Genomic DNA, 140,215 nt, shown 5'->3' with positions numbered 1-140,215 from the left:
AACATTTATTGGTAAAACTCAAATCTTTACTATGTGAAAAAAGAAGATCAGTGCCAATGTTACATTAAAAGCGTGAATATATTTCTAAAGTGTGCGATTTTAAACAAATTATTCTGGTGCATAGCATGTACAGATGCAATTTTATTTGTGATTTCTGGATTTGATCCCTGGTAAGACCTCAAATCATGGCGCTAGTGAGGGCTACGGAAACTGGAAGTGAACTTCTCATAATGCGGTCGGAATGAGCCAGATGTTACAAATTAGATTCAACATCGCGCGGAATGTATGAGAAAACACACACAAAAAGTGTACACTATGTTATCTCACAGCAGCACTACTGCTCTCTGCTGGTAGTAAGTACGTACTGCACTAGATTCCCTTTGTCACCACGAGAGGGCGACATTGCCCGCGAAATAAATAAGGCAGAAGGCAACCCTGTCAATTGCTTCAACTTGATGAGGAAAAAGATGAGGCATCACAGGCAACCTCCAAACATTTCCTTACTTTATTCTGAGGGAAATACAGTAAAAACAGAAAATAAAGTCCACCGCCTCAGACACTCCAACGTATAAATACTGTTAATAAATGTTACATACGTCAAAAGAAAATATTACAGAAAGAAAAATGCAGAATATGAAAGAACGGTTTTCTCTACATCTCAAAAAAATAAAATAAAATAAAAAGTGGGCCATTAACTCAAAATCCAGCACACAGAGTAACAACTAAGACATGAAGTGAGCTGTGCCCAGTACATCTTTACTAGATACATGTTTGATTAGAGTTATGAATGTACATTAGTTACACAATTTGGACAGTTTTAAGGTTAAAGTTAAAGCAAAAACAGAACAAAAATGATACCAAAACGTCTGTGCTTCAGCGTAGCGCAGGCAGGAGAATCCACTCCCAACTACGAGGAGCACTACCAAAACAGTCTGTTGCATTTCTCAGCAAATCCTTTTAGTGTCGACGGTGTGCGGTGTCCACAGGCGTGTCCCACCCCACTCTTGCACAGAGCAGCATGCGACTGGCCCGAATTCAACCCAGGGCGGTGGGGGCAGTGACAGAATTGGTCCATCTCTGCTCATCTCAGAACAACCGGAGTCCTCTCTCTGTTTGACTGTTCAGATGCTTTGCTTTAGGAGGGTCCCTCATTCCCCTGTGTCTGGCTTCCAGAAGCTTCTCCCTCAGGGGGCGGCGACGTTGAAGGGTCGGATTCTGAAAGACACGTCAGGTCACAGAACAGCCGGTTTAGAACTACTAATACGGAACAGCGACTTGCTGAGTGAACCAGGGCACACCTACTCTTTTTCATGGGAATAATGGCAGCTTAACACCCTTGTACCACGCCAGTGTCACTGCTAAAATCAAATCAGATCAACATTGATCCCTTGGTCATAAAAAGGCCTCAGATGTATGAGGCAGTAAGAGGCTGGGAGATTTTTCAAGGCATCCAACTGCTGCCTGTAACCGTACACCGCTGAAGCATCTATACTAATGGCCAAAGACAAAGACATAAATTTTATGTAAGTATGACATTTACAAGCATTACAGGACTGTTTGCAGCATTAGTTGATCTGTTATTATTAATCTAGCGAGTGCCAATCCTAGGACTGAACATTTACATTCAGGCTAGACACTTCCAGCAAACAACACACAGGGATAAATAGAATCCATTCTGTCAGCCACAGGCTTTTGTGTTTTACAGAGCCAGGAAGCAAAGAAGCTTTTTTTTTTTTTTTTTTTTTTTTTTTTGCCCGGTATTAAAGATTTGCATTTCCCCCCACATTACTTGACATTATTTTACATTATTTTACTAATAAAGGATCATCTTATCTTATCTCACTTGTGGTTGAACGTTCAGGTAACTTAGTCTGGACCAAAGAACTCGAGATGTGACTTTAAACAAGCCCTTGGAGGGGGTCAAAGGAAATAACACAGATGTGGGAAGTGTTTGGGAAAATATGAGAAATATGAGGTCCATCAAGCTTCATTTTTCATCTATCCAAATAATTTGCATGGAAAACAGTACTACACACACGCACCTGTTGATTTAAGGTCCATCTGTGACATGTCTTTGGCCAGATCGCTTGCTCCCACCGCTGAAGCATCTCCAGTGATGTCAGGAACAGCATTCCTACGGCCTGTGCGGTCACAGTTAATGAAGTCAGAGTATGACGCCTCCTCTACATCCATCATCTGTCCATTAGAGGTACCATTACACCTGAAGGAACAATTACATAAAAAAAAAAAAAACATTAATATGAAACCCCCTCCTAGGATTCAAATGATGCATTATTAGCTAAGACCATTAACATTTAAAAAATGCAACAATCTGTATACAAACACAGTATAAATGCTAAGTACAAAATATCGTAAAACATGGCAAATAGCCTTAGAAAGAGAAGTACATCATTAAAATAAAGTGGTCGGATTGGGAGGGGTCAGTGCAAAAGGTCACTGAACGTGTCAGGGCTAGAGCCCGGTAATGCTGTTGCAAATGAGTTTGTGTTAAATAGTCTTATTCTAGTGGAGTATAGAGATTTTTTTTCAACAAGCATTGGATATTAGATTTTAAGGCGGTCTCAAATGCTCTCATACAACACTATAAGGATATTTTGTTTCACAGTTAATGCAATTTAAGTTGAATTAGTACATGCAATTAAACTGAAGCCCATCTGCAGACTCATAAACTAAGGCAAAGCCAAACAGCAGCGAATAGATGGCTGTTAATTTTACCTGTAGACTGGAAAGTATAAACTCTGAATGAAAGGAAATAACCCTTTTCCCCTTTTTAACACTTATTTAATACTCCTGGGTCACGTTTAATTAGTTTTTCTTTAACTAGAATAATTATTTATATAAATCAAAATAATCTGGGAATTGCTTCACCTCACTCCCCACTCTAGTCATTAAATTAACCAGAAAAGGTGTGGCATTAAAACCTCATAAGAGGTTCCTCACGACAGCCCAGTGACACAAGGACATTGTACATAATTGCTTATTCTATTTCTATATTGAGGATAATTGAGACTCTTGTGGCACCCACTTTCATGTCCCACTTAAACATAAAAACACATTTACCGCTAATGTCACTTGCCCATGTTTTATTTATTTACATTTGACTTTTCCCACACACACACACACACACACACACACATATAGTTTACAGGAAGGAAATTTAAACAGGTCATTTTCTGCGATAGACATTCCTACATTTATTACATTAAACAAATGAAAGCATGTATCATGTACTCCATGCGTATTTTTTGTACAAGAAAGGCAGATACAGGAGAAAGGGAAAGAATTTTCATCGTCTCGCTAGCTCTGTGGAAGTGGGTCATGAATCCTGCCAGCGTGCATGAGACTATACAGCTGGCCTTTCAGGAGTGGAAAGAGGGACAGCAGGAGGACAAAGGATAAGATATTTAACCCATTCATCTTGCCCGGGAGTTCGAGGGTGGACGAGCGCATGCGGGTGTGTGTTGGCAGCTCTGCAGTTTAGATTCGATTCGCTGCGGGGAGTTATTTTCCCCCAGCCGACCCCTTGAAGCCTGCTGGCAGGTCCCCTCGCTCTCAGTAATGTCACTCTACTACCGCAGCCTCCTCCAGAGACCGAGGGGCCTGAAGCCGCCTGAGCAGGACCTGCTAGGAACTTGCTCGTGGAGAAAAGACCTTCTCCCTCCAGAGGGGCCCTGTCCTTCCCAGAAAAACACACACAGCGCCCCGCAGTTCTCAAACACACAGTAATTCTCCCGAACGTCCACCTTCTGTTTTCCCCGAGCGTGAATCAAGAGACCGCCTCTGGCGTTCACGGCAATGAACCGCTCAAAACAGGAACTGCACTCTTGTGCCAACATGCTATAAAAGAACGACATCAATCACAAATGTGCCAGTCATTTAAACAGTAGGGCCATATTTTCCCAGCGCTATACAATACAAAGTGTAGGGGTATTGTTCAACAATGTCCTCAAGATTTACAGTGTTAAGATTTTCATGGAACTGCTTAAACGCTAAAACAGTATAATAAGAGAGTTATTTGGAACATTTTTGGAAAAAAACATTAACTTGTATAACATTACCAAACTGCTACAAAATTGTTATAATTTTTGCTATTATAAATAGTTAATTGACTACAACTGTAATTATTGAAATGAGAAACAATTTAAATAAGACAAATATAGAGCATGTGGTTGCTCAAGGCTGCAAGCCTAAAATAATATACCTGGGGCAACAATAGGTAAACTCAGCATTTTTATCGAACACGTATTTTTTTTTTACTTTTGTGCAGCAATAATGTTCCAATTTTTCTCCAGGACCAAACTCTGTACTGGGAACCTGATATTAGCCAACTATCATTATTCTTTTGAAAGTATTAGACGTCATGGAACCACGCCCACTACCATGCCAAACATGCATTTGATGTGAAAACACTAAATCTGCCGTTAGCCAACATGCAACATCTTACAAAGCACTGGGAAAAAGCACCCTAAAAAACTACATTACCAGAGTCTGTGTCACATTTATTTAAAAAGTCAACTTTCTGATATTTCTGTTGTCACTCCGGAAGTAGACCACAAAGTCCCGAGATGTTCAGAACACTACTGCTAAAGCTATTATCAGTTTTGGAAAAGAAGATATTTGAAATTTTAATGCTTGTACACAATGCCCAGTAGACCTGAATTCCATAATTTAGCATTTATTAATAATTCAAACCCACTGAACACCCCCTGCAAGACCCTTTTTCATAATCTAGAGCACAAACACTGTAGTTGTGACATATTTCAATAAATAATTTTATTTGTCCTTCACAGTAAAAAAAAAAAAAAAAAAAAAAAACTTGTGTGTGTGTTATAAGTTGCCGAAATATTTTTTTTAAGGAACTGGTGTTTTTGTTGCGTGGGCTGAATTCTCTAGTGATATGGTGTTTTTCTCCAACAGGATCCTGAAAAGGTTATGAAAGCACAGCGACGGCACTCCTTTGCCACGTCATTTAAGTTGGGAGTTGGGAGCACAACATCCCAACTGCTCCCAGTATTATCTGTGCAAGTTCCGGCTCCATGTCAAGGGGTTTAAGCAACTCTCAACATCAGGCTCGGGATCTCCCTTTTTCTGCTCCGTATTTAATTTCAACCGGACTCCTACCGGATCACGGCCGAAACTCAATAGCCTCGGCCTGAGCCAAACGCCCCACTTAATGAGAGAGAGAGACCCAGCTGCAACTGGCAGCAGCACCACAGGACAAATGTCACAGGTGTGCCTTTTCAGCACACATCAAAAACACTCCAACCCACCCGGGAGAGACGCGGAAAACAGATGAGGACAGGCAGTCAGACGGGCTGCAGAACACGACCGCGACGGCTCTTTTCAGCACTTAGACACGCGAGCGCTCTCCAGGCTGGGACAGCAACCATAACGCCGATGATGACACTGTCTGGACACCCCAACAACCCTGTACCCCAGGCTGGGAACCGGTCCAGGCTTTCATATTGGAAACAATGGAATTGCTCCTTATTTACGTTGAACTATATATATATATATATAGAGTTCTTAGGCCTTGTCGCTCAGATCTCCTATGGGTTCAATGAAACTATCTCTCCTTTTTACCTATGGCTTTACACATACACACACACACACACACACACACACACACACACACAGCCTTCATGACAAATATTTAAAGATCAATTATTTCTTTGATGTATTATAGTTATCTAAAATCATCACCCCAGATTAGAATAATCCTGCACATCACCAAGTGACAGTGGGCCCATTTACAATGTCGAATTAGGTTTAATAATGGAAGCTTCAAAATTAAACTGCTAAATTTACCCATGGCCCATTACATTAACCACAGAGTGTGCTGTGACACAATCCTCCTCACTTCAAAACACCAGGATCGTGATGCTAGAGCCGAGAACGCTGTAAAAGGTCAGCTCTGCAGCTACACACAGCCCCATACAAGCGGAGACAAATGGTGTTCTGACATGACCTGCATTTCCATCATGACCTGCATTCTATGCTACAGTACCACAAACGTCAATAAGCCGTGGAGCCCAGATCAGTTCAGTCCAGTGAATAAAAGAAAGAATGTCCTTTCTTGGACCACTTCTGGTAGGTAAGTACCAGTGCATTCTGGGCCTGCTCTTTTGTATGGAGGGGATGGGGTGGTCACAAGCTCAGAAGATTTAAATCCTCCAATTCCACAAGAGGACGCTCTTTAAAATCCTCTACAGCAATTTTGATGATCTGGCCAATCAAATAAGTAACATCCACCCAACCCAGCTCGCATGAAGATTAAGAGTAGTACAGTTTTTGAGCATGACACAAATAAAGGTTTTCACAAAGTTTGCTGGTTCTGTTTTTATTAAGGCAATTTGCATATACTCCAAAATGTTATGAAGAGTGATAAGATAACTTTCAGCCCTGCCACAAAAGGACCTGCTGAGATCATTTCAAGTGAGAGTGTTGACAAGTACAAGGCTGGAAATCATTCTGCCGTGCTGATGGAGGACGGCCTGGTGTCAAGAAAGGCAGCAAAGAAGCCACTTTTCTCCAAGAAAAAGGACAGACCGTTATTCTGCTAAAAGTACAGGGATTGGACTGCTGAGGACTGGGGAAAAGTCATCTCTGATGAAGCCCCTTCCCTATTGTTTGGGGCATCTGGAAAAGTAACTGTAGATGAAAAAGTAAAGAATTCTGAGACCATTCATGTGTGGGGCTGCTTCTCATCCAAGGGAGTGAGGTCACTCACAAAATGGCCCAAAAACATAGCCATGAATAAAGAATTGTACCGAATCACTCAGACAGCAAGTTCTCCCAACCATCCAAGAACAGTTTGGTGAAGAACAATGCCTTGTCCAGCATGATGGAGCACCGTGCCATGAGGTCAAAGTGGGAACTAAGTGACTCAGTGAACAAAAAATTGAAATTTTGGATCCATGGCTAGAAAACTCCAAGGACCTTAATCCAACTGAGAACTTGAGGTCAACCCTCACAAGGTGGGTGACCTTTTGACAAACTCCAAGCACGGATTATGAAGGAATGGGTCATCATCAGTCAGTATTTGGCCCAGAAGTTCATTGACAGCCTGCCAGGGTGAATTGCAGAGGTCTTGGGGACCTTAATGTCTATTTGCATAAACCTGATGTAATTGTCAATAAAAGCCTTTGATTATACTTCAATACACCACAGCAACAACTGACAAACAAATCTAAATACGGCGAAGCAGTAAACTTTGTGAAAATCAGTATTTGAGTCATTCCCAAAACTTTTGGCCACGACTGCACGTGTAACAGAGCCCTGTGTGTGGAAACACCAGGCAGGCTCTCTGACTGGCAGCCGGACGGCGATACGAGAGCTGATGAATGGGACGGAGCTGCAGGAGTCGGTTCCGCTGCGCACCGCAGAAACAGGAGCTGCGGAATGGCAGGCCCGCAACAGCCCGAGAGAGCACGGCGAAGCAACATGAGTCAGCAGATCAGCTTTCACTGTTACTCCTAGAGCAGAAGCAGTCACCGGCGTCCCGCTGGGACCCTTCACGCCGTCTGACAAACCCGTATTAGCGGTGATGCTCTCAGAGGGCATCAGGGGCCAGACTCTGTCGGCTCCGACACCTGCCACCTGATCCCATCCTCCTTGCTGACCTGTGCTTATGTGTGTTCTTCTCTGTTGGTAAGGGTGGTACTAACCTTGTGTTCCAAAAAAATGCACACGATGTAGAACACACCTATCGACTTATTGTTGACTAATGTTACAGAAAGAAATATTAAATACTCCTGAAACAGTAGACAGGTCTCCAATGCTTAAAACTCCAATGTTCTGATGGAAGCATAGTCGACAACAACAGCATTTCCTGCAGAAGATAATAACCCCCCCAGTGAAAGAGTTGCTTCTCCTGATGTCAGCAGTTGCACTGTTGATATACTTACACCCGAGCGCTGGATTTCCTCCACTAGGCTCACGCGGTTTTCGATCTTTGGCCTTCCATTTAGAACGTAAATAAATCGGTTTTCTCTTCTTTTCCCCCCTCTCTCCTTCTCAGCATGACTACTAAACATCCTTCTTCTTATTTTCGCCTTCCCCTGGGTGCGTAAAAAGGTCCAAAAGCAGAACTTGTTTTCAGTGTCATTACACAACTTCAGACTAATGTTAACTGATGAAGAGAAATGCATTAAACTTGGAAATCCATTTTAAAAAGTAGTAATGGGACAAATTAACCATCATAAAATCAAACATGAATTTTTTTGGTTTCAGTCAATTACAGCCTGATGTGTGGAACTCATAGACATCACCAGATGCTGGGTTACGTCACTGGTGATGCTCTGCCAGGTCTTCAGTTCTTGTTTGTTCTTGGGACATTTTCTCTCCAGCAAGTGAACTGCATGCTCAATCGGAATCGGGTCGGGTGACCGAGAAGCCATTCCACTTCTTGGTTGCTTTCACGGTGTTAGTCAGGTCATAGTCCATCTGCACCGTGAAGCACCGCCCAGTGAGTTCTGAAGTGAAGTTCTACAGCCTGCTGCTTTTGTCATCAGTAAATACAAGGGAGCCAGTTTCCCCGCAAAATGACACCACTTCACCAATGAGATGGTGTTTTGGATCATGAGCAGTTCCTTCCCCTCTCAATACACTTCTCTTCCCATCACTCTGGTACAAGTTGATGTATGTCCATAGGACAGATTTCCAGAACCATAAAAGGCTTTTTAAATCTGCCCTTTCTGATTTTGAGGCTTACCAAATCTTTTAAAAAAATTCACCATTTACTCTGGTGAAGTCTTCCCTTCATTGTTGAGTGACATATTCCCACCTCCTGCTGTGTTCTTGATCTGGCCAGTTGCTGTGAAGGGGGTTTCTTTCACCAGGGAAAGAATTCTTCAGTCATCCACCACAGTTGTGTATCACCGGTGCAGCCTTTCTTTTCAAGAATGATCCAACCAGTCGATTTGGCCACACCGATGTTCTCTCTCTGATGGTTTTTTTTAGACTAATGACAGTGACATCTCTTTTGATCTCTTACTGAGCTACAGGATCAAAATGTAAACAGCACACTTGAATATCTAGACCTCACTTGAAACTCTAGACCTTTTATCTGCTCCTTGTAAATGGGATAATGGTGGGATAAAAATGGAAGACCTGAGCAGCCAATTGTCACATTATTTTTGGTCCCTTAAAACGTTAGAGGCACACATAAAGTCTGTTGTAAGTCCTACACAGTTCATTCGATTTGGATGTAAATACCCTTACGTTAAACATGCAAGTCTGCAGTTAAAGCACATCTTGTTTGTTTCATTTCAAATCCATTGGGGTGTTGTACAGAGCCAATCAGATTAGAGTTGTGTCGATGTCCCAATATTTATGGACCGGACTGCAGTCCTCTTTAAATAAACAGTCCTTTGGAAGTGGACCAAAAGTGGACCACCAGAAAAGGAACTCGTTTGAAAGGGGACTCCGTTCTCTTTCTGGTCCACTTCAGCTCAGTCGGGGCCTCAGTCCTTTATCTGTTCATACTTAATGCTTATGGTGCTCACAGACCTTAACAGCTTTGCATTCTGGGTAGTGCAGAAGCCCTTTTCCCTGAGTAGCTTACTAAAGAGTGCATACATGTCTGTGTTTTGTCAGTTGAGCACGTATGTTGCGCACCTCATCACATTGCCAGGTTTGGCCGTGATTCACGATTGTACAAAAGAATGAATTACATTGAAATTTATCCATAATTCACTGTTCTGAAATCATGTGATTTATAGTGTTTTGGTTAGGTGTGCACCAAGTGGACCGCACCAAACTTAGCAGTTTAAGACATTCAGATCAAGACCACCTCCTTTTGGGGATCTCTGTGCGGTTGTTTTGGTGAACATTAGAGTGCATTTACTGTGTTCACAGTGGACCAAATGAACTGTACCAAGCGCGAACATGAAATAAATTCACTTATGGGCTGAAACGGACCAAGTGTGAAAACACTCTGAGATTTCCCCTCATATTTGGAGTGGAAGGGATCTTCACCACCACTGATGTGCAGCATCCATATGGATGAGGTGATGCCAACCAGTACACCATCAAGACACCAGTCATGAGGCGCAGAGGGGTTCAGATGGGTAAAGTGAATTGAAAACTCCATGGTGGGACTAGCCAGGGACCCAGGGATCTTTATGACCATGGGACATAACGTTGAAAATGGTGAATAGTCATTCCAACCAAACACGCTAGGCGAATGGTGTTGGATTAGCATGGCTTTAGTTGATTTCTCAGAGGGGGTTTTGGTGTCTCTTTATGCTCCCGTTGGAAAAGTGGAGGAGGAGGCTGTAAGGAGGTGGCGGTGTCACAATTAAGGCCAGCAGATGCAGTGGAGAGGCTTTAAGGAGTTCGGCCTATGGTGGCTAGATGAGCTCAGAAGCACTGCACCCACACATGATTCATCATCTGTTATACAAACGTTCTTCAGATTCAAACAGGCTCTGGAGGAGTTAAAGCCATTTTCGTTGGACTACTCTCAACCGATTCAACTAGAAAATGGTCACGCTGTACAAAAGTCAAATAATCAGATCTGGATACATGCAGACATATGATCTGCAGGAATTCAAAATTATTCTATTAATACTGCTGAATTTTGGTGGAGCATTAGCAGACGTGATTATCCAGGCCTTTGCCCATTTTTGGCCAGAGATCAATTTAATCTGTTTCATCTGACTAGAGAAGATGAAAGTCCATCCCAATTTCACAGCTATTTTTGTCTGTGGTTCTAGTTTTGAGTCTTGAGTACCTTAAGTCTTAGTATTTTGAGAAAGCAGCTTGCTTCCTCCAAACATTTCCAAAGGAACAACTGAATTTAAAACGCTCCTAGGACAATAAATCCAAGTGCACCGACATTAACAAGCCACTCTTCAAGACTTTTTTTTTTTTTTTTTTAAACGTGTGGGACGGCTGCAGTTTCTGAATAATTGCAGACTGAATCGAGTCAGGTAATTACCGCCTGAAAGAGTTTCCTGATGCCAAATCCCTCGTGGGAAAAAGCACGGCTTGCCTCTCAGGTGTCTCGTACGCAGGAGACAATACCCGCCAACTGCACAAAGATGAATGCAGCACTGAAGGTTTTTCTTTCGAGCGTAGAGCAGATCGAGTTAAGACTCACGTGACCTGGAATAGTTATAGAATTTCACTGAAACTGATAACCATTCAGCCCCCACCACAAACATAAAGGGACAGTCCTTCCAGAGGGAAGATTTTCCAGTCATCCCTTCAGACTCGCCAAGCTGGGATTCCCCAGTGAATCAGCGAGTGACTGACGGAAAAACCCAGAGCTGATGCAGCCATGAGGGTTTGGGAACAGGTGGTCTGACTCGCACATGAGACTCGCGGAGTCGCGCTTCACTCCACAGAGAGGGGGAAAAAAAACGGCCATTTTACAGAAATATAAGAAACCGGACACTTGTCAGGGTTTTTATGTCACATGGCTTGTTAAAGCACAAAACAATAGAATGGAATCAATGGATTGATTTCAGCAAAATCAATGTATTGATTCCCTTCACTAGCATTTCCGATGGAAAAACACCACCGTTTGTTTGGTTTTTTTTTGTGGGGAGGGGGATTTTTGATATTAACATAAGATCTGTTCAAATATAATACATATTTCATATCTGGACAGCTTTGTTCAACAAACCAAAATGGTCAAAATTTTAAACTCCTACTCTTCACATGAACGTTGGCATCCAGCTCATATGGTTAAATATTGCATATGCTTTCAGCACCACCCTCAAACCAAATCTCACCACAAACAAATATTTGAGGGATCTGAGAGACATAAGACCATGACACCACGCCTTCAAAGACGTTCCAGCACTTCAAATATTCCCTGGTGACCGCGTGGTGTTACTGTAACTCTCCGAAGTCCACATAGGACATCCATCTATGCAGAATGGCCACTTCCCAGACCTTAAAAGCTTTGCCACTTTGAAACTCCATCTAGAAGGAAGGAAAATGTGTTCTTGTCCCAGTGCGCTGATGTCCACGCCCAAGCCATAACACATCACAAACAATGGGAGGAAAGTTCCGACCCGCACCGTGGGCCGCTCCACTGGAGCCAATTTGCTCGCGTTTGCGGCTCTGAGCTACAAATGTTTACAATTGGGGTGTGATGTGTGGACTACTTCTGGGACGAGATGTTACAACAGCCTCACTTAATTCACCGATATTTCAGCCCTAACTGTCTAACACCGCCGCCGCAGGACGAGAGCGATGGTGGGCCGCACATCGGGATGTTTATTACAGCCCTCTCCAGTCAGAGCGAGTTACTCGCGTGGGACAAGAAACAGGACCACCGAGTGGCAGGCGGAGAGGCGAAGAGCAGAGGGAGGACAGAAAGGAAAGAATGCCTGAGTGTTTATTGTGGTTACTAAATATGGCCATTAGTTCTGCTAAAAGGCTCCATGAAATGCCAGTGCTCCCCCCTCCCCACACATTCTTGAAGCAATAACGTCAAATGTGGGGGCATGAAGTCGAGTCGAGCCGTCCACAGCAGGTGCTAACACCACAAAGACGACAAGATACCACCTTGTCTCCAAATCGACTCTGACTGCAATATTCCTCAAAGTTAAACACTCTCTGGTCTGTGACTAAGCTGTTATTTTCTCAGTTATTCATATTTCAGCTGCAAAGCATAAGAAGGAAAGGTCCTCTCGGTCCTTGATTGAGACACGATAACAGACTCACAAAAAAACAACACCTGACTATATAAACTATTTTTTATCATATGATATATAAATCTCTCTCATATACTTAGATATTACAGAATCATGTTCACATTATTTTGTTGCCCTCACCAGCAAGTAAATATACACCAGTCAGCCACAACATTAACACCACGGGTGACTTGAATAGCATTTATTACGTTCTTAGGATGGAACCCGGCCAGGGACGCGATGTTTTTGGCTGCAAGTGATCCTTACAAACACATGGCACCAGGATGCACTATTGGGAGTACAGCGAGCCAGAGGAGGCAATATGACGCACTGGGAAAAGATCTGCTGGGAAAACATGGTTCCTGACATCTACCTGCAGATCCTCAACCTTAAAATTATTACAGACCACAAACACATTTGACGGTTGCGACCTTCAAATTTGCATGGTAAACGGTCCGGCACACTTCAAAAATTGTTCAGCAATGACAGTGTTCATGGTGTTGGCTTGACCTTCATATTCCACAGACCTCAATCCAGTTCATGTCCTGACTAATGTAAAAAAAAATCTATTCTCAGTTACTAAAATATAGTAAAAATTTTTATCAACATCTATATAAATTTGCACCCGTAATGATACTTAAATTCCAGTTTTGCATCTGCCGGATCACGGAAATCTCCAGCAGACCACAACAATTTTCAACAGGCATTGCAGCGGGCAGCCCCTCCCAACCCAATGGTTACACGAGGGCCACTTTAAATCGAATTCTGCAGCGCCAACTTGCTAGAAAACGTGAAAAGTAAGAGCACTGTCGGTAAGTCTCGAGCGGGGGAGTACGGTTGTTGTTCAGATGGAATATGAATATTGTGATTGCCTCTGTCGAGCAATACCGTCGAAGTTTGATAACTATAAGAACGTTTTACAGTTATGTCATTGCACAATTGCGCATAACATTTTCACTTCTGCTGCATGAGAATTGAGGAGTGCTTTTTATTGTTTGGCTCAAAAACATTAAAAATCTAAATAAAATACGTTCCTCTCACTTCTTCATTTTGTCCCCCTGTAGCATCGAGTATCATCTTCGGTATCGATATCGCGTTTGAAATGTCAGTATCGTGACAAGCCCGGTCTCGACAGGCCAGTGCTGCCTTAAAATAAGTCTCACACTAAATTCCTGCAGACGCGCCACGCATCACAGCTAAAGCTTCATGTTGGCGTGGCGGCGGTAAAGCAAGCACAACTAGAAGGCGCATGTGGGCAGGAGGGAGTGTCAGGAAACGGTTGTCAGTCACACCCGAGGGCCACCGAATTTAACCATTCCAGTTAAAACACCACCAACTCCCGCAAGGCCAACATCTCGGCCACGGAGCAGGGCCGGGAGCCCTGAGGTTTTACCTGTTGCCTGGAAGGAGCTTTTGAGACACGTCTTCACTCGTCCTCCAGCGTTCTCTGGCCGGCTTCCTCCCTCCTTCCCTCCCTCTAATCCAGCAGGATGTGGGTGGAAAAGTGATTCGATGCGCAGCGAGGTTTAAGGAGACGAAGAAAGGCCCAACGCGTCAGGGAAGCACTGAGATTAAAAGGCAGCGATGACGGCAGGGTTTCGCATCACATAACATCACCACCAGGTCAGTTAACATTAAGCATTAAAAAATTCATGGCTGCATACAACTACCTTGTCAAACCGTGATTTGGCCAACGACAGCAGGCCCCCGAATTACATTCAGTTCAGTCTGCAAAGCCTCGAACCGAATTCACTCCACTGAGCAGCTTTCCTGGCCTCAACACTGTGACGTGAAGAATGATCATCTTCATTTTTTTCATTTGTTCATTCTTTTTTGGTTGCGGGGACCAATAAATTACCAGCAGGGCTTTACGAAACACCAGACCGCAAGACGTCCATGAGAAAGCATTCATCAAGTCTCATTTATTCCTCCCGGCCTCATAGTGTCCATTACTCCAACTAACCTTTTCAGCACATCCCCCCACTGTGAATGGAGAATGACTCAGATAGAAAAGCAGCTGGGGGTCAGAACGGAAGCTAACATCCTCCACACAGGCCGGTTAAAGACTTTCCCAGCGTTTACGATGCATAAGCAGGCTTCGTTAGGACAATTCCACACGGTCGCCCCATATATAGGAAGGAAAAAATAATAATTTGGCCACAATATTTCTAAAAAAAAAAAAAAAATGGTATACATGAGATATAACACTCAATTATGTTAAAACACACCATCAAAATCCACCACGGCTTTACCCTTACACAAAATTTGTTCTGTTATCTGAGGTAAGCCCATCACGAATGCCAAGATGCCAAAACTACACACGCAAAAAAATGTTTATTCCACTTGGTCAACCGCATGTAAATCAGAATCAGAAAACTATCAATCCCGAAGGAAATTGCTTAAATATGACTACCCACTTAATATTATCTACGATTTGTTACAAAGTCCCCTGGCCATTGTGGTCAGTTTAGAACAGGGGTCCTGGAGGACCTTTCATTTAGCACACCCGATTCAACCACTGTACTCCTCATGCCCCACTTCTGGAGCTGAATGAGGTGTGGTGGAACACGGAAAGATCTCAGCTGTGCAGGGTTGGTGAACCCATATCTCCATCCAGAGCAAAACAGATTGCGCTGCTTCGTAACAGCTCGCCAAAGTCCTGGCCAGCGATGATTCATCAAAAAAGATGAAGCGGTGGACAAAACAACCGCATTAAAATACTTCCTGGAACGCGCCGCTAGTACATTAAAACCAAAGGCCTTTTTACGAACATTAAAAATGCATACGCATACATCTCCCGAGGTGGTTAATGGCAAGCCCTTCGGTTTATCGACCTGATCTATTGATGCAACAGGACAACAAAAGGAACCACCTAGGCTACTTTCAATACCATCACATTATCTACCCGAGTGAGGATCCCGGGTCCAAAAGGGCTTTACGGGCCTGCTCGTCACGTGAACGACGGATTTTCTTTTTTTTTTTTCTCGCCTTTGCCTCACGGGCCAGTGAAGAGCTAAAAACAGCCCGACCGACGTCCTCCACCGAGTCCCAGACGCGAAACCCTCTGGGTCAGCACAGACCTGCGCACCAAGAAACGCTCCCAGCTCAGTGAATTCGGGCTTCAAAAAAGAAGAGAATGTAATAATGATAATAGATAAATAAATAAATAAACCGTTTTCCTCACCGTGAGGATGAAAGACTTGAGCACTTCACAGACCCCGCAGGGACCTTTAGCCCGGGGACAAATTAGCTCAGCCTCCAAGTAACGTGACCTTCAAGGCATGTGCGCTTCAAAGAGCAGCAAACGTCCCGGTTTCCTGTCCAAATAAAAAAAATGAATTGGGTCAGACGTTCTACGGCACATTCCGTGGTAGAAGTGACAGTCCCTCGTCTAGCCCCGCACTGCACTATGCTGAGAGTCTGGGCCAGATCAGTGCCAGAGACCCGGACCCTGCACCACATTCACGTCCCCGAACGTAACGCTGGCTCGGAACACGACCCAGGACCCTGCCTGCTCACGGCACCGACGCCACGTACCGCCGTGGTCATATTTAGGCCATCAAATTTCCCAGCCCTGGGTTCCCCATATGGCAAAAGTGGCTACTTCTGAGCCACGCCATGTGTCTCCCCAAAGGCCTTCTTGGCCAGCGCGCTGCTGGAAGGACTTCGGCGGCCTCCAGGGCTCCAGCATGCAGCCGTCCTCTCGGACCCCGGTGCCACCCTCCCGTCTGCATTACGAAGGAGGAACCAGATCGTTACGAACGACAACAAAAGGCGTGACCTCGCGGGGTTTTACGGTTCTGCGTGGAGCGGAGCAGTGTTTTGGTGTGTGTGCGTGTGTGTGTGTGTGTGTGTGTGTGTGTGTGTGTGTTTCGACTCCGGCGCATTGTCTCGTTTTAGTGAAACGCTGGTCACCGGCCCCTGCTCCGATCCACTTCTTACACACCCCGCACCCCGTAAAACACGCGGTTCCGCTCACTTCACGCGTTCTACGTTCCGCGCCGTAGCACCCGACAACAACAACAACAATAACAACAAAAGACGCTTCCATTCGGCGTCCTGAAGCGCCTTTTGTGAGACTAACCTTGATCCGGCTCGACTTTTTCCTCCCACTTGTTACAATTCCCAGCTCAGGGCTCGTCCCCCCGCAAACTTGCCGGCGCCCCTTGGCGTCATCTTTTCCCTCCTCCTCTTCTCCTCTTCTCTTTTTTTCTTTGGCGGCGACAGGAGTCGTCGGACGAGGCGACAGGTCGCCGCACTGGCTGCGACTGTTTCTCTGACAACCCCCGAAAACAAGGAGGGGGGGGGGGTGACGTCATCAAACAGCTGTTTCCAAAATGGAGTTCCATCCCGCAGCCAATCAGCTCGGGCGGACGCGTCCACATAGAAATATAAAATCACGAGGACGCTTCCAGCTGCCACCGATGCCCAGGAACGGCTCCCGGACACCTTATATCTATGCAAAATATATAAAATGGTTTAAAATTAATCTCCGGGGCTGATATGAAAAGTACATGATAAAAATTCCTACAATTGCTGTGTGCCGGGGACAGCCCGGTTTATGTTCATTTTTCCCGGCTCACCCGATACCGGGTAAGGCAAGTTGCCGGTTCGAATCCCGAGCTGCTCCCCGGGCGCCTTTCATTTACATTTAGAGCATTTACCAGACGCCCTTATCCAGAGCCATCAGTAGTTACAGGGACAGTCCCCCTTGGAGACACTCAGGATTAAGTGTCTTGCTCAGGGACACAATGGTGGTAAGTGGGATTTGAACCTGGGTCTTCTGGTTCATAGGCGAGTGTCACCCACTAGGCTACTACCACCCTTTCATGGCTGCCCACTGCTCACCAAGGGCGATGGGTTAAAAGCAGAGGACACGTTTCGTTGTGCGCACCGTTCTGCGATGTGTCACACAGTGACAATCACTTCCCTTTCATTCCACTTCAGCCACTCCACCGTCCATTTTGCGCAGTGTCGCCCTCTAGAGGGGAGCGAGGGATCGACGCAGATGTGAGACTATTGGCAGTCATGGCCGAGCTAGTTTTTCCACAAGTGAAGAACAGGCAGACATAACGCTACAGGTGCGATTTCAAACAAGATGCAAAAAAAAAAAAAAAAGAGGAGGCAATGTGCACGACAGAGGTTTAATATAGATATGATTACATTTTAACTTCTACCTCCAACCATTTCTCCTTATATGCTAAAGCAGCAGCATCAGATGGTACCCACGATCTAATATTTAACAAAAACTCCAAACAATAAAATATAAACAGTATGGCATTATTAAATAAAAAAAAATACAAACGTGTATGCATCTATATGAATGTAAAATAAAATAAAAAAAAGACTGATTGGCTTAATTTCCCTTTTGGTCTTTGTTTTTGGCAAATAGTAAAACGTGGAAATGCACCCAGCGGAAGCTTCTGAATGGCCACATTGTTTCAGCAAAGCATGTGATCAAAGCAGAGGTTTAAGAAACGTCTGTCTTCGAATACCAGTGCATCGCATGCCGATTGTCAATGTCCTGGTTTGTGGTTCTGCTTAAAATGCCAAGGACATCATACAGTAAGTTTTACAGCAATCTGCAATCTATTAGAGATGTGAGCAAGGCCCAAATATCCACTAAAAGGTATGTGCTCAAAAAAAAAAAAAAAAAAGAGGCAAGCAGTGTTATTGCATAAAAGAGACCACAAAATGACTGGACGTTCTAGCTCCAATCGAGCCCCCCCCATCCAAGGTAAGGGGACTATTAGTTACAATTGAGGCTGTTCTGACAAAGAAAAAGCTAAACCGCAGGTATGATGGCATTTCATCTCAAACTGTTTAAGCAGCAACAAGAAAAAGCTTCCTGTATTGAAATGAAATACAGGCACTGGCAGGGTCACCTTAACATAAAAAGGTTAATCTTAAAACAAATCAACAAATATCCCTCAAAATCTATACCATAACATTAAGTGTAAGAAAATCCGCCTTAATCCAATAACAGTGATGGGGCAGTGGTGGCCTAGTGGTTAATGAAGTGGCCTCGAATCCTGAGCCGCCAAGGTGCCACTGAGCAAAGTACCGCCTGTGCTGGCTGTGCTGGCTGCCCACTGCTCCCTCAGGGGATGGTGCACTGCTGGGGTTCACAAGGACAATCACTTGACTTTCACGTCTACCAGACCACGATAACTTACGTTGCCATTCCTTCATAACCTGTGCTAAAGTGATTACAAGCATAAATAACCCAGAGCATCTGAAAACAGCTTTTAAAATACTAGAAAATCACACATGACTTTATCTATTGTAGCTAAGGTCCCCAAAACAGGAAAGGTACCAGTCCACCAGTCCAGCATCTGCCCTGGCATTCAGCCACACCCCCGCTGGATAAAGTCCTCTTTACATTAAATGCGGGGGTCAGTAGCAGTAGTAAAGCTGGGACCGCAGGTTCCTGAAGGTCTCGTCGGCCTGCGACCCTGCCTCCCCCTCAAAGAGCATGGCGTCTGGCGGGACAGCGCCCTCTAGAGGGTCTGGCTGGCAGAACTCCACCACAAAGTCCTCCTCCGAGTCCAGGAGCGTTCGTGTCCAGACGGCGAAGTCGAGCCGACCTGCCACTCCACCGTACTCCTCTGGCAGCACGGCACGAGGGATGTTCCGGTGAAGAGATGCCAGGTCGGAGCCATGGAGAACATACTGCACATAATCGCAAAGGAAATAAATCAACAACAGACAGAGAACAGACAAGCCGAGAGCCACATTCCTTAAAAAAACATTGGTCAGGGAAAGTGCTGTGGCAATTCTGAAGCCTGAGAGATAATGCTAAGCATATATTTAGTGGTTCACAAATCAGGGCTTTATGGCAGAAGTGGTTGAAGGAAATCTTTGTTAAAGCTGTGAAGGCTAGAGACTGCCTGAAGGCTCATGAGAGACTAAGCGGAAGATGACTTTGGTCGGGTGAGACCAAAATAGAACAGCAGAGAGAGGACGGTGCCCCCACAGTGAAGTACACGGCTCAAAAAGATAAAGGGAACACTTAAAAAACCCCATGTAAGTCAATCACACTTCTGTAAAAATCCAACACTGATTGACAATCAATTCCACATGCTGTTGTGCAAATGGACCAGACAACAGGTGGAAATTATAGATAATTAGCAAGACGTCCCCAATAAAGGCGTGGCTCACAGACCACTTCTCAGTTCCTATTCTTTCTGGCTGATGATTTGGTCCCTTTTGAATGCTGCTGGTGCTTTTACTCTAGTGGTAGCATGAGACATGAGAGTCTACAACCCACACAAGTGGCTCAGGTAGTGCAGCTCATCCAGGATGGCACATCAATGCAAGTCTGTCAGCGTAGAGTCCAGAGCATGGAGGCGCTACCAGGAGACAGGGCAGTACATCAGGAGACGTGGCGGAGGCCGTAGGAGGGCAACAACCCAGCAGCGTGACCGCTACCTCCACCTTTTGTACAAGGAGGAGTGCTGCCAAAGCCCTGCAATACGACCTCCAGCAGGCCACAAACGTGCATGTGTCTGCTCAAACGGTCAGAAACAGACTCCATGAAGGGGGTCGTGTTTACAGTCCAACACCTTGCCGCACTGCTGCCATTTGCTAGAGAACTCCAAGATTGGCAAATTCGCCACTGGCACCCTGTGCTCTTTACAGTTGAAAGCAGGTTCACATGAGTTTGGAGATGCTGTGGAAAATGTTCTGCTGCCTGTATCACCCTCCAGCAAGACTGATTTAATGGTGGGTCCATGTGCACACATGAAGTAGCCTGACTGCCACTGGGGTGGTTGGCCCTGGGTTCCTCCTAATGCAAGACGATGCTAGACCTCACGTGGCTGGAGTGTGTCAGCAGTTCTTGCAAGATGACCGCATTGATGCTATGGACTGGCCCGCCTGTTACCCAGACCTGAATCCAGGGGCAGTGGTGGCCTAGCGGTTAAGGAAAGGGCCCCATAATCAGAAGGTTGCCGGTTCAAATCCACTGAGGTCCCACTGAGGTGTCACTGAGCAAAGCACCGTCCCCACACACTGCTCCCCGAGCTCCACTCAGGGTGATGGGTAAAATGCAGAGGACAAATTTCACTGTGTGCACCGTGTGCTGTGCTGCTGTGTATCACATGTGACAATCACTTCACTTTAAACTTTAGTTGAGCACGTCTTATTCCCTTTATGTGTTCCCTTTCTTTTTTGAACAGTGTGTGTGTGTGTGTGTGTGTGTGTGTGTGTGTGTGTGTGTGAACTTTATGGATTTTTTTTTTTTTTTTTAATACTTATTTACTTACCCTTTCTGCCATCTTCTCCTTCAGAAAAGGCTTGATTATTGCAAATATACCCTTGAAGATTCTTGGTTCATTTATGATGTTTACAGCCTTTATTCTGATTGGAAATCCATCCTAAAAACACAGATAAACTTTTTTTTACCCTATATTTTCTGGTATTTATTAATAAGCCCTTACAAAATCCAGTCCTACCTGCAGAATGCTAACAACCTTTTTGGCAAGAAATGGCCCCGGGTTGGAGGCCTGGGACAGGCCTACTCCTGTGTAGTCCACTAGGATCACAATGCCATTGACCTGTGTCTCCTCTGGCTGAATCAGCTTCTCCAGAGTCAGGTAAATTGCCCGGATATTATCAACGAATGGATAATCATTCTGCTTCCACTTACCTGTGAAGAAACAAAATGATTAATATTTATTATACTCATTATTATTAAAATGGACCAAGTATACCTATGAACTGATATGAATGTCCAAGGCGTATAATGGTGTGCACTAATAAACTTGATAATCTTTGATGATGCACCTCATCCACCGACCTGGCCTGAGGCAGAGGATGTATCGGCCCTGTGAGTCAGGCTGCGGAAGTACTGTTATGAAGCCCTGCTCCAGCACATGCCGGACGGTGGACGGCCGCAGGTCATGAAACACCTCGGGCCAAGCACGCCGGCTTGCGTGATAGTTGAGCAACAGCTGTAGGCCGCGGTCGTAGTCAAACTTGCGGGCCCGCAGGAAGCGCAGGAGGAAGGCGTCGTCAAGCCTAGTGCGCAGGTTGGGCTGCTCCTTCTGCACCATGTCCCGCAGTGCCTGGGCATCCCGCAAACGCCACTCCGGCTTCTCCTGCAGCTCCTCACGGGCCTTGGCCTCCAGTGCTGGGGTCAGGGTGCAGCGGTAGATGGGGGGTGGGGGACTGGGAAAGCCCACCAGAGGCCCTCCCGTAGTTGCTCCTGAGTCCACAGCTCCATTATCTTCTTCCATGTGCAGGTTTAACCTGTCTGAGAACGATGCATTAAAAATGTATCAACGAATTAATAAACGTCTTGAAGTCAGCACTGTTTCACAGTAAAGTCACACATCCATGCTGGACATTGGATTTTGATTTTCATCTATCGTCTATCAAGACATGACTTGCTTTGCTTTGATTCACTACATCGGCAACGACCTCGCTGTCCATCCCCAGCGCAAACAACATGTCGCGACAAATGTGCAAACAGCTCGCGGCTTAAAACGCCGTCCTGTGACGATCCGCAGCCGAGCCTGCGGGACAGATTGCACGTTAGCAGGCAACAGATTTAAAAACGGACGCCAGCGCAAGCGACTCACCGGCCTGCCCAGAAACGCACAGCTTCACTTCCGGGTACAAGCCGAACGCGCCGCCGGTTGGCTGCGCGCAATCACGTGACAACGTACGTCATGCGTCATAATATTGGCCAAGCAGGTCACCGGGCAGAAGGGATCTGCTGTGAGAAATCGCGAGGTTTTGCTGAAACCCAGAATTTATTTTTCACTCAAGCAATGTTGCAAGATCGTTCGATGTGAATAGTTATTTTACCACACAGCCGTGCACGTGACGTCTTTAAAGAAACTTAATGCAACAGAAAACAGAAGATTTTATCGTTTTGGCAAAAAAAAATCCCTCTCGAACTGCATTTCAATAAAATCCTTCTAATATAATCAAAACGAGTATAAAGCGAATCGCCTGTGTTGTGCTCAGAATAATTACCAGCCTCAGACGCACAGCATATGCTTGATATCAGATGACACGATATCAGATTTGGTTTCGTAATTCGTAAAATCAAATGTATAAACTGATTTCGCCGGCAAGGCAATGAAATAAGCTGTCGAACTGTTCGCGTGAAGACGTTAGAGGGCGCGTTGACAACAGGAATGTTTAGGCCATAATCGCACACGTGGCTCAACAGTTTCCGAAGAAGTTGTCCTGCGACAAGTTATCCAGAGCGATACACTCGGTAGTGACAGGGACAGTCATCCCCTGGAGACGCCCAGGGTTACGTGTCGTGCTCAGGGACACGATGGTAGTGATTGGGGTTCAAACCCGGGTCCTCCATTACCCACTACGCTACTACCACCCCCAATAGCGGTTCGGTAAGGCCCGCATCAATTCAATTAAGAATCAGTCATATAAAGTCATGTATATACAGTGTGAAACGTGAAACTTAAAAAAAATGGAAATAATGTCTGTTTGGTTTTTTTTGCATAGGTTGATTGTGAGGGCGATTGTAGGCTGTTTTTTTCTGTGTGTAATATATGTATGTATGTGTGTATATGTGGTACAGGCCAAAAGTTTTGACACACCTTCTCATTCAATGTGTTTTCTTTATTTTCATGACCATTTACGTTGGTAGATTCTCACTGAAGGCATCAGAACTATGAATGAACACATGTGGAGTTATGTACTTAACAAAAAAAGGTGAAATAACTGAAAACATGTTTTATATTCTAGTTTCTTTGCTCTGATTACTGCTTTGCACACTCTTGGCATTCTCTCGATGAGCTTCAAGAGGTCGTCACCTGAAATGGTTCTCCAACAGTCTTGAAGGAGTTCCCAGAGGTGTTTAGCACTTGTTGGCCCCTTTTCCTTCACTCTGCGGTCCAGCTCACCCCAAACCATCTCGACTGGGTTCAGGTCCGGTGACTGGGGAGGCCAGATCACCTTTTATTGTTAAGTACATAACTCCACATGTGTTCATTCATAGTTTTGATGCCTTCAGTGAGAATCTATCAATGTAAATGGTCATGAAAATAAAGAAAACACATTGATTGATGAGGTGTGTCCAAACTTTTGGCCTGTACTGTGTGTATGTGTGTGTGTGTGTGTGTGTGTGTGTGTGTGTGTGTATATATATGTTTCTTTTCCTTCTTTTGTTTTTTAATATTATTTTATTGGGGTCTAGATTGGGGATTGTTTGAGCTGTTTTCTTTTGTAACCTCTTGAAAATATTGTTATTTCTCATGCTCTAATTCCAATAAACATTTTTATTTTTTAAAAATGAAATAATTTATCACACCTAATATTTTAGCATTGACATAATTTAACAAGCCAATGAAACCTGCTGTAACCTGTTTGTTTACATTACAGCAATGCTTAAATATTAGGTGTGATAGACTATGAATTTTTTAAGTGTAGCCAGTGTTCACTTTTTACAGTGTGCAGTCATTATTTGTTACATGCATTTATTATTCATACAATTGACATCATATTCTGTCATTTCTGTGTGTCAAATTATACATATACAATCTTTGAAAGAAAGACTTCTTTCAGGACTATCATCAGCAATTGTTTTTATGGTGTTTTATCAGGGAGCTGTAATACACACCCTTGTGTATTATCCGTGACCACGCTCCGCCACGTCGCTGCAGCTTTTATCATCTTGTTTTCAAGCCTGTCTGATTTTACTGCCAGTCGAGATGACCTCTTCTTTAAAGGCTGAAGACGTCGAGTACGGGGGGAGAGGGGTACAACTTTCAATGATATTAACATCATAACATTTGCCAGGAGGAGGCAGACATCTGAAGCAATGTCAAATGTCGTGTCTGCTGAGCTAATTCAGTTAAACCATTTACCAATGCATCCAGTTATGTTTGGACACTCAATATTTACATGACAAACAGAGCTTGTACAAAAATTTGCTAACACAGATAACGTTGATACACATCGTTTTTTTTCCCCATGTTAGCCAATTATGAAATTAAAAAGCACACAGTGCATGCTGCTTTTGCTTTTAATCCTTTCGTCTTTAACCGAAATAAATATGTGGCGAGGTATGGACGGATGGGTAGATGAACGACACAGCACAGGTATGTGTAAAAATAAAACCTTGGTGTTTTAATTTCATTTCACATTTCACACGTCAGACGCGGCCCTCGAACAAACAGCGTCAGAGCAGTGCACCATGCTTCAGCATGCATGGGTTCAAACACAGCACACACATACCCATATGTTCATCTGGAGCATCAGAGAGACTAGAAGAGCGGTTTGAGGGTTCGTGGTTTGTGGTGGCCGCGGTATGTTTTCTTTTTTTTGTCTCTGCTTTCAGCACAACCTTGACTGAAATTTACATTGTATTTACAAAAGGCCTTGAATCTGTTGCCCAGACTGACTAAAATACAAATTGCACAGTGTCTGTTCAACGGATAAACATCCGTTGAGCTAAAAATGAGTGATTGTTTATTATTATTATTATTATTAATCGTTGTTGGCAAAATTACACCCTACCCAGTCAAATTCCCAGTTACTGTAATGTCGCCAGTTACAAGCTACCAGTGCTTCTCTGTTCCTGGAGACCTATGCAGCCACAGCACTTTCATTCCAGCCCTTAGTTCATTACGATTAGGTGCTATAGTTAGAGTCTAATAATCCAGAAGCCTGGAAGCACAGAAGGTCGTAATGAAAAAATAATGCTAGACAACGAATGGGAATCCCAAGGCAGAGAAAGAGTTGTGAACCATACTTATAACATGTATTATAACATTATTGTAAAAAAAATACTGCGCAATACATTATCATCATTCTCATCCAGTTTGAAATGACCTGTTAATGGTAACATCCATTCATTTATTAAAATTATTTAATAAATCCAGCTTTAGATTACCAATGTACATGAGAAAAAAAAGAATAAAACGCTTGTGGAACACTGGGGTATTGTTTCCCAGTGTGTTCTGCTTAATGCATCCACGCACAAACATGAATGCTTTATCAGAATGAGGTCAGCTTGCCATGCTCTTCTCATGGCATGACGTGCATGTTTCTCGAGGTCTTCCATCTCTGTTTTATTGGTCTGGAATTATTTTATAACTGCCTTCCTTGTACTCAGATTTGAAAAAGTCAGTAGTTTTTTTTTTTCCTTTTCTTTTTTATCGTTCAGCAAATGATACATACAGTACAATAATATTCAATAAAAAACTAAAAAAAGAAAAAAACTAACCAGTTCTAATTGCCTTCTTTTCCAGTCACATTCCTGTATCTGCACAAAATTCATTATAGAGACACCCGTGTGCTTCCGTGTGTGTGTTACACCAACAGAAAGACTCGGTAAAAGGCTAGAAAGCTGTACACTGATGCTGGAGGTCAGATGGTCTCTTGCTTAGTGATGGTGGGTTGAGGGATTGAGCTGGGCTGCTTGGGCACGGTTGCTATGACGCCCTGGGGAAGCTTGTAGTGGTCGGAGCCAGAAGTCGCGGGAGGGGATGGAATAGGAGTTTCAGGAGTGGCTGGAGGAAGAATAAAGCTTCCCTTAGAACACAAATGCGAATGTTGTGAATATATGAACTCCGGAAATACACATCGTGTTGCTCATGGAAGAAGAAATAAGCGCTCTTACAACATTTCTGAAGGTTTTAGGAAGGTTGAGGAAAAATAACAGTGGTTCTCTTTGACCACGTAAGCCTGATTATGCTGTGAGAAGCCAGTGGAGATTTACTCCAGATGCCAGCTGGAGCTGCTGTGAGAGCAGGATACTCACAGATTTGGCCGTTGTGGATTGGAGTTGCCATTGTGCTGGTTACTATGACGTTACTGCTGAGATGCTCCTGGACCAGGTGGGGGTGCAATGAGTGAGGAGCGTGGGGGGCTTCGTTAGCAGAGCCTGAAATAATGCATGCTTTAAAATGCTGCAACCCACTGTTTATGCAGTCTGGATGCGGAGAACCTAGATCACCGCAGTTGCTCCTCACCTCCTAGAAGCATCTCCTGCAGCAGGTTGTCTATTTTGGCCATGCCGAAGAGCTTGACGAACTGGATCTGCTCGATCATCTGCCAGGTGATGCTCTGCAGGGTGGGCAGGAGCAGTAGCAGCTCCCCGAAGCGTCCCCGAGAGTCGTACTGCCGGTCGTTAATGTAGTCCTCCAGGCTCACTTGGACCTGGTAGCGCATTCTCTTGATCTTGCCAGGGTCACTGAGGCCTTTAGCGTCTGATACAGCAAAGACAATAAGTTCACGGAAAGAGTATTATCTAAAAATTGAGTGGTCTGATGTACATTGTGGTTCCTACAAACAATAGGAAGTGAAGGTTAACAATATTCAGGCACAACTGCTAAATTGTGTGCAAAGTAGTTAAAAAAAAAAGTAGATAAAAGTAAATAAAGTAGATAAAGTAGATTAAAAAAACTTTTCTTACCTGGATCAAAAAATACGATGGCTTTGAGACAGGCATACTCATTATCGTCGATCTGGAGCTCCTGGAAAGGCAGAACCAGCTCATCCAGAATCCTCACTGCCACCCGGCTCACCTCCAGCTCTGGGCAGTTCCTTGGAATTATGTGGTCATTTCCTGTTGGACGAAAGCGATTAATCTTGGCCTGATTGGACTAATAGAGGTTGATGAAAGCATCATTGTCACTTTAACCACTGTCCTCACCCAATAGCAGCAGATCTTTGTACAACATGGATCGCTTTGCCGCTCCCAGCAGAAGGTGTTCCCCTGCATGGGCTCTCAACAGGGCCACCTAAAGCAGAATTATTAATTACACATGTTAACTCCAAGAACTAGATATGAAGCGGCCAAGGCCCAGTCATGAGTGATACATGTTCCCAGTGTTCACAGTTGATTGGACTCAAGTCAGTCAAAGATGGTTCCTCACACGTTTTACAGTGGTTATTGTGACCAAGTAGCTTTATATAGTTTTGAGGCTGCATTCTCCAAAGGTGACAGTTTCAAAGAAAGTTTCAAAGAAGAAGGAAGAAGGCATTTTCCTTCTCAGATCAAGATCTCTTAGTGGTCCTTCTGATCCGATTTATTATGTGAACAGTGTGTGTGTGTGTGTGTGTGTGTGTGTGTGTGTGTGAGTATAAGCGTGTGTGAAAATCCACTCGCTGGCCCTCCCAGTCACACAACATCCACAAATGAATGATCAGGCTGTGGTGAGGGAGCTGTTAATGATTCTCTGTATCTCGCCCAGAGATGAGCCTCTCACACCAGCTCATCACATTCAAAACTGCACTCATCAAAACATATTAACCACGTTAGCTGAACCTCACACACACACACACACACCGGTCTCGCAACAAACAACAAACAAGTCTGTTGAAGATGCTCTGGAATTGATCCAATAAAGCAAACCATAAAAACATCTAGGCCTGTTCGGTGCTCCATTAAGCTCACCTGGTCGTCCAGCGGCAGGTCACAGAAGGCGGGGATGTATTTTGCCCACTCCACTAGCACGAGGAGCTGCTGCTTCATGGACTCGCACACGTCTGTGATGGACGCAATCTTCTTTGTCCGAATGTCTCCATTCAAGATTGGCCCTGGCGATGAAATCTGCCGAGAGGCGTACACGTCAAATCCCGGCTCGCCCCCCTCATCCCTCACGTTCTGTGCTGTTCTGTAAAACTATCTGCACCAAAAAGAGAGGCCTTACTTGTCTGGAAAGAACATCTGCCTGGATGAGCGCGTTAATGGACGGTAAACTGCTGTCCTCGTAGCTCGATCTCCGCGTGCTGATTCTGTCCCTCTCGTTCTGTACGGCTGAAGCAGAGCAGACCAACATTTACAAAATTTGCATAAAGTGTTAGTATTATAGGCTTGATCCTGTAACTTCCGTAGGATACTGCTGAAAGCACAATCCTACTCACAATCAGAGTTTTTCATGAATTATTGCCGTTTATAACAATGGTCTTATGTTAAAGCACAATGGTGCTGTTCCAATACAATAAGAACAATGGCCGAGAGGTTGTTCAGAGCAGGATTATATGCCGTTTCTTTACATTTTAAATCAAATTCTCCAAGGTCCTCAGAAGTTAACCATGCCGTATGAGTTCAGCGCGGCGACTGTGAGCTTGAGCATTGGGGGATTAACGAGAAGATTAGAGGGGCGAGAGAGGGAGAGGAAAGAAAAGAAGAAAAAAAAACCCAAGGCCACGGTTATGATGCCTCCCTCATGTTTGCTCAGCAGATCCACGCAGTCGCGTCAGTGTGGCCACACTGACCATTAACTCCCCTCTGGCCCTGCAACGCAGCCCACGTGCTGCGGCAATGCCAACCTGTACGCCTGAGTCTGTTTGTGCTCGTGTCCCTGTCTGCGCGGGGTTGTTTCTGATTTAAAAAGATGTCAGCATCTTTCTGTTGCCCGGGGGTAAAATACCTTCTTTCTTCATCCCGGCCCGAAAACATTTCTTTAGTCTGCAGTATCGGCACTGATTCCGCTTATCTTTGTCTACTATGCACTGTCTGTTGAACCTGTGGAAAGACAAAAAAAAAAAAAAAGAAGAAGCGTGTGTGTGTGTGAGTTAACAGTGTGTCAAACCACATGCAAGTCATAGAAATTGTTTACCAAAGAACTGTCAACAGCTTGGGTCTTGCTTCATCCGAGCTGTTAATTTATTAGATGTCGGCGTCATTACAGATGATAAATGATTTACCCTTTGTCAGATCTGCTGACGTGTCCCTGCTGACTGCTGTCATTTTGGTCGTCTGCATTAAAGATTTGGCAGTCTCTGATCTCCAGACAAGGGCCACGGAATTGTAAATGTACCGATGCCAGATCCCCTGGGGAATCTTTTTTAAATATTCGCCCTTTTTCCTTTAGTTCTTATTAAATAATGTCTGTCTGCGAAACATTTCTGTTCAAAATGGCACCACCAATTTTCCCATTTTGTCAGCTTTTTACAATGTTTTATGACATACTCTGGGACAAGATGGCAGGGCATGAATGGCATTGTGATGCTGACCTGCAGGAGTACATGTGGTTTTTACGAACACTTCGCCTGAAGAAGCCCTTGCAGCCATCGCAACTGGACGCCCCGTAGTGTTTGCCCGTTGCCCGGTCTCCACAGATGGCACACAGCGTCCCTGCACCCAGGTGGTTGGAAGTGTTCATGTTGGTACTCTCAGCTGGGGAGGAGTCTAAACAGACAGGTGTCAATCACCATTAGGTCCATGTTGCACAGAAGCCAATTCCAGTACCTTTATAAATCCAGGTAAATACAATGTGAGTTTTTTTCCTGTTACCAGAGTGACATCTATAAATAAAAAAAAATACTACAGTCCTCGTAAAAAAGATAAATGCAATCAGTATCTCTGCTTGGAAATTCACTGCAACTTTTGGTACAAGGGAGACAGAGTGTGATGGTTCATCGTTGTCAGTTCTTATCATGTATTCTCTTATTGATTCTGTCTGGGCCAATGCGATTATAGGCCAGAAGCTCCAACTCTGTCCTCAAGTATTCTATTCCTTAAATCTGGGGAATAGAAACGAATAGGAAATTGAATGAATGAGTAACGTGACATTGAATGCGATGAGGTTGCATTTATTTTTTTGCTGAAAAGTGGGCTAAAGGGACAAAAATTCCATAAAACATGGTTTCAAACATAGTCCAGCAAAAATCTGTTTAAAAAAGGTTACATTTTATTGTTTTGTCTAGGACTAAATGCCACTGTTATTGAAGTTACTATCATCTGTCATCATCCATAATGATTATCTTAGAAACCAGCAGCATGTACAAAATCAGCAGTCTGATAGTATCAGTTTGCACTATGAAGTGATCACGTTAAAATTAAAGCAAGAACATTGATCAAAGGGTCAGTGCAATTTGCATTTTAATAGTTTTCAGAGAATGCAATGTCACAATTGATCCAATCGGTTCTTGCCCCACACTCACACAGGCTTCAAGCAAAGCAGCAATCTGCATCACAGGTGATACTGGTCATGTATAGACACTGATACAGCGATGGGGGGGATTGAATCACGGGGATCACAGACAACTCTGCCACGGGAGAGTAAGAAGCCAAACATTTCCATGTCTCCGGTCAGCACGTCTCGCCAGCAAACAGAGAAACTCAATCCAGGCTTTTCACCCTAACACCTTATATAGTGTGTGAGAACAGCCAACCCTCAAAATCAAAGACACCTCAATTTACACCTGGGGATTCACGTGATGTAAAACCTCCGCAAGATGAAATTCGATCAGAGCCACAACAGCCAGCAAGTTCGAACATGTCACTCAGCACTGTAAAAAGCTCTTTTAAAACTCTCATTATTATTACTCAGCAGATGTGACAACAAAATGCATACTTTCATGAAGACGTATCAAAACACCAGCGAATCTATGTGCCGTACCACAGTCTAGCAAAGCTGGACAGCACCTAGTATGGACTTGGCTAGGCCTAGTTTTCTCAAAGTTCCCAGTGGGCCTCTGGTGCCCAACTCACCTGTGCCCATTGCGAGCACCTGCATGTTTTCAAACTCCAGGGTGGTGTAAGCCGGGTCCAGGGCCTCGCTATAGTCAGCCATCTCCATGTCTGCCAACGTGTTGGACAAGCGCATTCTCACTGAGCTCACAACTGGGGGGAAAGACTTGTCCAGGTGGACAAGAGAGGACCCCCCACCTCAGAGGCCTGGCCCCGCCCCTCTGGAAGGCAGACACCCCTGAGTGAGAGGGGTGGAGAGGTGTGTGTGTGTGTGTGTGTGTGTGAGAGAGAGACGGACAGGAGAGGCCTCGGTTCTTAGAACGGTGGATGAGGAGGCCTTGGTTAAACATCAACCTGATGAGTTCTTCAGGACCTCAATCACCACGGCCTCTCACAGAGATAACGATATAACGTGGCTGAGATTTATCTAGCTCTCTTTCTTCATCGTTTATTATGCTTGCTGAGATGAAACTGTAGAGGAAAGCAAACCTACCCTCATTTTACCTGTACTTTAACTCACCACTTACTTAACAAATATTGTAGACCTGTATCTTCATTTAATTTAACTTATATTTTATTTATCTTTGTATAAAACTTATATTTTATCTATCTATCTATCTATCTATCTGAGCCACCTCTTGCTCTGCACAAAGAGGATTTCAGCCCATCGGCATAGAAACACATCAAAACATTTCCTCTTTTTAAACACCTGAAAGTCAACTTTAGAGGAAGCATCATTGTTTTGTTTTTTTTTTTTTTTAAATTGAAGGTACTGAATGAATAGCAAATATTCTTATAAAAGTGTTTATTGTACATAAGTGATACAGTGACAAAGGACAAGCAGTTAATTGGGACCTGCTTGAAGCTGTTGCACTGAACTTGACCACAACCACAACAATTCTGCTAATTCTTGCGCAATAAACAACAGCAATATCGCTAATGGGGTAGAAAACACTTCTTTTCATGTAAAAGACCGCATTGTTCTGGCAGTGCCCAAGCACGCGTGATCTTCTACGCTGCTTTCAGTGCACACTGCAGCACGGCACAAACCAACAAATAATCAATTAGAATAATCAATCTGATGCTCTAATATCATTTGGACAGGCGGTATAAATTGCATGTTGCTTTGCTGATTTAGCACTATTGGCAGATGCTCTATCACAGGTGTACATGAGATGTGGGTTTGCATTGCATTTTTCGTTTATTTATTCATTTTTATCACTTGATGAAATAGATCATGGGACAAACACATCAAACACTGGGCAGAGACCTGCATGAAAGGCAGGGATGACATGGCAAAGAGGAGGTTTATTTGTGGAGGGAAAGTGACTGTACGCTGCCAGAGGTCAACGATCTGAGGGTCAGCCAGCCTTTGCGACCGTAAAAACAGGCTAGTGAACTTATTGTGTGCCCACTTTTTTTACACAAACACACACACCTGTACACCAAAAAAGAAAGAAGACTTCTCATACTACAGATTGCAAATGTGTTTATGTTTTTGTGACCATCATATTTTACATATAAACCTAATTGTTGAATATATATATAAAATGAGGTAGCCTACATTTGTAGGAGTGAGTTTGGGCATGAGTGTATCACTTTTATGGATCATGAGTGTTGAAAAAAAGGACAATGGATAAGTCTATTGGGAGAGAAATGACTTCAATACCATTGTGCCAATATTGAAAGAACTGGAAAACACCTGAAACTCACAAGTACTCACAGGGGACAATATACATTGCATTGCATTTAGCGATAGTTACAAGTACAGTCACACCCCCCCAGAGAATCCTTGGGTTAATTCATCTTGTTGAGAGACACAACAGTAGCAGGAATTGAAGCTGAAGAGCCCATTGGATTCCAAGACCTTCACATCTAACTGTAAAAAAACTCAAAAGTGCAAATAAACAAAACTATTTATGGTCAAAAGTGTGTGTGTGATTAATTAACATATAAGTGCAGATGATGCTGAATAAACAGTCGGGAGTCAGCAGTTGTGATTTTTTATTTTTTTGCAGGAAGGAGTGCCACTTCGGGGTGTTAGCCATGTTTGCTCACGGCAAGTGGACCTTTTTCCCAATTTCCCCAAGCTCTGAGGATCTGTATATGGGAATGACTCACACCTTGACAATCTTATCTGCTCGGCTATTAAAACCCTTTATCACTTCAGACATCTTAATTTTTCCCTGAACTCCTATATACGGCTGCACAATAAAGTGTAATCTATCTGCAAGGTTACAGCTGTATCAGCCGCTCGGCGTCCCAGATAACTTTGCCCACATCAGCACTCTCCTCTCCCCTTGCCAGCAGTGTGATTACATTACCTCTTGATGTCTTTCTTAAACTGGGCTGTTTAATCAGAAAGGGGCTGTGATAGTCTTATAGTTGTGGTAACGTGATGACCCCCGACCCCCCTCATTTGCCATGACACTTGCACACAGAAAGGTGCAACTTTTGGTGCACAAATAAGCACGTGTCTGGAGTCAGGATGATCAGGAGCATGTTGATTTCACCTTTAAATCAGCTCATAGACTAAGACATTTTGTGTTTGAGTGCCACTCAGATCTTTTTTGTAAATCAATGACCTTTCTGACCATCTACTGCCACTTTTCACCAACGTGGTAGAGTGACGATGCACAAATTTCCTGCATAAATGTAGGTGTCAGGATTGCCTGCAGCTGGGCTCCACACCGGAATCCAATCCTGACGCCCCATAAATGCCGGAAGTTTCCGCCCGTTCGGGGTCGCTGGCATTTTCGTGAACTTCAGTTGGTAACACTGTTTGTAATTTGAGTTCTGGCAATCGCCACACGCCTACGGGTTAGTTTTAGTTTATCTGTATTTAAGTTAAATCGTTTTCGGCCACCGCGCCATTGTTTATTTGTATTTCTTTGGTTATTGTATAATAAAACCCCCTTCCCAGTATGTCAGACCTCTGCGCTTCCTTCCCCCGTAAGTCCGTAGTCGTGACAGTAGGCCACTTCTAAAAAAAAAACAATACGTCTTTGGGGGCCTGAATCCTGACATAAGTGGCCTGACACTGGTGGAGCAGATTGGGACAGATTGGTGCAGTGGCTGCCTAGCGAGTAAGGAAGCAGGCCCAAAGTCGGACAGTGTCAGGTTTAAATCCTGAACCGGCGAAGTGCCTCTGAGCTGACGCGGCGCCTTTCATGGCTGCTTACTGCTAACCAAGGTGATGGGTCAAATGCAGAGGACACATTTCATTGCGTGCACCATGTGCTGTGCTGCAGTTTCACAATGACAATCACTTCAGTTCCTTTCACATACTAATGTGGCCCATATGTGGATGAGTTCTTCGTGGTCCGACATGATCCATAATTCATTGCTCTGAACATGGCTGCTTCAAAAGGAAACATCACCCAATGAAAATACTTATATAATGTTAAAATAAACATTATGCTCCACTAAAATAGTTTGTAATGTGTAGAATTTCTAGGGAGGCATTTTGGGACACAATCGTTCCAGCTTTAGATGATCATCTCTATTGGCTGCAGACCTACCCAAGATATACCCTGTCCTATTATTCCCACAACTGTGATGGTTCTAATGTCATGGACTATTCTAATAGTTCCATGTTGCTAATGATGCTGGAAGAACCAGGAATACATTTGTAGTTAATTGTATGGAGGCTTGACTAATCACTTTCAATCAATCACTTTTCTATTGGAAGGTGCATCCCCAAGCAAACTGGTGCATGTTATCCTTTCAGTATATGGATCTACTTCAGGGTCTTCATCTGGACATGATCATACAGAAGGTGCACAAGGGGGTCATTAGCAGAAGTGCAAAACCATGTCCTTGCAGTGACCTAGCAGTGGTTGCCAGTCTTTTCATTCTGCCAACACAGTAGACATAAATTGGACACTCAGTATAGCACAAAGCATGTAAACATTCCAATTCGCCAATTTGGAGGAAATAAGCTACTGGCATCTCATCTCCTGGCACAGTGAACTTTAAGGTTCTTCCTGACTGTCCTCACTCAGGTGTGTGGCAGACGTGCCATGTCCCTTCTTGGAATGAGTCACCCGGCGTGCCGGGGCTAAAAGTCAAAGGCCCGCTGAGAACTGATGTAACTCTACTGCCTATTTTCCCCTTTGAAACTTCAAACTCCAGTTTGTGAACAAAGTCCTGTCTATCTTCAGAATAGGGATCTCCGACCACTGACCAAACTCCATCTGTAACTGCAGCCTATTTGTACCTTCTCCCGAATTCCTGCGTTTCATTGCCTCTGTTTGACCCAACCGATGGAGCTTGAACCGGCCATAAAGCAGGACACAGGGAAGAGGAAACAGCACTTTCTTGAGAGCTGGATAGAGGCTTTGTATGTCCAAGGAAACAGCATGAAGAATACCAAGGAATATCTTCTTTTTCTGGAAATATCTGGGAAAGTGTGGAAAAGAGTTCGTTTTTTTTTTTTTTTTTTTCATGATACGGAAGGACAGTAAGCATGGACCGAAGACGACAACGAGGTGCAGATCAGAGGCCAGTGAAAAAGCTCTACAGAGAGGGGTGATGGAGCAGATAGGTGAGTGTGGTGACATGACAGAGACCTTGTCAACAGATAACCATCAGCTAACCACACAGCTTGTGCAAGCCTCGTTTTTCTGGTCAGGGCCGAGCAGCTTGTGTTCTGTAAAAGACTACTGAGGTTCTAGTGGGCTGTCATTCTTATGGTGGGTTTTAAGGCAGGTCTACAGTGGTGAGGTAAATGAAGGAGTAAATCCGATGAGTTGAGTTCTGGGTTGATAAGCGCTCTGCCCCTCCCCTCACCAAGCATGTGTTCTGAGTTTCATAATGTTCCATTCTAAGTCGTAAACCCCATTATTTTCTTAATTCTCTGAGATGTTTAGCCAGAAAACCGACTCACTCAACAGATCTGGGGATGACAGGACAACACAGCACTGTTTATACTGTTCCTTAAAAATCCTCTCAAAATCCTATCAAATAGATTGATACAAATCATATGAAAGTCATGTTCATGCCAGATATCCATTTGCTTGCTTTTCCTTTACAATCTTCATTTTGAAAGTGCTTCAAATATGGTACACGTTAGAAGCAGGAGACTTAATCCATTGTCCAGGGTAATGGCTGTTCTCATTCCAAACGATTCAAGGCCATTTAAAGAAACACCATTATTTCCTAGTAGAAATATTCATAGTGATAATTTTGTGATTTCAAATGTCTTAGGACATCCAAAGAAAAAGCTGTTCTACAAACTGATGTCTGTCTTCAGCATGAACATTTTTAATATCAACAAATGCTCAGAGCTCTGGTATGGTATGTGCAGATAAATATCCTGTTGGCTTTCCCACGGTTCTGCAGCAGGCATTTCAACCAGGCATGCCATGGGTTTATGTCTTAAGACATGTCGCATGGCCAGAGCAGACTCCTCCATAACGATTAACTGAGACAGTTATCTATGAAGTTCCCAGAGTCCTCACCCCGCTGACTATTTGGACTTGGGCTAATGATAAACCTAGTATTGCCCAGCCTCCATAAAATATTTTATTTAAGACCTCAGCGTCATAGGGTAATAAAGACATTTGCAAATACTGGTTGACATTGTAAGAAAAATGCCCCCCACCCATCCCCACCGCCAAGCCACATTACACTAACCAGGACGTACACACGTACAAACGGAAACTGATCAGTAATGATTGGATTGGATTTCTTTGTATTGTTAGAATTTGCATATAAAACACAATTGACTTTTCCTTTGACCAACATTATACATTGACTCAGCAAAAACACTCATCACTGAGCACATCAAGTCCTAATTTCTGTCAAGACTGGAAAACTGAAGTAGCACTCGGCAAACTAAATAAGTAAACAATTGCATCAATAAACATTTTGACCAATGCTCTTCGTAAATCAATCACGGTTGCAGATAAGACTCTTTCAATGATTAACTGATATTTTGCTGAGGATTCATTTTGGGTCAGGATCAGCCTGCTATGCGAGTGGCGCTATGTCTACCCGCTGAATCTCTACAATTTTAAATGTTTTTTTTTTTTTTTTTTTTACTTTGCATGAACCCAAAAACAACAAAATTTTTGTGCCACTGAATTCACTCAGAAAGAGCTTATTATAATATGCAAAAAATCGTAAGTTATGGTTATGGTGCAAAATTCAATTTTCTATTGAAAATAAGAATAGGATCTTTATAAGGACAATCCAGCACAATTTTAACGAGTATAATGATTGGAAACCGACATAGCACCAGAGCTGCGCGTCCAAATTCAGTGCTCATCAGCATAATTGATTAGATGCGTATTTATTTAGTCAGACCTCATTCTGCAGTGTGGCCACAGCACAGCTCAACGTTTTCAGATGTGAATTCTGCCAAGTGGGTGTCACTTTTGGTCATCGTTTATAGAGGTACGTCAACATCTGTTTTAGTTGATAGGGCATGCATGGTCAAATGCTCTCCATCACTGCCGCTGAACAATAGCACCACCATGTGGCCAGGACAGGTCAGAGGTCATCACACATCAATGCATACTGTCTGCATGACACTTTCTACGAATCTGTCCTAATAAACTGACATTCATGAGACACCAGTTCAATACGACGTCGTGTCCTAAATCAAAATGGAGATGATTTATATGAAGAGAACAGATCACTTACTACCATTGTGTCCCTGAGCAAGACACTTAACCCTAAGTTGCTCCAGGGGGGACTGTCCCTGTAACTACTGATTGTAAGTCACTCTGGATAAGGGCGTCTGATAAATGCTGTAAATGTAAATGTATATAACTGTGCGGGACTTAACCGAGATCAATATTTACTTTTACTTTACTTTACTTTACTTTACTTTACTTTACTTTACTTTACTTTACTTTATTTTATTTTACTTTACTTTACTTTACTTTACTTTACTTTACTTTACTTAGCAGACGCTTTAATCCAAAGCAACTTACAAGAGGATTTTTTTTTTGTACTGTGATTTTGGTAGATGTCTGTGTGTGGGCCGATACATTATAAGATTTGTATACTTAATATATGAATGGTAATTAAAAATAAAAAATATTGACTGTGTGGCTGCAACATTTGCTACATTGTTTTGTGTCCTGTAAATTAATATAATGCATGGCATAATATCGTGTGCACACTGGTTCCAAATAAAGCAAGGTCCACTACAAAAACATTCTCCAAAAAGCCATTCCTGGTGAACATGCGCTAAGGCAAATTCCTAGTTCTCGCAGATCTACTCCTTCGTTCTAATCTTCTGTAAATGAAACATGGTGTCCTCAAAACTAAGCCAGCCAATCTAACAAAACATCGATATTGCACGCACAAATACAGACACAGTCCTTAGTAAAGGTTTGCGTGGATGTTCAGGTTTATGGCTAAGTGTGACTGTGAATTACCTGCAGTGGTGAAGGAACCTGCGCCATGTTCCCCGTACATCCTGCTGAAGGCATTGAGTGGGCAACTTTGCTGCCACTGCCCAACAAGGCCTCAGAGCAAGAGAGAGAGGAAAAAGGAGGGTGGGGAGGTGAAAAGAGATGGAGAAGGGGATGGAGAGACAGCAAAGGGAAAATGAAGGAGAGCATGGAAGGAAAGAGAGGCGGGGGTAAAGGAAAGAGGCAGCAACAGGGAAAGGGGAGAGAGAGCGAGAGGGCTGAGGCCGCGTTTAGGGCCCAGTGAGGGGAAAACGGGGATTAGTTTTTAATTCCTGTCACAATGAGATTGAGCACTGGGCCTAATAGTGTCAAGTGTACAGAGTATGTAATCCAGCCTCTCCACACACACACACACACACACTCAGGTAACATTGTTCATGGTGGAAAAGTTAATAGGCGATGCTTCTAAATTAAAAGTATGTAAAAAAAAAATACCTGTTGTAAACCTATACAAAGATTGTGTGTGGAACATCATCAGGTCTTTCATTTAGCTTTGACTCTCTACTGCCCTCTAGTGACAGAAACAAAAAAGCAGTTTTCTTGTCAAATACAGAGAGCGGCGCAACATCATGACCATGTAATGACATCTACGCCGAAATGCAGTCACAAAGGATAAATGTACTAATGTACATAGTACTAAGTACTATGAAGGTGTAGGTATACTGCATATGTCGTCAGTCTTTGGCACAGCTGACCGGGGTTTGAATCCCGGCTTCATCATCCTAAATTTATAAAAGGGGCATTGGTGGCCTAGCGGGTAAGAAACAGATCCGTAATTGGAGGGTCGAATCCCGAGCTGCCGAGGTGCCACTGAGGTGCCACTGAGCAAAGCACCGTCCCCTCACACTGCTCCCCGGGCACCTGTCATGGCTGCTCACCAGTTCTTTGGGGCAGTGGTTTGGCCTAGCGGGTAAGGAAACCAACCCGAAAATCAGAAGGTTGCAGGTCGAATCCCGTACTGCCACTAAAGTGCCACTGAGCAAAGCACCGTCCCCACACACTGCTCCCCGGGTGCCTTTCATGGCTGCCCACTGCTCACCAAGGGTGATGGTTAAAAGCAGAGGACACATTTCATTGTGTGCATCATGTGCTGTGCTGCAGTGTTTCACAATGACATTTTCTAAAATAAACACATTTTATTCTGACCAGTTTCATTAATCTTCAATACATCTTTAGTACCCCACTTCAGTACCCCCACCTCCCCTTTTCTGGTCACTTTATTAGACCCCCCTGATAGATAGTGGAAGGTTGTCAGCCAACCATTTCACTATTTAGCTTCTAGACAAAGAAACTCTGATATGATCTGGGTGTGGGAAAATACGGAGGAGCTGTCCTGTAACCTAATTTTGTGACAATTCCCTATGGCCACAAGCTGGAAATGGTGCCTTAGAATGGCTGACTATGTTTTATGTACAGCAACCATTAATCTGCAGTAAACCAATTGTTACATGTTCCAACAGAAGACTGCGGAGGGCAGCCTCCATCGGAGTATCGCTGTCCTTGTGAGCACCACTAGAGTAAGGGACCCTCTTCAAACTACTTAAGCTGCAATTTACAGAACACCGTTACAAAAAAAAAAACCCAAAACACTTACTGATGAGCTGCGAAAGCTCTGCTGCCAAATAATTCAAAGAAATCAATTTAGTCTCACGTGTCCATATTAAGATTTTGTTTGATTCATACACAAGTTTGCGGCCTAAAACATAAAATAAATCCAATAACGATGTCTACAAAGGAATGTCCCACAAACAGCCTTGTCTCTATCAAGTGTACTGGGTAGGTGTTCCAATTAAATCACACTTGTCCAACAAGTGTGATTTATTATTGTCACTTTTGCCTGTTTGCATGAAACTCTGCTAAGATTTTAAAATGTAATCTCACTCAATTGACCCCAATCCCATTCAACTGACCGCAGTACTATTTCAGGAAAAGGAAGAAAAAGTTCATCTAAAAATATCTCCGAGAGGGGTGAGCGGAGTGGCCAACTATTTTGGCGGCAAGTTGTTTCTGGGGTCCTGTTTTGTGTGTAAGTGTTAGATTCCACCCGCCCTCTTTCAGATAAGTCGGCTGGTGCTTTTTAAGAAGTGACCCGCCGGTCGACCCAACAGAGACTGCAGTGTGCGAGGGCCTCTCCCTCCGCACTCAACAAACAGACATCCTCACAGCACTCGGCTGCTGTTTGCGTTTGGCCAACCGACCCTTCCAGCACTGGAGGCCAGCTATTTGTTCAGGTTGCAACCATCAAGCAATCAAGTCTCCTTCTCCCTGTAACATGTGTTAGCCCTTCACATGGGCTACCATTCAGCAGCATGGCTACATGATATAAATATAAATGGTGAACATTTGTTATTGTTCTATAACAATCACTTTAACCAAAATGCATTAAAAATGAACTTATCTGCTTCTTCATTCATTGCCCAAAATATGAAATTAACAAACTATTTAGTGTGTGTACACAAAGCCAAAAACCAGAGCCTAGAAAATTGGACAAAACAACATGAACACTTGACCAAGTGTTTCAATTTCAGTTGCTCTAATGCTAGAAATCTCAGCTCTAAGGAGGCATCTTTCTCTTGGAGAAATTACATGACTATGACTGGTTAGGTTTGTAGTCACTGGATCTGAAAGTACAAATCCAGACAAGGATTTTTTTTTTCAACTATTCAGCTGAGCATCAATGCCCATCAGAATCCAGTTGTTTGTAAGTTGACAGTTCCTGACAGTAACATGAGGCGGAAACATCTGAACCAAATCTAGGTGCCATTAACTGAAGTCCTGTCCTAGCTCAAAGCATCAAGGATTATTAGATTCATTATAAACTTTAAAATCTACAGTACAGGACCAAAGTTTGGACGCACCTTCTCATTCAATGTGTTTTCTTTATTTTCATGACCATTTATGTCAGGATTGCCTGCAGCTGGGCTCCACACCGGAACCCAATCCTGACGCCCCATAAATGCCGGAAGTTTCCGCCCGTTCGGGGTCGCTGGCATTTTCGTGAACTCTATGCACGAACTTGACCTTGTTTAGTGTTATGTGTTTTGAGTTCTGGCAATCGCCACACGCCTACGGGTTTGTTTATGTTCTTTATTTAAGTTTAAATCGTTTTCGGCCACCGCGCCAGTCTTTATTTGTATTTCTTTGTTTGTTTAATAATAAAAACCCCTTCCCAGTATGTCAGACCTCTGCGCTTCCTTCCCCCGTAAGTCCGTAGTCGTGACAGAATGCCAGCGACCCACCCAAAAGCGCAGAGGTGGAAAGCAGAGGAGAAGAAACGCCGCGAAGGACGCAGCCCGGCGCGGCGAACGCGGACGCCAGACGAGAGACGCGCCGCCCGTTCTGGTCGAGCGTTTTCTCCCCGAGAAGCCGTGGTACGCGGCGCCGCGTGATGACGTCACCCCCGGGAAACTCCGCGAAACCCGGAAGCGACAACGCGGGCGGGTGAGTGGGCGGAGCGAGGACGTTGGCGTCGGCAGCAGCGAGGAAGTGACGTGGGCAGCGAGCGCAGAAGATGCGACCCCCACGATCTTCGGCATGTCGAGCCAAGAACTCTGCGCTCTGCTGGCAAGGCTCCCCGTGGACTGGGACGACACGGATGACGACGAGAGCACGGGAGACGAGAGTTGGGCTCCGCCCATCGCGCCAGTCTGCGATCGTCGCAAGGTCCGTGGGGACCCACGTCACTTCCAGGGGGGTGAGAAGCGGCAACAACAACGACGGCGTTCCTCCAGCGAGGAGGTGGGCAGCCTCCAGCCCGAATGGCCAGAGTACTGCCCATGGGAGCTTATCGCGCCATGGGTCCAGGATGTCCGCAGGGTGGACGACCCTCGGAGTCACCGGTGGGAGGACACGGATGACGAAAGCGATGATGACGTGGATTTTCGGTGGGCGGTCGGTGCCGGGATGGCTCCGCCCAGCGTGCGCGTCCGAGATCATCGCGGCGTCCGTGATGACCCATGTGACTTCCGGGGGTACGAGGTTGACACGGACGACGACCAGGATCGTCACGAGGTCCGTGGAGACCCACGTCCCTCCCAGCAGTGTGAGGAAAGCTGGTGGAAGAGGGCGACGGGATGTCGCCAGCCAGCAACTGCGCTGCCGGGACTGCCTCGCAGGGAATCCTCCATTCCTGCTCCAGTCGCCGACCCGCCTTCCCTCTGCCCGGACGTTCCCCAGCGAAATGGCAGCGCAGCACCAGCATCCACACCTGCTGGAGAAGACGTCCACCCCCCTCCACACCACACACCTACCACCATCTCCAGCAACGTGCCCAGCCCCATGTGGGACAGCCCAATTGTCCCGGGACCCTTCAGTGGGGCAGCAGACACTGATAAGACCACCACCATCCTCTCGTGTCTGCTTGGGTCAGCATGGGGCTGGAGCGCAGCCCTCTGGCAACAGGGAGAGACAGACAGCAGTTTTCGGGACTTCCAGCAGAGACTGAGGGCGGAGTTTGATCGGCCAGAGCCTGAGCCAGGGATCGAACTCTGCCCCTCCACCACGTCCAGCGCCAGTCAGGATCCGGGGCAAGAAGACCAAGCACTGGCGGGCGACGAGAAGGTCGCACCTCCCGAGATCCTGGCTGTGCCCCCTGAGGAGGTCCTGGAGAGCCCAGAGAGGGAGCCAGACGACCCTCTCTTCTGTCTGTCTCTGTCTGTGTGTGTCTGTGTGACATATGTGTCCGTATGTCGCCCCCACTTCCCCTCTTTGTGTCCACCAGATGGCGACCCAGCCGCGGAGCCGAACCCCAGGGAGGAGGTTCCTGACCCGAATGTGCTGGTCCAAGGCGAGGTGGACAAGCCCCAAGGTACCCCTAAGTCCAGCCGGGGGGGGTGCTCCCCCAAAGAATTTTTTGGGGGGGTGCAGTTCGGGTTGGGGACTCCTCCTGAGGGGAGGGGAGGTGGGGAAGCGATGGAGCTGGGTCCTCCGGTAGCCAGTGAGGAGGGCGGGCCAGGCATGGGCCTGCGTCTGCCTCCAGAGGGGTGGAGCGCCATAGAGCCCCCGGGTAGGCATGAGGACCCAGCTGGGACAGGCAGGAAGAGGGCCTGCTTGTCCCAACGGACGCAGAAGGGGCTAGCCGGATGGTCTGGCAATGCCCCCCCCTTGGCACCAGGGCCGTGCAGCGAGAGGGGCTGCATAGTCCCAGAAGGCACCAGCCTGGGGTGCCTGGAACAGTCGCCGGAGGCTCTGGGACAATCTCCCTGCGCGGTGCAGGGGGTGACACAAGAAGTGTCAGAGGGGACGTGTGGAGACAGGGCCCACATGTACCCAGATGGATCGGCCCTGATTATTGTGTGCAGGTACGGGAGTCCGGGGCCGCCAATGCGGGGACCACGCCGGGGAGCCAGGCCGAGGGTCCGGGGCCGCCATGCGGGACCACGCCGGGGAGCCAGGCCGAGGGTCCGGGGCCGCCATGCGGGACCACGCCGGGGAGCCAGGCCGAGGTTCCGGGGCCGCCATGCGGGACCACGCCGGGGAGCCAGGCCGAGGGGGCCGGGGCCGCCAAGCGGGACCACGCCGGGGAGCCAGGCCGAGGGTCCGGGGCCGCCAAGCGGGACCACGCCGGGGAGCCAGGCCGAGGGTCCGGGGCCGCCAAGCGGGACCACGCCGGGGAGCCAGGCCGAGGGTCCGGGGCCGCCAAGCGGGACCACGCCGGGGAGCCAGCTCGAGGCACCGGGGCCGCCACGCCTGACCCCGCCGGGGAGCCAGCCCGAGGGACCGGGGCCGCCACGCCTGACCCCGCCGGGGAGCCAGCCCGAGGGACCGGGGCCGCCACGCCTGACCCCGCCGGGGAGCCAGCCCGAGGGACCGGGGCCGCCACGCCTGACCCCGCCGGGGAGCCAGCCCGAGGGACCGGGGCCGCCACGCCTGACCACGCCGGGGAGCCAGCCCGAGGGACCGGGTCCTCCAAGGGGAGGATACAGCAGGGCAGGAGCCCTGTGGTTGCCGCCGTCCGCCCCGCCGCCTCCACTGATGGTACTGTTGGGGCTCCGAGGACGTAGCCCTTGGAGGGGGGGCTCTGTCAGGATTGCCTGCAGCTGGGCTCCACACCGGAACCCAATCCTGACGCCCCATAAATGCCGGAAGTTTCCGCCCGTTCGGGGTCGCTGGCATTTTCGTGAACTCTATGCACGAACTTGACCTTGTTTAGTGTTATGTGTTTTGAGTTCTGGCAATCGCCACACGCCTACGGGTTTGTTTATGTTCTTTATTTAAGTTTAAATCGTTTTCGGCCACCGCGCCAGTCTTTATTTGTATTTCTTTGTTTGTTTAATAATAAAAACCCCTTCCCAGTATGTCAGACCTCTGCGCTTCCTTCCCCCGTAAGTCCGTAGTCGTGACAATTTACGTTCGTAGATTCTCACTGAATGCATCAAAACTATGAATGAACACGTGTGGAGTTATGTACTTAACAAAAAAAGGTGAAATAACTGAAAACGTGTTTTATATTCTAGTTTCTTCAAAATAGCCGCCCTTTGCTCTGATTACTGCTTTGCACACTCTTGGTGTGTCCAAACGTTTGGCCTGTACAGTACATTAAACTCTCTCACCCCTGCTCTCAGAACAAGGAAAGCATGGATCTGATCATCTGCTCTCTCACCACTACTGACACCTTCTCGAACCTGATCGTCCTGCTGGGCCATTTGCGGCCGGTTACGTGATGGGCGGAGAGGAGAGGTATTCTCCTCTTCTCTCTCTAGAGGGTCGTGCGCCTGGCTGCTCTTTCCGTGGAGGACAGTGGAGACATCTACGTATTCAGAACCATGATGACAGCCATTGAAGGTTGAAGGAAACGGTGACAGTCGCTCAAAACCCCTCTGGGCTGCCAGGATTGGGCAGAGCTGTGGGCACTCAGAGCTGTGACAATTGACCGCAAATTGGATTTCATCACTGTGACTATATTCACTGGATAAAGTCTTGGAGAAGCTCGCGGCTTTGCGTAGAAATTGATGGAGCAGACCAGGGACTTTAAGAGGGCTGTGAAATGACAGCTATTAATCCTTTCTTTTCTGCATTTGGCTCCGCTAATCAGCACCGGCCTCGGCCAAGGTCGTTCTGAACCAACATCTCCCCTGGAAGGCGTGGCATTTTGACTCTCTCTCTCTACAGACATGGACCCACCAACCGCACCCTCCCCTATCCCACGCCTTCGCTGTCGGTCTGTTTGGTTATATTTTGTGTAGGACGGGCTTTTATTGCTGAGGTTTGTTTTTTCGGTTCCCACAACGTACGCCCAACGTTTCTCCTGTTCTGTCCTCATGTTATCCTGTCTTTTTCCTTGGTTCTTCTGATGATTTCAGCACCGCCGTGGGTGGCAGCCTGTTACGGCAGTTCTCTCCTATGACAATGTGACTTTCCCACTTGTGGGACTTATAAAGTGCCATCATTTACAGCATTTATCAGACATCCTTATCCAGAGCGACTTACAATCAGTAGTTACAGGGACAGTCCCCCCCAGGAGTCCCCCCACTTAGGGTTAAGTGTCTTGCTCAGGGACACAATGGTAGTAAGTGGGGTTTGAACCTGGGTTCAGTTCAGTTCATAGGCGAGTGTGTTACCCACTAGGCTACTACCACCTATCATAATTATCATCATTGTAGCATACCTTCGGCTAAAATGTTATAATGAAATAAATGTAGTTTTTATTGAATTAAAGGTTTAAAGAAAGATTTAGGAAGTAAAATTGATAGGGTAAACTGTAAAAACAGAGCGGTCTCTGTGGTGGTGTGGTGCTGAAGCTAATCGGGCATCAGGGGTGATTAGCAGCCCAGTGGATTAGTCCAGCCCATGGACTTTCAATGAAAAATTCACCAGGGTTTGATATAAGGCACCAACAAAACATGTGCTTAACCGCCCAAAAAGAATAATTATGCGTTTGCAGCTGCATAATACCCGGACAATTAGCCAACAGCTAATACTTTAAATTCACTATTTAAATTTTTTTTATTGACCTTGAATTGAAACCAATAAGAAAGCAGGATTTTCTATTTTGTGAAGTAACATGCAAAGATGACAAGCTATATGGGTTCCAGTTCACCTTTTCCCCTCAAAATGCCCCTTAAAACACTACAACAAAATAATTACATTATCTTTATGACGATTAATGGTTCTGAACTTTGTTTAAGATGAAAATTTACTCATGGATGAAGTTATCATTTTGAACCATTAAAATGAATAATGCTTTGTGTAATGTTGTCTTCTTTTGGTAGTTTTATTTCCCATTTTCCTTCTAATAATGCAATAAAGCTGCTTTAGAAACAAACACACATTATAGTCATTTGAAAGACATTCAGGTCTGTTCTCTCATACTGTTCCCACATCTCACAAATCAAGTCCAACGCTCCTGAGCTGCCATTCCTCCTACATCTAGCACCTTTGCCACACCTCCCGATTACAGGCGTGTTTAAAAACCCACTCGGGAATGGCGATGATGCTCTTAGCATCTCTGGAAACTGAGGCGGGGGGAATAAACAAAACCAAAAAAAACAAATCTTCTTCTTCTCTCTGTGAACTTGTGACTCCTTGATCAGTTCGTTCTTGATCCCCTAATCCTCCAAGGTACCCTCTATAGCTTTGAGCTAACAAACTGCTTCAGCACACCAAGTGTACTCACCGTCCGTTTCGTCCATGCTGGTGCTGACCTGAGTGTTCACGTTGACCATCTTGCCTTCCTTCACCACCTTCCGGGCTTGTTTGTGAACTTCAGGAGTTTTTGGAGAAGTTGTTCCCAGCGGGCTTTATTCCGAGCAAGGTGTCGTTGGCGCGAGGTAAGGCCGGCACTCTTGCTATCTTATTGATTTTCCTAATCTGGGCAAATGTGGGTGGGGAAGTTAAACAGTAACCAGCTCGTATAGAGCCCGGTCTATATCACAGCTGTAGCTATAGCAACAAGATGAGGAGAAACTCAAATAGACTACCTGTCATAATTTTTCCTCGTTCTCGTTGTTCTTTCTTTTTCTTTTTTCTGAATATGTGTGTCCCTCTCTCTCTCATTCGCCCCTTTCCTGCCATGAAAAATGGAGGACTGACTGAGTCGGAGGAAGAAGAGAAAGAATAGGTGACAGAGAAGCAATATCCAATATGTACACATGCACACGCACTCAGCGTTTCTTGTGGAAGATTTTGTGGAAGGGAGTGCTATCAAGTTTTGCATATTTGATTGTAATCTTTAATATTTTCCTGTATGATGCTGTATAGTTACAGTGGGCACATGTGTCTGTTCCATTTCTTTATTGCTTATCAATGCACATAATAAATGCACAACATATAAATAGATATACATATAAATATACGTGTTACGTATCGAGTCTTTTGTATTTGTAACAAATGTCGTAATGGCCTTTCATTGGTGCATTTTATTATTACATTATTCTAATGTCACAGCTTGAAAAATAACCCAACACCCCAAACAGAGTTTCACTTTCGCAGCTGTGTTTTCACACACTCGTTCAGCCACACACAAGCTGCACAGACCAACTCTGACATGCACTGATAGTGTGGGAAAAGATCCAGCTTCTAACGGAAATGCGCAGCACTTCCCACAGCTGTCACACTAGCATTCATAAAAGTGGGAGTGACCGTCGCTGGTGGCTTCACGACTGTTTGTTGCAGATAAATAAATCGGCATGTTTTTTTTTTTTTTTGTTTCATTAATGAACCTTCCCGTTGATTTTGAGGCCAAATTGCCCGCCATTTTCAAGCAGCTGAGCAATGGTGTCGGTTTTTATGGCTTTAAAAGCCATTTTAGAGTCTGTTTTTACAGCAGAATGGTCTTTCAGGAAGACTGTTGTGCTCTAATGAGGCGATAAAGAAGGGAAAAAAACACCTGAACTGAAAACACACACACAAAGTGAAGCTCTGCACTCTTGTTCGGTGTGGATGGATACTCTGTCCTCCATCGGATATAATGAATCTTTTATTAGGAAGGACATGTTGACAGAGTCATGTTGTGGACCTTGCATGGCACAACTTTTTGGGAGACAACGCGCATTTTAAAAAGATAGTAGCCAAGCAACAACCGAACACGACGCACTGCACAGCACACAAACGCAAATGGCAAAATCTACAGAAAAACTTTATTACCTGTACATCAAAAACCACAAAGAAAGTGCTTTGTTCTCCATATTAAAAATTAGCTTGGATGTGAAACAACAAAAAAGAACAATAATAATTTTTTTAAAGATACAGTGCAAAATTTTTTTGGGTGACAGAGTTACAAAGGACAAATAATACATTCTGATCAATCATTTCTTTAGAATGTACAATGTAAAATAGCCCTTTGTACTTCATTATGCATGTAAAGGGGGCGTATGAATTGGATAAACAATATTCACATCAGAAATATGGCAACAAATTGAAAAAAAGAACACAATGACGACAGGTTACTGAAAGAATCTAATTAATAGTGGTAATTTGACACTGCCACATGCAAAAACTAAAACCTGTGTTGCAAAATGTGTCTTATTTCTGTCGTCATGGGTTCTCGGCTCATAATAACTGAATGGGTGCGGGCCGCGGTAACATCTTTAAGTCCACCTGTTGTGCTTGCGCGAGTGACCTTTGGCGCACTGGTTTTTGGTGCAGGCGCCGCCATAGCTGGAAGGACAGGCGGAGCATGGCTTCCCTGTTTTGTATGGTGGCTCGCCCACCCAGTTCCCTCTGAGGGAGGAATAGTGAAATGTCAGACTGTGCACAGAGCTCCAACCCGTAATATGTGATGCATTATCTATGCATTTAAATCTACAAGTTTTTAACAAACATATTGTTTTTAACAAACATAATTTCTAAAGTTGTCACTATGTTATTATCATTAGAACAGAGTCGCAATGCTGTGTAGACAGATTACACCACTTTTATGAAATGCACTTACTTTATAGAGTAGTTGCACACCAGTAGGACAGCCTGCTTCCAAATACTACCAAATACATGCATGTTGGAGCATCTGTTGACAGCACAGCCAATCCTGTTAGTGTTGGCCCAAACCATCTGGAAAGGAGCATGTAGACAATCTGCTGTTGAATTTTGCAACAAAACGTGCTTATTGTGTTTGCATTTGTATATTTATGTGGTAACACCTTATTAATACTAAGCGGATTCCATCCTTGGCACTCAGGCCTCACCTGTGTGTAGTGGGAGCAGATGGCCCCATTGCAGCGGTTTGGGTAGGAGAATGACTGCCTCTCGTCATGCCACGCCCGTACCATTTCAATGATGGAGCGATACCTGCAAGAAAATTTCAACAAGGAACTAGCTGTGCAGTCATAATAATTACAATAGCTGTTGTAAATTGAGGGCTTTATTCCTGAAGGTTTGCATTGCAAGTGTGGACTTAGAGACTAAAGACCAGATGTTCTTGTGTATATTTTGGTATCTTTTATCAGTATCTTCATCATTTGACAGGTACCAACTTGCCAACATATATAAGCTAAGTTGAGGACAGTGGGTGTTTAGTTGTATTTTAGTGTGTGTATGTGTTTGTATGCAGTAGAGCTGCAGTAGAGCTGCTGCTGTGATGCTTGTGCAAAGCATATTTTAAGAAACAGCCTCCAAACAACTTCCTTTATTGTTCACCACGTGCAACAGAATTTCCACAATTTCCATGTATTATAAATGTAAATGATTTACCCCCCAGAGTTGATGGACAGGTTCTGGCCCGTGTGCCTCATGATGTGATGTGGGCCGTGGTCCCATATGCAGCGAGCAGCCCAAGCGTCCGCTGTTTTAGCAAGCCTCTCATCCCACACCTATACTCGCAAACACATGCAGATAAAAGCTTAATGTATGCCACATTCAACATGCATTTCATATTATTCAGGTACATAACTAGGAACTACACATGTTAAAAAAAACACGGAAGAAATGTAAGCAAATGGATGTACTTTTTAAGTATTTATTTTACTTTAGTGTACTTTTTTTAATAGAAAGTTTTGTATGATTTACCATGCTTAAAATAATTTCCACCCACACCGCAGTAAAAAAAATTCTCTCCTGAGTCAGTTCTCACCATGTACTCCATGTTGGCCGCTGGAGGGAAGACTTGGGAGCGCACACGGTTGTGATACTCCAGCAGCGCATTCATGTCACTTCTGGAGATGTAACGCTTGCGTCGGCTGTGCGGCACGCTGGAGTTGCCGGTCACCAGGCCTGTCCACTCAAGGCCGTGAAGGACCTCAGAAGCGTTTGCTGGCATGGCATCGGCCCTCATGCATGGCATTGCCCACAAGAGGGCAGCAAAAAAGAGGCTTTCTGGGTGGTAATGCATGTCTTCATTCCAGACTGTGTCTCTGTAGGAGTCACAATAAAACAATTAATACATCACAGTGTCGACACTGTCTCCATATTTTACTCTTTTTTTTTTTGCTAAATACAGTTACAGTACAATAAAACAAATATAAAAATGTCTAACAACAATGATCATGTAAAGTTCTGTATTTAATGAAAGCAAATTACTGTCGAAAAGAGCATCAGTGAACATATGTGAATGATGCTGACATGAAAATTTTTTAAAAAGCACATTTTTTAAAAGTATATAATCTAATATCTTTACAAAAATCACCTTCATCTCAGGCTCATAACCATAATGTAGTCACAATAAAAATAACAGTTTCCTTTAAAGTAGAAGCTGTAATTCAAGATAAATCCATTAGTTAATTAGTTTGTGTTTAGTTATGACTGTACTGAATCACACAGAGAAACGAAAAAGAATACACACCTTTCAAGGTTTAGTCCAGGCGCACTGAGCAGATCTTCCCCCAAAGACCGACTGATGCAAATAACGGCAGCGACATGCGGGGCAGAGAGCTTTAACAGGGCCCACGGTCTGACGTGCAGGCACTCCTCTTTTCTCCTCTTCACAGCTTCGTCCTCCTGCTGAGGGTATGGCCCTGCGTTGGAGCCGTGATTTACTGTAGATCTCTCTCTCTGTCTCTTGACACATGCACGTACAGTGCAAACACACGCCGTTTCACTTACAGGCCCACACCTTTCCTGGGAAAAACTGTAAAAAAAAAAAAAGTTGTACTTTCTGCGATGGGGCCTATTGTATGTGGAGAATGGCTGTGCCATGAAAATGAATTAATACTAGGACACAAAGGGTATTTCATAACTGAAAATTGATTCCAAATATCTTTCAAACAAATAAAGTATAATACAAAAAGAGTGCATATTTCTGCTAAGGTGTTTGGTTTGGCAGATGCTCATCTCTCCATTAAAAATGCTTGTTTGTAATGGAATGGAATGACACAGTTTATCGTGCACCACCTTGCTTGCTTGCTCCTGGGTAAAACACTGTAAAAGGCAGAGTAAGCAACGATCAGGATGAGTGACGGCGGAGAGGACAGGGGGCCGTCTCTTCAGCTGCAGCCAGACTCTGAAGTCACCCACCACTGAGTCAGCGGATCCTTCCAGCTGTCCAGGATTCCAGGAAGTCCCAGATTCTGCGGCCCCGTGCCATGTGTAACATATGACACCGCGCAAGCCCTGGCGGTGCCAAGGTACACGGCAGCACTCCCACTTATGGGACAGTGGGGTCACTGGGGGCACTAGGAGAGGAAGCAGAGCCCATGACAGATTAGCCGTCACTCCAACAGTGGCTTTTATATTTACATGGAGAAAAATGTGAAATGGTGTTCCTGCAAATTGGATAAAATGGTGTCTGCAAATTGGATAAAATGTGGTAGAATTGGGTTTATGTGATCAGTGTGATTAAAAAAAACATTTGTGAATAAAATGCATAAAATAATATTATAACGTTGAATACACTCTGTGTTCATATTACAGCCAACCATGCTAGTTCTACACTGTCCAAATGAAGCCCAAAATTATATAACATAACCTCTGTCCAGATGCTTATGTACAGTACTTTACTCTCATTGATACTCATGCAAAGAGTAAGTAACCTCATTCTCATTCATGCAAAGAGCCTGAAAAAATGGTTGAACTTCATGTGAACACTAATGTGCTATAGCTTTGTTCCACACAAATTTGTCACAGAGCTGACAGGATCATATGCTGCACACATTGGCCCGGCTTCTGCGGCCCCACGAGCTGTGTGAAATTCCTGTCGGGTGCTACTACAAGCTCTTAAGCGGGGAGATGTGCTCTTCACGCTGAAGTTTTATCACTTGGCAAATACTCTGGCCCATGCATTTATAGCGCAAAACACCCATTTATCACCATTACGCCGTTTACTGTGAAAACGGGGGGCGCTGCCGGAGCATGATGATCTCATTCGGCATTAGTCATGGCCTCACCATGAACCCATCTGTCTGTGAAAAACGTATTTGTGTCTCATGCATATACATGTTATTCTAGGTATCAGCACTTTTCATGTATGGAATAAAGAAACACATTTTTGCATTAATAAATTAACTCTAGGATGTGAAGAATTAACCTGGATTCACTCTCATAAAAACTATCTAGATGAATATTATTCATAACAAAGAATACTGAAGTAGCATCCGGATCTTCAATAATGGGGTGTGTTGGGTAGTGCTGTGGCATCACACCTCCATGGTTGGTTCAGCTTTGTCTGTGAGTGACAGTTGTGTGCCCCCTATGGTGCTCCGCCCATTTGGTAGGTACCCACCCAGCAACCAATAAGTTGTTGTGAGAGATATATTAGTTAATGCCTTCAGGCAGGAGATACCCATTTCCAACCTGATAAATTCTATTTGGTTCCACTAATATTGCTTGACAGTAACAGAGGGATAGCAATATAATTGGTACAGGGTTTTATTTCATAATCATTTGACAGAAGGGATTGTTTTGAAATAATAATTGGAGGGTGTCGTGATTAGATGATTAGATGTAGGGCATCCATGTCATAATGTGCATAAGCCACTGTGCACTGCTGTGTGTATTGGCATAGGACATTTGTGCAAAATATTCTGTGTAACGTAATATTTTTATGTAAGTGACATATGTGACTGGGAGGACTAGCTGAAACCTCCCTTGTGTGCAGTCCCTGGGCTGGTCTGGGTGTTTTGACAGAACATTTGGAATGTTATGGCCACACGGGGGCCAGTGCATGTCTAGACACCCGCAGAAGAGGCAAAATGAAGAGGACGGCATAAAAATAAACCCCTTGCGTTCTCAGATGGCTGACTCCTGCCACAGCAGAACAAATTTTAATGAGCTGGATGCAGCAAGTGTGTGTCATGATCAAGTCTCTAGCCTGTCAGGACATTAAGCATAACACAGGTGTTCAGACAGCATGGGCTTCTCTCTTTTTTCAAACAAAAAGTGCTGGAGACCCATGAACAGAACAAAGAGGTTCTCACATCACGTCCAGTCAAAACCTCTACATTGTTGACAGAAGGAGTCTCCAGACATTACAGCAGCCGCTCCATGGTCTGCACAGTAGTGGGCACTTGGACGTGTCAATACACATGCAACTTGTAAATTATTTATTTAAATCAAGACCCTTCATGTTACGATGGATTGCAAGGAAGAAAACTCTGGTAAGTGATGAGCTTTAGGCTAAAGCTCAGTGTTAAAAATCTTGAACATAAATGTGCAAACATCAGGAGCGTGACCAGCATGCTGCTTGAAAATGCTGCTTGAACACATTGCAGTTTTATTAGTAACACAATTTCCAAAATGTTTTTCAGACCGAGGTTCGGCTGGCCAGCATGCCAGTTAAGGTGAGGCTACATCAAAGGGCAACACATCCCCATGGGTCAACACAAAAACTCTCCTTCGCTTGGGTCACAGTTCACTTGAAGGTCTCGTCGCATGAGCACTGCTGTTCTTTCAGAGGTCAGAGGTCTGAGGCACCTTTAACTTCAAAGGCAGACATAATCAAAGCAATGAAAGGAAAAGGACAAATATGTGCAAAAATCCATCAGCAAATAATAAATTACTAAAATTTTAGCAACTTACTAACAATATATAAAATTATTTTAAAATGAAAAGAAACAATACAAAGAACTCTATAGAACTTCTTGATTAGTAATGTTGATAATGATGCAAAAGGGTTTAATTTTTAATGCTAAGATTGTTCATAAGTAATATTGTTTTTGCGATTCATTTTTCCATCAATTTTGTGAAAATAGGAAAGCTTTTTTCTAGGCTGTTAAGTGTACCTTTGTTTTAATCCAAGCCACAGCCAATAATCTGTTCATTTTTGTTTGCTGAGTATAAATATTTTAGCATTTGCCTTTTAAAGTGACAGTACAATCACTGCAAAAATCTAGATATTCCTCTCAGATTTCAGACACTTACAACATAAGTCAACATCATAGCTCTGCATGCACTTACAATGGGCCCTTGTGCAGCACTTAAAATTAGCAACAGACACAGCCATGCCAGATCTGTCACATATTTAATACTTCTGTTCTCATACATCAAAAGCAGTGGAAAATGTTGACAGGTAATATAACATGTTACAGCATTGCAGAACGATTGAACTTCTGAAGAAAGTGGAGATGATAAATTCCACACGTTGAATACTTACAGGAGCAAAAAATGCAGACGTTCATGTAATAAACAATGTTAAAAAAAAACCTGACAGGGACTGTGTGTATTTTCCGGCTCACTGTAAATAAGTTACAGCTTATAAACGGTATACCGTGTATTGACCCCCACACAGACCCCCCATAGAGCAATGTCACGTTCTAAGAAACACGACAAGGGTGTGGAGAGGAGGATGTCCACTGTTACACACACAACCAAACAAAGCATACAAACAGTGCTTTTATTTCCAGTGAGCTAACAGGTACAATAAAACAGTGGACTCAGCACAGCTACCCAACATCAGTACAGCCTAAAGGAAGGAATTTTCAGCAGGGATAACTCAAACACGCACAAAAGTCAATGAAAAGGGCACATTTACATTTTACAGCATTTATCAGACGCCCTTATCCAGAGCGACTTACAATCAATAGTTATAGGGACAGTTTCCCTGGAGCAACTTAGGGTTAAGTGTCTTGCTCAGGGACACAATGGTAGTAAGTGGGATTTGAACCTGGGTCTTCTGGTTCACAGGCGAGCGTCTTAACCACTAGGCTACTACCACCCTACATAAAGCTGACAGGCTAACAACAAAGGGGTCTATCACACAAAGCAACAAGACACACGAATGAGATCTCCTTGCATATCTCCGTGGACCCTGGGGACCCCCCCCAAAAGAGTAAGGGCCTAGCAGAACCTGGGGACCTCCCGAACACCATCCGAAGTCTCTTTATATAGGCGGAGATGACCAATGGGCAGATGGTAGGTGGAGCTGGTAGGCTTTAACTCCTCCCTCAAAGTCAACCTAAAAGAGACAGGACACAAAAACACAGCCAGCCACACAGAACACGTGGGAGCATACGTCCAGGAACGTAACATGCTATCATAAAAGAAAGAAAAATATATATGTATATATACACTAAACTAAACTATACTAACTAAAACTTAAATACTGTACAGATTCTATATGAGAAAAGTAAAACTTTTCTGTACAATGAACAGGTCAAACAGGACATAACTGGACAACATTTTGTAGGATGCTTGTAAGGGGATATGTTGGATATTTCAAACAGGACACACAAGACAAGAAAAATGTGCAAAATAAGCAGTAATATGCAAAAAAAAAAATGCAGAGATGTGCAAAATGGTCAGTATGTTATCAGGTGCACAAAGCTGGAAGTGTATTGTGGTTGAATTTATCAGTCTTTTGGTGAAAACCCATCAGATAGAGTTAGTAGTAGCCTAGTGCATAAAGCACTCATCCATGAACCAGGCGACAAGGTCACAGGCTCAAATCCCGCTTATCACCATTGTGTCACTGCGCAGGACACTTTAACGGCGTCTGCTAAATGCATAAATGTAAATGTGCTTGACAGGACATATGCTAATACTTCCTGCACTACTGCGTCGATGATGCGCCCATTCACAAGGATGCACCATAGCAGTGGATGTTTCTAGTAATGAATGCAAGTTGCTGTGAAACCGAAAGAAACTGGTGCACTTTTTGATGGGTTGATGCTACATGGGCCCATATCCTGCTGTCATAGTTTTCAACCTACGTCTACCTCTCTGCAGATAGGAATAAGTGATGGATAGTTGGGTGGATGGATGAATCGATTGATGGAAGTTGCTCTAAAGCTGTGAACACTTATAGAATGAGAAAAAAACGTGCCTCAAACCAACATGCGTGGCCTATTTCCGAGGTGCTGAAGAGTTTCCAACGTATTTTTGCCAAGCACCAAGTGAAAATGTGCATGAAGAAGTGGTTGACTAACATCCACAACAGAATGCCAGGGCCTGAACGTTGCTGATTTTTCCACAAAACAGGTGGAATCTAACACTGCTGCATGATGAAGGGCTATTGTGTGAGAACTGGAGGATAAACAGAAAAAATATGAGTGAGAGGAGGTCAGTGAAGCGTAAATCTGTATTATTTGGCCCTCCCTTCCACTCTCTCTCTCCTTTCTAGCTATGCTCTTTAGCACTGTCGGGCCTGCCTTGCAATAGGCGGTTTTTCATGTCAGCACAGAGCAAACTTAGTCTTGGCTGCCAGAAAACAAATTTACTGAGCAATGTGGCCGCCCAGGAAGCCCATAAGGGATGGCGAAGGTTCTGCTCTGATCCCCATCATTTACTGGAACTTGTGGAACGGCTGATGCTTACTGTAATCACTCTGTAAAATCAGCAGATATCATTCCAAAAAGATTTGGTTTTTACGCATGTGTGTATATTGACACTGACATACAATAAAATCCATTAACTACTTAAATTAACTACTTAAATTAACAGATGGTGTGTTTCTTAGGGATCCAAGACAATTTGATGTGAAAGTTATATTAAAAAATCCTTATGTGCTATACTGCTAAAAGACATACAAGCTAATATATAAGACATATAAACTAATATGACCAGAAAACTCTCATATGATTTTTTTTTATTTAGTGCCATGAAAAATTACTATTAGGTAACCCCAGATATATATTAGTTTTTTAGAATACTAAAAATAATAATAAAACAATACAATTATAGAGTTCAAAAGCAGTTCACATTCAGCAAAGAAACTGACACCATGTGAAACCTTCTCATTGCGTTATAAAGTTGTTTTAGCTGAAGTGTATTAGAACTGGCAGACATTGATTGATCTGTTAAATGGCATTTGATTCACTGTTGGATTCTCCTTTTTATAAATGTAATTTTACAGTATTATGGTGAAGATAAATAAAATCAGAACAGTTTATTTATCTGTCACACAGGGAAGAGATCATCCGAAAACCTTATTCAAAAACTTGTGAGCAGCACCGAGATGAAATGAGAGAGATTTACTAGTTGGAGTGCCAGTGAAGCAGAGCAGACCTGTCTTCAGGGAAGCAAGGACTGGAAGGATGCGCTCCAGACGATCACGCCAGAAACAATCCGACCTCCAGTAATATGACATCACTCGTCTGGGTTTAGACAGAGCGCCCTTACTCCACAAGGGCACATTCTTACCTTGCAGCTTCCAGAACTGCCAAACACCCAGGGCAGAGACACCTTCATTATACATCAACTACAAGAAAAAGACAGACACATGGAAGAATGACACCATTGACTGTATTTTTTCCAATTCTGTTCTTTAAGTGTGTAATTGCAATATTTTGCTCCCATATATTACAGACTAAAGAGAAAGATAAACCTGAAGACATATATCTACTTTTTAAAATATCAACTTTTTATTAACACCATGTAATCTTATTCCAAAAGGTAAAATTAAATAATTCATTACAAACCAACTACTGACATTTCTGAAAAGTTGAACAATTAGAATATTCAAATATGATACATTACATGAGATATGTACACATACTGGTTTTAAATGGAACTGAACCAACTTGAATGCAACATGTGGATGTCACTCTTCAGTACTTGTTTCCTGCAGAGAACTGGAAGATGCATTATATGGTCTTAAATCAGTGTCACACTTACAGTCATCTTCAGAAACCCCATTCATGCACATTTTAATATATGCTGCTATGGAGAAGGAGTTACAACTTGCCATTGATCTCCTTCTGTAACACTTCACCATGTATGAGGTGACAGGTTGGGAAAAGACGGTCCTGTTGCACCGGTCCTGTGCTCAGAAGCAAGGTTGCAGAAGTGGAACTAAAAAATGTTATTAGAGTCTGGGTCCATCGCTTTGAAAACACCAGTATTTCACCTCGCCCCACATTGTATTGTCTGGCCGGGGTTTCTGACAACTGAATGATGGGAGATTCTGGGGCCAACAGAGAGGCGTGCTTGGATCACCGGGATCTGAATTGTCTGTCGGGCCAAGTCAGAGTGCATCAAGGGCAAAGTAGCAGAGTTCAGTGCATCAGATGCATGTGCACACACTTGCATATTCTCCGGTGCACGACAAAGACCTGGTCCAAAAAAACGTAAAAGGCCTAGTCGTCCAATTCTTCTCCTTTCCTTTAAGACAAAATTGTAGGGTGATGCCTTTGACACATTTCACTGGGCATCCTTGACTCCTGGCTTATAGATCAAACTCAGTTATGTGTAACAGGCTTAAACTTATTACAAAAACCAGAGTAAGTCATTAAGGCAGCTTCAGAAATAAGCCAAGGATCAAATGCACAATGTAGGCCAGCCATGACAGAGAAGTGATACAATAAAGCATAAAAACAGACAGTAAACCATAAAAACACATATATTATATTTTTTGCTGTCCGTGTAAGCATTGGTAGGGTACCATTTCATTGTTGTAATAATGTTGAGTAGAAATGTCCAAAACCCCAGTCAAGAAGCGTTTAAACCACAGCTACAGTTGAACATGAAAGACAAAAGCCTTTTGGTGCAGATTGGATTAGCCTGTTTGAAACAGGGGACAAGAACATCCCTCCGTGAGACCTATCCTCTTTTCAAGTGCACAAAAAACAGAGAGTCTTCTGAAAAGAAATAATAGCTGTTTGTTGCCCAGCCCTAGCACTACTAAGACTGCTTAACCCTGACCTTACACTCCTGGCATTCACCTACGACTCCACCGAACAGTGGAGGTCTGAGCCCACATCCCTTCCGATCCCTCCCTGACCTGCTTCCCTTGACATGCGCATACCAGAAGCCATGAGAACAGGTCCACTCAAACAAAGCCTTCCAGTTTGTCAGAGTTCACTGGGTTTTTACGGGTTTCTGCGCTCCTTGCATTTCAAAACATGGCATTTGGATTGTACTGCCACCTACTGAAATGAGCGAAGAAGACCAACGTTTAGGGTTTTTCGACTACATACAACCCTCGGGTAGGATAAAATAACAGAAATATTCTTTTGCTTGTGAATTGAGGGTAAGCTTTTGATATGATGTATGGTATATCATGTACTGTATTTGCCCAGAGCGACTTACAACGTACTTTCAGGTTACAGTGAAGTTATTTCTGGTTCACCAGGACTCTGTTGTAGTTTTTCTTACATAAGTAAGTTAGCCTAGGAGGAAGACCTTAAGCTGCCATTTGAAAACGACTGTGCTGTTCTGACCTTGAGGGGAAGTTCGTTCCACCACCTTTGGGCCAGAGAATAGTCTAGAGAAGAGTCTAGATTAGTGTTTTCCTTGTACCTTTAGAAATACTTGAGAATACTGAGAATGTGAGGTGCAGTATAACAATATAATAAAGGCTCTGAGGTAGGATGCTGCTTCCCTGGCTTTTTAGGCCAGCTTCAGTATTTTGAATCTGATGGGAGCGGCGTGGTGGGGCAGTGGTGGCCTAGCGGTTAAGGAAGAGGCCCCGTAATCAGAAGGTTGCCCCGATCCGCCGAGGTGCCACTGAGGTGCCACTGAGCAAAGCACCGTCACCACACGCTGCTCCCCGGGCGCCTGTCATGGCTGCCCACTGCTCACTCAGGGTGATGAGTTAAATGCATCCTTTCCACCTTGTGATGTTCAGCCATTTGAACCGTTCTGCATGTAGGGGTGTAAATTCACCAAGACTTTTTACAGGATTTTTTCTTTCTGAGACATTAAAAAAACCTCACGTAATGTAAACGTGTCTCCTAATTTCTGATAAACTTCCAGCAAATTTTGCCATGTACCATGTACATGTGAACGGTAATATTGAACGATAGTTTGGTTTTAGAGCGACTCACGTCACACGGATCATTTTAAATCATAAATAATGGGCAGTTCTAAACCAGTGCATTTAAAAGGACAGGTGATGCTCTGAAGGTGAGCCTTTCTGAACCGCATTCATTGCATCGAGGAACTGCAGGAGCCAGATGGGACGCACAAATGTTCCCAAAAGCAATTCAGTGCAAACGAATGACGTCATGTGCGCTGCCGTCATCAGCCAGCATGGGCATCCAAACACGCACAGAAAAAAAAAACAACAACGAGCACGCACAAGCAAGACATCAAAATAAAAGTCTAAAACTGAAACAAGGAAAGTACGCCAGCGTAAGCAAATTCAAAACATTGGTCAATGACACTGGCATATGCTTCAGTGTTCATTGTATTTTAAATATTACTATCAAAAAGATAATAAGCAGAACATTAAATTATGCAGTAATGTCCACATTAAAAATCTAATTAATAATAATTAAGCGCATTAATCATGTAATAAACAATCTGGGTTCTAAATAAGTCACATAAAACGGTCACCTTACCCCCCCTCCACCGGACACAAACTTCTAATAAAGATCGCGATCACCGGGGCTCTTATTTTGAAAGATAGCCTGGTTGGCAGTACAGGAAGTAAACCTCTCCGATTGCGACGTTTTCGCCGTACCAGACAAAGCGTTGACTTGGGGCAGAAAAAAAAGCGGCTACCCGCCGCGGACGTTCGCGTCTTGCTCCTCTCTAATGGCGCCGTGATCGAGTTTTGGACTGCCGCGGCCATTTCCGAGCGGACTCCCCGCCATGGCGGCCGACGAGGAGAGGGGGGTTGTGCGTGTCAAAGTCAAGGTGAGAAATGATGTGGAGATGCTGTCGCCGGCTTTCGGACTAGCTAACATTAGGCTGCATGTCGTTGCTGTTTTGTGTGTGTGTGTGTGTATATGTGTGGGGGTTTGGTCTTTAAATTTCTTTCACCGGCTTCAAGCTGTCTGGTTATTATTGGACGCAGTCACTGGGAAATTTTAAATTCTACTACGTTTTTTATTTCAGCATGTCACCGTCGTTGTGAAACGAGTACATTTTGGACAGCAGCATCATGACAACATCACCCGACGTCACCTGCCCTGTTAATTATTACATTAGAGAATTTTTTTTCGTCGTTAGGCCATAGAATAATATTGTTACAGAATAATATATATATGGTTTTTTTTTTACCTTAAAGATTATTGTTTTAGTGTTACTATTTGCCTTATATATACATGTGTATCTCGCATATGAGTGATCTCTTCAAGAAAAATTCTACAGATGGAGAATACTATTGTATTGCAAAAAATTGAGAATAGAGTCTCTTTCTCTACGCAAATTACGTCTTTTTATGAAAATAAGGCAATTCACCCATAAGCTCTTTAGCTAAATCAGTATTTGATAAATGTTTGGCCTTTTTTCTTATGCTAACAAAATAGCTCTCGGTGGTTTGTATTGTATCGGTTTCTCTTTTTTTTAGCATCTTTCGTTCCTTATCTGCAAAATAAGAATCAATACATTAACTTTTGAACGTTTATCTTTATTGATAAAAGCACAGAAAAGTAAACACTGTAATCTGTGTTATTGTACAGTGTTAATGTTTAAAGCAGAAATGATGTTTGCATGATGTTCTCTCCCTAATTTATGTCTTTTATGGCCTTGGATGCTTAAGATGACCTTAAGATGCTTGTGATATTCATAAAGATTTTTAGAACGCGTAACACTAACATTATTCATCTCTGTTTTTCAGAAATGCGAGGGAGCGCTGCCAGTAGAGTTTCGCTCTTTCGCTGTTGATCCACAGATTACATCGCTGGAAGTGCTGCAGCACATTCTCATACGAGCCTTTGAACTGAACGGGTTTGTACAAAAGGCAGTTTTTTTGTTTGTTTTTTGTTTTGCTGCTGCAGCAAATTAAAACTGACTGTCGTGTGGGTCTGCGTTCCGCTGTTTTTCTTCAGCAAACGAAATTTTGGTATTAGTTACCTCTCTCGGGATCGTGGAGGAGTGGAGGTGTACCTCTCCTTGCTCTCCGACTGGGATTTGGACGCTGCGTTTGTCAGCGCTGCTAAACCGTACCTGCAACTCAAGATGGACATTAAGCCGTCAGAAGACAGTGAGCAGACTCTCCTTTTTTTCTTGATTGTAGCTGTGTTTAGGTGTTTCTCGGTTCTTAACAGCTGATTTGGCGGTCTTGCTGTTTGTCTGCCTGCCTGCCTGCTAGGTCCTGTCCTGGAGGACTGGGACATTATCAGCCCAAAAGATGTCATCGGTTCTGATCAGCTCTCTGGGGAGAAGCGGTCGCTGGCAGCTGCAGCTCTTCCCTTCACACAGTCCCTCCTCTCCCAGGTTACTGATGATGTTCTTCACCCTGTCAGCCAGATGTTTTACCAGCCTTTCTCTGCTGCGTTCAGTCAGGTTCAACATTCGTCGCATGTTTATGGATGTCACAGCTCACCCACTTGCTGTTGTGGTTTTTTTTAACGCCTCACTCTGCCTCGAACTCCAGATGGGTCGGACGCTGTCCAGGGTCCAGCAGGCTTTGAGTTGGTCGTATGGTGAGGAGGTGAAGCCTTTCAAGCCACCACTGAGCGATGCTGAATTCCACAGCTATCTCAACGGCCAGGGCCAGCTGACACGGCCAGAGGAGCTGCGACTGCGCATTTACCACGGAGGGGTGGAGCCGTCATTGCGGAAAGTATGCGAGAGGCAAACAGTCTTGATAAAGCAGAAGGAACATGGAAATAGTTGTGAACATAAATTCACCGTGTACATTTACCAAGGACTGGAGTAAGGCACAATTTGTGTTTTTTTTTTTTTTTTTTTTGTGTTTTTTTGTGTATTTGCAAATGCTAATGCAAGATCAATAGAATGACAGACTTAGGAATGTCCACACACTTTTTAACCACTTTATTACTATTAAATATGAGTGTTTGAATGGCAACTACAAAGACAAAAACAATGGGCAAAATAGTTTAGGTTTAGCTTCTATGTGGCGTAAAAGCACTGCTATAAGCAGCATTGTTTGGTTTAAGTGGAGAGGTCCCAGTTTCCCACTTTGCACACTTCTACTTTTATTTTAGCAAAATTTTGTATATTTAGTACAGTAGACCTACTGCTTTTCTTGCAACGATTTCTTTTTTCATTGCATTTTGCTTTTCTTTGGTCACCCTCTCAGGTAGTATGGCGATACCTCCTCAACGTGTATCCTGATGGGCTAACTGGTCAGGAGAGAATGGACTACATGAAGAAAAAGACTCGAGAGTATGACCAGCTGAAAAGGGAATGGACTGCCAGGGCCAGCTCCGAAGATCTGGAGTTCATCAGGGGAAATGTGCTGAAAGACGTGCTCAGAACAGACCGGGCTCATCCGTACTATGCTGGTTCTGAGGACAGTCCCCATCTCACCGCCCTCACTGACCTGCTGACCACCTTTGCAATCACCCATCCGCAGGTCTGCATTTGTCACAGTTATGTTAACGTTGTATTCATGTTACCAGCATGAGTTCAAATAGGACAAAAATAGACTGAGCAAAGCACCGTCCCCACACACTACTCACCAAGGGTGATGGTTAAAAGCAGAGGACACGAAATATAACCTGACCATTACATAGCTACTTAGAGTTTTGGTCAGAGGTTGACATACAATCCCCATGGGAGTGAAAGTGAAGTCATTGTCATTGTGATAAACAGCAAGCACAGCACACGGTGCACACAGTGAAATTTGTCCTCTGCATTTAACCCATCGCCCTGAGTGAGCAGTGGGCAACCATGAAAACAGCGTGTGGTGACTACCTTCCGAATAGTCTGTTTTTGCTTTGTTACAAATGTTGAATTTGGCACCGTCTGTCAGTGTTGCGTATACATTGTATAAATACACCGAATACATTTTTTTGCATTATGCAGAGTTAACAAACAATAATTAAGTGCTAGTGCTAGCAAGTGTACTGAGTGCTAGCAATACCCACAAGTTAAACAGGGTTTCAACTTGTGACTTTTTGGTCTTCCGGTTCATAGGAGAGTGTGTTACCTGGGCTACTACCACCACCATACCCCGTTGGTGATTGTACCTCAAGTGTCTGATACAGAAAAGCCTTTGCAACATAAAGTCTAAGCTTATGTTTGCAAATTAATGGTGTATGAAAAAGCATCAGTCCCGAGGCTACTAATTACTTTGATGTTCCTGCTTCTTTATCCATAGGTGTCATACTGTCAAGGAATGAGTGACATCGCTTCGCCAATCCTTGCTGTAATGGACAATGAAGCTCATGCATTCATCTGCTTCTGTGGCATCATGAAAAGACTAGAGGGCAATTTCCGGCCGGATGGTCAACTAATGTCAGTGAAGTTCCAACACCTTAAACTGCTCTTGCAGTATTCTGACCCTGAGTTTTATGCCTACTTGGTTTCGCGAGGAGCCGATGACCTCTTCTTTTGCTACCGATGGCTACTTTTGGAGCTTAAAAGAGAGTTTGCCTTCGACGATGCTTTACGGATGCTGGAAGTTACCTGGAGTTCTCTTCCCCCTGACCCACCTGAAACAGAGGTGGAGCTGGTTGGGCCACCCCTTGAGTCAGAGAAACCCTTGAACTTCGAGCAAGGGTGTGGAATGGCAGTGAGTGAGGAGAAGGAAGAAGAGCAAAAGTTGAGGCAACGGAAACGTCACATGCTGAGGCCCTCAAGAGAAGAAGCGGATGGAGAAAGGAAGGTCACCGTTGAAGAAAAATCTAAATATGATGCAGGGTGTTTACCTCGTGATTATGGGGTTAAGAACAATGGCGAACCTGTCCCTCCTTTTGAGAAGCAGCCCAGTTTTGGTGAGTTTAAATACTACAGTGCTCGGAACGATGAGAGTTTTGACATGGGGGACAAAGAATCTGCAGTTTCACCGATGGAATTTCAATCCCCTCATGTGCCATCATCCCTCCTTCCTTCACGGCAGTCTACAGAAGAAAGCGAGGAAGACCCTAGCGAGAGGGAGCCCCTCATCCGGAGCCAAGCGAAGACTTCAGAAATGGAGGCGAGGATTTCACCCAGTGGAGAGGCTGCGTCTCCAGCTTCTCCTTTACCTCCTCACCTACCCAGCTGGATAAATGGTTCCAGCCAGCCCACCTGGAGGGGGATGTCTCCAGAACCGGCACCTTCAAAATGCCATTTGTCCACATTAACTAATGGGACACCAGCATCACCAGAGAAAACCTCTGCGAGATTGGCCTCCTCGCCTTCAACATCTCATGGAAACAAGGCCAATTCCCCATCTACTCTCACTGGAAAGCCTACCGTATTGTCGCCATCTTTCTCATGCCCTCAGAATCGCTCGTTGCTTTCTTCTCCTGTCCTGTCCTTCGGAAAGTCTACTTCCCTTCCTAAGCCTTTTTCCAGTAACCTCCCCTCACCGAGCTCCAAAGCCTCCAGCAGCGTGATGAACTCTCCAAACTCCAACAAACTGGAGAGCGGCACAATTAAACCCTGTTCCCTACCGCCGCCTCAGGAGTTCGGCAAAGGTAATCCCTTCATGCTGTTTCTGTGCCTCTCAATTCTACTGGAGCACCGGGACCACATAGTCAAGAACAGTTTAGATTACAACGAACTGGCCATGCACTTCGACCGCCTGGTACGCCGACACAACCTTGGACGGATATTGCAGCGGGCCAAAGCCCTCTTTGCCGATTACCTCCAGAGCGAGGTCTGGGACTCTGAAGAAGGGGACGAGGTCAGTCTGGACTCGCCCACCACCGCTGAAGCCGGCCTCCACTCCCCCAGCACCCGGCCGGGCTGCCCGTCTCGGCACTCCCCGACACAGGCGCCGTCGCCCAACTCTACGTATAACCTTGCGTCGACCGTTCCCTCTCCCACAACTCCCGCTGCCCTCTCGCCGTCTTCGTCCTGATGCCTTCCCAGCAGCATTCTGTGTACGCAAAGAGACGTTTACGAACAAAGCAACACGTTCACGGGTGCTCCCCTTTTCATCCACGGCACCTCCCCCTGTTTTCTAAACCCAGAACCAGCGGATTAATTGCTCTTGCATCAAACCAGGAGGGCAGCCGCTAGTGCGCGCCGCCTCCAACGCATGTGAAGTCTGCAGCCGTCCACTTCTCCTGATCTGATGGCATCCGTCGTCCCCAGTTACAGTCGCCGTAGTGATGAAGGGGTGTTCGTTCCACCATTTCCTTGATTGCATCCCTTTCCTTCTTGTTTTATTTTGCCCACAGCCTCAGTGGCCTTCTCTCTGCATTTCTTCAAACAAACTAAGGTGTGATTCCATTTTTCTTTTTTTTTTTTTTTGCCAGCTACAGCCATTTAGTCGGGTGGGAAAACAGAATGAAGTGTGCAATCACAGTCCCCCTAGTTACACAGGAGGATGTGGTTTCGTTGCTGCAACTTGGATTCGCCAAGGATGTTGTTTAAGTAAGTGGGTGTAGAATTTGACTTGTTTAAACCAGTCTTTTTTTTTTTTTTTGGTGTTTAGCATTATCACTCATTTGTCTCCCTCTTCGTTTGCTGTGCTTCTGTTTACTTAAAGGGAAGTACTAATCTGAATGATTACTGTTGTTTCTGTGCATGACCAAAGCTTTATGATCTTAGGGCTTATTTATTGCAAATCCTCGGTTTGCCTCAGACGACCCATCAGTGTTTCTAGTTTTGGAAACTTTTCTCATCTAATTCGGTGAGTCTCAATCAAGTCGTTTTTTTTCTGGTGCATCATGAAGTACATCAAGTGCAATATTCAGTTTACGTAATGGATAGACAGGTAATTTTATTATTCCTCATTCTGTCTCATTATTTCAATTCCTTGTAATATTTAAATGATAGGTGCTCATAGGGTGAAGTGGTTCTTTGTTAAATTGCAAAGTACAGATGCTTTTATGTTTTAGTTATATGTAATTTTCAAACACGCATCCATAAATGTGAATCAGACACATGGGCTGGCTGTATGTCTGAATATGTTTCATGAGATGAAATGATTTCAGCCATAGGGTAAGTTCACGTCTGAATATGTTTCATGAGATGAAGTTGTTGCTACTGTAAGGTTCTTGCAAATTTTTCTTACCACTATTGCTTCAATTTTTGCAAAATTCAGCTGGTATTATATGACTTTGGTGCTCATTCCCATCGTTTAGTTGAGAAGGCACTGTACACAGTTAATACAAGGTTGCAGCCCTGAGGTTGTTACTTCCTATGTTTCCCCACCATTATGTTAACATTCATAATGAGGCAAGGTGAGCAGTGAACAGGATGTTTGGAGAAGGTGTCGCCCTGTCAAGATTCCGTGGGAATAAAAAGGAATATCCTTTGGTGGTTTTGTCTCATGAAACCTTTTTTTTTTATTTATTTATTTTTTTTACATACATTATACCATCTTTACCACCAAAGGTTAGGTCTTATTAATTAATTGCCAATAATGGCCTACTGTATTAAGCATGTCATTATGAAGTGTGTTTTGTTTAAAGGGACCTCTTTATGTTCACGTAATCCTGACGGACCCATGGCAACAGATACTGTTTCAGCATGTGCTGCGTTGGTCCGTGGAGTTTGTGCAATTGGATTGGGTCTTGTAGTATTTGATGGGATTGCCCGACGCGGGGTAACTCGAGTCGATGCCTTGCACAAAAAGACCTGTTTAATAGACTTGACACAGTTCTGGGCATTTATTTATATGTCTTAACACCAAGTGTTCTTTTCCACCCCCCCCCCCCCCACCCCCCCCCCCCCCCCCCATATGTTTCACTTAAAAGTGCTCTCAGTGGGTTCTTCACAAGGACCAACTGAATTTTTTCGTTCTTTTTCTAAAAATAGACATGTTGCTGGCCTTTTGGTTTTTTTGTTGTGATCCTTAATAAGGTTATGTGTGTGAAAATGTAGGTTTTGTATCATACTGTATATTTAATATTTACTCATGGAAATTGTTGCTGGACTGAGTGCTAGCAATACCCATATTTGTAAAATAAAGGTCATTTAACTTAACTGTGAATGTGCAGACGTCTTGGGCTAAAATATGCAATATTAGTATGGTCGCTCCTGATTGACTGACTGTTCTTATATTCACCACTAGGGGGGGCTCAGCTGTCACTAAAGGTATGGTCCTGACATTTACAGTATTTATCAGACACCCTTATCCAGAGCGCCTTAGTCATTAGTTACAGGGACAGTATCCCTGGAGACAATCAGGGTTAAGTGTCTTGCTCAGGGACACAATGGTAGTAAGTGGGGTTTGTAACCGGGGTCTTCTGGTTCATAGGTGTATGTCTTACCCACTAGGCTACTACCCAGTTATTATCATAAACAGCAAGAAATCACTAAAGATACACGGAAGCAGTGCCACAGAGGCCCATGTGGTTGGTCAGGATTGAGGTGGTAGATGATATCCTGGGCTGTATTGTTCAATGGCCAGTTTGATTCCTGAGGTTGCGTTGGACAGTTTATTCCAAGATTGTTCACCTTAGGCCAAGCTGAAATGGCCTCTGCAGTTGGCATAAATCATACATTTCTTACACTAGTGTGCTGTCCTCCTCTCCAGACTTTCCACATTCATCCAGAAGAGGGCCTCATAGGTTCAGTTTATCAAATGTCTGTGTGTGCGTGTGTATACAGTATTTTTCAAAATAATAGCAGTGCTGTGCAACTAACCAGAATAATCCAGGTTTTTAGTATATTTTTATTGCTACATGGCAAACAAGTTACCAGTAGGTGCAATGGAATCTCCAAACTCTGAATCCACAGTACACAGTGAAGACAGTGAAGCATGGTGGTGCATGATATGGGCATGTTTCTCTTACTATGGTGTTGGGCTTATTTATCGCATACTAGGAATCATGGATCAGTTTGCATATGTCAAAATACTTGAGGTCATGCCCTTGAAATGGGTGTTTCAAAAAGACAATGACCCCAAACACACTAGTAAACGTGCAAAGTCTTGGTTCCAAACCAACAAAATTAATGTTATGGACCTTAATCCAACCAAGAACCTGTGGGGTGATATCAAAAATGCTGTTTCTGAAGCAAAACCAAGAAATGTAACTGAATTGTGGAATGTTGTTAAAGAATCATGGAATGGAATAACAGCTGAAAGGTGCCATAAGTTGGTTGACTCCAAACCGCATCTATAAAAACGGTGGTCATACAACAAAATATTAGTTTAGTGATTCACAGGTTCGCTAAATCCTAGAAGCAAATATATTGTACAATATATTTTTGCGTTTGTACAGTCAACGGCAGACTTCTGATTTTTTTTTTTAACACACCCCTTTCAACTGACAGCCTTAAGAGTGTGCATATCATGAATGCTGGGTCTTGTTTGTTGTCTGAGATTCTACTGCACCTACTGGTAACTTGTTGCATGGTAGCAATAAAAAATATACTAAAAACCTGAATTATTCTGGTTAGTCACATTGCACTGTTATTATTTTGAACAATACTGTGTGTGTCAGTGTGGGGGTATCTCAGCAAAAGAAATAACATAATACTGGACTTTTTTTTGCCACACTTCAATGAGACACTTGCTGCATGATAGATAATCTCTCATTAGATTCATTAATAAGGTCTTTATCTCCAGCCATTGTTGTGACCTGTTGTGTCCAGTGGAAACCAGCAGCTTATCGGTCTCAGACTTTGCCCCTTCTTGCAGGTCTACCTCTGAATACCGTCCGATCTAAACAACTAATACAAAATGCAGCAGCATGACTGATCTTCAACCTTCCCAAATTCTCCCACACCACCCCACTGCTACACACCCTCCACTGGCTCCCAGTACCTCGCACGACCCTCCAGTACTGCTCGCCTGGTCCCACCACCGCTGAAGGTACGCAGAAAATGCTCATCTAGACTCTTCTCTGTCTTGGCCCCTCGGTGATGGAATGAACTTCCCCTCGAGGTCAGAACAGCACAGTTGCTGAGTATTTTCAAATGACAGCTTAACACCTTCCTCTTTAGAGAATACTTAGACTAACTTGTAACGTTCTTATAATCTGACTTTTATGCAAGAAAAACTACAACAGAGCGAAATAAAATAATTTTATTTATAGTTGGTCCTAGTGAACCAGAACTGATAGGTTCATTGATGGCAACATGAAAAAATGTTTGTAAGCCTCTCTGGATAAGGGCATCTGCCAAATGGAATAAATGTAAATGTTTGTATGAATGTCGTTGCCAGAATAATGATAACTGTGGGCTGTAAATTCTGGCACAATCAATGAAAATCAGAAAAAAATTACACCAATGAAGAACTCTAATACTTTCATTTAATGAATTCACAGCTCAAATGCAAATTATTATGGAAAATATGAGCAAAATAAGGCTACAGCCACACAATGGATAGACAGACTGGTAATGGGTCAAGAAAAATTAAATAAAAATGTGGCATTGATAATGTACATGCAAGGAGCATGAAGCCTTTCCAATTATTAAAAGTGTATTTACTAATGCATCAATTCTCAGTTGGGGTGAATTAAATTATGAAAAACAAGTGATCTGACCTTTTATGGACTATTCTAATCTCTTGAGATGTAATAGCATGGATTTGGCAGAAAACAGGGTGCCGGTCCAAGATCGCCACACTGGGGGAAATCCCAGACACCTTGCCAATGTTCCGAATGAACTCAATAAAATAAATCTTACCCAAGTCCATTTAGAATACAGTTGTGACCGTGACTCTCACGGTGAACATGCAAACAAAACAACCCTAATAAACCAATGAGACACAAGCGTGGAATTTGCGTGGACCAGTGTCTGTTAATCAGTCCTGTGCTCGACCGCAACTGAAGGAGCGTCAGAATTCGGTCATTTTCTTGTGGGTGTCTGCTTTCCTCTGCTCTCTCTGGATGGATCGCTCCTGGGCCTTCAGCTGTGTCAGACGTTTCTGGGCTGAGGTGAGTTTTTCCTCCAGGTGGCTGATCATCGCCGCATCCCTGGAAGGAAAAAAGAAACAGAAGCTTTCTTGTTCCATCGTCCTGTACGATCTGCCCAGTTTAACACTGGTGAACCTGGAACTTGGGGCAGGTTAGCACATCTGGGTGGAAATGCTGGTACTCTAATGGTTTTTTTTTTGTATTTCAAGGAAACGTCAGAAAATTATAAAATGATGGATGAGGAATTGAATTCTTCCAGGAGACTAAATTCATCTGTAACTTCTGTTTTAAACACAACTACTCCTAGTTACTGGACCCTCTGATGTGTTTGACCAGAGACTACAGTGGTGGCGGCGCACACCCAACACAGATTAGTTACTGACATCGACTGCTGACGGCATGAAGTCACACGTCCCCCACCAGGCAGATACTGAGCCGCAACCCAAAATCATCCAGTGAGTCGACATCCTGATGTTGGAAAAGTCATGTCTGCACCAACTCCAAATTACAACGGTTCTTGGCAATTTTTATTACACTCATTGCATGAAGTGTCTGACATCATATGAATCATTTGGGGATAAGAATTCTGATCTAAAAAAAAAAATAAGGAAATGAAAGCACCGATCTGCACGTATTAAAAAGGAAAGCACTATTTAATTTCCCCTGACAACAAAACTGTGGGAAGTTCTCAATCACAGACTCTATCCTCTTTACCTCAATGAGTGTGTAAAAACACTTTGGGGGGGGGGGGGACAATGACCTCATCCACCACTTCCAGCACATAAAATACAGAGCTGATGTTACTCAACAAAACCGTGAGTGTGGCTGCGAGTGCGTGACCTACCGTCCGTTGCGTCTGGCCAGTGACTCCGTGATCTGCTTGATCTCTCTCTCTGTCTGCATCACTCTTTCTGTGGCCTGGAAAAGCTGGACGTTCAGGGACCTCTTTGTGGTCTTGCAGCCCCGGTAAGCATCCTCCCCCGGCTTCCGTTGAACCAGAGCAGTGACTGCGGTGGCCTTACAGTCACCGAGCTTGTCGTTCAGGAAATCGAACACAGTGGGTCGCCCCCCGGCTGTGGAGATGCGCTTCCTTTTGGCTTTCTTCTTGCCACCAGGCTGGGAGCTGGCGATGGCCTGCTGGGTCTTTCTCACGGTCAGCTCCGCACACTGGTCCAGAGAATTGCCTTTGGGCAGAACCACAGCCTGCACCGGCTCCACCCGGCCCTCGAGAGATTTGCCCAGGCCTGTATAGAACACAGGTCATCCATGCAGCACTTATACAGGGAAGTTGTGGAAGCAGAGAACACAGTTTGTTGTGTATAACTGCAGTGTATCACATAGACAATCACTTCACTTCAAGCTTTTAAAAAATGTTAATCAAACTGTACTTGTCTGGTCGAATTCAAGGCCCAATTACAGCTCTACCTATGGACAATTGCAAACATCCATGCACATGTTGCTATGACGATCTACAAAGTTCATATGTGCAAGACAAATAATCTCACTATCTGTTGAGCAAATGAGATCAGATTTGATTTGATCTCTCTCTTTGATAATTTGTTTTAAAGCAAATAATGTGGTAAAATAATCAACTCCTCCATGATCATTCATAATCGTTTATTGGACACTCTTCTCATTCATGACACACACATACAAACATGTCTTACCCTTCCCAAATTCATAGCCCATTTTCAGCATGAGCTTGGAGCCAATGCCTCTTGTGTGCACTTCCCAGGCCCCGAATTGTGTGCTGCTGGCTGGGTTCCACTCTGCCTCTGTCCTGGAGTCGACCACTGTACATACACACACACACACACACACCGTTCAGGCACAATCCATAAGACTCTTGGTGTAATATGTAATTCAAGCTGCTTAACAAAGCATTGCAATCACTGCCAGTGATCATTACAATTCCAACAGGTACCTTTAGCGTAGGCTTCAAATTCCTCTCCAGTGTCGTCCGAATCTGATTCAGACGAGGGTATATCGTCCTGCCTCATGGGGGGGATTATACAATCAGCCTCCACAACTGCTTCCTTCAGCAGCAGGGAGTCAAACTTGATGGTGTAATAACCATTGCTAAGCTCTTGATGTGATAAAGGAGAACCAATAATTAAGTAATGGGGAAAAAAAAAAGTTGAATAATATGAGAAAGTGCAGTGAGTAAAACATGCCAGATACTCACCTGTTATTTTGGCCGGGTACCAAATGCCATCCTCATGTTTGGCCAGGCAGGAAGAGCCCTCCTGTAAATTGCTGATGTCTGTTTCAAGGAAGTCTCTGAGCTCGGATGCACACACCACCTCGCCATGGGAGAACCTAGGAGGAGGACACGTGGACACTGAGGGTGAGAGAGGAATGCTTAACAGTGCCGTGAAAGTTTAAAGGTGGAAAAGGAGTCAAGGAAGTCAAGGAACCGATTTTTGGTAGGACATTAGATGGAAACATTCATACCGTCCAAATTTACCCTAAAAAGCAATCATACACGACAAATTTATCTGTGACTTATATAAACGAATCCAAACTCGCCGGTATGTTCATTTGGTCAAGTGTGCCAGTGCAAGGGTGCTTTTTATAAAACCTTCCTTGGTTTGGAGAATCCAGCAAAGACATGATCTGTTAAGTAACCATCACTCCATATATGAAGGTCAATACCTGCAATTGTCCATGAATCTGCATTTGTCCTCCAAGAAGAATGGACATGGCTTCATTGACCTGTGTGTAGGGTGAATATACAGTACTCTCACTTGTGCCTCCACGCTGTCCCCATCTGGTGGTTCTGTGCCAACCACCATCGCATTGTGATACTCTAAAGTTCCCCAAGAAGTCCGGTACGGTGCCCGTACTCTGGTGCCGCTGAGTGCATCTTCTTCCTCCTCCTCATAGTCATTGTCGTCATCGCCTCCTTCCTCATCCTCCTGTGCCTCAGGAGCAGACAGTTGGTCGGAATTTAATGGTGCACCATTGGCACCAGAAAAACCAGCTACTTCAGAATAGAAAGCAGCATATTCCTCATCCAGTCCACCCTCCTGCGTCCGTGTCTGTGCAGCTTCGCCGGCGGAGATCTGTGCATGAAGGTCGACTCCTTCTAGACTGGCCAGCAGCTGGCTCTTCCTCACTGACAGGAGGCTGGACTGCGTCAGCTCGATGAGCTGACGGAGGTCTTCCTTCAGCCTCAGCAGGTCCGACTGATCGGACGCATCCAGGCCAGCAGACAGGGCGTTCTCCACCTGCTGCAGCTGGGCGCTGTAGGTCTGAATAGCAGCTTCAAGGCTCCCCTCGTCCATGGCGAAGTTGCACAGAGGAGGACCATCTAGGCTGAAAAAAATATAACGATAGCATAATCAGCCTTTAAAAGCCTAAATATTTTAATGCACAGCAGTGTACCCTGCACTTCCAACGCCCAGTTTTTACACAAGACTGGGATGAAAGCAATAAAATGAAAAACTAACTATGACCACGTCAGACCGTAATTTTGGATGAAAACAAAACACAAGATATGCAACTAAGCGAAGTACCACTGTTTAAAAGCTAGCTAGTGTGCTAAGCTAAGGCTAAAGCAATTAACCAAAGCAGTGCAGTAACGCCGAGTACTTTGCACTTAAGAATATTCCGAACCAACCTTTTAAAACCCCGATTTACTGATTTTTTTTTAAACAAACGTCCTCTGGTTGTGGAATATTAAGATATCAATTTCACAGCTGGTCCACAATGTATGCAGGCATCCTTATTTCTTCGGACTTCTTTGAGCACACTGACTGCCGGGAAAGTGTGCCATACTGCCACCTGTTGACCGGAGGACATAGCGACCAGACATTGTATTTTCATATTTTCATTTCGTTTCATATGTTTCCAAGTTGATTTTATTTATGTGGACGTGCTTGTATTACCAACATCATCATCAGCAAAGAGGCAACAGTACAAAGTAAATACAATAATAACGTTTCTCAACAACAGCGGCCTTGTGCTAATAACAAACTGATGACGTCATTTTGACCGTAACACGTACAAAGGTCGCAAATGTCATCATTGACATAATGAAACGCGTGGCAAATCAATTTAATTTAACAACCGCAGGTTTGGGGTTAAATGCCTAAACGCCTACTGATTTCTATTTCTGATTTCTAAAAGAATGATAATGGTTATGCTGTTTATTAAAATAAACAGGAGGGGTTGCCAGGTTTCACAGTCTTGGATGAGAACTTGTTTCCAGTTTCTGGCAATATATGATGTCAGTGTTAATTTTGTCAGAGGCCACAGCTATAATAACACAAATAAGGAAGTTTCAGTGCAGACAACGTAATAAAATTCATAATCATCTCCAAATCTGTGATACTTTAGTTTTCATTTCTGCATTTCCTGTGCCCGGGGAGGTTTGAAGAGGAAACTAGCTTCAGATAAAATTAAGTGGATCAAGTGGACTGGAGATACTGGATGGAGGGGCCCTTCGCTCACTCAAAACCCTGCACTCTGCACCCTGCATCTGGAGCCTCGGCCATTAACCCACAGTCTGGGAGTCCCACTGTGTCTCGTGCTGTCGAGGCGTCGGAAATGGACCTCTACAGGATTTACCTTGCTGGGAGAGACGAGGACTGCCTTGGGATTCCGCAGGCCGCCCACTCGCCCCGAGCCATGGGTCTGCTGCCAAGTTGCTGTTTACCGTGACTGCGGTGCGTGTGACCAAAACTCACCCCGCCTGCTTATCACAGGGAGAAGTCAGCACACTATAAATGAGGGATGTTGTGATTGTTTTCTTTTCCCGGTGACGTGGTGGTTAGCGACGTGGCCTCACGCCTCCAAAGTTGTGAGATTTGAATCCTGACCTTGTGCGGTGCAGCGTTTCCCAGCGTTTTTTTCCACATTCACATTTACGCCATTTAGCAGACATTTACATTTACAGCATTTATCAGACGCTCTTATCCAGAGCGACTTACGATCAGTAGTGACAGGGACAGTCTCCCTGGGGACACTCAGGGTTAATTGTGTTGCTCAGGGACACGATGGTAGTAAGTGGGGTTTGAACCTGGGACTTCTGGTTCATAGGCGGGTGTCCACTAGGCTACTACCATGGAAACATTCCATGACGTTTATTTGTGACAATATTTGCCTAAAGAAATACACAAGCTACGGATACTGGTGACATGGGGACATTGGCTGTGTCGCAGGCAGATGGAACATTGTGTTGAAACCGGTCTAATGTGCAAACTCACTGACAACACACGTCATGGGACAAAGATGACTTAACAAGAAAAGTAAAGCACGTCAGCGTGGGGCGGCGTTTTCCGTGGCCGAGCCTCCCAAAAAGACAACACCCCCGGGCCAGTCTCGGTATTTTGGGCCTTTATTCATGTGACATGTTTTTAGTAAGAGGAACAGCGTAATCAAAAGTACATGTAACGTAGGCATTGGCACAAAAATCTCAAAATAAAAAAATTACATTTTTTTAAAAAATATAGCTGCACACACCAGGACCAAGTCTCGTAAAAAAAACGGCTTTTAATTCCGTATCGACCATCTCAGACCTCCGCTGCCCTTTCCGAAGGCGTTTGGACGAACCACCTCCTGAACTTGTGCTCCAGGTGAACCAGCCGAGACCTCTGAATGGCGCGCAGCACCCTGGCGGTGAAGGGCTGGCTGGAGTTGTCGGCCAGCATGGCCCGCAGCAGCTCCTCGCGGCTGGCCCCCGGCGAGGGGCCCGTCAGGTGCCTCCGCAGCGCGTCGCCGAGCCTCTGCGCCTGCTTGCCCGGCAGCGCCAGCTGCAGCAGGAACCTGGCGGCCTCCTGCTCGCACGCGCTCTCGCCTGGGGGGACAAGGGGGAGAGGACGCTCACCGTGGGACGTCCCGGCCGGCTCGCAGGCGCTGCAGAAGGTGTCCTGCCTCCTGTTGCCAGGCACGGCGGTGAGGTGTGGCGCGCACGTGGCGTGCCTCTCGCAGGCCTTTTTACTGGAGCTTTCTGATGAGAAGAAGCCGGCTTCACAAGGTGCACATCTCACGTCCTGCTCCAACGTCCCTGAAAGAAAAAAGACCCACAACGTTATATGACGTCATTTAAACAGCGGCATGTGCGTGGAGGAAGGGAGACGCACCGTGACGCACGACCCCGTCTCCGGGCGGGCAGAGCGTGTGCGGCAGGCAGAAGTCGTGCTTTCTGTAGAAGTTCTCCTTACACGCGCACGCGCGGTTGTGCAGCGGGGTGCACGGCGTGGTCTCTACCTGGTCGGCTCCGCACGGGTAATCGCAGAACAGGCACTCGTGCACGTAGTTCCAGAACTCGGTGTAGTGGGCCGCCGGGCAGGCCCGGCACCGCGTTGCGCTGTCGCGGGTGCAGTGGCTCTCCACGAACGTGCCCGGCGGGCACTTGTCACAAGTGAGCTGCTCGCCCGTCAGGGGATCAGACCGGAGGTAGGTCGGGGGTGTCTGCTGGTGGCAGTGCGGCACTGCGGCCAGCAGAACCAAGATTACATGCTGTCACACATGGGACAAGGCACAAAGAAATACAAATTAATTATATGTGTGTGTGTGTGTGTGTGTCATTTTATATATATATATATATATATATATATATATATATAGAGAGAGAGAGAGAGAGAGAGAGAGAGAGAGAGAGAGAGAGAGAGAGAGAGACAGACACACACACACACAGTACAGGCCAAAAGTTTGGACACACCTTCTCATTCAATGTGTTTTCTTTATTTTCATGACCATTTACATGGTAGATTCTCACTGAAGGCATCAAAACTATGAATGAACACATGTGGAGTTATGTACTTAACAAAAAGTGGAGACCTGGCCTCCACAGTCACCGGACCTGAACCCAGTCGAGATGGTTCGCAGAGTGAAGGCAAAGGGGCCAACAAGTGCTAAACACCTCTGGGAACTCCTTCAAGACTGTTGGAGAACCATTTCAGGTGACGACCTCTTGAAGCTCATCCAGAGAATACCAAGAGTGGGCAAAGCAGTAATCAGAGCAAAGAAACTAGAATATAAAACATGTTTTCAGTTATTTCACCTTTTTTTTTGGTTAAGTACATAACTCCACATGTGTTCATTCATAGTTTTGCTTTCAGTGAGAATCTACCAACGTAAATGGTCATGAAAATAAAGAAAACACATTGAATGAGAAGGCGCGTCCAAACTTTTGGACTGTACTGTAGATAGATATAAAGATATACATGAATATAATAATTTTTTTTTTTTTAAATCACGTACCGTCAACATAGTTGTCCCCGGTTCATGGTACCGTGATGCGGGGCGCGTTTTTATGCACGCGGTGCCGCTGCGGCTGATTCATTTCATGAGACGACGCCCCCGCAGCCTCGCGAGCTCCCAACGCGTTCGGATTTAGACATCCCGCAAAAACTAAAAAAAAAAAAAAGAAAGAAAGAAAGAAAGAAAGAAAAAAAAAACCTATACCGTTTCCTTTCAATTATGCCAGAAAACAAGCACGTTTTATTTCACACCGAACTATCTTTTTTTTTTTTTTTTTTTTTAAACCACTAAATAAGTAAGTAAACGTCACCGCATTAACCCTTGCAACGTCCCGCCGGGTTTTCTTCCACACCTTGTCCATCTCGTTTATATTTTAACATATAGTATAAATGGCCGATCAGATCTGTGTTCAACTTTTTTTAACTTTTGGGATTTCGTTTTGGAATTCTAGTAAGAACAATAGATTTTGATTACATAAAAATGACCCCCGCCTGGTTCCACTGTTATTTAAAGCATAGAATATAAAGTGTCTGTCAAATCTGTGTGACACCTCTAGTCTTCCTCCATTCCAGCCCATTAGTACAAATTTAACTGTGATTGATTACATAAAAGTAAACCCGTATTTGAGTGGAATAAACAAAATTTTGTCATGCTTTTTTTTTTTTTTTTTAAATAAATGTTCACCTTTTACTCAACTTTATCCAAAACCATTCCTTGACATATAAAACATAACATTCATTTCCAAAATATTTAATTTAGTTGAGCTGAATTTTTCTGAAAAAAACGAAACGAATGTGCCGTCATCTGCATCCAAGGCTGGAATTAATGGCATGGTCACTGCATGCTTTCGATGTGTTGAGATCTCTCCTTTTTTTTTTAGTGGCGGGCCAGAGGCACCTTTGGGCTCAGGGCACGGGGCAGTGACTCACCCAGGGTGTGGTGCCAGCCGTGCGGGGCAGACACTCAGACGCTCAATTTAGGAGGAAAACCCCCATCAGCATGGGTAGAGCATGCAGACTCCACGCACACATCATGCTACTGTTTGGCCCTCAAGCAAGTCATTTACATTTGCAGCATTTATCAGCGACTTACAATCAGTAGTTACAGGGACAGTCCCCCCCTGGAGCAACTTAGGGTTAAGTGTCTTGCTCAGGGACACAATGGTAGTAAGTGGGATTTGAACCTGGGTCTTTCTGTTCATAGGCGAGTGTTGTTACCCACTAGGCTACTACCACCCAGGCAAACTATTATTTACTATATAAATAACATATTGTGGGGTCCATACAGAAGGAAGAGCATCTCTTGATGTGAATAATAACTTCATTTTGTACAGGAACCTAAGGTCACTGAACATAAGTTAACTTAGAGACCGAAGGCCTTGGTGAACAGGTTGGTTGTCAGCAGTCTCTCGGAGGAGAGTGAACCCAGAAGGTGGGAGCAACATCACTGACTGCTCCCTCATCAAAGGAATGAAGTGATGTTGGGGACGGAGAGTAGTCCGCAGGCTCCGAGATGGGGTGCTGGGGGTCAACTGGCCAGGCAAATACTGAAGGGCTACGGCATGAAGTTCTGAAATGTACATTTAATATCCTACAGCACAAATTCAACACACTATCCTTTCCATATACATTCTAAATATTATGAGTAATAGCGTATTACTGTTCTTCTATCTCAGCTTTGTCCTATTCCTTCAGAATTGACTCCTCTTCAGCACAAGTTACATTTCAGCAGTGGAAGAAGAACCATCATTCAGCGTTACCCTCTCGGGCGTTCTTGTCCACAACGTGATTAGAAATGAGCTCCCAAGCTTCTCAATGTGCTGCCTGTTTTTCTCAGACCACCCCAACACATCCACGAATCCACGATCGGAAATGTTTGAGGAAGCAGGATTGTTCCACAAACTTGACTGGACAATGGACAACTTTTGGAGCCCAGGTGACAATTGATGTTATTACATGAACACCAATAACTCATTCAAATGACTTCAAAATCTTTTCTGATCGTGGTTACCATAGCGTTTAACAATCAATATAAATATATTTTTAAAGCAAAAAGATTTTCAAACAAGCAAATACCACCGATTCCACCAACACTTCACCAACCCATGAGACCACAATAAAGACACCAGGAGAGGACAGATGAGGTGTCCTGTTGGATTGTGGCAAACTCAAGTACCTAAAACATACCAAACTCAGCTTCTTATGCAATCAGTCATGTTATACAGCATCTTTAAGTCCAAAAACTGAAATGTTAACACATAGTTCTACAGAACACCATGTGAGCATGCAACCAACCCACCAGACCCATGCATCCAAATTACATTAAAAGCATAAATTATGAATCTTACCAACAGAGACAATCATCTGGTTATAAAACCACTCTAATGAACAAACCATAGCAAAAATAAATAGATAAAAACAAGAAACTTGTCCAAAATTCCTCAAACGTTTGTTATGGTTGCTTTATTATTAGTTTATTGCTTGTTATTTATTTATTAAAATACATTTGTACAAACATTTCAGTTAGAACAAATACAAAAAATACAATATAGTGCAAACACAATAAACATCCTTTAACACATTTATTATTATTATCTTTCAATAAAGGAAAAATTACAGAAGGAGGGTTTTAAAACCTGCTCTTAATTAGTAGATGACTAATGATCAACTGATTGTAATTAAGGGCTGTAATGCTAAAATTCTGGCGGGGACCTCCACACACTGTTTTACAGGTTTTTACGAATCACATGACAGACCTGATACCTAGCAAGTCAGACCCGTATGAATAATTGTGCAGTGTGCAATGTGCAGATCCTCTAAACACCAATTTAATAGCAGCACTTACACATGACACACAGGGACATGTTCGATCACATGATACCTATTTATCATAATCATAACACTCAGCTTACAAAAAAGTGGAGTAGCCGAAACGTGAGGCTATTAAAAAAAAAAAAAAAAAAAGCTAAAATACTAATTCAACACTAACATAGTCAACTGTGACTGTCGGACCAACTAAATGATCAATCAAATATTTACCAAGCAGCAAAACCTCCTCTCTTCAAGTGCTGTACTGAAATAGAAAATCTTCAGTTTAACCAAGTTTCATTATGAGAAGAAGGTGGATATTTTGGTCTGTGATTTTCCAGCAGAAGACTTCAAACCTTAAAAAAAAAAAAAACAAACATATAATGCACTCTGATTGATACAGGTTCCATGCAACGATCTTGTGATGCATGCATTATAGCAGTGTCTGTTCATGGTGTAAATGTATGTAAATGTAAAAGAGAAAGCAACCTTGAGGGCTGCAGTCGCCATCAGCCATATCTTTTCCACTCAGTGAAGCCAGCATTTTCAGGAACTGCTGCCTGTGGTGAGATGGGATGAACTGGGCCAACCCTGGGCGGGACACAAATGCACAAGTGACACCTTGTATTCAACACCTTGGATTCAATCACAGGAGTACATCTGGTCTGCAACAGGCACATTTACATTTGGAGTACTTCTCAGATGCCCCTTATCCAGAGTGACTTACAATAAGAAGTTACAGGGCCAGTCCACCCGGAGACACTCAACATGGGCCCTTTCAGAGGTGTCTGCAGGTCTATATTAACACAATGTCCTGCAGCTACCCAAAATTAAGATCTTAAGCAATCTCTACCACCAACATATTTTACTGTAAGTATGATGTTCGTTTTCTGAAATGCGGCATTACTTTAACGCCAGATTTAATGGGGCCATGTAGGTTTTATTTTTTTCTCCCTTAATAATAAAATCTTTCACTTAAAAACACACCTGATGTTTACTTGTGTTGTCTTTGACAAATAATTTATATTTTTTGCTGAAACATTAAAAATGCGAAGTCAGAATTTGTTTTTATACTCACGCTTTAGAAGACCAAAATTCTCATCTTTTTCCGTCAACAGACTCACGACAGTGGCAACCATATTTTCATAATCATTGTTTTTCTTGTAGGTCTGCAATGCCACAAACAGCTGATTGGTTTTCTGAGTGCCAATGGCCTTTTTGATATCGGCGAACAGAGCTGAGCTGATGTCAGAGTCTGTTGATATATTGCTCAGAGGCTGGCCCCCGCATTTTCCTAAAGAAGAGAATAGATGAAAATATAAAAACAAGGTTTTTATCATCTCCGAAGCTCTTCCAGGGATGCAAACAAGTATCATTTTTCTCTTTACACATTAAACAAACTAACAATATTTAACACGTTGGTTTAAATGGGCCTTTGATTGGTTATTTAATGCATTGATATATTTATGCTGCCAGCTTATTATTTAATCTTTAGTGAAGGCCTTCTCCTTTCTTACACAACCACATTGCAAGTTTTCCTTTCCACGTATGGATCGGTTCTGAACCCCACTGAACGTTTTTTTTTTGGGGACAGGGAATAAAAAGGTTTTTTTGAGCTCATGGTGCACTTTTCTGGGTAAGGAGATCTTGCTTACGAGTGATGGAAAAAGGAATTGTGAGATTGATAATAGCGTATTGGATCGGTGCACTGGGTCTGTCATGATGATGAGAGAGCTAAATGTAAAAACAAGGGTCTACCTTTCAATCTACATCCCCATCCTCACCTAAGGTCATGAACTTTGGGTAACGACCAAAAGAGCAACCTCATGGATACAAACGAGCAAAACGGAGGAGGCAGCTCAGGTGGTTCAGGCACGCCATAAGAAGAAGGACGTCATCATGCCTCTAACTGGGAGGTTTCTGTTCTGACCAGCTCAGCCGGCTTCTTCCCAACCATCACATGGACATGTGGGTGCAAAACTGAACCTAACTTCATCTTGGGCTCAAAAGTAACTCACCTCCACTTGAGCTGTGAATCTTAAGATGGCTGCCTCCTTTGTTTAACTGTGAAGAGTCCAGCTGACTGCAGACAGCACTGTTATCAGAGGAGACGCCGTCCGCTGCAGTGTGAACAGAGAACAGAGTCGCAGTGTTATTTTGGAAACTACCACCAAAGTAAACATGAGCTGGGTATTCCCGTTTCACATTCCTTCCTGAATCAACAGTTTATTCAGTAAAAACAAGAGCAGCCATGCGCTCAAGGTCCTTTAAAGGGAGCAGAAAGCTACCGTGCACAGTCACTGTACGTCATTCTAGGCATCACACTGCAGTCATGAGTAGGTCAAATGCAAATGCAAACTATTCTGATAAAAAAAAAAAATTAACTACAAATATAACATGAGAAAAAGGAGGAAAAACTAAGACAGTCAAAAAAAAAAAAAAATACTGCCCAATTTTTAACGGATTAAACCACAGTGGATTCTTGTTCAACATTTCTAAGGTACAGGCAGACATGTTTGTAAGGTGTCCAGCTACCTGTGTGGTGCTTGAGCGTCTCTTTTTGTTCTTTGGAGAGCGAATGCTCAGGTTTATAACCACACCCGTCCCCAGTCAGCAGGACACAGTGCTCATGAAAGCGCTTCTTGTGATGGGGACGAATGAACTGGTAAAGCCCTTATAAAAAACAAAAAGATCAAATATGAGCATGGGGAAATGGGCGTTATGACCTCCACATATGTGTAGGCATTGCACAATGCTCACTCAATGGTTTATATATACACAACACAAACAGTTTTTGGCAAGTCACACATTGCTCACTCTTCATCCTGTCAGGTTTTCTTCTATCATCCTACATTCAACATCTGGCTCACTATGAGTAAGTCAAATAGAGCTTTTTACTTCATGATGGCAGTGCACCAACTTGCATAAAAGGTGTATAATGTGCATAATTAAAATTGTATTTTCTGAAAATTCCACCAACCATTATAATTGTAGCTTTAAAATGGGTTGCACATAGAAAATGGTGTTGTGAACCTCCAATATTAACTTGATCGTGGAAGCACTGCTGATTTATTTTTAAGAAAATAATAATTCAATCTCTTTTCATTCCTACCCGGGAATTTCAAAAGTTGTGAGGCAGAAAAAAACCTTACACACACACTCACACAAACACACACACATTTATAAGACGCCCTTATCAGTAGTTACATGGATAGTCCTCCTGGTAAATTCAGACAGGTGATATTGACTCACCTCTGAGTAAAGAGTGAGTATTGGGGTCTCGAGTAAGGAGCTCTGCTCCTTTAGCCACTAGCTCTTCCAGATCATCACTGTTCTTATAGAGCTGCAGAGCGTGCATGAGTTGTGTGAAGCTGTCATGGCTCAGGTTCTTCTTGAGATCCAGCATGAACGTCCTGCCTTTGGCCATCTTGGAGTCTTCTGGCAGGCTAAGAGATGCTACTGATCTCTGCAAATAGGAAATTAACATCATGACTCAACTTGTTTCTTTGGCCAGAAACTGAACAATGATGAATGAGCAAGCTGATAAGCTTGAAGTAAGAAAATGAACAATGACCATGAAAGAACCTCACAAAGTATTTTTAAAGTATTTCACACAAAGCAACCCAAGTACAGAACAATGTCTTCCTTTAAGCAAAAAAAAAAAAAAAAAAAACGTTTCAAAGAAACTTGATAACGGCTGCCTGAGATCACCGATACAGCATGTCACCTTATGTTTTGATTGCAGAAAAGCGAGCAAGAAGTTCCTTCTTTTCAGCACAATTACAACCTACACCTACACTGCCTCGGCCCATTCAGTTGCTGCTGCAGTTGATGCACTAGTGACAAATGTCATGAACGTACATGTTGGGACATGTTTGCATGTCTTGTGTTTCATAAGGCAAGCCGATAACCAGATAAAAATCGAGCAGTACAAAATCTCAACACTTTTTTTTCAGCACCTCTGCATAATAAGGGACACAAGTCTTGTCACTTTGAAGTAGATTTTTTTTTTAAATTTTGGCCTGTTGTGCCTCGGTGTCAGAGATACGGTTGTGGGACAAGATTCACTTACCGGCCCCTGGACCACTTTGATTCGACGCTTCCCACCACGTGCTTCATCGTCCATTCGTTTGTCATGCTGCAGGGAGAGCGTGGACAAGCGGTCTGCCTGTAAACGGGTGATGGGTGGGGGCATGAAGGAAACCAAATGAACAGTATTTCAGACGAAACACCAAAGCACCTCCATTAATTCATGGCCCTTCATCACATAAGCGCCTGTTTTTAAGGGAATGTGGAATGTAATCACAGTGACCTCAACGCTCTGTCAACACACCATTCAGTAAGGGCACCAATGCAGCTTTAATCTAGGTTTACTCAGTATTCTGTGTGTCTGGGAAAATGGGGATTCATCCATTGCTTGCTTTAGAATTCCATCCCTGAATGAGTCAAAAAATGTTACGCATAAAAATTACAGTATGTCAACACTGGGATTACATGACAATGCAAGGGGACATTTGGCTACCTTTCCTAACCCTGCCCAGAATTAGCAGTGTCATAATTGTTGTTCTTTTAATAACTAGAACTATCAATTTGTCCACTTTTTTTGGGATACAGATAATTAATAATATGATACTGTTGGAAATGTCTATTATATAAATTATTGGCTACAATTGAAGCTTAATCACATTGAAATTTAATACAGATATAGTTTGTGCTATATCACCATACATTCTTTTTTGGCAGTGCCAACCTGAAAAGTGTTTGGATAAGCTGTATTGCTTATTACATATAAAGTACAGGCCAAAAGTTTGGACATCTTCTGATTCAATGTGTTTTCTTTATTTTCATGACCATTTACGTTGGTAGATTTTCACTGAAGGCATCAAAACTATGAATGAACACATGTGGAGTTATGTACTTAACAAAGAAAGGTGAAATAACTGAAAACATGTTTTATATTCTAGTTTCTTTGCTCTGATTACTGCTTTGCACACTCTTGGCATTCTCTCGATGAGCTTCAAGAGGTCGTCACCTGAAATGGTTCTCCAACAGTCTTGAAGGAGTTCCCAGAGGTGTTTAGCACTTGTTGGGGTCCAGCTCACCCCAAACCATCTGGATTGGGTTCAGGTGACTGTGGAGGCCAGGTCTCCTTTTATTGTTAAGTACATAACTCCACATGTGTTCTTTCAGTTTTGGTTTTGGTGCCTTCAGTGAGAATCCACCAATGTAAACGGTCATGAAAATAAAGAAAACACATTGAATAAGAAGGTGTGTACAAACGTTTGGCCTGTACTGTATATGCAGTATTTTTTGTCTGTAAAAAAAAAAAAAAAAAATCTAGTCTTTACACACATTAGTGCAAATAGCAGAGAACAGCTCAGAAGTAGAGTCCACGGATCCGATTTACGTGCCTGGTTCTTCACACCAAGCCCTGTCCAACTTGTTTCATAAATGACCTTTACAACACCAAAAACAGGTCAGGTCTCTATTATCCTGAACTAAACGATTATTATTCTAAACGATTCCCACGCACGAAGCCAGCTGGTACTGGCAGCCAAAACAGTGCCTTAGTAAATGGTAAATACCAACATTTTCAGGGTCATCATTTACCTCACCCATGGCACTGTTCTTACCTGTCAAGGGGGATGTGTGCCCACATGTTGCTGTTTCCAGAAGCACTCTCCCCATTGCCAATTCCCAAGCACCATACTCCTTGCCATAGTTATATGCTCATAGAATACAGTATTTACAATACATGTCCCCATCCTTTTAGGCCGACATACTTTATGTTTAAAGTGCTTACCGCATTATGTTAATCTAAAATGTTTCAACTGATAAGTGCAGCAGTGCTCTCAATTATTATTTTCTGTTCGAAAATGTACATCTACGCAAAAAGGAAAAGAACGTCTGAACTAGGCTTTTTTAAAAATGTTATTCATGAAAATGCTCTTTTTAACATAGTTTTTCACCATTTGATGGTTATTAGAAATCATCAAAGACTAAAGCTCAAAGCAGATGAGCTCAGAAAACTCACAAAACCATACCTTCAGGTTCAGCACCCACACATTACAGCAAAAAAAAAAAAAAAAAAGTAATCTCGGTCAACACAGGTTGGTTAAAAAGGGCAGAACTTTCTGACCTCGATCTAAAATAATTTTTTGAAATCCCATACCTTCTCCTCCCCAGTCAGAACAGCAGTTTCACTTCCAGTTGGGTGGTCGCTGTAGTCTAAGGCGTCCAGCAGGCCCAGAGGCCTCTTCTTGCTTGCTGACATTTCAGCTTCATACTGGATGCAAAGCCTGGCTGAGCCGCCTGCTGTTGCCTGGTCATCAGGGCAGTCTGCGGACACAGAGTAACAGGAATAATACAGCTCATACAAAACCATGGAGAACATGCCAAAGCTTCTCAAACACACCCCAAAAAAAATTATATTTACATGTGCCATATTTTTAACATTGTGTACAGCTCTCTCTTCGATTTTTCATGGTAAGTATTTTTTTTAATGAGTATGTTTCTATGTAAAAATGCCTTAGACAGGGTGCGCGAACTTGCAGAACTCTTGAAATTTGCATTTATGACACAAAGCGAAAAACTGACATTTAGTCATCTCAGAAACAGTCAGGTGACATAATCCTCTCAATCTTCTGTCTAGACTGTGATGTCTTCTGTTGCTGGTGGCACCCACTGTCAGCTCATGAACTAAATCAATCACACTTGAGCTGCTGCAAATAGTGAAAGTGAAAATGATTGTACTTTGCTCAGTGGCACCTCTGAAGTCTCTTTCCGAAATTCAGCCATGGTGCAGAATTGCAGCCACTATTGAGCCCGTGTCACAACAAGATTTGTTATGTTATGAAGAGTTATGAAGAGTGATCGGATAAATTAGAGTCCCTCTCTGCCATGAGAATTAACTTAATCACCCCCCCAAAAAACATTTCCACTGCATTTCAGCCCTGCCACAAAAGGACCTGCTGAGATCATTTCAGTGATCCTCTCATTAACACAAGTGAGAGCGTTGAGGAGCACATGGCTGGAGATCATTCTGTCATGCTGGTTGAGTTAGAATAGCAGACTGGGTGCTTTAAATTGAGGGTGACCATTTATCGGATCATGAAAAACTTCAAGGAGAGACGTTCAAGTGTTGTGAAGAAGGCTTCAGGGTGGCCAAGAAAGTCCAGCAAGCGCCAGGACCGTCTCCTAAAAAAGATTCAGCTGCAGGATCGGGGTGCCACCAGTGCAGAGCTTGCTCAGGAATGGCAGCAGGCAGGCGTGAGTGCATGTGTGACTTTTGGAGGATGTCCTGGTGTCAAAGGCAGCAAAGAAGCCACTTCTCTCCAAGTTCTGTCATGGACAGACTGATATTCTTCAAATAGTACATGGATTGGGCTGCTGAGGACTGGAGTAAAGTCATTTTCTCTGACAAAGCCCCTTTCCGATTGTTTGGGGCATCTAGAAAAATCATTGTCTGGAGAAGAAAAGGTGAGCACTACCATCAGTCCTGTCTCGTGCCAACACAAAGCATCCTGAGATCATTCATGTGTGGGGCTGCTTCTCATCCAAGGGAGTGGACTAACTCACACTCACAAGAACACAGCCATGAATAAAGAATGGTACCAACACATCATCCGAGAGCAACTTCTCCCAACCGTCCAAGAACATTTTGGTGAAGAACGATGCCTTTTCCAGCATGATGGAGCACTGTGCCATGAGGCCAAAGTGATGGAACAAAGTGGAACAAAACATAGAAATTTTGGGTCCATGGCCAGGAAACTCCCCGGGTCTTAATCCAAGCACTGATTATGAAGGAATGGGTCGCCACCAGTCAGGATTTGATTGACAGCCTGCCAGGGCAAATTGCAGAGATATTGGGGTAAAAAGGCCAAAACTGCTAATATTGACTCTTTGCATAAACCTGATGTAATTGTCATTACATTGATGAAATGTTTGTAATTATACTTCAATATGCCAACTGAAAAAAAGATCTAAAAACACTGAAGCAACAAACTTTGTGAAAAGCGTCTGTTCTTCAATTTTTTTTCCCAAGACTGTAGATGGTTAAACAGATGTACTGTCCCCCAAGGCCTGTTCACCACTGATCAAATTTGCTGTTGCGTGACACCCTGAACATTAGACTCTGTGTGAACAGAGCTAAAACACAGGACGACTCACCGATCCGCCGCCGCTTGAGACTTGGCACATGCGAGTCTAGGACTTTTGCCTTCTGAGCTGAACAGCTTGGCCAACTGTGCGGAGTGGTCCCAGGGCCTAAACCCGAGGTAGAGTCTCCACATGGCAGGCCATTCTTTAAAGGTGCCGCTGTCTTTTTCTGTGGAAGGGGCCTCTGATAAAATAATAATAATAATAATAATAATAATGATAAATTATAAAATTTGACTTGGCAGCACAGGCCACCAGCCAGACGTGGCCTACATGGCATAGATTCTTTAAAATAAAAAAAGCAATTTTGCACTTACGAGTTTCTGTGCCACTCTGAAAAACTGAGCCACATCTCGGACAACGTTGCCAAAGCTGTCATACGTGCGAACGTACGGCTTCACCCAAGCAGGCAACTGAGCTCGAGCATCACTACTTTTGAACCTGAATGCAAAGAGGCAACTTTCACTCATGTAAACATGCAATGAGAATAATTAAACATTTAACAATCATCGTTGAATAAATGTACAAAAATATGAGAGACCTGTGATCACAGAGGAAGATAGCTCCATAGTCTTCACGATGTCTGATAACCCTGCCAATGGCCTGATTGACAGCTCGAGATGCCTGCTGTCGGTACCAGTCCTGTCCAGACAAATACTGAAAATGGGAAAAAAAAACAAACATACACACATTAACAAAGCATCCGGGAATTCGTTTAAACTAGAGATCCAGATTCCTCCCTATTTGCCATGAAATGTGTGCAAAAAGTCTGCCCTGAATGAAAGTGATTGGTTTTGTCATTTGGTTTTGTCACGTCACAGCACAAATTGTACACAACAAAATGTGTCCATGATTGGCACCTGTGGAGCAGTGTGTGGGGACGGCTCAAGGGGACCTCAGTGGAACCCTCTGAATTCTGGTTCTGAACCCGCTTCCTTACCCATTAGGCCACCACTGCCATGGAAAGTGTATTCAGATCACCTTTAATCCAGCGACTTTTTTCCTGCACATTTCGTCCAGGTACTGCATCTTCAAGACAACCCGGGGATCCATCCTTGGAGGGAAAGGAAGGCCTGTGATGATGACTCCACGTCCATATGTGTCAGCAAAGTCCAACCCTTCACTGGCCTGGGACAAACGCATCAAAATGTAGGTAAACCTGAAATTAAGCCAGGAATATTTGTGGAATTTTCACTAAGTAGGATAAACTATTATGCAAACCAGTGAAAATGTGTATTCACTTTCTGTTTCATATACTGAAACTGAAACACATTTTCGGCCATTTGAAAAAAAGGAAATCAGGTTAGTAAGATTAAGTAAGATTAGCAAATGATAGTGATATATTGCTGTATCAATTTATATTCTCCCACCACTACAGATAAGGCAGTTCCAGGCAATTCTTTGTTTTGTAAGACATTTGATCTTGTATGACATACATGGTTTCAGGAGTTTAAACATCTTTCTGCTGTTAATCCTGGGACTTCTTTCGACATCGCTGATTTATGACAAAATAATCTTAACTGCTTAAATTCTTCAGAGGTTACTAGAAGTAACACAATGATGGTCCTAATTTTGAAACTTGCATCGGAATGCCTGACTCGATCAACAGGTCGTGTGTGTTTGAGAAGCATAAATTACAGTTAAGAGAAGCAGGTATTTCCTGGCATGTCCTACCACACACACTTTAGAAGGTCAGCAAACATCCACATCCACGTAATTCTTGCGTTCACTTTTGAACCACTTGGGCTCACCTTCCCCCTGCACACAGCAAAGAAACTTCCACCTCGACTGCTGGGGTCGTTCACCTTGCTGTAGTAGCCATCAATGATCTGGAGGAGAGAACACAGGAACATGAAACGTGACCATATTCTAGGAAATATACGGCCATTTTAAATAATAACTTGTTGTATGTAGAACATGAGAAAGCCCCACCTCTGTAAAAGTCCCTTTTCCCTTTGGCTCAACAAACATGGGCTTCAAGTTCTCGATACGGCCACCGTGGCCATTGGACTAAAGGCAGCAAAGCGATAAGTAGACAGATATGAGAGCTTTTAGACTTTGTGTGAAAAGTCTTTCTTTAATGAAGGCATCAAAAACACCTCCCCAACAAGGACACTAAAATGAGGTTAACTAGGGAATTGTTAAGGGACAGTGGCTGTTGCTTTTTTTGTTTGTTTGTGTGTTATGTTAGGATCATTTTATACAAACTGCATCATCACTAACGCATGATATAATCATTATATGCACAAATCAAATAACTTCCTGATTTTAAAATGTCAAACTCCCCTGAAAGGCCTTCAAGCAACAGGAAATCTCACCTTCCAGAATTCAAGGGTCTTGTCCATGACAGGGTAGGAAGGAAAAAACACCAGAAGTCCATGTGGAACAACTCGACCTAGATTCACTACACAGGACATGTTGAGGTTACATTTACAGCATTTATCAGACGCCCTTATGCAGGGCGATTTACAGTCAGTAGTTACAGGGACAGTCCCCCCTGGAGACACTCAGGGTTAAGTGTCTTGCTCAGGGACACAATGGTTCATAGACGAGCGTCTTCTGGTTCATAGACGAGCGTTTTTCCCACTAGACAACTACTGCCCGATTACACACAAAAAATCAATCAAAGATCACCAGGATTCACATGTTACCATAGGATCCCGGATCAAGGAAGTTCATTGTTTAGACACAAATCTGGTAAATGTACTGTGACTCAGAGAACATGGGAAAACCTCCTAATAAAAAGAGCCATATGATTTCCTTGTTTGCCATTTTACCAAGTTCTTGGAACTTATCAAGGGCTGTCAAAAGTCACTAAATTGGCAGATTATTAACAATTAGAAATAAATGAGTTCATTAGTATTTCACTGTCATGGATGGAGCCACCTGTATGAAAGCCCTGTCTGATTATAAAAGCAAGCAGGCAGGTGAGCAAAGTCCATAGATGTCACATGATCTCAGTATGGTCTCTGAAAGGTATGATTCTAGACTTCGTGGTGGAATGCAAACATATTCCACATCCAATTTAAAACTCAATTTTTAATTTAAAACTCAAAATAGGCGCAGTTTAAACATAAATGGAGGCCAAACGGTAAACTGCAAAAAATAAGAATTAAAAAAATTCAGCCTAAAATATTTGATCAATATTTATTGCTAATGATTCTTTAGTAAAGATGATTTGCTCAACATTTTGCCTCGAAACCGAATTGTGACCACATCATTAAATAACTGTAGGTCACAGAGGTCAAGAAATATTGTCTTACCAACAGTGTTCCCTAGAGACCCCATGTTGTCAGGATCAAACCTGAAGAAAGAGGAAAAAGGAAATAATTTAAAAACACAATTCACTACTTCTGGGGCCGGGCTGCTGCGGCCAGGCTGCAATAATACTATTGCAGCTAGGCCATTACCACACTGTAATAATACTATTGCGGCTACACTATACTGAGTAACAGCAGACCTTTAATGTAAGAATTAAATGTAAGCCTTTAGAACATTGTAAAAAACATATATAATTACAGTCCAAGTTCTGTCTGTGTGTGTGTATAAAAACCAGAACTTGGACTGTAATTATAAAGATGTGTGTTTTAACAATTTATATATATATATAAATTTTCAATTTATATATATATATAAATTTTCCATTCACCAGACAACTGGCAAGAAAAATCTAGAAATACTGTCACTTACGGGAATATGAGGTCAGCGATGTAAAAATGTGACAAATTGGGCTTTTTTTTAATGCTGAACTTTAAAATCTATGGCTTCACGTATGACTGTGTAACATGAAGCACACACACCACCCACCTTCGGTCAAATGCTGAGCTGAGCTGAACGCCATCGGGTCCCCTGTCAATAATGCTGACGAAGATCTGGTCACGCTCAATTACGTGTGGGTTCTCGAGGCACACAGGGAAAGGTCTATGAAGATTCAACAGCAGTGGTACAGGAAACAAGACATTATTACTCACCACGCATGCAGAGGTAACATCAGTTAGTGATGTCATGATCTGATGGCAAACGTGACCAACACATCCATCACTTTTCTGAGAACGGATGTGGGTACTAATTCACCCAACCAGACGTGTCATTACGAGGTGAACAAAGTGCCAGTAAATGTGTAAATGATGGAACAACCAAAATGCTGAACAAGAAAGAAAAACCCTGAGAAATTATGTAGACCTTGATATGTCTCTTAACTCTTTATGTATAACCAGGTTAATAGCAGTAAATGGTTCAGACCTGGCCTTCAAACTGACCTTGAAGTGAATCTCTCACAACATCCTAATTTTGCCTTAATACATTGCAAGATCAAATATAAAAAAATCACAATATTATATTAAAACACTCAGACCATAAGAACATATAAGAAAGTGAACGGTGACAGAACACCCAGTGCAGTGTTGTGTTCTCCAGATCTCTGGTCCAATGATCTGTGAGTTTTAATGTTGTGGATATTGATAATTTCCCTGAAATTGCATAACATGTTGGATGCTCAGCAAAAGTGGGGGAATCCTATTAGTGATACCGTAAACAGAAGAACAGAAGAAGGACATGACACAGGAGGCAGTTCACTCCAAAAATATTGGAAAACAGCATAAAGGGGAAACCCTGTAAGCAATCACATGCATTTTACAAGAGGACATAAGGGAGAGAGTCATAAAGACCAATTGGTTACATAAAGCTTCCTTAAGAAAAAAAAATGTTCTAAAGAAGATATGCTGGAGGGCCCAGTCCACACCAGTCCCCTTGGAGACTCTCAGGGTTAAGTGTCTTGCTCAGGGACACAATGTAACTGAGATTTGAACCTGGGTCCTCTGGTTCATAGGTGAGTGTGTTACACTAGGCTACTACCACCCTATATTAGCATTTACAGTGAACTATTTCATTTGGGACAGTGCAACTCCATCAGTGAACTCTTCAATCAGATGATGGGATGACGGTCCTGAAGAAAATCTACAACTCAAGACCCAGGCCTACGGGCTGCTGACATCATGCTGCACTTACATCTGCATCTCTGCAGTGAAGGATGAGATGGGAGAGAGGGTGCCACTGGTCAGGATGATGCAGCGGACGTCCTGACGAACCAACTCCTGCATGCTGAAGCCAGGCGAGAAGCACCAGTAGCTCAATACGTTCCCTGGTTTCCATAAGATCACATACAGACACACACGGGTATCATTTAACCATATAATCTTTCCAAATAAAGACAGACAGCAATAACAAGCACAAAAAACCTATACACACACGCACACATATATATAACTGAAGCAAATAAAGTCAGGTCAAACCCTGGATTTGGTTTTTATAAGAAGAAAAAAACAAAGTCAACAAGATAATTCCCCCCATGTCTCCTCTTTGGAGTGAGTGATGTTGGAGTTCCAGGCAACGCACTCATTCAGGTCTACCCTGGGTTTTCCCTAAAATTCTGCTGCGGAGGCTCAGGTCTTTTGGGGTGAAGGGCCCACACTTAAAGACATTTACCCCATGCAGGAGACCCTGACAGCACTTAGCAGCTCCTTCAGTGGCAAGCCTGGGGCACCCACAATGTGGGACGGAGCGATTCAGAAGGTCTTTCCTGCCAACCACTGTCAGCTGACCACACATTCATACATAAACTAACAAACACCTAATACACCATTTCCATTTTCTTATGTGCAATATGTGTTTATAAATACACACACACGCACACACTCTTTATATGTACACTTTCACAAATATATATAATTTTAAAGTATATACTTATATATTGTTTTTTACAACTCACTTCTCTAGGAATATTTATTTGTATATTGAACTTTTTATATTATACAGTTGGCCTATTTTTTGCTGCTCTTATCTTGTACTGTGCACTTTCTGCTGTGACAATGTAAATTTCCCACTTGTGGGACTAATAAAGGATCATCTTATCTTATCTCTTAACAAGTCTACGGCTGTGGATCACTGATAAGCTCATTATGAAATACTTCGGAAAAATGCCTGTTGAAATGTCAAGTTTTTCAAGCGTTTAAACTGTCATTCACTGATTAAGTATCACCAAGTGATGCATGAAAATATAGAGCAGTATTTTTTTTTTCTTCTGTCATCCCAACCTTAACCAGGATAGACAATGTTCTTCACGCACATTTACCTTGTTTTTTGGAAGAAGCTGAAGACCACACATCTGTGTTCTGCTTTTTCCTATGACTGCTGTTATCCTGATGAATATGCACCTTTCAAACAAAACATCAGGTTGTGAACATCCTAATGAGGCTCACAGAGCATTACTCAGAACAATCCACTGGTCCACGGTGGTTAAACATCTCAAAGGAAACAAATGTGAACATCAGTAGTTATTGCTAAACAATTTTAAGACATAAATCTACAGGTCACATTTGTCCAGTGGACTCTGATCGGGTTGATCTTGATGCTGAATGGGTTGAGACCCCAGTGTATTAGGCAAGACTGCTTACCTTAAACTGCTGACTGTTCTTCTCCAAGTGTGCTCTAGTACTGCCCTCTGTGGACTCATTGGAGAAGACCAGCTATGAGGTGAAAGGTGGCCAACAAGTCATTTTGATTATGGTAATCATCATCTTTTAGTAACCTTTATACACAGTCCAGACAATTCTGTCACATCACACAGTACAACATGATGTAGCGATGATGTAGTTCATCAGTTAATGAATGTACCTGAATTATATCGGCCAACTTCTGCAAACCGCTTGTGTTCAGGAAAATTCCAGGTTCTGTACAAGACAAAGACAGGATGCCGCCCGCCCATTTATTCAGCAAAAAAAAACATTTAAACACCATTTAAAAAAGGAAGAGGTAGTAGTAGTGCATTTCTAGGCAACAATGGGATTCCTGGACAAAAAATCACGAAGTAACACAATTAATATTGTATTCAGAATTGCAAAGAGCAATGTTGGTCACATTCTGAAGTTCACCAAAAGCTAATTCAAGGGTATTAATAGGGGATGAAAAACTATGCTTACGTCCTGCTAAGTATCCAGTGATCTGCTCCATGGCTTCTACGATAGCAGCCTTTGTCTCAAAGGTGACTTGAGCCTTTTGGAACAGTTCATATATGAAGCTAGAAGTGATAAAGACACACAGTGACCGTGATCATGCGAGCTAATTAGAACAAAATACAGGAAGTGTTTTTTGGAGTGAGGCTGTGTTTTAAATTTAGAGAATTTAGTAATTTTATGTTTCTTACCTGCCTGGTTTGGTGATACCCTGACTGTTTGAAGGCATTTCATAAGAATTAATAGCAGCTTCTAAATCCATTATAATCTCTGCAAGATTATTTTGGCATTATAGAATCAGTATACAATTTTGTATAAACAGCAAAATATTACTTTTATAAAAACACATACATAATATTCAAAACATGCATAGAGTACCTTCATAAAATAAATGTTGATATTTCACATCCAACTTACGTTTAATCTTAGCAATGCTTGTTATGTCCAATTTCAGACCTGCAAAATTTATTTAAAAACAATAATACATGTAATATTTAGGCAATAATATCAATTATACAAATTCAGGAAAGTAATTTATAGACTGAGCCGCTCTGGGATGCAGATACAAAAACTGACCTGAGCTCCCAGACTCCATATTGAAGTCCTCCGGTGCATCTCCCTTCCCAAGATCCTTTGCCTGTTCAAGGAGCAGCCGGTCTACAGCTTGCATGGCAGATGTCAGGTCGTATGGAGTCAAGTCAAAGGACGTGGACTCCTCACACATCTTCTCCTACAAGCACAGAGGGATGGAGCAAAAAAAGCCCAAAGAAATCACATGTAAGAAAACCACATTTACCAGTTTTTTTTTTTTGGTTTTTTTTTTAACTAAATGGCCTGTTTTGTTTGCCTGAAATGTTGTCCCATGTTTGCACTTCATGTAGCCCAGTTTGTCTGTGTAACTTTTGTGTTACATGTAACTTTTGTAACACCTGGTTCTGGATGAACCTTGTTCCGTTTCACTATGTACTGTCTAACTAGCTGAAATGACAATAAGTGAAAGTGTCAATCGTGATTTCACACAATAGTCATTGTGAAACGCTGCAGCACAGAACACGATGACACTGCGAAACTTGTCCTCCGCTTTTAACCAACACCCTTGGTGAGCAGTGGGCAGCCATGACAGGCGCCCGGGGAGCAGTGCGTGGGGACTGTACCCTGCTCAGTGGCACCTTGGCGGATCGGGAATCGAACAAACAACTGTCCAATTACGTGTCTGTTTCATTACCTGCTAGGTCACCACTGCCAAATAAAAGCTCACTTAAACTTAATCATATATTTACCCATCATATATTTATAGCAACTTATTTATAATTGGTATATTTTGTTTGTAATTAAAATCTTATCAGTATATTGTACAAATTTTTCTTAACGTTGCTTGAGAGACACCAACTGCCGGAACCAAATTCTTTGTGTTTGTTTAGACCAACATTCTGATTAATGCATGAAGATCAGCATTACAGTGCAAATTTCTTTATACAGGAATATTCACTACGGGGATATTTGAAAATGAGTCATCTCACGTGAGATGGTTCCCAAATGTGTCACAAACTTGTGATATAATAATACTTTAACTGGGTCCCATTTCCCTGGTGACTCACAGGCGTAAAACTAGAACAGGAACCGAATCAACATGAGAAGATGCATGACCGACTGGATTCCCCACATTCCATTTTACTCTAATATTTTTTTTTTGGCTTGTGCCAACAGGGAGTTCCAATCTAGACCGGGAGTGGAGGAAAAAAAAAAATCTCTCAACCACCACAATAATAACATTACTATACTGTTGACGTTGTGATACTCATCAGATTGCAGGATATTGTGCTTTATACAATTATGATGCATGCCATTTTAAAAACCATGAAATTAAATTAAAATACCTTGATTTAAAAAAAAAAAAAAACAATAATAATACAGGTCCAGAAACCACAGCATTTCTCCCCGGTGTAGTATTGGTTAAGAGGTCGGACGGTTTTGATTTTAAAGCATTTGCAGCTCCCAGGCAGTGCTTATAAAAAAACATTTAAAAAAAGTTGCTAATAAGCAATTAATGATATTTAATGACAGCAAAGCAGCAAACGCCGACCTTTTATCTTGTCTGAAAAGATTCAGGACCACTTGCTGTAAAGATGGGTGGAAAATATTTAACAAATATTCTATAGCCAGAGGTGTACAAAGAACTCACTTTCCTTACTTAATTAACTGGTGAAAATGTTACTAAACTACAAGTGAAGGCCGTACAGTCAAAAGTTCTTAAATTAAAGTACTTGCTTTTACGTATATTTAGGTATTAGTGAAAGTGAAGTGAGCGTCATTGTGAAACACTGCAGCACAGCACACGGTGACACAACGAAATGTGTCCTCTGCATTTAACCATCACCTGCAGTGGGCAGCCATGACAGGTGCCGGGGAGCAGGGTTTTGCTCAGTGCCACCTTGGCGGATCGAGATTCGAACCGGCAACCTTCTGATTACGGGCCGCTTCCTTAACTGCTAGGCCACCACTGGCCCAATTTCTGTATTAAAAGTACATTTTCTTTGTTGTTGAAAAATTGAAAAATCACAAATAAAGCATAAAAAAAAAAAGTACATTTTCTTTCACTGCATTTCTGCTTTATTGGCAGAACACATTTCCACCCAATTCCGCTGACTAGCCTGTAGAACCTCTAGGATAAGGAAGTGGTCAAATGTTACGGAATGGAACCCAATCAAGCTGACAAAAAAATAATTTGTTTATTTTTCATTGTGCCTCTACACACCCCAACGAAACAGCATAACCAAACACAAAACGTTATATTCATGTCCTCAGAGCTGGCCATTTTGGACACGTTAATGCGATTTGGAGGAAGCGGCCCTGCGGCTGGGTTGTTGCCCTCCACGTCTCCTGATGTACTGGCCTGTCTCCTGGTAGCGCCTCCATGCTCTGGACACTACGCTGACAGACACAGCAAGCCTTCTTGCCACAGGTCGCATTGATGTGCCACCCTGGACTGAGCTGCACTACCCGAGCGTATAACTTCCACCTGTTGTCTGGTCCATTTGCACGACAGCATGTGAAATTGATTGTAAATCAGTGTTGCTTCTTAAGTGGACAGTTTGATTTTTACAGAAGTGTGATTGACTTGGGAGTCACATTGTGTTGTTTAAGTGTTTTATTGATCATCTACCGGTTCAAGTACCGATCTGCCAAGGTGCCACTGAGCAAAGCAATGTCCCCACACACTGCACCTGTCATGGCTGCCCACTGCTCACCAAGGGTGATGGGTTAATAAATATACGTCCACAAAAAGGAGGAATGGAATTGTGTGTTAACACACATACAGCGGCCAGCAATTACAAACAATCAGAATCATTTACTTCACAATAGGGTGGTAGTAGCCTAGTGGGTAACACACTCGCCTATGAACCAGAAGACCCGGGTTCGAATCCCACTTACTACCATTGTGTCCCTGAGCAAGACACTTAACCATAAGTTGCTCCAGGGGGAGACTGTCCCTGTAACTACTGATTGTAAGTCGCTCTGGATAAGGGCGTCTGGTAAATGCTGTAAATGTAAAAATGTAAAAACTTCAAACTACATTAGTCAAACATTAGGCTCATGTGTTGTTTTGTATTTTTTAATTGCAGTCATTGTGCAAATTTCCTGGCATAGCGCAAATGAAAACAAGTTTTTTAAAAAAATCTAACCAGACAAGTAATAAAATCATTCAAACTGTTTTGTTTATTACAATGAACCACAAACCACATGCTACGGGGCAAACAGCATATTATTTACTGCTCCTGATTTTAATGATATACATGAGACGTTTATTTAAGAAAAAAGAAACGTTTCCATTTTTTTTGTTCCCGTTTCCTTTGTGCGCGTTAACGTACTTAGTTCTCCCTGATCAATGAATGAAGGTACAGGGAGCTGAACCAACATTACAGTGGCTGACAGCCATCTCTGAAAATCTGTTTTTGTGTGGCTCCCCCTAGTGGGAGCCCATGTAACTGTTTTGCCATTGGCGTCTGCAAAGGCACAGATTTCACAAACAAAAACCTGATGGCCACTGGCCATGGACACGTACACCTGCAGCTACAAAGCCCGGAATGTGATAGGTTGAATGACAAAAGAAAAGTTTCATTATTTTGTTCACTCAAATATGGCTCAAGGTGGTTTGTACCCTAGTGGGTAACACACTCGCCTATGAACCAGAAGACTGAGATTCAAACCCCATTTACTACCATTGTGTCCCTGAGCAAGACATTTAACCATGAGTGTCTCCAGGGGGGACTGTCCCTGTCACTACAGGCTGTATGTTGCTCTGGATAAGCGACATACAGTCAGGATATACATATATGCACAAAACCATAAATCACAAATCGTGTGTAGAGATGCTATCAGCATACCATTCAATGCATAAGCATGAAACCACAAAATACAACTGCTATAAATAAACTACCTACAGGTCATGGAACTTTCTATGATATGGCAGTGTCTGTCTCTCACTTTCTCTCTCTATACTTCTGGAGAATGTGTGTATGAAAACAGCCAGCAGGCAAAAGCATAACACTTTTATGGAAGAACTCTTTTATATAAATATATATATGCTACTTGTGATTACACTGCATCCAGAAGGTATTCATCTGGAGTGCTTCACTTTTTAGACATTTTATGATGATACGGTCTTATCAAAATGGATAATTACACCCATAATTACAACATGAAAAAACTGTTTACGTGAGGCAAAAGTATTAGTATTGTATGGAAGTATTCAAAGCCTTTGCTCAATAGTAGTACTTTGATATCTTGGATGTGCGCTAAGGGATGTTGTCCTGCTGAAAGATGAACAGCCTAGTCAGCACTGAGTTCAAGAGCGCTCTGGAGCAGGTTTTCATCTAGGATGTCTCTGTACATTGCTGCAGTCCTCTTTCCCTCTGTCCTGACTGGTCTTCCAGTTCCTGCAGCTGGCACCACCACGCTTCACTGTAGGTATTGGCCTGGTGATAAGTGGTGCCTGCTTTCCACCAAATGTGATGCCTGGCATTTACGCCAAAGAGTTCAATCTTTGTCTCATCGGACCAGAGAATGCTGTTTATGGTCTGAGACTCCTTCAGGAGCCTTCTGGCGAACTCCAGGTGGGCTGCCATGTGCCTTTCTCAAAAGAGTGGTTTCCACCTGGCCACTCTACCACACAGGCCTGATTGGTGGATTGCTTCAGAGATGGTTGTGCTTCTAGAAGGTTCTCCTCTGTCCACAAAGCTTTGACAGAGTGACCATTGGGTTCTTGGTCAACTCCCTGATTAAATCCCTTCTTCTCTAGAAAGAGTCAGCTCCACTTACAGATGATGTTCATTATGAGCAGAATTTTTTAGATTTGATAAATAGATTTGTGCCTTGAGACAATCCTGTCTGACATGAACTGTCAACAGTGGGACCTTGTGTGGGACAGTGTGTCTTTCCAAATCATGTCCAAGCAACTGTTGGACTCCAATTAAGATGCAGAATTATCTCAAGGATGATCAGGGCAAACAGGGACAAGGAATACTTATATGATTTCTTTGTTGCTTTCTTGTTTTTTTTCCAGACTGTCATTATGGGAAGTTCTGTGTAGAATTTTCAGGGAAAAATTAATTTGGAATAAGGCTGTAACGTAACAAAATATGGAAAAAATGGAAGCACCGTATCTATCCCTACAGTTTGCAATGCTTTCTCCCAGGGTACGTTTTCAATGAGACAGCCTAATTAAACCCTTTGTACAATTAAGATATGGCAGTCAAAGTTTTAACCAGCATAATTTGGGTTGTCAACTGAGATAAGCATGAAAGCAATGATGGCTCACCACATTGTGCGCTTCATCAAATATTACGATGGCCCCCTTCAGCTCAATGTTATGTGCTCGTCGACTCTACCAAGCAAAAAAATAATACATTTGTTAACAAATACAGAGGCACACGTCAGCATAGTGGACACACAATCTCAGTCTCAACGTAATAGATAAATAAAAAAAACACTTGCTTACCTTCGGGTCAAGGAGGTAGTTGTAAGGCATAAAAATTATGTCTGCGTTCTGCTTCAAAGTCCGGCTGAGGTAATATGGACAGACCCTAATGGAAAATGGAAAAATACATCTGATTACTGAAAACAAAACCCCATTCAGGAATATGCATGCATGTGTGTGTGTGTATATAAGACCATTGGAGACCTTTGCTTGTTCCCAGCTTTCACAAGATCTTCTACATCCAGAATAGCATTAACCAGATCTTTATCTGTACTCTTCTCTAAAGTAAAAAAAATAAAATAAAATTATTAAGCAGATATTAAAAGACAAACTGTAAAACTTCCACAATAAAGGCCTGTCCGTACCTTCCACATTGTTGTAGAACATGCATGACCGTGTGGAAACCTTAGCCCTGCACATGTGGACCTAGTGTTTAAAAATATATTTTAAAAAAATTGGTTTATTAAAATATATTCGCTTAGAAAGTTGCATAAATATGTTATTAAGTTATGATACAAATTACAAGTTTTTGCGACAAACCTTTATATGGTTGCTTTCCTGCCTCATCACCTCCGAGTTAATACAAAGCTGTTCTCTTGATCCCAAGACACAAACCTTTGGCCTAAAATGCACATAATGACGTAAACATAATAATAATAATAATAATAATAATAATAATAATAATAATTAATCATGGACACAAAAGGGGCAGTTTTTTTCCCCTGCACCGACTGCTCACCTATAAGATGTGTTCTTGAGCTCATTAATAACCTGGGTGAGCTGAGAGTGAGTTCGGGACGCGTAGATAATCTTCGGGACGTCAGTGTAGTATGCTGAAGCAAAAAGGGAAAGACGGTTCCACAAACACTCTAGATGACTGGCGAGGAGGATGCTAGAGGAGCCGTCATACCGGTCGCGTCTCCGTCTGTGGCGCCGGTTCCCCATGATGCCAAGGGCTGGCCAGGGAAAAGCTCTGCACCGCCCATCTTCTGTGCAATCTTTCTTGCAGATATCGTGTCCTTAAAGTTGTCCCTCCAGCCCAGGGTGGCACAGAGCAGACAGAGGGTTTTGCCGGTACCCGTCGGGCTCTCCAGAATCCCATTGACCCTCTGCAAAAGGTTGTTAAGTGAAGAGTTAACTCCTCGGTTTATTCCGAATCCACTTAAGTGCATCCTAAACCTAGTTATCTCCCCACATTGCATCACCAATTTGTACCTGATGCACAAAAACGGGCCGAATCGTGCATTCCAATTCGTTTGATTTGACGGAGCCAGTTTAGACTTACGTTCTGCAGACACTCGATGACTTTGTTCATGTAATCTTGCTGACACGGATACGGGGTGAAAGGAAAGTCCACTTTCACCCCTTTCAGGGTGAGCGGAGGCATTTTTGCGCGCTTTCAGGCCGCGTTTACAAGCGCAGAACGTACGCCAACCAGTTGCAACGGCTTGCAAACTAAACCTAACCGAGGTTAAAACTACGAAGGACCTAAAAGATCTTGCTTGCGGAAAAACCCAAGGCTGCTCGTATTCACGTCGAGTTCGCCATGTTTGGCGCGACAACTTCAGATTTGGGAGCATGCGCGTTGAGTTGTTGCCAGGTTCGGTACGTATGGTCGAGTTGGCTTTCAACATTTAAAAACCAGAGGTCGCGAGTTGGAACTTAAAATTATTTTGGTATGTTTTAGGTTGAGTTTTGCTTATACGGCGTACGCGTTCGTTGAGAACTTTCTAATCATGGGCTTGTTTTGTCGGTGGTGAGTAAATAATGATCTGGCAACATAGCGGCACTCGTGCGCAAATGCGTGCTGTCTTCGTCTTCTAATATTTGACTCGGGTTTGAAATAATAATGAAACTTCATTATGATCGATTTCAAAAAGACCACACATTATTAATCCCAACACTCCTTGTGCATTAGGATGAGCAACAAACTGACAGTCGGAAAAAACCCGGGGCTGTGTTCCAATCCTATGTTATCGAAGCAGACGTATGTTTGGTCTTTATGGAAGTCATTTTCTTCGACATTCTGACATTGACCCCCCGCAATTCTGAATTGAGACAGATTAAATAGTGACAATTAAAGTAAAAAGAAAGTAAGATTAAAGTATGAATTAATGTAAACATTATGCAGTATTTGCAAGAAATTAAGTTTTTATGGTATTACATTGTTCTTCGATACTTTGATACTAAAGTTGTATGTTTTTAATATTTAAATAAACGGTGCAATTTAAGACTACACGAATGATTGTGGACATCACTACAAGACAAATATTCAGTAAAACCACAAACGAGGAGCGTGAAAATGACAAAATGTTCTCGCGCATAATGCTTTATTAATGTCGACAATAAAATATTTGCAATTCGAGCCGACATTCAGTGTAAAACAGTGTAGAGGAAGTGGCCAGGACGAGTGTTCGAGGGCTTTCCCGTTCTTTATTGGAACGCAGTCCCGGTCGCCGCTATAATAACTAGACATGCGCGACAACACGACATCCACAAACCGCCCGGGATAAAGTGTCCGACGGTGGCCAAAGTGTGCAGGTACGGCGGGTTTTTATTTTATTTGATTTTTATTTTATTTTTTTCCCCCCCGTCTTTTAAGCCGTGTCCGGCGGACGTGCGCGGTCCCGCCCGCCGAGCTCGAGCGTCGCGTTGCGACGTCGCGCCCGCCGCCGCCGCCGCCCCGGCCACGCACCACGCACCACGCACCACGCACCACGCAGCGTAACGTGCGTCCGCGCACCCGCGCGATCTCGCCCAGCCGCCGACGTCCGGGCGCCGCGCGGCGCCGTCGTGGTCGCGGCGAATGCGGGGAGAGCGGCCAGATCGCGTCGGGCTCCCACGCCCCGCAGGCTAGCTAGCTGGCTGGCTAACTAACTAACTAGCGGGCTTGCTGGCGAAACTAGTGTTGTTGGGAGGAACTGTTGACTGCCCGTGGGCAATGTTGCAAGCGGGCTATGACTAGTAAACGAACTCACGGTCCCGCCTTAGATACAGCAGCTGAATTAAACTGATGTTCAACTTATCGCAATCCTGCTAGCCTGGCTAGCCAGGAACATTTAGTTTAAAAGTCCCGATCCTGTCAAATTCCAGTGGTTTGCATCAGGTTGTTTAAACGATCGGGGACCGTACCGGTCAGTTAAATGCAAGTTTAGGGCACTTTTATCGCATAATGCACCACAAACATGCACAGGCATATTAGCCCGGTGGAAAGGATGATTCCTGATGCGTGGGGCTGGCTCCATGGTTTGGTGTTTGTAGATCCTCCTCGTGTGGGTGGCACACTGGGCCACAGTTTGACCCATGGCATCATCTGAAGTCAACATGCATGTGGAGGAGGTGGTTGTCGTGACAACTCCGGATGGCACTGCCCATGGCAACGCTGTGGAGGAGGTGAAGACCATGCTGATCACCACTGACCTGACCCAGGCTGGGTATGTTATGTGAACCAGAAACATCCAGAAGCGTGTTGTGTTGTGTCTGGAACTCATTTTTAATATAAAGCAGTCTTGGCTTGTCATAAACCTAAAAACGAATATTTGCAATGAAAGAAAAAATGTAAAAAATTTTGCCTATTAGTTGCCTATTAGTCTTATTCCACAGACTAAACTCTGTATCGTCCCCCAGGGAGGACATGTCAAGATTAGAGGATACAGAATCCATCTCCATTCCCAAGGATGCAGTCTTGGGTTTGTTTTTGTATTTATTTATTTTTTTTTGCTTTCCGTTGTCTTCTTTAGACATTTTACCAAATGGCATTTTATTAATAAAATATTTAATTAATAAAGTTTCCCCATTAAAAGCTGTGCCCCTCTGCTAAACAGTTAAGCTGTCGGAGGAAGTGGATCCTGACGTCCTCTACTCCATTACCTGTGGGGATAGCAAAGCAACCCTGATATGGAAGAAGTTTGTATGCCCCGGAATAAATATTAAATGTGTTCAGGTGGGACTTTATTTTTTCTTCTTCACATCCCGGCAGCATTAAAAATTGTGACGGACGTCCCTATGATAATAGAATTTTCATTTCAATTTCTCCTCAGTTTAATGAGCATCTCATCAGCCCCAAGGAGTTTGTTTACCTGGCTGGCAAATCCACTTTGAAGGACTGGAAGAGAGCAATTCGTCTGAACGGCGCTATGCTGAGGTCTGTGCTCGTTCGGTCGCTCTCATGAAACCAGCGTAGTTCCGTAGTAGCTGTTTTATCGCATGGAATCCATTACGATCAAAATTTAGTACGTCTGCAGGGTCAAGAGTGTTGCAATAAGTGACAACATACCAGCATTTAAATTGCCCCCATGAATAAGCGGCAGTTGTGATGTGGTCACAGGAAGATCATGGACTCTGGAGAGCTAGACTTCTATCAGCACTCGAAGGTGTGTTCCAACACCTGCCGCAGCACCAAGATCGACCTGGTGGGGAGCCGGGCATCCCTCAGCAGCCAGCAGTCCATCGAGTTCCTTCCCGCCACCCCCTGCTCAGCCGATGGTTAGTGGTCACATTACAAGCAGCAATGCCATGGACTGGTCCCTATTTTCTCACACTGATATGTCTCTTCAACCATTGGTTTTTGTATGTTGAAATGTTCATTTTAGTGAATGGATCTCCAGCCACACTTGCATCAGAGGCATCGGAAGACAGTACCGAGTGGGTGACGGCTATTGGTGGTGAGTTTGCGTCCTTCGTCTCCAAGCACTGCGAGTCAGGGGCGGAGTTTCAATGTGCAGCAGCTGGTAAACAGGATATTTGTTTGGCGCTGGCAAATGGCCGCGTGCTTCAGTTGCAGGACGGAAGGAAGAGGCTGAATATGAGGCCCCGCTTTTCTTTTTGTTGGTTTTTCACCGTTACCACATGTATAAGACCACTACAGATTTGTTAACGTAACATAATATTATTTAACATCATTTTATACGTAGTTTAAACATATTCTAAATGTTTTTTTGGAGTTTTGTAAATTGTATAATAACGCTCACATTGAACTTTTTAGAGGACACCATGACATTCTGGAGGGGAGTGAAGGAAGCAGGACTTCTGGAGGAGATCATGGAAGACTTGCAGAGGGAGATTCAGGACACCCTGCAGGGTCTTCAGGACCGACTACAGGAGCCCCCCCTACAGGTCAATGGTAGGTTAACGCTTCTGAGTGGGAATCCGAACGCTGGTTGGGCTGATTAAGTCAGCGACAGCAAATCTTGGATTAGCCGGTCGGTCTGTTGCATTACAAACATAGAATATAAACATATATTTAAACTGCTGTCTGGGCACGGATTTCTCAGCTACTCGTCTTAACTAGTCTTATTGCCATCATTTTCATTATTTAAGTATTGTAGCAAACATTGCAATGTCACTCCATGCAGATGCTGTGCTTCTCAACAACATCGTCCAGAACTTTGGAATGCTTGATCTGGTGAAGAAAGTCCTTTCCAGTCACAAGAGTCAAATGGATCGCTGCCGAGAACAGTACACGCGAAGTTTAGTCGGTAAATGAACTTTCGTCTTTCTCACCTTTCACCACCCTCATCTGGTATAAGTCACTCCAGTGTCACTTTTTATTCTTTTTTTCTTTTCTTTTTTTTTTTTTTTTATCACCATATCTGCTGCTTAATGGTGAAATTGCCACCTGCAGTAATATATGCTGCTGCGCATCAAGGACAGGATGAGATTCGGGTAGCCGGGTTTGTTATTGATTTCAGGCTCTTCTTCAGAGGGAACATCAAAGCCACCCTGTTGCTGTTGACTGCTTTACGGTCTTGAGTAGACTTGCTGTGATCCTCTTATTCAAGATGTGTGTGTGAGAGAGAAGTGAAAATATTGAACCTTTCTGTTAATGTGCATGGGGGCAGTGGTGGCGGTTCGAATCCCGATCCGCCAAGGTGCCACTGAGGTGCCACTGAGCAAAGCACCGTCCCCACACACTGCTCCCCGGGCGCCTGTCATGGCTGCCCACTGCTCACCAAGGGTGATGGTTAAATGCAGAGGACAAATTTCACTGTGTGCACTGTGTGCTGTGCTGCTGTGTATCACAAGTGACAATCACTTCACTTCTTTCTTCTCCATGATGTTACTGATGTTACCGTTTGCTGATGTTTTTGCTGTAGCTCTGGAGCAGCAGCTGGACGAACACCGGAAGTGTGCCAAAGAGCTGAAGAGCAAATCCCAGCACCTCAACAACGTGCTAATGACACTCACGCCCGTGACCACACCCCCAGCCCCCAAACGGCCCCGTCTCACACGCACAGTATCTGTACCCGCCTCCATAATCAGCCACCAGTCTCAAACTGCCTCCGCTGTCACCCAACCCACACAGTTCGCTGTGCCATTGACTCAGTTGGCGGGGATCCCGCTGGGTAAGGTCATCTCTGCCATGGGGTCCCCAGCCTCGGGACAGACCCCTCTACTGGGCAGCTACACGGTGCTAGCGTCTTCAGGTGACGGGCACCTCCAGACGGACGCATCCAACCTCACAGTGCTCAGCACGGCGGCGGTGCAGGAGGGCGCAGCACCAGGCAGTGCCACCTTTGTCAAGGTCGTCAGCCCCTTCCAGATCCTGACGTTACCAAATCTGGTCGGCACCAACGTGGCAACCATTCAGAATGTGGCCGGGGCCGGCCCTGTGAGCACTGTGGTGGCGGTGCCGGTCAGCACAACAGTCGCCACCACCAACGCAGCTCATGTCGAAACAGTTGGATCACAGACAGAGGAGGCCCCGGGGTCAGAGGTCAAAACTGGTGACAATCAATAGGCCTCAGAATGCACCATGTAGCGAGACTTTGTTTCGCTTCGTTGTTTTAAAATGACTGTTGCCATGGATACAGATGAGTCCTGTATTAAAAGCATGACTCAGCTCAGGAAGAGCATTCAGACTCCCTGAATACACAGAGAACCTTCAGATCGGGTGAATCGAAGGTGGTCTACTGACAGGTGCGCCATGTGGAGAACATCCTGTCCCTCAGTCACCGTGAGCCATGATGCTCCTTCAGACTTGGCGGACTGAGAAACACAGCCATTTTGCCACAATTTTACCAGACTTCTATTTAATCACAATAAGAACTTATTTTGCTCAGTGGACATTTTTTAAAAAATGTTTGCATTATAGTGGCCAGAAAATAATTATGATGTTATTTTTGTTTTGCCAAGTGTAAAATATATCCTCTTGGAATGTGAACTATGTTGTGTAATAAGAGTCTTTTGTTGATAATCTGCTAAAATTATTTTACACTCTGACTTTTAGAAATCTGTATGTAAAATTGCACATGAAAGTAACTGCTCTTAAAATACATTTGTATAGTATTTTCTGAAACCTGGTTAAATAACTACAGTTTACAAAAAAAAAAAAAACACACTCAATGTTGGCTATATTTTTTCCTCCCTTTCTAGAAGAAACATCTGAATATTTTTTTCAATATTTAAATTTTCAAAAGCTATAAAGCATAACAGCTGTAAAGTTGTGCGTTATTTGTTGCCCCACTAGTAAATGTTAATCAAATCTTGATATATTTTAAATTCGAGCAGAGTTTTTCCTCTGGCCTGCAGGTTACGGTTTCCTTTTTAACCACAAGATGGCGCCACTTCAGCAGAGATCATTCGCAGCTCACGATTACGAGCACAAGAACCAAACGGCACATTTTAATGAGTTTAATTAAGTAATTTCTAGTGAATTATTTACATGGTCTTGATACTGGCAATCATTAGTATATATGCATGGCATGGTTAACATTAAATTCAATACAACCTGTGTCCAATGCATGTTTTTCAAATGGATGTTATTTCAGTTACAAAAAGAGTAAAAGTGAGTACATACAGTAATAAAAAAAACCTATAAACACATTATTTTGACATTCAGCAAATAGAAATTATTTTGGGAATTTGAGCAGGCCCAAAACTCCTTAATTTCAGACAGGTGGTAGTAGCCTAGTGGGTATCACACTCTCCTATGAACTGGAAGACCCAGGTTCAAATCCCACTTACTACCATTGTGTCCCTGAGCAAGACACTTAACCCTGAGTGTCTCCAGGGGGACTATCCCTGTAACTACTGATTGTAAGTTGATCTGGATAAGGACATCTGATAAACGTAAACTTTATTCATTATGCGTATGTCCAGTAAAATGTGCAGGACATCGCTGTTCAAAGCATGAGTGACAAAATCTAGTCAGTGGAGATTCTGTGATTCTCTCATGTGCTGCGATTTGATGAGCCTGATGAAGAACTATGATGACAAGTGTGAAGCCCACTCACTGGGCACCCATCCAAGGGGCTACGTGGGGTGACTCACGCCTTGTAACTTGCCAGCACGGCCTAGTGGATAAGAAAGCAGACTCTTAAATGAAGGGTTGCTGGTTCAAATCCCGAACCAGTGCCACTGATGTCCCCTTGAACACGGTACCGTCCCCACACACCGCTGCCCGGCCGCCTTCAATGGCTGACCACTGGCCACTAAGGCGGTGGGTTAAATGCAGAGGACACATTTCGTTGAGTGCACTACGTGGTTGCTAATGATCACAATGACAAAAAAAAAAAAAACACCTTAATTTTCCCTGGCAACGTCCAACTTCTGCAGTTCACAGACCCTTCAGATGGAAGGTCCTGAAACCTGGACGTTCTGTTGTGCTGAATTTGCCTCAGAGCTCCTAATGGATCATGTGTCAAACGGCCCTGGTTGTGTTTGTGTATAAGGTCGTTAGCCACAGCGCATACTCCGGTAGTGCCTGTAATTTGCGAACAGTGAAAAGATCATTATCCTGAACATTATCTTATTTAAATAGACATGTTAAATATTGCTTCATCTTGGCAAAATTGGTGCAGAGACCATTAGCCTAAATGAACGTTGTCAGTTAAATGAAGTGATACTTCGCAGACAGAATGGCCTTGTGTGGATGAAATTAAAATGATAATGAACGGTATTAAAACATGATTCAATAGTAATGCAGGTCTGAACGACCTTAAAAGGCACAATCTACTCAGCCGCTGCCTAGAGGCTTACTGAAGGGTTTTTCTGTGCCTGTTTAAAAATAAGTCTGACCAGGCAACTTATACATTTATAAGATTAGCAATACGTTCAACGTGCTGACTTTTTTTTTTTTTTTGCAATCTTATATGATACATCCCTTGGTTCTGGTGGGGGAAGGATAGTGATTACCCAATACCATGCTGGGTGGGGGCATTCAAAGCCTGTTATTAAACTTGGAAAGTAGTGAACCCTGTTCTACATCCAGGGCTATTTCAAAGGAACTTGGTGGACCCTACATCGAACTAAACCAGGCCCAGATCCAGGATTGGATTTATTGGATGTATTTTTAGGCAGTTAAACATAGCTAAAATGGGCCAACACAAATGTACATACCTTTTTTCGTTTTTCTGTGATTGCTTTAATTTACACACACTGCCTCGGGGAGATAAATGGACGAGATCCCTTCCCTGTAAACGTTCTGCGGCACATTACACACGGTCCCTTACTCCGTGGCCCCGGTGGAGACCTGAAGTCCGACGTTTTACGCGTGGTTTGCTGCAGATGAACTACACATCCAAGCACTTCGAACGACTCCCGTCCTCACAAAGTGAAGCCACACAAAGGGGGGGTTCAAGTTGCAGCAGTGGCAAATGAAGCACTTGCCTTTATTGTCGTTTTTATCAAACAAGCATAATCAGTTTGTTATACACGATTTGGTTACATTGGACATGTTCATGATGAGGACGAAAAAAAAAAAGGTGTATTACTGGTAAGTCCTTTACACCGAATGCATCCAAACACGACGGACACAGTTTAAATACAGTTTTTATGTATTATTATTATTAGTAGTGTGTGTGTGTGTGTGTGTATATATATATATATATATATATATATATATATATATATAGCTATAATATATATCTAGATATATATATATATATATATATATATATATATATATATATATATATATCTATATATATATATCTCTATCTATCTATATATATATATATCATATCTCTCTATATTTTTTTTTTTTTTTTTTTTTTTTTTTTTTTTTTTTTTTTTTTTTACAACAATGGTTGGGTTAATGGCGCGACTCGTGTCGGTTAAAGCAAAACGCACGGATGAGTTCATGAGATGGCCGGAATTTTTGTCGGAGCCGTGACAGTTTGGGGACGGGCCCTACAGGGCGGAGTCGTACGACGAAGGCTCCTCGTCGGACCGTACGGAGATTTTGAAGTGGCGACGCAAAAAGCCGCCGTATCTTTTCTGGTTGTCCCACTTCAGCTTGGGCCGAATCCTGCGCATGAAGCCGCCGTAGCGCTTCTGCAACTCCGGCCTGGAGCCCTCCTCGGCCGAGCCGCTCCGCTTTGGAAATTTGCGTAAAAATCCCCCGTAGCGCTTCGCCTCGTTCAGGACGACGCCGTCGGCGCCGTAAACTCCCGTTTCGTTCTCGGACGCGACGTCTCCGCGCTCGGCGTCCTCCGAAAACTCCGGGACGTCGCGCTCCCCGAACTTCCCCAGCGGCTCGCCGTACTTTTTGGCGAAAAGGCCCTTTAAGTTCGCGTTTTCGAGCCAGGGGCCGGCGAACACCTTTTTCTTGTCGATGCGCTTGATGAACCCGCCGTAGCGCTTGACCAGGTTGGAGACGTCCTCCGCGTCGCCGAGATCCTCCGCCGTGAAAACCTTCTCGCATTCAGTCGTTTCGCTGCTGGTCGGCAGGGCTCCTTCGCACTCTAAGGCGCAAGTCTGCAGTCACAGACAAAAAAAAGCCACTTTAATTATTCATATCAGGATAGCCTGCTTAAAGCAGTTAACAACCGGTACGTTTGTGCACGCGTTGCATACAGAAACGATTGTATTGTCACGAATTGCATTGTATTGTATCGATCAATCAGATATCGAAACAACATCGACCTTTTTGGACAGAGACAAACTCGTGTGCTCGTTTGGAAACGTACTTTGCGCTCTTAAAACGCATGCGCTCTCCGAGGTGCTGAACCGTGCCAGAACTTTACGCACGGCGTCCATGGTAAAAAAATATTTTTGAATAAAATAAAATGAAATAAAATGAACAATCGTTCGACTTACCAGACGGTTGACGGGCATGTTCGTGTCCGGGACCTGCAGCGCACATTTTAAACAGCGCGATGAACAGTCTGCTTCGGTGAGAGATGGCCAGCTCAGAAGAAGCACCAGGACATACCACTCCATTCCTGAAATCCGATGCGTTAATCAGACAAAAATCCATTTAGAATCCCGTCCGGAAAAGTCTCTTTAACTGTTCAGAAAAGTCCCTGCTTCTGAATTTCACATGACACCGCGTCCAATCATCATATAAAACCTCAAGGTTAGACTGAAAGAACCATTAAAAATGGTTTTATTGCAATTACGTATGGATATGTAAAGGTCTGGAGCCTACGATTCTCTCGTCCTCTACAAAATGTTAGGAATGAACCACGACTGGAAAGACAGCAAAGTTACCTTACAAGATGGTTGAAGTTTCCCCAAGACGTTCTGGACGCGCGGACAGGAAACGCACGGAGGGACGAACTACTTTAAAACGCGTCCGTCCGTAATCACCACATGGAATCCACGGAACGTCGATTCCCTCTGGTCGACGGCGCTTCCCACTTCTTTTTATTGCCCTAGAATGCGCCGTGTCACGTCGTGTCATCACAACACAGGCGCTCTCCTGGCCAATGGGAAGAAAGAACCCCACGGAGCACGCGTCCCGCCCCTGCGCCCACCCGTACGCGCTCCCCGAGGCGTGGAGACCTTCCCTCACCAGCCTCGGTGCGTGTAGAAGGCCCACCTGCACAGACCAGAAGCGCAGATCATCGAGCAGCATTTCATTACAGTCACTTTACAGATAAGTGGAAAACGTCAGTGCGCAATAAGACATTACATTTTACAGTATTTATCAGACGCCCTTATCCAGAGCGACTTACAGTCAGTATTTACAGGGACAGTCTCCCTGGAGCAACTTAAGGTTAAGTGTCTTGCTCAGGGACCCAATGGTAGTAAGTGGGATTTGAACCCGGATCTTCTGGTTCACAGGCGAGTGTCTTACCCACTAGGCTACTACTACACCATCACACCATCACATTTAGTTTACATTTACGGCCTTTATCAGACGCCCTTATCCAGAGCGACTTACAATCAGCAGTTACTGGGACCCTCAGGGTTAAGTGTCCTGCTCGTGGACCCAGTGGTAGCAGGCGGGGTGACAAGCGGTTAAGGAAGCGACCCCGTAATCATAAGGTTGCCGGTTTGAATCCCGAGCCGCCAAGGTGCCACTGAGGTGCCACTGAGCAAAGCACCGTCCCCACACACTGCTCCCCGGGCGCCTGTCATGGCTGCCCACTGCTCACTCAGGGTGATGGGTTAAATGCAGAGGACAAATTTCACTGTGTGCACCGTGTGCTGTGCTGCTGTGTATCACATGTGACAATCACTTCACTTTAAAGTGGGGTCACCCACAAGGCGTCTACACACCCACCCGCAATGTGCATCAAAAAAAGTGTTCTGGTTGTATTCCGATTGCATTCAGGAGATACTTGGTCTGAGAAGATACTTTATGGTCAGTGTTGTAAGTGTTATGGATGATTATTACTGTGGGGAAAAAAAAGAGTTGCGTGACATTCAGTGTGTGACACCGTTTGAGGCATTTGTGTGTCTGGCCAGATTCAATCCAGTGGTTTCCAATGAGCGTAAGTGATTAGTGATGATGCATAATAGTGACAGGAGGCGGACCAATCAGCTCACACTGATCAAAGTGTAACAGGAAACTGATCAAACGGCCGAGGTCGGCCTTTAAAGACCTTAACTGCAGGGTGATTAAGGCCCATTATTCCATTGTATGGCAGACATTTGACTCATTTAACCCCTCTGCCCTCAGAGGACCTGTCCTTCTATGTCGGTCATGTAGTTTATGCATTCATCACAAAAATAGCTATATATGCATAAATTGGGAGTTTTAAGGTGATAAGATTTTCTCATGAAATAAATGCATAAATAAGTATTTAAATTGGGGAAACAGTTCCTAAGCAACCTGGGCTGCTTCTTCTCTTTATTCCTGACCTCCTGGACCACGATCATCAAGCAAAGCTTTGTGTAAAAGTGTTTGGTGCCAGTTAAAGTGGGCACGAGTGAAAGTCACAGAAAAACGGTTTGTCGAGGGAAGGCTGGCAACGGCGGATGTGTGATGGTGGCTCCTGCGTGACCACCCGCGTCACTCCACCGCTCCTTTTTCGGCGCACTGTGCTTTGGCCCTCTTTGTTTTTATTGCCCGTGTGCTTGTGTGCTAGTGGCTGCAGGTAAAAGGCACATGACCTTGACATTCGGCGACTCCAGGAACCAGAAGGTTCCTGTATGAGAACTCCCATGCTTATAGCTGATGTCTACAAATGTAACATTGGCTATGAATTGTGGGATTATAATGTATGAATGCCGGTTATTCCACGTTGTACAATAATTTTTGCATTAGTGTTGCACCTGATATTGGTTTAATCGCATTAATTCCCAATATATTTACAATCGGCATGCAGTGTAAATGCATAATTTAGACCCTTGAAACCGTGCTGCATTTAGACCAAATTCCAACAAAAAAACATAATTTTGAAAAAAAAAAACAGTGACCCAGTTTCACGCAAACCTGGGTTATGAATGTCGGGGTTCCATCCTTGGAATTCTGTGCCTCGAGTTTGTACGTGGAAGGACGCGGCTGGTCTCCCGTATTCCTCATCTCCCCTGTCAGTTGACTCACTGCGAGGCAGGAGCGCGTTTCCACGCATACCTTTGGAAAACCGATGTGTTCTGAGATTTAAAAAATAAATAAACGGCAGCCAGATTCTTGCTTTGGCATAAATGGTTAATCTGCCCCTCAGACCTATTCAAACACGATACTCATTATCTATGTGCTCCCGTAAGTGCAGGCTGTTTTATATGCTCGGCGGGCCCTGGGCGCTCTGTTTGCATTCCGCGGTGTCCTGGTAACCCGCGCATCTCGGATCGCCCGCCGGGTCATCCCAGTCATGGGCCACGTCCAGCTATTTCAAGCAAACACTTTAAGAAAATTCACATCTGCATTCAGGTCACATCGCTTCATGGGCAACAAACGTGCACTATAATTTACAATGGCCCGAATACATAATATCAATAATTTTTAACGGTTAGGAGGAGTCCATTCCGTTTACGCTGTTGAACCTTTTCTTGCATAGAGGCTGGACGTTGAGCAAAATGAAATTGCACGTGTCTGGACATGGATGAAAAACCGAGCATCAGTGAGCCCGGCACCTGAGTTTTATCTCGTATATACGGTGTGAACGTAACCATAGCAGCAGATACGATCTGCCATCGCCATAAATAATTTTGTGGGGGTTGTGGTTTTTTTCCTCTCTCTCTCGGCCTTTGTCGCTGACGTACTGAAGTAAGGTGTCTCCTCACGTCCCGGGTGTAAATGGCAAAGCCAGGTGAGGTGGCGCTCAAGTGATTTTTTTTAAAGAACAATGCTCTTCCGTGACTGCCGAGGTCTTTGAGGTCGGCAATCTGGAGAACAGGGGTGAGATATGGTCAGATCAAGAGGAACGGCTTACCACAAACTTGATACGCGATCGACGAATGAGTTCACGTTGTAGCCTACTTGCATCGTACTTTTATGTCTGCACTTCACGGTTTGGTGAGGCCAGGGGTTACCGTGCGCCCCCTGTTGGCCAGGTAGACGGGTGGCAGCCATGACACTGACATATTTGAAAATTTAATTTTGTAAACAAAAAGCCATGAAACCTTATGAATGTATGTACAAATATTGATGAGTCAAATTTAACTTTGTGAGACATTTGTTTATTATCATCCCATACAGCTCAACTGCAATCTTGTATTAAGGGACTCTCCGTGGGTTGCCTCTTTACACTCAGTCTTAATAGCCATCGCTGTGCTCTGCTTTACCCAATGCAACTCCAACATCTGTTTGCTTCATTAAGCTCATTATTCTTCCAAGGGGAACGGGGACTGTTTTACTGTTCATTTAATTACTCTTCATTTACGAATAAGACCTCGAGACTCAACAGAGATGGCAGGGGTCTTTTGTGTTATAGGTTCTTCTCGCATCTTTGAATGCTGGAGGTGACTTAGGCTGTAGGTAAAAAGCATTTAGTAAGAGACGGGAAATGCAAGAATGGAAAAAACAATCAGGGGAAAAACAGAACAACAGCATGAAAAGCAGCATGAAGGGATCAGAGTCGCCTGAAATCCTGGGTGCTTAATCACTGGATCTGGTCTCGCCTGACATTACTGTTGTGCCACAGAGCCATGGTTTGCCTCTATGGTCATATTTCTAGTAGTATCATTGGAGACCAAGGTCGTTTTGTGTCTGAATTAATTTCCCTCGTGAATACCCTCTTTCTTCCTTGCGCTCTGTCTTTCCCTCTTCTGCCTGTCATTCAGTTTAAATTCAATTGGTTGCCATGTGGTTGTTAACTGTTAGTGTGTGCACGTGTTCCCCAGCAATGATGTCCCCAGCATGTGACATATTCCTCAAAGCGCGATAGTTTCTGCGGTCACCTCAGGTCACCTTTTATTTGATCAGAAAATGCATTTTATTAATGCTGCAGCGGAATGGAGCAAGGAGACGGAATGGAGTCTGGATCCATGACCTGGTCCTACCGAGGTTAAGGGGTTTAATTTATGACCTTTCACCAATTAAATCAGCGTATCGCTTCTTTGGTCCCCGTGGAACTAGCTGGTCCCCTGAGCTTCAATCGACTTTATAGGTTGCCTAAAGCATAAATCGCCACTGCTGCGATGATGGTTGTCACTATCTGTGTATTGTCGAATGTTCACACTAGTCTGCAGCAAATACAATTAAGAAGACAACACATCAGTCACCAATCACCAAAAATATTGAGGCACAATTACAGGGGGAAGCTAAGAAGAAATTGTGTCATTTTCAGGCTGATAGCCTTCCCTAGGGAGTTCCCGAAGTCTTTAAATGGAACTTTATATTTTTATATTCATGAGTGTAATTTTCATGCATAAAGGATACTGAAATTTAATAAATAAAAAATATTTTTTTCCCAATATTGTCTCCACTAATAAACCTTTTCTTTTTTTCCTCCAATTGGGCTATTAACACATCGTGTGTGATCCTTATGTTGTTGTTACTGAGCCAATATGTACAGTTACTTAATGTATTAACTGTTGGCAATGGTAGTAATTGAAGAACGTTCTTTTGCAGGGATTATGCAATTAATATGTGGCAGTGTCCATTGGACGTGAGTCCTGATACAAACACCCGATAACTCGCCACCCACTCCACATTTCTCCAGATTTCTCTTTCATGCAGACCTGCATCACACATCCTTGAATAAATCCTTTCTCATGTGAAGATGCTCTTACAAAAAAAGGGGAGAGCAGATAAAAACTTCAATTCAAGGTCTCTGGTGCAGCATACTTGGCAGTAGGTTTTTGACATTCCCACCCTTGTGTGCTTAAATGTCTTGCTTCTAGTCTCAAGAAAATCTTAGATCATTAAGGGGTTTCTTTCACCGCCTTCATTTCCTGTTTCACCGAGCTATCAATGTTCACGTGATTGTTGCCTTTTATGCCATAAAGGGGTTGTAGGGTATGACACAATGATGTGTCTCACAATTGAAGGAAATGAAGTGGACCAGAAAAGCAATAAATAAACGCATGCACAGCATGTAAATATGCCGTACATGGCATTTCATCAAATAAACACATTTTCTAATATGTAGATATTTGCCCACCCTTTGGGAATCCATTATTCATCACCACTTTCAAACTATTTCTGCCACCACGATCATTCAGTGCTTCTCATATTTGGCCTCCAGACTCTTTCATATTGTTTTTAACACTGAAACCTTCAACTGCAAATCTGAGGGTTCCTGACAAATGACTGAGTGTTGCTGTGTCCCTGTGACGTACTGAGCCTCTCAGGACAGAACAATGACCACCAAGCCTCTACGAAAGGGCTGACCTCTGAAAGGCACCAGAAAACTTCTTGCTACAGCCGCTTGATCGTCACATAGAACAATTTGATTACATACAGTGGGTACGGAAAGTATTCAGACATCCTCACATTTTTATAGAAGAACCCCAAGATCACTGTGGCTGAGCTCCAGAGATGCAGTGGGGAAATGGGAGAAAGTTGTAGAACATCAAACATCACTGCAGCCCTCCACCAGTCAACAATTCTGTGTTTTTCTGTCAATATGGGGTACAATGTGTACATAAATTAGGGAAAAAATGAACTTAAATTATTTTAGCAAATGGCTGCAAATAACATAAATCTAATATTAAGTGAAAAACGTAAGGGGTCTGAAAAATGTCCCTACCCACTGTACATCACGTGTGAAGGAAGCCAATTCATTCAAAGCAGAATTCTTTTTTTCACTAATGGTAGTACTAGCGGTAATGTAAGTGCAAACACTGTGCAAACACTGACTGTTCACCACCTGCAGAGACGGTAAAACTGTATTCTTTTAATCATTCATCAACATGACCACTAATCTTAATTTTCAGATTTCCTCATTCCCCTTGAGGTGTTTACTAATTTGCCTTTTACCTTCTGGACAGTAAATATGCTTCCCAGTAAGGGTGACAAAAATAGACCTAGGCAGCATGTATTGAATTAGTGATGTAAAAATAAATTCAATTCAGCTGGTCAAAGCCCAGTTTGAACCTGTAACTACATGTTCAGTCTCGCTGGAGCACATTGGGATTCCGTATGAAGTGTTAATGAGGGACACATAATGAACCATGATAATTCACAGGTTTTGCTCATGCTAATTAACATTGTCAATGATCGTGTACTTTTGTCTTCAGTGCACAGGCAAGGTGCTCAACATAACAGAAAAGCACTTATAAGACATAAGATAAAAGAAAATGTAATTAGGTAAAATGTAAAAATTTCAAGTGTGAATAATCACATAATTATGATGGTCTGCTTTTTACAGTCCCTGTAGAACCCCTTTTCCATCACCTAAAACCTGAATTTAGCCAATTCTACCAAATTATTCTATCAGTGGAATTGTGTGTGAACATTGGGTCCATACGATATTATCCAACACGACTACAAATCTGATAGAGATGGTAAAAATATATTCTTTAATCATACATCAATATGAAAAATATTATCTATTGTGTTTTGTACGTGATACCCCAAGCACAGCTTCTTTCTCTCACATCAGCTGACTTCAGGCTGAAGAGTAAAACTGTCAGTGAGGTCTGACCTGAACCAGGCTGTGTTAAAACTGCACTGGAATGGAGAGGTCCATTAAATATTTCGTGCCAAGCATTTGAGTATTGCTGGACTTTTACTGCAATGCAATTAGCATTTTAATCAGGGCTTGTCAGAGAAGAGCTTTTACCAAAACCTCTTCTCCGTTCTGGTGTGTTTTTCATCACTCATTTGGGGAACTGGAAACACTATTCTACATGAAATCATGGGGTGTCAGACTACTTAAATTCCAGTATCCTCCTCAGGCAAATTTAAGCTTCTTTTGATAATTATGTCTGGCAAATGATGCATAAGCGAGACAACTTGGGTCTGTTATCCACTATTTCTTTCGGTGACCCCCTGGTTTTGAGACCGGATGTCTATGTGTGAGTGTAAAACTTAATAAAAGTGCCATTGTGCCGATTCAGAGTTGTCATGGCTGGCATGATTATTTTCTGGTCACTACAGCTTCTGCAATTTTAAAACTTGCACTGGGCAACAATTAACCATTTTATTGCGTGTCTGCGATTAATCACATTGTTATGCACAACATTCAGAAAAAAATTCGAAATTCTCTTAATTTTTTTGCTTTATTTTCATTGTAGCAGTGGGACATTGTACAATGAATTTTTTTGTAGGTGTAATTTTCCAGTGCAGATAAAAAAACAAAACATTAATTACTCAAGCTAAAAGTAAAATATAAAGGAATAACTATCGAAACAGTCCATAAGACAGAACAATGTTTTGTCCACTTATACGCATCATATTGCACTGAGTTCAAAGCCAGACTTTCAAAATAGGAATAAAAAAACTGTGTTAATGCATGATAAAATAAATGTCTGCATTAGTTAAACAATGTGTTAATGCAATAAAATGAAAACAGATTATTAAAATTCCTCTTCTGCGTGACAGAAAAAACGAGCAGGATGGAGTTCCTCGTCTTCAAGATACAAATTATCAGCAAGCACTATTTCCTTGCCTGTATCCTTTTATTCCTGTGTGTCTTGAAGACATATTTGATGTGACATTAGTGAAGGAAAGCCCCATACACAACATCTGCTGCTCCATGTCTACACAGGAGTGAGTCATCTCCACACAAGGGGCAAACTATGGCTCCAGGAAAAGAGTGACATTTTCACACCGAAGGTGAAGCTTTTAACCCGGCACTGACTGGCCACCACAGGTTGTAACACTTGCCTGGAAACGGGAAGGCAGTTTGGCTGAATGTTCATAATGAGGCCCAGCTCGGTTCCTTTACCCCTCCATCTTCTTCACCTGCACTCAGAACGTGCCTGAGCAAACATGTGGATGTCGAAATGCCACTGAGCAAAGCACCGTCCCAACGCACTGCTCCCCAGGCGCCTGTCATGGCTGCCCACTGTTCACCAAGGGTGATGGGTTAAATGCGGAGGACACATTCTGTTGTGTGCACCGTGTGCTGTGTATCACAATGACAATCACTTTACTTTAAGCTACCCCTGTGCGTCAAATGAAGGCATCTCACTGCCTCACCGAAGTTTGCACATCGTATCAGCTATGTCAACAGTCAGTAGGTGAAGCTGATGTGTTAACAGCTCTGAGGCGGTATAATTAAGAGTGCGCATTCCCACGCAACACAGACCTCCGTCGTTATTATTTACTGAGTCTTAATCATCTGAAGTGCTTCCATTCCCAAAAAAAGCTTTACCCTTGACCTACATGCGTCACAAAAGCCCCAGCGATTTGCCAGTAGACAGCCACCTACATGCATATTTGAAGAAGATAACAGGCTTTGTTTGTCAGCGAGAGGGATGAATGATGCAGTAGCGGCTCACCTGCCTGACTTCTCACAGTTCCGCCCTGTCTCCTCAGGACGGCATGGGGTCCTGACTGCCTGGGTGGCGCCTAAAAGCATTTCGAAGTTTCCATCCTGCCTGGCACACTTACGAACCTCCTGCCTGACCCTCCTGATTCTTCTGACTGTACATCACTTTCTCACCCTTGAACTCAGAATGAAGGGGACAATTCAAACAAGGGACACTGGGATGCACAGCAAATGTCCAATTGATTAAAGGAATGGAATTGAGGAGCACAACAAGTTTTATGTGTTTGACCTCCAAATTCTCCAGTCTCAATCCAATTGAGCATGTAAGGAATGTGCCAGAAAAAAAAAACACATTTTTTTAGCTCCACGGATGTACCAGATTGTGTGGTTTGGTGGTAGATACCAGATCATACCTGCAGAGAAGTTTAATGGTAGTAGCCTAGTGGGTACTACACTAACATATGAACTAGAAGACCACTAAATCACAGGTTCAAATCCTCACTTACTTCCATTACTTACTCCCTGAGTGTCTCCAGGGGGACTGTCCCTGTCACTACTGATTGTAAGTCGCTCTGGATGAGGGCGGCTGATAAATGCAGTAAATGTAAATGTAGTGGAGTCCATGCTTGGAAAATGCCTGACCAAAAAAATAAATAAATACCTGAGAAATATTTTTGCTGTATAGCATTCCAAATATCATTATATGCATTATTGGGAAAAGGTTGTTTGATCATATTAGCAATCCCCCACAAGAGAAAGACGTTGAAAAAATTATGCTCAGAATTCTAAAAATAAAATCTGAATTTATGTTTTTTCTTTACACCCAAATTTAGATTATTTTTCATGAACCCATGACAACCTGCAGACGTCACTTTCGCTGCCTTATTTATAAAATTGTTTGCTCAATTCGTATGCTTTGTTCAATATTTTTTTCTCCCCTTGTGTTTAGAGCCTTTGACTAACTTTCCGGCGTTTTAAAAATAATTTTACTGTATTAGAGTGGCACAGTGGCATTCAGCGTAGAAAAATACACTGTCCTTCAAGTCGTCATGGAAACACAAACGACACCGAGGTAGAGAGTACAGGAGGAGAGTAAAGAGTTCTGGGGAGTGTGTGTGGGGAGGTGTAGCCGGATGGGGAAGAAAAGGAACGGAGAGAGAAAGAGGACAGTGAAAGAAAGGGGAGTGAGCGGCGAGTGTGAGAAAGAACAGGTAGAAGTGAAGAGCAGGGGCGGAGCGGAGCAGAGTTGGCACGACTGATCGTGGCCGCTGCTCGTGAGTCAGAGGCTTCGCTGTGGCCCTGAACATGGTGTGGAATATTACTTCGGGGGGGAGAATAAAAAACGGGACTCTGCGCTCCGGTGAAACAAGACCTTGTGCATTCAGAGAGAGAGAGAGAGAGAGAGAGAGAGGGAAAAGAAAAGAAAAGAGAGGGAGAGAAAAACAAAAGCCAGAGAGAGAGAGAGGCCGTGCTGGGAAAATGCATCCACATCCACTGTGTGCTTGTGGCAGCAGGAATGAGCCAACGTCACAGGATCACGGCCCTGGTTCTGGTCTCTCCTTTGACTTGCTTTTATATTTTGTTGATTTTTATAACATGCATGTTCTGCTGATGTCAGTGTTGCTGGGAGCTGATGAGGTGACCAAAGACTAATGAGGCTCATAATAACACAAAAACGCAGGCCTCATTCGTGACCCCTTAGGAACAGATATGAAATGCGTCATCCATCAAAGACCTGTGCCTTCATACGCTTTACATAATTTACATTAACAGCATTTACCAGACGCCCTTATCCAGAGCAACTTACAATCAGTAGTTACAGGGACAGTCCCGCCCTGGAGCAACTTAGTGTTAAGTGTCTTGCTCAGGGACACAATGGTAGTAAGTGGGATTTGAACCTGGGTCTTCTGGTTAATAGGCAAGTGTGTTACCCACTAGGCTACTACCACGCTGCATATAAATACGCTACAGCGAAATTCATAACGGTGTTCCACTGATGACTCTGTACCCGCTCATTTGAACTTTTTTCAGGCGAGCATTGTTGTCCAGCTATAAAATGTGATCCTGAAAAAAACCCCTCCATTTCTGTTGTTTAGTGCCCCCTATTGGAACAGTCACCACACTCAGCACCCTGCCACTACTCTCATCAGAAAAAGTTTTGAGGGTGGCACAAAGTTTGCTGCTTCAGTGTTTTTAGATCTTTTTGCCAGTTGTGTATTGAGATGTATTGAAGCATAATTACAAGCATTTTATAAGTTTTAAATGATGTAATTGACAATTGCATCAAGTTTATGCTAAAGTCAATATTTGCAGTGTTTGGCCCTTTTTTCCCAAGACCTCTGCAGTTCACCCTGGCAGGCTGTCAACCAACTTCTGGGCCAAATACTGACTGATGGCGACCCATTCCTTCATAATCCGTGCTTGGAGTTTGTCAGAATTTGTGGGTTTTTGTTTGTCCACCGGCCTCATGAGGATTGACAACAAATTCTCAGTTGGATTAAGGTCCATGGACTTTCCTGGCCATGGAGCCAAAATATCAATATTCGGCCTCATGGCACGGTGCTCCATCATGCTGGAAAAGTCGTTGTTCTTCACCAAAATGTTCTTGGATGGTTGGGAGAAGTTGCTGTCGGATTTCTTTATTCATGGCTGTGATCTTAGTTAAAATTGTGAGTGAGTCCACTCCCTTGGATGAGAAGCAGGATGCCTTACTGTTGGCACGAGACAGGACTGATGGTGGCTTTTCTTCACCTTTTTCTCACCTTTTCTTCTCCGGACAAAATTTTTTCCAGATGCCCCGAACAATCGGAAATGGGCTTCATCAGAGATGACTTTACCCCAGTCCTGAGCAGCCCAATCCCTGTACTTTGTGCAGAATATCGGCCTGTCCTTTTTCTTGGAGAGAAGTGGCTCCTTTGCTGCCCTTCTTGACACCAGGCCGTCCTGCACATTTCGATAATAATAACAAAAGCCGCAAACTTTGTGAAAACCTTTGGCCACGACTGTACATTCTGTTCCTCAATCTCGAGCTTGTGTGCAACAACAACAACGCATTTTACAATGTAACATTACACAACATGACAAATATATCAGCACAATTATGCTGCAAATTGCACGAAGTATCCAACTACACAGGCGTGGAATCAAAAGTGATGCGAAACACTGAGACAGCACACACAAGTGTGTGGGGACGATACTTTGCTCAGTGTCACCTTGGCGATTCAGAATTTGAACCGGCAATCTTCCGATTACGGGTTAGGGTTTCCATACCTGCTAGAGCACCGTAGGGCCTCAATTTGATTTATTTATTTATTTCCCCCCACTATGGTTGAGGTAGATATCAAACCTAGATTCTCATTTATAGCTTCATGCTGGCACCTAATACAGACAAAATGCATATTATAAAGACCGCACACAGTAAAAATATGTTTTCCTTTTAGAGCATGGTGACTGTTTTCATCTCCTGTCCCATGGGGACTGTGTGGGTACAAACAGCTCCAAAGACACAATAACATCTTTCATACTAAAAATTATTTTCACTGAAATTCTGAATTTGTGATATAGAAAAGGGCCTGAAAATGTATCTGCTACATCAAAGCTAAATATTTTCTTGTTTTTATTTTATGAAATTTTTACAGTTTTGAGATGCCATGTATGACTGTGTATGTGACAAATAAAATTTGAATTTGGTCTCGTTCATAAGAACTGAGAACTTATATTGGATAATATAACATTAGAATAACGTTTTTTTTTTACATTGAGCCTGGGCGCTTGTACTTCATTGTCAAGGTGCCATTGAGGTACCACTGAGTAAAGCACTGCTCCCCTGGCGCCTGTCATGGCTGCCCACTGCTCACCAAAGATGATGGTTAAATGCAGAGGACACATTTCGATGTGTCACCGTGTGCTGTGCAGCACTTCACTTTCATAATAACAACAGAATACAGAAATCAATTTTCTGAATGTATCAAAATGGTGTTAGATAATCTAGTTGGTTGATTTCAAAACAAAATATAAAGAATAATAATTTAGTACAGTTTTTTAATACTGATTTCATTGTGATTTCGTGAACTTTCATTTATGTGAAATCTTTGTTTATAAAGTATGTACGTGTTGCTTTTTGCATTTGGTGTTGTGTTAAAAAGGAAGGTCCCCAGTTATATTTTCTGCTGAGCCCAGTATACACCGCTAAGCTTGTGTCAATGCCTTTTTACCCCCTCCATTTTCCTGGATGCATTCCACAACCAAATTCTTTTACAAATACAGGCCAACATCAGGCTTTGTTCAAATGAAAGATTAACTGTTGAACTAAATACCCTACCGTCAACTTGTTACATTGTGCTATGTACTGTGGTGCGCATTTACTTTATATGCATTTTAAATAATAATATTTATTATTATTCACTTGTTACTTTGTTGATAATGAGATCTCAAAATTATTTATTTACTCACAATGTAATAATTCGTATAATATACTGTGATTGTTTAATATTGTTATATATTAAAAGCCCCCCCCCCCCCTTCCACAAAAAACATGTAAAGTTTTAGAACTATATAACGTAAAGAGTCGTGCAGTAACCGATCATGGCCGCATGTGGAGTCCGGGGTCCAGGCGCATCTTCACGCCGTCTCACACGTGATGTACTCGTGCACGTGACGGTCCACGTTGCCCGACGGTGGACCACCGGAAGCGCGTTATCCCAGGGGTCCATGGAAAAACCGTTGCTGGAAAACGGCTAAAACACAAAAAAACACGTATTCCCGATCCTTAAAACTAGACTCGCACACCGTTTTAGGGTCCACCTGATTGACATGAAGCAATTAAACATAAAGCGAGCTGTATCAATAACCTGAGCGGGTGCTAAATGGTCATCCGCCCCTACGGAAATTTAGCCTCTTCCACATTTGCATACACACAGGAACGACCTAAGTGGGTGTGTTCAGCAAATATTACACAAGACAAGCTGAGTTACTATAAGAGTCTTGGTTCAATAAAATTTGAGGCGCCTGCTATACCACGATAAATCCGTGTTAAATAGCACGACTCTGATATTTTCACGCGAACGGATGGCGAAACTGAAGGAGGCGTTTTCGGGTCCAATGTGCCGTGCGCCCCCGGCTCAGGGAAAATGGTAGCGGCCGCATTGGACGGCCCCACCCCCCCCTTCCGACGTCATCGCCACAGAAGAGGCTGTTGTTGTTTACAGGCGCAGCTGTAGAGTTCGAGAGTGGCGCTAGCCAAAAGGGCGGAAAGTAGTTCGACTCGCCCGGGCGTCCGGGACACTTGCAGCCCCCGCTTCTCCGTCGCGAGTTATGAGAAACGCAGCAACTCTCCATGAACGGATGAAAGCATGGATCCACGGCAGGCGATGCGGAGAAAGATAGGGAATGCCCGCGCGAGCATGAGGCGCGACCCGGGCAAAGTTCTCCGGCCGCTGGCGCTCGGGAACCGCGAGGATGTGGACGAGCCCATGGAGGAGGAGCGCGTCTCCTTCGGCTTCTGGAAGAACGACAACGTCGCCGCGGCGCCGCGCTACAGCCTGCTGCGCGAGGTCGGGCGCGGCAGCTACGGCGTGGTGTACGAGGCGGTCGCCCGGCGGTCCGGGGCCCGCGTCGCGGTCAAGAAGCTGCGCTGCGACGCGCCGGAGAACGTGGAGCTGGCGCTGGCCGAGTTCTGGGCCCTGGCCAGCCTGGAGAAGCGGCACGAGAACGTGGTGCACCTGGAGGAGTGCGTCCTGCAGAGGAGCGGCCTGGCCCAGAAGATGAGCCACGGCAACAAGCTGTCCAGGCAGTACCTGCGGCTGGTGGAGACCTCGCTCAAAGGTACCGCGGCGCCGAACGACCGTTAACCGCGAGGTTTCGTTCTATTGTTGAAGTGACACTTTAAAACACGTGGCAATGCATAATGTAAAAAAAAATATATATATATATATATAATATTATATAATGTTGTTAGCAGGCAGTTGAAAGTAAGCGGGTCACGTGCTGGGTACGCCGTGTTCTGGTTAACCCCTTCCTCCCCGCACGTCCGAGTCTTCCCACGCGGCGCGTTTTTACCTCTAGTGTTGTTTTTTGTTTTGTTTTTGTTTGGTTTTTTTGCTCCGTGGAGAAACGGTGACGGTGATTTTAGCAGAGGCGTCGTGACGTCAGCTTGGGGGGGGGGGGGGGGGGCGACCTTCTTTTTTCACAGTTACATAAGTGCTGAGGCGACCGTTGTGCGCATGAAATATTAATTCGGGTGCTGTTGTTGTTGTTTTTTTTTGTTTTTTTTTTTTACTCTGGACAGTAACTTGTTTTTGCTTTTAAATAAAGCAAACAAAAAAAAAAAGTGTGCAATAGTGCACACTGTTCCCACCTATCAAATGTGCAGACTAACACCCTGGCAGCCATTGCAGGACAGAGGGAGATTACCTGTGTTTGTACAGTTCCTGCCCTCTCGCCTCCGCCGAGATCAGTGCTCGGATGGGTGCCGAGGTTTGTTGTATCAGCGTCCGCTTCTAACCTGGTGCATCAGACAGTGACTAAAAGCCCATTTGTATCGGTGGGAAAAGATCCAGAAGGAGCCCGGAGTGTGTGAATGAGTCTATACAAATAAAAAGATACACACTAATGTCAAATAGTGAGCGTTCAGAGGGTTAAAAATAAATGTGCTGTCGCTCTGTGTTCACTCTGTTGTTTAGTTCTTGGGAAACAATCCAGATTGCGCAATCGCACAAAATGTTTCCTAGTTTGCTGCTGCCGCAGTCTGCCAGCCTTGGGGTAAACTCTTTATTTGTCTCTGCATGACAGGTTTTAATAAATTGTCTCCAAGTGGGCCCACTTTGACCCCTGACATTGCGGTCCATGGATCTGACCCAGGACATGCACACGTAACATGGCCAGATTATCTAACTGCTGAATCCAGATCTGGGTCGTGGCTCCCGGAGCCATCTCGGGAAATCGGGGTCTAGGGGAGACAGTACAATACGCTGTCATGTGTTGTAAAGTAAAAAAATCATGGTTCTTGAGGTACTCTGACTGCCTCTGGGTACTGAACCAGATTAATATTCCTGTGAGTTTAAATATTTTGTTGCTTTAATAATTGCATACTAGGAATGTGTAAATGGCAGTGCTGTATTTTATGGCTGCTCATAAAGTTTGATTATTGCAATAAATTGTACAATTATAAAGGACAATGTACGGATTTATACAATGAATTTCTGAAATCCATTAAGATGACCGTGTCCTTTTTGCAATACAGGGGAGCGTATCCTGGGCTACCCCGAGGAGCCCTGCTATCTCTGGTTTGTAATGGAATTCTGCGAAGGGGGCGACCTCAACCAGTACATCCTGTCCCGCCGACCCGACCCCCAGACCAATTGCAGCTTCATGCAGCAGCTGACGCGGGCGGTGGCCTTCTTGCACAAGAACAACATTGTCCACCGCGACCTGAAGCCAGACAACATCCTCATCTCACAGAAGTCCGGCATGCCCGTCATCAAGGTGGCTGACTTTGGCCTGAGCAAGGTGTGCGCGGGCTTGGCCGGGGCCGAGAAGGGCGGGGACGACCGCATCAACAAGAACTGCGTCAACGTCAACAAGTACTGGCTGTCGTCGGCGTGCGGCTCAGACTTTTACATGGCGCCCGAGGTCTGGGAGGGACACTACACGGCCAAGGCGGACATTTTCGCCCTGGGCATCATCATCTGGGCCATGATCGAGCGGATCACCTTCATCGATGCGGAGTCCAAGCGCGAGCTGCTGGGCATGTACATCAGACAGGGCAGCGAGATTGTGCCGGTGGGCGAGGCGCTCCTAGAGAATCCCAAGATGGTCCTACACATCCCTCAGAAATCCCGCAGCTCCATGTCCGAAGGGATAAAGAAGCTCCTGCGGGACATGCTAGCAGTGAACCCTCAGGACCGGCCTGACGCTTTCCAGCTGGAGGTCAGAATGGACCAGGTCACGTGTGCTGCATGATGCCATCACTGGACCAAATGAAACAGTTTTTTTTTTTTTTTTTATTGTTTCAGGTGAGTTTGCTTCACAGCTCAACCTTCAAAACACAAAAATTCAGACATGCACAACCTAAACATCTAAATTGTTCTCGCTCAGATTCTGCGTATACTTACAAATTGGACTTTTAGTAATGACTAGTAAAAAAAAGTTCTTTAAAATACTGCAGACCATATAACTGTATTTACCGGTAACCTCTAAATAATTTTGGCAAGTTTCTGATGTTTTTTTTGTGTGAGATCGGAATTAGCTAGACGGCTAAATTCCGCACTCACCGGCGGACGCCTTCTCCTTATATTAAAAAATCCTCAGGTATTACTGAATCAGAAATAGCATAGTGAGGTGGGAAAAGTATGTTCAATCATGATGCCAGACCGTGCGATTACGTATTTTATACTATTCATGAAGCAATCGACTGAAGCAATATATTATATTATGCAATATTATATTATGTCATTCTCTCAAAGTTTGCCAACTGACTAAAACACGATTATTTTACCTTCTTTTCAGAATGACTCGCTGCTTCTAAATTTTGCGTTTTAAATAAATGTGTTAAAATGTTTTTTGATATAATGTTAATTTGATTTGCCGTCGTCAGGTGATTGTGACTGCATATATAAAACTCGCAGCTAACTCCTGGTTTTCTGAGCCAAATGTATGCACAGTATTTATCACTGCAGGGGGCTACACATTTGTTACAAAAGTTGTATGTTTGATGTCACAACGACAGCTCAGGTAGGAAAAGCTAAACTGAACTTGGAAAAACAATCCACAATTTTTGAACCCACAGTAAAATAATAGAAGAACATCATGCAAATGTTCAATCAAGTTTATGGATTTGTACTGATTGCTTCCCTGTAATTTGGTTCTTTCCAAAAATGGAAGGTGAACAAAATCAATTTCATGAAGAATCATTTATTCCTTCACTCAGAACATTCATTTACATTTTTTTTTGTTTGTTTGTTTCATTGCCTTTTTAATAAGATTAGCAACCATCCATTTGTTCCCACTTAAAGAGAGAAAGTTATTTCCTTGCGTGGGTCCCAGTTGGTGCTATACGTGTCACGGGGATTAGCGCCGCGTGAAGAGCGTTGCTGCCGTTCATGTCTGTGAACAACAAGCTCTCCGGCTCAGCCGTGCTGATTCAGGACACGCTGGACCTGGTTTCCGCAGCGTCTGAGGAGCCGCAGGGCTGGAGTGTACTCTGTCAGGGCGCCAGCTCCTGGCCAGGTCCCCCGCCCTGCCTGCTTTGCAACCGCCTCTTGTTTTCGCTTCGAACCCAGGGGGCTTCTAGCATTGCACCTTTTCCATGGACTGGAGATGTTATCGGCACGGTGGCTTCATTGACTCTCCTCCCGTGCAGCTGGGAAGTGTGCCTGAGTGCTCTGCTGCTTTCCGCTCTTGCTTCGCCTATCCAGTTCCACGACTGATGAAGGTTCAGTGTAGTCTGGGGCTCATTATGTCCACAAACGAGCAGCCATAATGGTTAAAAAAAAAAAAAAAAAAAAGTGTGCTCTGACGGAAATCCCCCAGGAGATCTTCTGGGGGTCTTACAAAACCACACACACGAGTTTTGTCGTTTTTTTTATTGTTTTGTTCATTTTAAAGAATTAAAAAAAAACTTTTAACAAGTCCAGAAGCTGCTTTACAAGCATGTAGCGTCGGTTTTCCTCCACGCTGCCTCTGTATTGCTGTATCCAGGGCAGGCTTTTCCTGCTCACGCGGACACTCCCTGTGTCCTCCCGAATGATCCGATGAGCTCTGACAGGCAGCAGCCAGGTGTTGGTTTGGATCTCCGGGCCCGCTGGGGCTACTGGCGTTTTTTTTAGGTTTTACATTTACATTTACAGCATTTATCAGACGCCCTTATCCAGACTTACAATCAGTAGTTACAGGGACAGTCCCCCCCCCTGGAGACACTAAGTGTCTTGCTCAGGGACACAATGGTAGTAAGTGGGATTTGAACCTGGGTCTTCTGGTTCATAGGCGAGTGTGTTGCCCTCTAGGCTACTACCACCTTGGTTTTGCTGTCATCCTTCTCGATGACTGGGTGGATTCGTTGGCCATGGAGGCTAGGATGCAACCTTGTGTAACCACCACCCCTCCCAGTTCCCTCATTCCACACTTGTCTCAAAAGGAAACTACTTGCCCCGTCCAAGCCAGAAGGGGGTAGGGAGAAGAAAAGGAGACCGTTTGATTGGCTCGGTTGGGTGTGAAAAGAGGGGCATGTAGGGTATTGTTATAATATGGGGCGGCAGTAGAGGGATAATCCCTGTAATTGATGTCATTGCAGTAGTTCAAGGTGTCCATTCTTGGTTCATTCTAGAACTATGCGGAATTCCAATCTCGTTATGTTCTATACGTTCTGTGCTGAAGAATACAGTCGGATGCCCAGCCTTGTTTGTGGATCAACAGTACATAACTGGGGCCGTTGAGAACAAGCGCCACCCCCCCCCCACCCCACCCCCCCGCTGCCGCCGCTTTCCCAGCTGAGAGGGAGCCGCGAGCCTCGCGCTCAGAACATTTTGTCCTCAGTCTGGCTGTCTGGGGCGGCTTTGTCTCCGCTCTGCTTCCCTGAGCACAGGCTGGATGTAGGCTAATCCAAACTGCAGTAAATAAATACATTTGCATCCTTCAACCAAATTTGCCAATCTAATTGTGTAGTTTGCGCATTAAATCAATTTGTTTTGTTTGCAATTTACCAGCCGTTTGGCGGGAACTTTAACAATTTACGTCGAACTGTAGGTCTGTTTCTTGAGAACGCCCGTTACAAGGTCATTAGCAGGCCTCCATGGGATTGCTCGGATGGTGGGCTACATATATGGGACTGCGTGTACTCGTATGTGCAGGCGTACCCAGAACAAGGGTGCACCATTGGCAGACTGAAATTAACACAACATTACACCACTGTACCCTGGACCCAAGAGAACGGCCTAAAAAGCACCGTCGGAAAGTAGGGGTTGGGGGATGTGTTGAATGTGAACTGGATTATGTAACTAGACTTTTTTTTTTTTACTTTCTACTTGCTCAGAAGCCAGGATATGGATGGATGTCTAGGGCCCCTAACTCACCCCCCCAAGGCTTGGAGGGGAAATAAGGAGCATACTGCATTTGTCTCCTGTAGAGACATTCCTAAGAAACGATCTCAATGTTTAATGGTGACCTTACGAGTTTAAATCGTTTAAATGAGTAACGACTAATGAACCAAACTTGGTTCTCGGATGTAGTCGGCGAATTGCCATTAGTTTTGCAACAGATTCAGAAGATGCTCGTCTGCAATTCTCACCGTTACTGGGGCGCGGACGCCCACTGGCCTCCACCGTATGTGTTTTAGCGTTTGGCCTGCAGCAAGTTTCATACGTCGCACAAACCAAATGCCGCTTAGTTTTTAGCTTTGGCATCACATTGTGTTTTCTCTGGTCTCAGCTGCCAAGTACACAAGATTGGCCCTCGACACTTCGTTAAGGGGTAAAATATTCTAAACGCCGAGGTGTATGTGTGACAATATATCGCCTGGCCAGTCTCATAAAAGTTGTTTTTTGGAGACCACAGGGGAGTGGCAGCTTATGTGATATAACAGCCCAGATGCACTGCCCCAATCAACTGGAATGCTGTGAAATTCCAGCATTGTCTTATTTTTTTTCCCCCAATTTACGCAACCAAATGAGAAATACGCCCCGGCGCTGCCACGTTCTGGTCCGCTCACTGCCGCAGAGTGCTCTTCCTGCTGTGCTGCCATTTTCTTAATTGCGAGGCAGAATGGCAAAATCTGTTTACGAGGAAAAACGCGTCCGCGGCCTGGCCCGAACCCCACCCGTCCCCTCTGTGGTGCGGCCTCTGGCTTTGGGAAGGTGGCTCCTGGAGCGATTACGCAATGGGTGCGGGTGGGAGAGGAGCACAAAGAGACTCAGTGTAGGAGCTGCACTTCTACCCCCCCCCCCCTCCTCCAGATTAACTGGAGCCTTTACAGGCCCTTTTAAAATAATCATCCCATAGTGCATAAACAGTTTAAGTGCTGTTAATCTGATTAGATTTTCTTTTTTTTTTTTTGCAATTGTTGCATTTCGTCCAAATAAGTTTTTTTGGGTGCCCTTCCCCTTTAAAATGTGATCTGCCTGCAACTAATCCCCCCCAAGCGGACTGTATTTATGCTTTTCTGCTGAATCATGGCTGCTCCCCGTGACGAGCGCGGAGCTGACAGCGGGGCGAGGTCGCCTATTGTCTGTCTGCTCGGTGGCAGCGATTGATAATGGCCTCTGTGCGGCAAGGCGCTTGCTCTGAAAACGCTTGTATAGTGCGAGGCTGTTCAGCTGTTGTCATACTCACACAGTAGTCGCACACATATACATATTTTAAATATTATATACTGGGTAATTATATACTGTGTGTGTGTGTTTATCAGAATATCTTTATTGTCATTGTAACAAGTACAACAAAATTAGGTTGAGCTGGAAAGGTAATAAGGAAAGTATATAAAAAAGAGAGAGCTATCCATATACTTATTTAATACCAAATATAGGCACGTAGACGATCAATTTGCATGCAACCAGATTGCACGTGGAATAGAGATGGAGTTGATCTGGAGGCGGGAATTAAATGTCATTCAGTGCCCTGGTGGAAACCGCTGTGCAGTGCAGTGCATATCCAGACAAGTTCTCACCCTTTCAATCTCTGTTTGTCAGAACAGGCAGATGAGCCATTAGGCCTGGCCATTATTACCAGCAGTGCATTCTACGGGCAGGGGTTACGCAACCCAGCAGCTTCATTTTGCCCGCTCCCGTTGCTATTTATAGTCCGGCTCATTCAGATTAAGGCGGGCAGGGTGAGCGAGAGTGCGGAGGACGTCACCCAGTCGCTCGGCATGCACGTCCCCTCGCTGCTCTGTGGCGTGACGCGGTTCCCGTTACGTCCGCTGCCTCCCCACGCCGAGGATAGTTCTAGGCGGCGCTGTAATTACAGGTTCGGGCCCGGGACCATCAGTGCAACAGCCACTGTTGGTGGCCGACCTGTCTGAGGGAACTAGCCTTCGCGAATTTCTCATGGTGAGACGGCAGTAACCTGCGCTGCCTGTGGTGCTTCTGAGCTGTTTTCATATAATATTCTAATAACTATTATGCAAAAGTGCATGCCCTAGTTTCCTAGTCTTCTTTGTAGTGTTTATTATCAAAATGAACCCACTACATTCTACATGTTGCTGCCATTTAGACATAAAGGATGGAAATACATTTGCTTTATTATCGCTTTGATATGTTCACTTTGACAGCCGTGCCATAAGAGCTAACTCTTGTCAGTACTGTTGACCATTTTTGTTTCGCGTTATTCCACAGATTTCTTTGGCCAACTTGGAATCCTGCGACATTTAAAAAAGGGACTGTGGTTCTCAAAACTGTGAAGCTTGCATCACCTTCCTGATGTGACAAAGGAGAAGCAAGGGACGGTGCATCACGCCAACAATCAGGATACAACGTGGAAATACTATGCATAGTCAACCAGGTTTCTTCTCTCTTGCTCTCTCGACACTTCCTGGTTCTGAAGCTTCCCAAATTATAGTGATGGTGTTGTTCACTCCGTGAATGTGAAGTGTTTTTTTTTTTTTCCTCTCTCTCTCCCCTCTCCCCATTAAATTATTGTTATAAGCTAGTCTTCGACAGACTTTATTTCTCCTCTTATTTTCTCCATGCCCTAACATCTGGGTCGTGTTAGGGTATGTGCTGTTGTGTTTGGATGCAGCCGTGTTGCATGTTTCCCAGATATCATTTCTGCCCTCCACCCGCCAGTATTGTTTCAGCATTGCCCCTGATGGGCATTTGAACTGTGAAGTGTGTAATGTGAACCAGTTTGGACTGTGGTACCCCGGTCTATCTGTCTCTTCCCAGTTTTTTTTACACAGTAGCACCAGGATTGATTGTTTGTTTTGGGTAAAACCTTCTGTGCCTTAATTTTTTTTGGCTTCCTGAAATAGAAAATGTATTTTATTTAATCACCCCACCTGAGTTTAGTTGTGAATTCTGAAAAATTGCCTCTCCGGTTAATATTTTGTATGAGATTTTTGATAGAATTTGTTAAAAAAACAACAACATTTATTTTACAATCAAAAACATTGAAATATGATAAGTGTAATATTGTGGCCTATTACAGAAACTGTAAAAAATATCCCCAAATATTCTACAATGATAATATAATATTATCTGATTGCTTATTATTGTTTTTAATGTTTTGTCAAATTGGCCGATAATGTATTTATTTTATACTTTACCATTTGCACACCAGGAAGTCCTGGTCCTAGATCGTATATGAATGAGATTTCAAATTGGGTTTCTTTATAGGAGGGCTGCGCCAAATGAATTTCTCACTTCAAAACATGGATGTTCCGATGTCCATGGGAATTTGTGCTTGTGTCTAGTGTCAGGGCTGGATGATACGGCCTGTTGCAATATTCTCACCATAGCATTATTTATGGTGCTTCTCATTATACTGTGAAACTGACCAGCACAGTCTTAATATTTACCAAATGAGAGATAAGGAAGTTGTTTCCATATCACCATCTAACTGAGATCTAAATCACCATCTAAATTATTTATTGCCCAGCCCTCTCTTTTTTTTTTTTTTTGTAAATAATTTGATGAGTGGGAATCCAACTGACGATTAGCAAGTTGAAAGTGCTCTGCTACTAAAGTGTGTAAAACTCCTATGGTTTGTTCATGGGACTGGGGAAAAAAATGGAAAGTCTTAATCTGGTGAAGTGTATTGGTGTTCTGTGATTGTTGATGCATGAGTAGATGGGACGTCCCTGCTGAGCGTCAAACACTCCCCAGTCCAAGGCGATTGCACAAACGTCTACTTTTGCTCAAACGTGCAAATGTCTATAGAAACACTATAGCCACTGTGTTGGACACACAAACCCTAATTCACCACGTTACAGTTAATGTTTAAATGGTTGCACCGCTTTGTTAGCAGGTTTGATGCAACGTAGCCAGTGAAGATGCTTGGAAAGAGGATCTATTTAACCTCCTTTTATGGGAGAAAAAAAAAAAACAGTGTTTCCTTTCTCTACTTTTTCTCTTCCAGACACACGTTCTTGCTTCCTGATTTTGGGACTGGCACCGTAGGTTTGTTACCCCCCTGCTACCTCAGCTGCTTTTCTTGCTATAAAACGTGCAGGTTTACACTGCAGGTTTGAGACCAGTCAGTTTTTCTTCAATCTGAAGCATATCTAAGAAATAATTATGAATGTTTTGAGCCGGGTTTGTTTATGGTGTGTACATTTTCCACAGCATTAAAAATAGTTTGGGTTTTAACTGTATTAGCTCATCTGGACCAGATGAGCTTTTTTTTCTACTTCATACAAGCTTTTGTTTTGCATTTTTGGTTTCTGAAGTCTTTTAAAGGAGGTCTATGGAGTTCACCTATCTGCCTCTTTTTTTTTTTCCCCCCCCAAATGCTCAATTTTATAAGGGACCACTGTAATCACAGTTTTTGGGGTTTTATTCCTTTTACACAGCCTCTGCCTTTAAAAGACCCCACGATTTACCTATAGGTACCTCTACAACTGAAGCATGGGATCTTCTAGACCTCCTAAGGAATCCTGTAGGATGGGATGTAAGACATTGAAGAGCCCCGTCAGGGGAACCGAAATCTTAAAGCTGCTTGGTTTAATTTTTCTTTAACTCTGGGTCACTTGCAGTACGTTTTAGTTATTTTTTTTCCCTTTCTGATCCAGCACCATGTTAGAAATTAGCCTCAGGTTCTTGTTGCACATGCACACATGCTCCTTTAAAATCCACACTCGTACCTTGATGTCCAAGGAGGACAGTGAAGGGAAAAAAAAAAGACACCATGATCGAGACAACAGAAACAAAGTCACGGCACCAATGATGATCGAGTGATCGTAGTCTTTTAGAAAAAAAATAGCTCCAGGTTCTATTATGAGTGCTGGTGATAACCAGACACGGGTGCTGTTTTAGCACATGCTACAACGTTGAAGATGTCGTCGGGTTGTGGTAAACGATGAAACCAAATGTCGAAGCTCCTTTACCTCTCAGACTGCCCTGGAATATGTAGCTGTAGCTCCACATCAGTGTTTTTCCAGCACTCCGCTGTTTTGTGTGGTTTCACCCTCTTCTATGCAAATCTCTCAACTGCAGATGAGCAAAGAACCCGAGTTCTCTACGTTCTCTGTGTTACCATTTCTTTAAGTAGAGAATGTGTAACTGTGTTTTTATATAGTCAATAGTGTTGTCAAATTTTTTTTTCATGGTTATGAAGATGGTGATATAGTGCCATTTGTCATTTTAAGAAAAGTCTTATTTCACAGTGCTTGTAAATATTTTTTTTTTCTTGAAATAAATAATAATTTTAAAAAGGGTCTGGTTTTGTCCTCTTTTTTTTTGTTTTTCTTTGTTTGTTTACAACTTTCTTGTGCACTTTTAATTTATTCTACTGACATACATTTCAGAATGTTTTGTAATGGTTGTGTATTAGTTACGTATTTTTGTTAGGACAGTATGTGCCAAGCATTGTCTGCTCAGCGTTAAGTAGGGTGAAGAAAGGTGGAGTAACTGCCAGTCGCCTGAAGGAGCAAGGTGGAGCCGAACAGTCTCTACACTAATCTGTTCAAAATTGACTGGAAATTTGCCCAGGTATGCTTTCATAAAGCAGTCCAAACCTGGAGCTTCATACTACCAACCAAACATCACTCACAAATCTGGTTTTTGGCCCTAAGCAAAATGACCTTGAAAAAAAAAAAATATATGAAAGTTTTTTTTTAGGAGAAGATTTTATCATAATCATAAAAAAACAGCAGTGTGTGTGGACGGTGCTTTGCTCAGTGGCACCTCAGGATTGGGATTCGAACTGGCAACCTTCTGATTACGGGGCTGCTTCCTTAACCACTAGACCACCATTAACAGTGGACACCTGGCCTCCACAGTCACCGGACCTGAACCCAGTCGAGATGGTTTGGGGTGAGCTGGACCGCAGAGTGAAGGCAAAGGGACCAACAAGTGCTAAACACCTCTGGGAACTCCTTCAAGACTGTTGGAGAACCATTTCAGGTGACGACATCTTGAAGCTCATCGAGAGAATGCCAAGAGTGTACAAAGCAGTAATCAGAGCAAAGAAACTAGAATATAAAACATGTTTTCAGTTATTTCACCTTTTTTTGTTAAGTACATAACTCCACATGTGTTCATTCATAGTTTTGATGCCTTCAGTGAGAATCTACCAATGTAAATGGTCATGAAAATAAAGAAAACACATCGAATGAGAAGGTGTGTCCAAACTTTTGGCCAATACTTACTTTACTTTACTTTATTTAGCAGACGCTTTTATCCAAAGTGACTTACAAGAGGAAGACACCAGCAATTCTCATTCGATTTCTATAGAATATTGAGTTTACAAACTAAGCCCTGATAAGGCTCAAACTTGTCATTGAAGAGCATGCTCAGAGATTGTTAGGTGCTAGACAAAGAAAAATTATAATGTATTTATATATTTTGTATTGTTTGTGCAATGTGTACGCATGTGCGTGTGTAAGTGTTAGATTTGTCTGTAATATTTTTGGAATAAGAGGGTTTTCACCTGCTTCTTAAAAGTGGTGATGGTCTCGGCTAGTCGTGTGGAGGAGGGCAGGTTGTTCCACCAGCCAGGGACAACAACGGAGAACA

The 140,215-nt window shown here is 43.6% G+C and overlaps 11 protein-coding genes across 27 annotated transcripts; 3 read left to right on the top strand and 8 right to left on the bottom strand.

Annotated features, from left to right (window-relative positions):
- Positions 1-487: 487 nt before the first annotated feature.
- LOC114798286 (cAMP-dependent protein kinase inhibitor gamma-like) lies at positions 488-16,949 on the bottom strand. 5 transcript variants are annotated; one of them, XM_028993844.1, is made up of 5 exons: positions 16,756-16,949; positions 15,856-15,988; positions 14,065-14,236; positions 2,043-2,221; positions 488-1,215 (listed from the first exon to the last, which is right to left on the bottom strand). In XM_028993844.1, exons 4-5 carry the CDS (start codon positions 2,194-2,196, stop codon positions 1,136-1,138), a joined length of 234 nt encoding a protein of 77 aa, XP_028849677.1. In that variant the 5' UTR covers positions 2,197-2,221; positions 14,065-14,236; positions 15,856-15,988; positions 16,756-16,949; the 3' UTR covers positions 488-1,135. The 5 variants fall into 5 exon arrangements, with proteins under 5 accessions (XP_028849677.1, XP_028849678.1, XP_028849679.1 ...); XM_028993845.1 differs by lacking the exon at positions 14,065-14,236; XM_028993846.1 differs by lacking the exons at positions 15,856-15,988; positions 16,756-16,949 and adding an exon at positions 14,342-15,831.
- An 868-nt stretch (positions 16,950-17,817) lies between these two features.
- Positions 17,818-22,297, bottom strand: LOC114798472 (alpha-tocopherol transfer protein-like). 2 transcript variants are annotated; one of them, XM_028994216.1, is made up of 6 exons: positions 22,256-22,262; positions 22,065-22,189; positions 21,472-21,927; positions 21,128-21,321; positions 20,939-21,049; positions 17,818-19,343 (listed from the first exon to the last, which is right to left on the bottom strand). In XM_028994216.1, exons 3-6 carry the CDS (start codon positions 21,908-21,910, stop codon positions 19,068-19,070), a joined length of 1,020 nt encoding a protein of 339 aa, XP_028850049.1. In that variant the 5' UTR covers positions 21,911-21,927; positions 22,065-22,189; positions 22,256-22,262; the 3' UTR covers positions 17,818-19,067. The 2 variants fall into 2 exon arrangements, with proteins under 2 accessions (XP_028850049.1, XP_028850048.1); XM_028994215.1 differs by lacking the exon at positions 22,065-22,189 and having other exon boundaries at positions 22,256-22,297.
- Positions 22,298-24,756: 2,459 nt separating this feature from the next.
- Positions 24,757-38,683, bottom strand: LOC114797830 (hepatocyte nuclear factor 4-alpha-like). Of its 2 annotated transcripts, none has more exons than XM_028993030.1 (10): positions 38,469-38,683; positions 29,619-29,793; positions 29,033-29,127; positions 28,310-28,416; positions 28,054-28,209; positions 27,310-27,397; positions 27,070-27,222; positions 26,627-26,863; positions 26,416-26,538; positions 24,757-26,164 (listed from the first exon to the last, which is right to left on the bottom strand). In XM_028993030.1, exons 1-10 carry the CDS (start codon positions 38,506-38,508, stop codon positions 26,022-26,024), a joined length of 1,317 nt encoding a protein of 438 aa, XP_028848863.1. In that variant the 5' UTR covers positions 38,509-38,683; the 3' UTR covers positions 24,757-26,021. The 2 variants fall into 2 exon arrangements, with proteins under 2 accessions (XP_028848863.1, XP_028848862.1); XM_028993029.1 differs by lacking the exon at positions 38,469-38,683 and adding an exon at positions 31,099-31,230.
- On the top strand, positions 35,281-70,241 carry LOC114797828 (TBC1 domain family member 25-like). Of its 8 annotated transcripts, XR_003750990.1 has the most exons (9): positions 61,175-61,382; positions 62,308-62,417; positions 62,519-62,673; positions 62,782-62,975; positions 63,067-63,255; positions 63,736-64,011; positions 64,759-66,965; positions 67,143-67,224; positions 70,183-70,220. XR_003750990.1 is itself a non-coding variant. In XM_028993027.1 (8 exons), exons 4-8 carry the CDS (start codon positions 62,649-62,651, stop codon positions 66,445-66,447), a joined length of 2,373 nt encoding a protein of 790 aa, XP_028848860.1. In that variant the 5' UTR covers positions 35,281-35,419; positions 35,536-35,623; positions 62,308-62,417; positions 62,519-62,648; the 3' UTR covers positions 66,448-68,260. The 8 variants fall into 8 exon arrangements, 3 of the variants coding, with proteins under 3 accessions (XP_028848860.1, XP_028848859.1, XP_028848858.1); XM_028993027.1 differs by lacking the exons at positions 61,175-61,382; positions 70,183-70,220 and adding exons at positions 35,281-35,419; positions 35,536-35,623 and having other exon boundaries at positions 64,759-68,260; XR_003750991.1 differs by lacking the exon at positions 67,143-67,224 and having other exon boundaries at positions 70,183-70,241.
- Positions 48,816-51,263, bottom strand: LOC114797831 (peptidase inhibitor 15-like). Its single transcript, XM_028993031.1, has 6 exons — positions 51,217-51,263; positions 50,509-50,788; positions 50,130-50,248; positions 49,625-49,727; positions 49,375-49,490; positions 48,816-49,163 (listed from the first exon to the last, which is right to left on the bottom strand). Exons 2-6 carry the CDS (start codon positions 50,764-50,766, stop codon positions 49,031-49,033), a joined length of 729 nt encoding a protein of 242 aa, XP_028848864.1. The 5' UTR covers positions 50,767-50,788; positions 51,217-51,263; the 3' UTR covers positions 48,816-49,030.
- A 350-nt stretch (positions 70,242-70,591) lies between the features above and the next one.
- LOC114798401 (zinc finger CCCH-type with G patch domain-containing protein-like) lies at positions 70,592-75,147 on the bottom strand. The gene is made up of 7 exons (XM_028994080.1): positions 75,024-75,147; positions 74,057-74,719; positions 73,587-73,720; positions 73,326-73,487; positions 73,069-73,194; positions 72,246-72,645; positions 70,592-71,461 (listed from the first exon to the last, which is right to left on the bottom strand). Exons 2-7 carry the CDS (start codon positions 74,686-74,688, stop codon positions 71,323-71,325), a joined length of 1,593 nt encoding a protein of 530 aa, XP_028849913.1. The 5' UTR covers positions 74,689-74,719; positions 75,024-75,147; the 3' UTR covers positions 70,592-71,322.
- A 1,577-nt stretch (positions 75,148-76,724) lies between these two features.
- On the bottom strand, positions 76,725-78,746 carry LOC114798694 (tumor necrosis factor receptor superfamily member 6B-like). The gene is made up of 3 exons (XM_028994600.1): positions 78,611-78,746; positions 77,488-77,866; positions 76,725-77,411 (listed from the first exon to the last, which is right to left on the bottom strand). The coding sequence occupies exons 1-3, from the start codon at positions 78,617-78,619 to the stop codon at positions 76,918-76,920; spliced, it is 882 nt and encodes a 293-aa protein (XP_028850433.1). The 5' UTR covers positions 78,620-78,746; the 3' UTR covers positions 76,725-76,917.
- A 2,419-nt stretch (positions 78,747-81,165) lies between these two features.
- rtel1 (regulator of telomere elongation helicase 1) lies at positions 81,166-104,123 on the bottom strand. Of its 2 annotated transcripts, none has more exons than XM_028994774.1 (33): positions 103,847-104,123; positions 103,472-103,670; positions 103,301-103,394; positions 103,102-103,183; positions 102,927-102,987; positions 102,766-102,841; positions 102,583-102,667; positions 102,403-102,468; positions 97,161-97,314; positions 97,002-97,040; positions 96,776-96,854; positions 96,552-96,649; positions 96,247-96,302; positions 96,027-96,098; positions 95,705-95,786; positions 94,582-94,714; positions 93,382-93,495; positions 92,838-92,878; positions 91,893-91,978; positions 91,507-91,584; positions 91,326-91,403; positions 90,556-90,702; positions 90,116-90,231; positions 89,892-90,015; positions 89,587-89,758; positions 87,590-87,756; positions 85,490-85,585; positions 84,670-84,883; positions 83,953-84,090; positions 83,436-83,537; positions 82,496-82,711; positions 81,907-82,008; positions 81,166-81,773 (listed from the first exon to the last, which is right to left on the bottom strand). In XM_028994774.1, the coding sequence occupies exons 1-33, from the start codon at positions 103,946-103,948 to the stop codon at positions 81,718-81,720; spliced, it is 3,525 nt and encodes a 1,174-aa protein (XP_028850607.1). In that variant the 5' UTR covers positions 103,949-104,123; the 3' UTR covers positions 81,166-81,717. The 2 variants fall into 2 exon arrangements, with proteins under 2 accessions (XP_028850607.1, XP_028850608.1); XM_028994775.1 differs by having other exon boundaries at positions 97,161-97,308.
- An 882-nt stretch (positions 104,124-105,005) lies between these two features.
- On the top strand, positions 105,006-110,002 carry gmeb2 (glucocorticoid modulatory element binding protein 2). Of its 2 annotated transcripts, XM_028994089.1 has the most exons (10): positions 105,006-105,102; positions 105,823-105,995; positions 106,189-106,250; positions 106,386-106,504; positions 106,602-106,705; positions 106,889-107,046; positions 107,154-107,225; positions 107,546-107,683; positions 107,916-108,038; positions 108,657-110,002. In XM_028994089.1, exons 2-10 carry the CDS (start codon positions 105,865-105,867, stop codon positions 109,298-109,300), a joined length of 1,551 nt encoding a protein of 516 aa, XP_028849922.1. In that variant the 5' UTR covers positions 105,006-105,102; positions 105,823-105,864; the 3' UTR covers positions 109,301-110,002. The 2 variants fall into 2 exon arrangements, with proteins under 2 accessions (XP_028849922.1, XP_028849923.1); XM_028994090.1 differs by lacking the exon at positions 105,006-105,102 and having other exon boundaries at positions 105,197-105,995.
- A 2,573-nt stretch (positions 110,003-112,575) lies between these two features.
- Positions 112,576-114,116, bottom strand: pdyn (prodynorphin). 2 transcript variants are annotated; one of them, XM_028994467.1, is made up of 3 exons: positions 113,995-114,116; positions 113,602-113,726; positions 112,576-113,259 (listed from the first exon to the last, which is right to left on the bottom strand). In XM_028994467.1, the coding sequence occupies exons 2-3, from the start codon at positions 113,722-113,724 to the stop codon at positions 112,693-112,695; spliced, it is 690 nt and encodes a 229-aa protein (XP_028850300.1). In that variant the 5' UTR covers positions 113,725-113,726; positions 113,995-114,116; the 3' UTR covers positions 112,576-112,692. The 2 variants fall into 2 exon arrangements, with proteins under 2 accessions (XP_028850300.1, XP_028850302.1); XM_028994469.1 differs by having other exon boundaries at positions 114,000-114,116.
- A 13,632-nt stretch (positions 114,117-127,748) lies between these two features.
- On the top strand, positions 127,749-138,915 carry stk35 (serine/threonine kinase 35). Its single transcript, XM_028994626.1, has 3 exons — positions 127,749-128,378; positions 129,796-130,567; positions 135,878-138,915. Exons 1-2 carry the CDS (start codon positions 127,907-127,909, stop codon positions 130,512-130,514), a joined length of 1,191 nt encoding a protein of 396 aa, XP_028850459.1. The 5' UTR covers positions 127,749-127,906; the 3' UTR covers positions 130,515-130,567; positions 135,878-138,915.
- The last annotated feature ends 1,300 nt before the right edge of the window (positions 138,916-140,215 follow it).

The sequence above is a fragment of the Denticeps clupeoides genome, chromosome 10 (genome assembly GCF_900700375.1).
Source record: "Denticeps clupeoides chromosome 10, fDenClu1.1, whole genome shotgun sequence".
Classification (NCBI taxonomy): domain Eukaryota; kingdom Metazoa; phylum Chordata; class Actinopteri; order Clupeiformes; family Denticipitidae; genus Denticeps; species Denticeps clupeoides.
The sequence above is the reverse complement of the archived record's forward strand: the minus strand, read 5'-3'. Positions and strand labels throughout refer to the sequence as shown.

Coding starts and splice junctions, on each gene's coding strand:
- LOC114797828 (XM_028993025.1), top strand. CDS start 61,338: ATGGCGGCCGACGAGGAGAGGGGGGTTGTGCGTGTCAAAGTCAAG. Junction 62,976..63,066: donor TCTCTGCTGCGTTCAGTCAG/GTTCAACATTCG, acceptor CTCGAACTCCAG/ATGGGTCGGACGCTGTCCAG. Junction 64,012..64,758: donor TTGCAATCACCCATCCGCAG/GTCTGCATTTGT, acceptor CTTTATCCATAG/GTGTCATACTGTCAAGGAAT.
- stk35 (XM_028994626.1), top strand. CDS start 127,907: ATGGATCCACGGCAGGCGATGCGGAGAAAGATAGGGAATGCCCGCGCG. Junction 128,379..129,795: donor GGTGGAGACCTCGCTCAAAG/GTACCGCGGCGC, acceptor TTTGCAATACAG/GGGAGCGTATCCTGGGCTAC.
- LOC114798694 (XM_028994600.1), bottom strand. Junction 77,412..77,487: donor AGACGGGGTCGTGCGTCACG/GTGCGTCTCCCT, acceptor TTTTTCTTTCAG/GGACGTTGGAGCAGGACGTG.
- LOC114798286 (XM_028993844.1), bottom strand. CDS start 2,196: ATGATGGATGTAGAGGAGGCGTCATACTCTGACTTCATTAACTGTGAC. Junction 1,216..2,042: donor GATGGACCTTAAATCAACAG/GTGCGTGTGTGT, acceptor CGTGTCTTTCAG/AATCCGACCCTTCAACGTCG.
- LOC114797831 (XM_028993031.1), bottom strand. CDS start 50,766: ATGCATTACCACCCAGAAAGCCTCTTTTTTGCTGCCCTCTTGTGGGCA. Junction 49,728..50,129: donor CTGTCCATCAACTCTGGGGG/GTAAATCATTTA, acceptor ATTTTCTTGCAG/GTATCGCTCCATCATTGAAA. Junction 49,491..49,624: donor TCTGCTCCCACTACACACAG/GTGAGGCCTGAG, acceptor GCTCCTTTCCAG/ATGGTTTGGGCCAACACTAA.
- LOC114798472 (XM_028994215.1), bottom strand. CDS start 21,910: ATGGAAGAAGATAATGGAGCTGTGGACTCAGGAGCAACTACGGGAGGG. Junction 21,322..21,471: donor CATCCTCTGCCTCAGGCCAG/GTCGGTGGATGA, acceptor GTTTCTTCACAG/GTAAGTGGAAGCAGAATGAT. Junction 19,344..20,938: donor AGGAGAAGATGGCAGAAAGG/GTAAGTAAATAA, acceptor GATTATGTGCAG/TATGTTCTCCATGGCTCCGA.
- rtel1 (XM_028994774.1), bottom strand. CDS start 103,948: ATGCCTCCGCTCACCCTGAAAGGGGTGAAAGTGGACTTTCCTTTCACC. Junction 103,395..103,471: donor CACAGACGGAGACGCGACCG/GTATGACGGCTC, acceptor TTTTTGCTTCAG/CATACTACACTGACGTCCCG. Junction 87,757..89,586: donor TCTCAAGCGGCGGCGGATCG/GTGAGTCGTCCT, acceptor CTGTGTCCGCAG/ACTGCCCTGATGACCAGGCA.
- LOC114797830 (XM_028993029.1), bottom strand. CDS start 31,213: ATGCGCTTGTCCAACACGTTGGCAGACATGGAGATGGCTGACTATAGC. Junction 26,864..27,069: donor CATCGTATTTTTTGATCCAG/GTAAGAAAAGTT, acceptor TTGCTGTATCAG/ACGCTAAAGGCCTCAGTGAC. Junction 26,539..26,626: donor GCAGGAGATGCTTCTAGGAG/GTGAGGAGCAAC, acceptor GCATTATTTCAG/GCTCTGCTAACGAAGCCCCC.
- LOC114798401 (XM_028994080.1), bottom strand. CDS start 74,688: ATGGACGAGGGGAGCCTTGAAGCTGCTATTCAGACCTACAGCGCCCAG. Junction 73,195..73,325: donor ATTTGAAGCCTACGCTAAAG/GTACCTGTTGGA, acceptor GTGTATGTACAG/TGGTCGACTCCAGGACAGAG. Junction 72,646..73,068: donor GGGCTATGAATTTGGGAAGG/GTAAGACATGTT, acceptor TGTTCTATACAG/GCCTGGGCAAATCTCTCGAG.
- pdyn (XM_028994467.1), bottom strand. CDS start 113,724: ATGGAGTGGTATGTCCTGGTGCTTCTTCTGAGCTGGCCATCTCTCACC. Junction 113,260..113,601: donor ACATGCCCGTCAACCGTCTG/GTAAGTCGAACG, acceptor CTGTGACTGCAG/ACTTGCGCCTTAGAGTGCGA.
- gmeb2 (XM_028994089.1), top strand. CDS start 105,865: ATGGCATCATCTGAAGTCAACATGCATGTGGAGGAGGTGGTTGTCGTG. Junction 105,996..106,188: donor ACTGACCTGACCCAGGCTGG/GTATGTTATGTG, acceptor ATCGTCCCCCAG/GGAGGACATGTCAAGATTAG. Junction 107,047..107,153: donor CACCCCCTGCTCAGCCGATG/GTTAGTGGTCAC, acceptor TGTTCATTTTAG/TGAATGGATCTCCAGCCACA.